We start from the raw sequence: 121,896 nt of genomic DNA on the forward strand, positions 1-121,896 counted from the left end.
GTCAATCACCAGATGGCCCCATAAATACTGGCTACTGCTGCTCATCATGGCTTTGGCCAATGAAGGCTTTCACATAATGCATTTAGGAAGGCATCGCTCCAACCACATGCAGCATTTTCTGCTAACAGTAAGGATGTGACCAGCCAATATTGGCCCATTTGGACAGCATCCCACAAGTACAACCAAAGTTCATGTATATTCCAAACATATTTATGTTGTTCTTTGAGAGCAAGCCAACATGCTGTCGTTCATATCCCACCAGTTCAGAAACATATGTAATATACTGGCATACACTGAGGATAACTCAGTCATCTGTTTTTGTTGAAGATATTCTATCATCACCCTGCAGCATGGATTGTGTATGGCCAGGGAGTTGAGCTACTCATAAGTGAGCAACTTGCATTGTAGAAAGTGCAGTCTCCAAGGCTACGGGAGCTTCATCCATCTTTCCCACTGGCCAGTCTCCAATTCACATGGTAAACCAACTATTTTCAGTGAGGTATGAGATAAGAGAGGAATGATATATCTAACATGGTTGTGCATATGGCTATCCCTACATGTTTTCTGCATGTGAGTCTAATGTACATAAAACAAAGGTACACCCACAAATTCTACACCTGTGTGGCTCTCAAAGAACCTGGTATCACTATTATTAAATTGTCAAAGTCCTTCTGATTCTACAAACACTGCCACATACAGGGTGGAAGGATCAAATCTTTCTATCTTGCATGCTTTAAATGTTTGAGTTCAACAGTACATGCAATGGTATTGATTTGTGATTGAATTTCTGGTTTTAGGTTTTAAAAGGTGGTTATAAGTCTTCCTTTAAAAATGCTCACCTCCATTATATTGGTCACATAAATTTGATTAATAAAATAAAAGTTGCACATTGGAAATATTTCTTCCAAAGAACAATAATTCATCCACCAAGCTAGGATTAGCACATTCTAACCCGTTGCTTAGTAATTCTTTAATTTAATTTTCAGGCAGGTTTTTTGTCAAATAAATTTCTTGTTTCAGGATGGTCTTATATGTAATGAAAAATTATGGCTATAAAGTGCTCTTGAAATGACGTAAGAAAACCATGTGTCTCTGTCTTTCTGTGTATGTCCTTGTTCTAACAATATGCTAAGCATATTTTTAGGAACAGTGGCTAAATATTTTCACCATAAAGTGAACAATACAGTATGGCTATTTGTATCTGACTTCAATATGTGATAACATTTGTTTAATGATTATTTTTAGGCACCAAACCAAGTTTGACTGTGTTTGTAATGAGTTTTAATGAATCTAGAATGACAGTGTCTCATTCTAACATGCTAAAACGATATACAGGTAGTCCTGAGGGACTGCTTGGGACCAGAATTTTGGTTGTATATTGTGACAGTCATAAATCAAGGCGGTTATGTGACTAGACCAATTTTAAAGTATTTTTATGATAATCATTAATAGATTTATATACCACTTCACAGTGCTTTACAGCCCTCTCTAAGCGATTTACAGAGTTAGCATATTGCCCCCAATAATCTGGGTCCTCATTTTACTGACCTCAGAAAGATAGAAGGCTGAGTCAACCTAGAGCCAGTCAGGAATGAACTGCTGGCAGTTGGCAGAATTAGCCTGCAATACTGCATTCTAACCATTGCGCCACCATGGGTCTTAAGGAACTCACAGCTGTAAGTGCAAACCCATTCTTCTAAATGGCCTGAAAATTGGTAAAAAAAATTCCAGAAAGTGGCAAAAAACATTGCAAATCACAATCATTTGACCATGGGACACTGCAACCATTCATAAATGTGAGCTGATTGCCATGTGATTATGGGGGGGGGTTAGCCATGACATTTTATGACAGCTAAAAGTACTTTGTAGGCTGTAAAGTATCCGTTCCAAGGCCATTGTAACTCTGAACAGTTGGTAAATGACCAGTCATAAGTTGAGGACTACCTGTATGCTTTTATCTCATGTCATTGCCGGGCCCTGTTGTTAGGCAACGTTAAGAAGCAGAGGGGCATCCTTCCATTTGAGCTGCCAAAAATTCCCATCTCTTGGAGAAGGAGTAATGTGCATAACACAACTTGTTCTTATCTCCTAAGCTAGCATGCTGTACTCTGGTTTGGTAGAACATCCTGTTTCTTCTTTTCCATAGAGGTATCTACTTGTGTCAACACTAACCAGCATTATTTTCACTGTTAGCAGGAATGATTAATGTAGTATGGTGCAGTTAAGGTTGTTGACCTAGAACTACTCTGTTTCACTGAAAAGCATTAAATGAAAGTTTCAATTGATCAAAGCTATGATGAGCATACATCTGTCAATGTTGTTGGTTCCCTCTGGTTCCCTGTTCATGTCGTTTGAGGCATTTCCAGTTTGAAAGAATTAGTTGGAGAAATCACCTTTGCTCAGGGAATGTTCATGGGGGCTCCTCTCCTGTCCCTGTCAAGGAGCTGGAGCAAATGACAAGAGCTCACTCCACCACATAGCAGCAGTCGGGTCTCAAATGCAGGCTTGCTAACCTCCAACCCAGGGTCCTAACCACGTGAGTCACCATACTCCTAGGCCCACTGATGGGATTCAAATATGTAAACAACTGGTTCTCTGTGTGGATGCTGCTTCCGGAAGTCCATTCTGGGCCTGGGCAACAAAAAATTAGCTACCGGTTCTGCCGAATTGGTGCAAACTGGCTGAATCCCACCACTGCCTAGGCCCCATATGGTGATCACTAGAGATAAGAAAAAATGCAGTATCCAGCAAATCATTGTATGAATCTGAGGAAAAAAAATATTTATTTTGTTGTTTTAAAGAAATCATATGAAAACCTCGACTATATGATGTTTTGCATAAGTATGGAGCTGAAGGCTGATTATTGAATGGAATAAAGTTGGGGTATTATATAAGGAGAGCATGCCTGAAACCAAATCAAATGCTTGGTAAATGATTGACTATGAGCACAAAGAAAGGCATGAAATACCCTTTTGAATATATAATGCATTTACGCAGCAATTAATAAGAAATGCTTGGAGTGATGGTACAGATGCATTGATTAAAGATATGAATGCATTTCTATTTTTTTAATCTAGTTATTGCCCTGTTGTTTTCTGAGAACCAAAATGAGTTGCAGTGAACTTTTAGGCAGACTGATGAAATCAAGGAAAGGATCTGCAAATGTGTACATCAAAGACTAAGGTAATTATGCTTGACAGAAAAAAATGTACATTATGTATAAGTAGTGAAAGCAAATAGATGAATTTGTGCATCTTGTTAGAATGTTTACTGAAGATGAGAAAATTTAAAAATGCTTGTGTTGTTTGTAGATTGTTAGTAGATAGTGCACAGACAGTTGAGAAGAATGAATGTCTGTCAGGACAACCAAACAATAGCTGGTTATAAAAGTAGGCTTCTCCCCAAGAGAAAGTTGGGTTGGGGAAAACTTAATAAAAATTTAATGCAGTGGAAATGGGGCATTTATTGAGTATGCCAAACCTGAGAAGAGTTGGGAATAATAATAAATGAATGCCGAATGAAAATTGATTGAATACAAAAATAAGTAGCCAATTAGAAGTGGAGGAAGCATGCCAGATTCCACAGAAACTAATGCATGGATTTTTGAGCAATGTAGCTTTAAATAATTTTTTTTAAAAACCACAGGGTTCTTTTTATCACACTGGAATTATATTTATAAAGAAGCTGCATCACTAGCAAGGGATGAACATCTTAAAATGCTCAGAAATTGGTACAGAAGTTTTCAAAGTATGCACTTTTAAATTCTGGTCATAAAATACCCATAACTTTTTTTTTGCTTTGAAGTACAGTGTCATAAAATATGAAACATAAATGAATCTTATGTGAGAAACATCTTAAACATCTTAAATTTCAGACAGATGGGTTAAAGGATTTTGTGCAAAGGGAAGCAGTGATGGCTATGTCTAATTATTTCCTTTCATAAATGGACTGGAGCTGACTGTCAAGAGGAGGGAGGGAGGGAGGGAGGGAGGGAGGGAGGAAGGGAGAGGGAGAGGGAGAGGGAGAGGGAGAGGGAGAGGGAGAGGGAGAGAGAGAGAGAGAGAGAGAGAGAGAGAGAGAGAGAGAGAGAGAGAGAGAGAACAATGCAAGTTATTAACTCACTCCCATTATTCACAAAAGAAAATGAAGCCTTTAAGCCATCTAGGCAGATAAGAGAGCCATAAAAGAGTGGTCGGGTTTCTTTTAACAATTTCTAATGAAAGGCAGTACAAACAATCTGGTAAGGAAATGGTCAAATTAAACAAACAGTCTCTCAGGTTCTCTCTATTTCCTACCACCACAGCCAGCTTCAACTTCTGTGACTGAGAAAACCTCAAGAGGCCTGATTAGAAAGATTGCTTGGATGACGGCAGCTCTGTCAGTCATGGAATCCAATGGTCCTTGGTCTTCAGCATTGCTCTCAAACCAAGTATTGAAGGAAGAGCCCTGGGAGGATTTGAAATTGGAAAATTAACAATTTTCCCTCAGGAAATTAAAAATTGTCCTGATCTTTAAATAAATGGGGGGGAGAGAGAGTATTGGGTCTTTGTATGTTCTGTACAGGTGTTGGGGGTAAGCAGAGAAGGAAAAGCATCATGAGAAAAACCATGGTGTAACTCTAGCCCATAATCCAAGGTACATGAGATATTTTCAGCAGAAGGAAAACAGTAAAGCCTATTCCATCTGGTCAGAATTCAAAGCCGTTAGTAACATTAACAACAATATGCTACAACAAGAATAGCAGAACAAAACAAAAACTTTTACCAGTTAAAAATACATTCTATAAAACACACAAAGCAAAATTATTCCCCTAACATCAATCATTCTTAGCAACCATTTGTGGGTGAAGCTTATACATACTGTAGCAAAATGTTGCTACTTTTAGAGTAATGAATTAATCTTGGTTGTTTAACAGATAAGAAATTGAAATAAAAAGAGGGTAATCTATTGATGGCAAATGTCCCTGTAGAACTGACAGTACAAAAGAATGTGGGCTGGGAGCTTCCAGTACGGGTGACGGCGATGGCGGCTACTTAGTAGCCGTCCAGCTGGGAAGGTGTTAGAATCGCGGAGCACAGCGCGTATCAGCTGGCCCGCGGTTCGGAATCCCCTTCCCGGGCAAAGGGAAGGGGTAGAGAACGCAGGAGTAGAGGTAGAACCCCTGAACCCCCTCTGGATTTATTCCTAGAGGGGGTGGAAGGAGTGTTCCCTCGGAGCTCCTGCTGATCTCCGCCTCCCAGCTGTTTTTGCTTCTCTTTGAAGCAAAAGAAACCGCCGCCTCTATCTCCGCGTCTACAGCGTCCTGGTGAGTAATTTCCGAAGCGGACAGAGCGGTTTAAAGGATCTTTTTTTTATATAGTTTAGTGTTTTATTTCTTTCTTTTAGTTAGTTTTGACTATCTCTCCTTTGTTCTTTTTTTTGCTGGTATGGAGAGAGGAAATAAGATGGCGTTTTAAAAGTGTCGGAGTTGTTTTTTTTCATTTTTTTCTTTTTTCTTTTGTCTTTTTGCTCTTAAAGTTTTGGACTTAAATTACTGCCTTTGATCTTTTTGTTCCTGGTATTGGATTTTTTCTCCTTTTTTCCTTGGACTTTTAAGGATTACAGTGTTTTTGTCCCTTTTTTTAAATTCTATTTCCCTCCTCCCCCCTTTTTTTGGGGAAGAAGGGAAGAGAGAACTGTGTCATATAAAATGGCTTCAAAGAGACAGCCGCCTTCTATAACATCTAAGGTGGTCTCCTCTCCCACAGCTTTAATTGCACAATCACAACAACAACTTAAACATGTACCACCAACCCAGCCACCACCCTCCCCTCCTCTGCCAGGCCCGTCAGTACAAGAGATTAAAGGCATAATGGGAGATGTTGTATCTCAAATTAGAGATGAAATGAAGCAACTTGTTACACAGATTAAATCTGAAATTAAGGAAGAGTTAAGTGGGATGAAGGTCTCACTAGAAGATAATAACACCATCTTGCGGCAAGATATAGTTGCAGCTGTATCAGGCTTGGCTACGGTGGTGGTGAAGCTGGACTCGAGAGTGGAGGAAGTGGCAGATAAAGTTGACTCTTTTGAGGAGAAATTCCAAGATCTGGAAAGGAAGATGGAGACTTCACAAGAAGATATCCTTATGTTCCAGTATAGACAGATGGAGTATGCCCTGAGGATCAGGGGCCTTAAGGAAGATATGAATCAAGACCTGGTGGCGATGGTGCTTACTGACCTAGCTATTGCTCTGAATATGGATAAAGGAGAATTACGCAGAGAAGTGGAAAAAATCTACAGAGTTAACTCTTGGATTGCCAAGCAGAAGAATTTGCCTAGAGATGTGGTGATTTATTTCACAAAGAAGTCTCTGCGTAATGAAATTATACAAGTTTTTTATAATAAGAGATTCCAGATTGCTGCCCAAGATATCATTATCTTAAAGGAAATCCCATCAAAAATTTTAAGAAGTAGGAAAGATTTTGCTTTTTTAGCTAATGAGCTCAAAGCCAGATTGATGCCATTTAGATGGGAGATCCCGATGGGTATTGTTCTGAGCCATGCGGGGATGCGTTATAGGCTGAATACGGTTGATAAAGCCAAAGAGTTCTACAACCCGGTCCTGGGTGCAGGCTCAGTTCCACCTGTTCAGAAACCCCTGAGTGGCAAAGAGTTGGAGCAATCTGAAGCACTAGGTCTGGTTTCTGCTGGGATGCTGCAAGCTGAATGGCAACGTCAAACGGAGGTCAAAGAGCAGAGAATGACCCGTGCAGCTTATAGACGTAAGGAGAAGGAGCAATGCAAAAGAGAGGCTAAAGAATCTTCTTCCGAAAGTATTTCATCACCCGGTGGGAGGAGCAAGACCCAAGAGTTCTGCAATACAGGCAGGAATGGCAGATCTTCAGGGAGTCTTCTCCAGGCTCATGGCCAAGGGAGATGGCAAAGTTCCTGACCTGGAATGTTAACGGATTGAATTCTCCACAGAAAAGAAAGAAAATTTTTTACTATTTGAAGCAACATAATAATGATGTTATTTGTCTACAGGAAACTCATATCTTACTTAAAGATCAGAAATACCTAGTTAATGCCCGTCTGGGATCTCACTTTGTATCTTCTGCTCCTGGGAAAAAGGGGGGAGTGGTTATCTATGTGAAGCAAAATTTACCAGCTTGTCTGGTAGAATCAGATCCCCAAGGAAGATATGTGATGATTGAACTTGGTCTGTATGGTAAAAAAATACTCATAGTGGGACTTTATGCACCAAATCAGCAACAGGAACAATTTTATAGATTGCTACATCAAAAAATAACTTTGCTGGACTATAGATCCGTGGTATTAATGGGTGATTGGAATGGCGTCTTAGATATACAAAGGGATAAGAAAGGTTCTTCTCCTCTTTTTAAACAGGCAAAATTACCCAAAGCTTTTTTTGATATGAAGGAGGATTGGGAATTAAGGGACTATTGGCGGGAATGTAATCAAGAGGAGAGAGACTTTGCCTTCTTCTCAGATAGACACCAATCCTTTTCAAGAATTGACTTTTTTTTATTACAACGGACTTATACAATAGAGTAAAGAATGTAAAGATTTTTCCTAGGTCGTTGACGGATCATAGTCCAGTTTGGATGGAGCTGACTCAAGAAAAAGAGGAGAGAAGATCCTGGAGGGTGAATGAAAATTTATTTAGACAAGAAAAGAATATTCAAAAGCTAAAGGAGTCTTTAAAGGATTATTTTGCTTTAAATATGCTTAAGGGGACTTCAATGTCAATGGTATGGGATGCAGGTAAAGCATTTATGCGTGGGATCTTGATAAAAATGAATAATTCTCATAAGCGAAGCCAGACTCAGAAACGTAAAGAATTGGAGGATGAAATTAAGTTAAAAGAAAAGTCTTTGATTTTAAATCCTTCAGATGAAAATATCAAAGAATCTGTAAAGTTGTTAAGAGCACAATTTAATATGTTGCTGGCGGATCAAGCTGCAACTAACTTATTGTTTATGAAACAAAATACATTTTGTAATGCCAATAAACCAGGGAGATGGCTGGCCTATCAATTAAGAAAGAAGCAGAGACAGAGGATAATAGATAAAATAAATTACAAGGGCAAATTAGTCTTTCAGAAGGAATTGATTAAGAAATCTTTTTTAGATTATTATCAAAAATTATACAAATCTACTAATGTGCAAACCCTAGATATAAATAAATATTTAAGTGAGGCTAGTTTTCCCAAACTGACAGAGGATCAGAAACATGAAATTAATGGCTTAATTACTAAAGAGGAAATTGCGATAGCAATTAAACAATTGAAACTAGGGAAAGCACCGGGTACGGATGGGTTGACAGCTGTTTACTACAAAGTTTTAATGGAGGAGATGATCCAACCACTAGGCGATCTTTTCAATGATATCTTACAGGGTTCAGAGATTCCTCCTTCATGGCGTAGTGCTTTTATTTCTTTGATTCCAAAAGAGGATCAAGATCTTACTTTACCAAAGAATTATAGACCTATATCTCTTTTAAATGTGGACTATAAGATATTTGTAAAAATCTTAGTAAATAGGTTTATGAGGGTTGTGCATCATCTTGTGCATAAAGATCAATCTGGGTTTATAACTGGTAGGTATATGAAAAATAATGTTAGACAAATCATTAATTTATTAGAATATTTAGACAAGAATAACCAAGTCCCTGCAGGGCTGATATTTTTAGATGCTGAAAAAGCCTTTGATCAATTGAATTGGCATTTTATGTTAAGAGTAATTGAAAAGATGAATTTTGGTGAAAAGATATTACAAGCTCTTACGGTAATATATCAAAAACAAACGGCACAACTTATTGTTAATGGAGGTTTGTCAGAGGTATTTACAATAGAAAAAGGTACTAGGCAGGGATGTCCACTATCACCGTTGTTGTTTGTCTTAACATTGGAAATATTGTTGATCAAAATTCGAGATTCGCAGGAAATTAAAGGAATAGAAGTTAATAAAAAAGAATATAAGTTAAGAGCCTTTGCAGACGACTTGGTGGTTACTTTGTTGCAACCTATTAGTTCTGCAGTAAAGTTATTACAGTTAATTCATCAATATGGTTTGGTTTCGGGTTTTAGGATTAATGTTAACAAGACTAAAATCCTACCTAAAAATATGACTATTCAGGAGAAGCAGACTTTGGCTAACTTGACGGGTTTTGAAATTGTTAATAAGGTAAAATATTTGGGGGTGATGTTATCTGTTTCTAATGCAAAATTATTTAAAAATAATTATGACAGGTTGTGGGTTAGTGTACAGAAAGACCTGAAGAATTGGGAGAAGCTGCAACTATCTCTCATGGGAAGAATTGCAGTGATCAAAATGAATATTCTACCCAAGTTTCTTTTTTTGTTTTAAATGTTACCGATTTTGAAGAATGAGACTAATCTAAGTGAATGGCAGAAGGGTGTTAATAAATTTATTTGGGCAGGGAAAAAGCCAAGGGTTAAGTTTAAAATTATGCAAGACTTCTGTGAGAAAGGTGGACTCAAGGTACCGAATTTGAAATTATATTATGATGCGGTGGCTTTAACACTAATCAGTGACTGGGCAAATTTGACAAATCTCGAGATACTCCATCTAGAGGGATGGGACTTACTTTATGGGTGGCATGCCTATTTAATATTTAATAAAAAAGTGGATTGGGCTTTTAAATCTCACATTATAAGAACTTCTTTACTTAGGATTTGGAGAAAATATTATAAAAGTGATTTTAAAGTACCATTATGGGCTATACCCTGGCATGCGATAGAAGGAATAAAAAGAGGTGTTAAAATGGACATGGTGTCTTATAGACAGCTACTCAGATGGGATGGACAAAATTGGCAATTAAAATTACGGGAGGAGTTAGCACAAGAAAATATTATTTATTCTTGGTTTCAATATAGGCAACTAGCAGATAGATGGAAGGTGGATTGTAAGGTGGGCTTTCTTAGAGAAGATGAAAATCTTATTAAGCAAGTGAAGGATCAAAGACAAGCCCATATTAAGAGAATTTATGGGATGCTAGTTGAATTGGACTCAGAAACGGAATTAATTAAAGATTGTATGATTAAATGGGCCCAAAACTTTGGTGAACCAGTCCCATTGGATACATGGGAAACTATTTGGGTAAGAAATGTCAAATTTACACAGGCACAGAATTTAAGGGAGAATTTTTATAAAATGTTTTATATAGATGGCACCTTGACCCACAAAAAAATGTCTTTCATGTACCCGGACTTACAGCCTAAATGTTGGAGATGTGGTTGTTTGGATGCCACCTATTACCACATTTGGTGGTCGTGCAGAGAGATAAAAGCATTTTGGATTAAGATATGGTGGAATATTCAGAGAATTTTTAGAAGGAGGGTAAAATTTACTCCGCAGTTATTTTTGTTGGGTATAGTTACTGATTGTGATACAAAGGAGGTTATATTGATGTTAAATTTGATTACAGCCGCAAGGCTGTTAGTAGGACAATACTGGAAGAAGGAATCCTTGCCTACATTGCAGGAATGGTTGTTTAAAGTGTCCTATTTGGCGGAAATGGCAAAGATTTCGGCTTTTTTAAAGGAACAAACGCAAGAGAAATTTCTTGCTGTTTGGGATAAATGGATAGAATTTATACAATTTAAATTGGATATAAAAAAATATCATATTGCTTTTTCATAATTCTTATTTTTATATATATATACATATATTTCAGTCTTATTTTTTTTCTTTTTTATATATAATTTTTTTAAATTCCTTTTTAATTAAGCCTATATTCTGCTCTGGGAAGCTCAGGGGGGGAAGGGGGGTGTTTTGGGGGGGGGATGGGGAAGGGGATGTTATGTTTAGTTTTTTGTATATGTTGTTTTCTGTTTTTGTATTGTTATATTTTTTTCTGTTTTTTGTAAAAACTTATAAAAATTTTCAATTAAAAAAAAATAAACAAAAAAAAGACAAAAAAAAAGAGTAGAAAAACTAAAAAAAAAAAAAAGAATGTGGGCTGTGGATTCTATAGAACCTGAATCATATACATGGTTTCATATTGGGATTTTCCTATATTTCCCTTCCAAAGCAGCTCTGGGGAAGCATTAAATTAGCTAGAGATTTTTCAAAAAAGGTAAAGGTGAAGGAAATCCCTGTGGATTTTACTCTACTAATCATTGATGACTATAGGTGGTGGTGCTTATCTCCATTTCAAGGTCATTGAGCCAGCATTGTCCAAAGACATTTCAGCAATCATGTGGCCAACATGACATCATGGAGCGCTGTTACCTTCCCAGCATAGTAATACCTATTTATCTACTTGCATTTGCATGCTTTCAAACTGCTAGGTTGGCAGGAACTGGGACAAGGACAGAAGCTCATCCTGTCAATTAGCTCTCAGGTCTCAAACCTGTGCTGCTGGTTTTCCAGCCAAGAGGCCCAGCCTAGAGATATTTGGGGACTGTAATATGATATAAAAATGAACTTGGTTTAGATACTAAGATTCGGTATGGAATATAGCCAGGACATAGGTGAGTAAGTTGAATCAGCACTTTGAGAGCTACGAACATGTGCTGTGATCAAAGCTGCCTGAAGTCACATAAAAGTGAGACATTATCTCACTCTCTAAATCGAATGAATCAATAAGCAAATCTTTTGTTCAGCACTGGGCAGGTTCAGATGAAAATCTCTCAGCCTCCTTCCCAGCCTCCTTAGCTGACATGCTTCAGACATGATCCGAAAGCAGAGCTCACTGAGAGTTACAAAGACTTCAATGTGGGCCATTACTCCCATGGACCTCTTCCCTTTGACTTCTACACTTTTCAGGCCTTGGATAATCAATGTATGTCAAAGGCTCAGAAGTTGTGCCAGAGATTCTAGCTGGGAGGTTGAACTATCAGGTCTTTGCTCAATGGGAGTTTGGTTCTTGAGGGATCCTTGGTAGTCTCTGAGTTTGGTTGTTTCCTTGCAGATATTTCATTACCCAAACTAGGTAACATCATCAGTGCTAGGACTGATGGTGTTACTTAATCTAGGTCAGTGGTGACAAACATATGGCATGCGTGCCAGAGGTGGCACAGAGCCCTCTCTGTGGGCACTTCTCTGAACTGCTGGTGGTGGGCTGCGGAGCCCCAGAGTGTGCCGGTCGAGGAGCCGGCAGGCTGTGGCTGCTGATGGACACTATTGGCCCTCAAGCGCTTGCTAGCCTCTGTGTGTGGGGGCCGATGGGGTCAGGCAGCAACTGCCCCGGCCCCTGCTTTGCCTTGCCCTGCAATAATGGCACCCCCACCCTGCCTCGCCTTGCCTCGTCTCACCCCACAGGATGAGCCTCCTGCCCACCACCCGACCTGCCAGAGACCCCCTGGATCACCCCCAACCCTGCCCAGCCCCCACAGGCGTCCCTCCCCACAAGCAACATCGAGGTGACCATGCCCACCTTGGCCACACCGACCCAGCCTGCCATGACCACCACAGCCATGCCCAACCATTGGGCCACGCCCACCTGGCACCCGGTGATAAATAAGTGGGTTTTGGGTTGCATTGGGCACTCAGTTTCTAAAAGGTTCGCCATCACTGAGCTAGGTAATGAAATGTCTGCAATAAAACATCCAACCTCAGAGAGCATCAATGACCCCTTACTTCAATCCTGAGCTACAAATATTCCCCTATATTAGTTTGCCTAGTCTTTATTTGTAGGCTTTATGGTCCAGTCCCTTCAGAACCAGCCTTAGCTTATTTTCCTTTCCTTTCCTTTCCTTTCCTATGGGAAGCCATCCCATAGAAGCCATATCAGTTTTTCATTTTTCATGTGGAAAAACTCAAAACAATTACAGATGGAAAACAGCATCCAGTTCCTAAATGAGGCAGGAAAATTATACAACAGAAGCTTAATCTGGAGACACATAATGCTTCTGCATCCAGTGATTGATTTAAAATCATTTAAGTCAATGCCATTAAGTCATTATGTAAAATCCATATCCTGGCTACTTTAAATGCAGCAATTTGCACTTTTCAATTTTTAAAATAAATGAATGCTTTTCACTCAGATCAGTGGTGGGATTCAAATATGTGAACAACCAGTTCTCTGTGTGGATGCCACTTCCAGAAGTCCATTCTGGGCCTGGGCAACAAAAAATTAGCTACCGGTTCTGCCGAAGTGATGCAAGTGATCCCACCACTGACTCAGATCCAGACTGTTCACTGTCAACATGCAATAATGTGAAATACAATAAGATATTTGTGTGTCATTTTCTTCTATTTCCTTACCTTCTTTCTCCTTAAAATGTTTAGACGGATCTTTCTATTGATTATCCAATAATTCCAAGCCACTATCAGGATCTCATACACCCCCATGCTCAGAGTCATGCTTTAGCATAGTTTGTTTTCCCCCAGTTTTATAGTCAGTGATGTAAAATCAGAAAGAAAGGAAGGCAATGGTGGTAATGCCACACATTATTCAGCAAGATAGCAAGAGGAAGAGAGAAAAAAGAAAGCAGGAGAGAGAAAAGATGGCAGAATACTACCTACTGCTGCCCTAAGTAAGTCCCAGAGACATGATAACAGATATTAAGTTGTTTGCTATTTATCCTACGTGATGCTCCCTGGGTCTTCTGGTGGAACTGCTGAAATAAGGACATCATTCATTTGCATCCCACTTGGTGCATCTTCCTTTCTCCTGTTCAGCTTTAGCGAGTTAAGCAAAGAATTATGTAATGGCATCTTTAGTGGACTTGACACCTCCAGCCTTGCCCAGCCAACTCATAAATCCCTGAGATACGGGGTGAAAATTGGTTTCAATCCTGCAATAAAAGTTTATTACAAAGCAGCTTAAATGAAAAAGATTCCTCACTTTAGAGTTCAAATACAGCTTGCAGCAACTGATACTGTGTTCATGATGATGGTTAGGATTTTCTTTACTTGTAGTGGCCAGGTGGGTGCGCCATGGAAATTTTCAGGAAATTATGGGGTTATATGTTCATATAAATAGAAATCTTTATGGGAAAAAATATGGAAAAGGGTACTTTTTGTAATTTTCTGGCCACACTCATATATATATATATATATATATATATATATATATATATATATATATATTAACACTGAGAAAGCCCCCTAATGGTGAAATCCAGATATTTAAAGGATGACATTAAATGTTTAAAAAGGGGGAAAAGAGGAACCAAAGACCTGCATGGCCAGCCTGACTAATATCTGGGAAGATTGTAGAGCAGATCATAAACTAGATAAATATGTAAGGGCTTTGAAAATACAATAATACAGTAAACAAGGAAGCCGCAGACCAACTTATCTCTACTTAATCAGATGTGATATGAATAATACTGTGGCAATACTGTATCCTGATGTTCATGAAGCATTTGACGTAGGTATCTCATGACATTCCAATTAGCAAATTAGTTAAAATTGTGGGCTGGATGGCATGACAACTACATAGATGCACAGCTGGCTTTAAATCTGCACTTCAGATGTGCTCATCAGTGGTAGCTTGTCGAAGAAAAGTGAAGCATCAAATGAGGTGCCTCAAGGTTTAATCTTAGCCCTATTCTTTTTAACATTTTTAACAATGACTTGGATGAAGTGGAAGGAGGGCTGATTGTATTTATGACGGACACAAAAATGGATCAAATAGCTAATATCCTAGGGGACAGAAATAAAAACAAACGAAGATAGGTTGGTGATCTAGACAGGTTATATAAATCAGCTGAAAGAGGTGAATTTTAAGAAAAATGCCAGGTCCTTCACTTAGGAAACTGGAAATTAAATGCCTAGAATTGGGATGGGTGATGCTTTTGGAAAGTAGTTAACTTCAAACTGATTGTAAGTGTAATGTACTGGGGGGGGGGACAAAATTTAAGCTGCATTATCAAAAGTATACTTTTCAATGCATGGGAAGCCACAGTTCCTCTTTAGAGTTGGTCAGACGTAGCTCAAGTTCTGTGTCCAATACTCCAACTATACTTCAAGAAGAATTTGAAGAAACTGGAACAGATTCAGAGAAATCAATGTTCTATGAAGTGCTTAGCCTTGAGAAGAGAAGATTGAAAGGGTCTCTGATGGCATTTTTCAAATATGTGAAAAATTCCACTCAGAAAAAAAAATTCTCTAACAATTCAAAAGGTAGGTCACAAAACAATGAATTTCAGAGTCAAAATAAAAGCATCAAAAATATTCTAATCTGGATTTGGCATTGAACAAAAGAAGACTATCAAGAATGAAGAGGAAAGTCTCAATATTCTTCAAGGAGGAATGTCAACATTTTCAAAAAAAAGATAAAAATGTTTAAGGAAAAAGATATTGAAGGCAGCCTGTAAGGGTGGAAATAAATGAAAATGGGCATGCCTTTTTTCAGAAGCAACCTAACAAGCATGCTCAGTGGCAATGGGGCTCTAATTGGTCTTCTGTAAGAGGCGAAAGAGAAGGAGAAAAGATAGAAGACCTTTCCTAAGTTTGTAATCTTCTAAATGTGAACTAAGTTTGTAATCTTCTAAATGTGAACTTCCACAGTCCTCAGCAATGGCTATCCTGGCAAGAGACAGTAGGAATCATTTCCTACTGGGGAATCCCCATGATGCAGTGGATTGAGAAAGTGTATCCTAAAAGGAGGCATGACATGTTGGATGAAACACTGAAAAAGAGCACTCCAAAGGGAAGGCTTTTGTTTCTAGGGAAGCTTGACAAGCCCTTGTCAATCTCTTGACAATAATTGTCAATTTCTAGTCAACAAAAATTAAAGGCATAAGATGCTAGAAAATATCTACGGAGATTCTCAGTCATCCAGGTCTTGGTTGTCCCAAAGATGTTTTTTTTTTTCCCTCAAAAGGCTACTGGACTTTGGTTTTCCAAAGTCCTGTTGCCCGTGCTTGAAAATGGTGTCAGTATGGCTTGTAGCTGCCCCGTTATTTTTAAGGATAAAAATAATAAAAATCAAATCAACATGGCAATATTTAGATTTGAAACTGGATGACATCCCATAGATATGAATTAAGTGATTGTTGTGCCCTGCAATCTTATCATTTTTACAGTTAGGGTAGCCAATCCTGTTGTAATTTACAGAAATGCTGGGCAGAACATGCCATTAGAAGAAAAGATCACCGATCACAATAAATGAACTGGGCTTGTTTTGTGGCATGGTTATGTCTGCAGAAGCCCTGTTGATTGGATCCCAACTGATGGTTGCATCTCCTTGTTTTCCTTTACTGTTCATCTTGTACATAAATAATAATAACAATAAAGTTGTAACGGGGCTTGGAGGTCATCTAGTCCAACCCTCTACTCAGGCAGGAAACCCTATACCATTTTGAACAAATGGTTGTCCAGTCTCTTCTTTAAAACATCCAGTGTTGGAGCATTCACCGCTTCTGCAGGCAGGTTGTTCCACTGATTAATGCTCTAACTGTCAGAAAATCTGCCAGCCTGGAGGATTTGAGAGAGAAAATGTGACTACCCAAGCTCTCCTCTTAAAGTTTTCCCAGAACAATTACGGTTCACCTGTTCACCTTTTAAATGAGATAACTTTTTAACGTAATGAGAGCCACACAGCTGTCCAGATAGCATTCCAAATGGCTTTCCAGCAGCTCAGACAGGTGTAACTTACCCTCAGGGACAGCTCCAGATCCCATTGAAGTTAATGAGATTGACTTCAGCAAGTTCAAAGGAGGAATGCGATGTGGGGGAAATGAATGGAGAGCACATTGGATTTTAAAATCAGAAATTGGGAAGCTTTCCGTTGCCTTAATCACTAATCTTTGCCTAAGTCCAGCTATTCTCATTACTTTCATGAGAGCAAAGATGTGTTTTCAAATTGATTTGCAGAGCAAGCCAACAAACAGGCATTGTAGTCTGATGCTGGGACACGTGCCCAGAAAAATGTAAGTTGAAATCCTCACCTTCTGACTTGCAGCTGTGCATCACAGGCCATGAAGTCAGAAGCCCAGTTGCTCCACTGATCTGTCACTGATGTAGGCTGGCTGAAAACAAAAGCCCATCAGCCTAAGCTGTAACTGCTTTTTGGCTCTGGCAGAAATTACAGCAACATGTCCCTTATTCAGATTTCTTCCTTGGCCATGTCTAAAATCAGCCAGCAACTGGAGCACATGGGATGTCATCTGCTCCCTTGAATTTATTATAACTCCTTTCCGCACTTTACTTCTTTTTACTGACTTTTTTAAATATAAGCAGCAGAAAAGCAACTGCTGGCTATGAAGAACTAGATATAAGCATCTGTTAGGGAGAAAGCTTGAACAAAAAAAGTTGATTCCAATCAACTCAGAAGATGCCTGAATTAAAGATGGGCTCCATCAAAGCTGCCTAGAACTTTCTAAAACTTCCATAATGACTTATGGTAAAAGAATATAGATTTTTCTTTCATATGAATATGAGGAGGGCTTTAAACTGTGTAGACAATAGGAAAGTACAAGGAACCTTTCTCTTTCCTTTCCCAACTTCTTCCCTTCAGCTGAAGGCCAGTCATCCTTTTTTAATTAAGGACATCTATAGGTCGACTTACAACTACAATTGAGCCCAAAATTTATGTTGCTAAGTTAGGCTAAGTATTTTGCCTTATTTTATGACTTTTCTTGCCACAGTTATTAAGTGAATCACTACAGTTGTTAAGTTACGGTAGTAACACGATTGTTAAGTGAATCTGTCTTCCCCATTGACTTTGCTTGTCAGAAGGTCACAAAAAGCCATCACATGATCCTGGACATTGCAGCCATCATAAATGTGAATTGGTTGCCAAGTGTCCAAATTTTGATTGTTTGACTATAGGGATGCTGCAACGGTTGTAAATGTGAAATCACTTTTCAGTGCTGATGTAACTTCAAACATTACACTAAATCAATATTGCAAGTCGAGGTATCTGTACTACATCTCCTTAGCCATCTTGGCTGTCATTGAAAAACTAAGCAAGATGGGGTTTGGTTAGTATTCAGAGATTTGATTCCCAGGAAATCACAGCACTGTAGATTAGACCTTCCATGGAGAAGGCAATAGGAAATCCCTTCTCCCTAGTTGCTAGGAAAACTATATGGACAAAACTACATGAAAAACTACCACATAGTATGAGAAGTCAAGCTCAATTCAAGAAAGACTTAACGTTTTAATATTTTCAATAAAGCAAGTAAACACAACAGCACTCCAGATCAGGATTTGATTGAATACATACTATAGGATTCGGGATTTAAACTCTGCCCAGTTTAAGACCTTCATATATTAATATGAAGGTTGGAAGAAAATTAATGGATTTGTGTATGTATCTGCGTGCATGTGTGTTTGTGTGTGAGGGAAATTCTTATAGCATCCTAAGAAAAATCTAGGGGAGGGGGGCTGGATTAGATAGTGATGCCGATTCTTTTCCGGCTGTCTTAAATGAATCATGATCATACTCTAATGCTGAAACATCTCACCAAGAGATCATAAGGAAAATATCTATTCAGATACCCCTTTGATGATCGTGCTGATTAAAATGTCTAAATCCCTTGTTAAAAATTTCAAAGGATTATAGTTATATGTGTTAGCTGATTGAAATGACATGTTCTGCCTTGTGAACAAATGTGATATTAACAAAATTATTTCTGTGTTGCCTGAGTTATGATAGGTCATTTTGTCATGAACATTATGTCACCAGTTTCCAGGGATGAAAATATATTTAATGGCATAAATGAGGGATGGTTGAGTGGTTGGGTGGGTGGGTGGATAAATAGAGAAAAAGATACAAGTAAACCAACTTCTATAGGTGTAACGCCTAAACAGATGTTGAAAGGATAAATTGAGAATGAGATAGTGCTGTAAGGTTCCTATTCAGATTCATGATGGTGGAAATGTCATAATTAAAGGGGTTATCTTAAAGATTGTTTCCTCTTATTTTTAAGAGATCAAATTTAACATTTTTATAAACAAATTTAATAACTCCTTGCCAACTGTATTCATCTATAACAAGCCATTTTATCCATACATTTGTTTCTGTAGTCTTTGCATTCTTCCATAAATCATTTTCCAATTGTTTATTTACTGAATCATCAGTGTAGCCATTGTTTTATTTTTGTATCCCTAGTGCTTGCCCAAGATTTTTCTTTTCTTGGTAACCCTATTCATGATATAAATTCCTCCTCATACATGTCTCACTAGAACATTTTTAGTTCTCCCATAGTCAATGTGATATATTATTTAAGTTAAGTCAACTAAGTAACGAAGCAAACTGAATCTTTGTGCATCAGCTGGAAATTCATCTGTATTAGGCTTCTGAGTGATTGGACTCCTACCTTTTCAAAATGTTTGTCATCTGTCTTCCTAGTTCTGCAGGCTGGTGATATTTTTCAGGAATGCACTAACTCTCATATGAGTGACTTCTATTGTGGTCAAACTGATTCCATGAGAGTAAAAGATAAGCAAGAGGAGCTTTCAGCCTAATTGCATTTAGTTACAAGCCTAAAATGAAATGTCAATCCTCAGTATCCTTAATTTAAGAAAAAGGGATGGGGGTAGGTGGGTGTACTTGACTTTTAATGGCAAGCCATATATTCCTGCAGAAACAAATGTATGGATAAAATGGCTTGGCAGACGAGGCCAAGACCAAAATTATCTCTTTATTTCATATCCATTTAATTAGGATTAAAGATAATTAATATGATTACTAATCAATCAGGTATTTGATAATTTGTTTCATTCTGCCACCTTAAAATAAATACAATGTGGAAAGATCCTCTAGACATTTTTGAGGAAAGTCCACAGTCCCCAGCCCAGTGTCAGGCTGTCCAATAGCAGGGACCATTATCAAGTTTGACATTTTAGGAAAAATTAGAGTGAATGATAAACTGGTTCATCATTGATACATGAATAATAAAACACACACCCAAGAATGTGTGGTCTTTTCATCACACCACATTCTTTTTTGTTTTAATCCTATACTGTGTGATAAAAAGAAATGGGCTGCCAAACACTAAAGAAATCCTATTTAAGATCTTAAAGCTCCCAGGCACTAATCATTAACAAGAGCAAGCTGATCTTCTCCTTGTAGTCTGCTGAGTAAAGAAGTTACTATTTGCCATGCGGATCAGCCATGGTCCCTACTATACTTACCAAAGGAATCACCATTTTCATTCTGACAGCATTCATATTTCATGTTGTTATCTGCAGAAAATGCATATCAAATAAAAGGGGAGGGGCTCTTGTTATTCATGTAGCTAGCAGCTACAAATCAAATGTACAGAGTTAAGTGCACTTCAGGTACTTTATCATTAAAACTAATAAGCTTAAGAACATGAGCTGCTGTGCTAAATCAAGACCCTTTTGCTGAACTAGGTGAGAGCCCACTCAGTGTCCTTGAAATATAGTGGATGGTTCTGATAAAACATGTCACACACTTGCAATCATTTGCAATTACTTGCAATTATAAATGCTTATTTCATTTTCTCTACTTTGCATTTGATTATGGAATGATGAGAGTCATTTTTAAAAAAAATAAATAATAAAAGGGTATATGTGAGCAATTCTTCCTTCCATAACTAAAAGGAACTATTGTATGTAACTAGATTTTAGGCTGATATGGTTATGTTACTCATCTGTATTTAATGTTAATTTGAAAGATGTACTGGGGAAAAACACTGTTGCAAAAGGGAGAGCAGAGATAGACTCAACAGGCAATTTTATGTTAGTTAAAGAAAAGTAATGAATGAAAACGGAAATTAAATAATTTACATTTCGTATCTGAAAACATAGTGATTAGAAGAGTCAAACTATATAGGTCACTGGGAAATATATATCTTTCAAAGTAATGCAAATAGCACCATACTTTTAGTACAAAAATTCATTTCCTCAAAGATCATTAATGTCAGTATAGCCATAAGAATCACTACCCTGTCCAATTAGGTTTTGCTAATGTATACTGATTTCTGTTGATTTAGGCATGGCTAGCATTGAGATAACTATATTAGTCTAGCAAAAGAGTTTTATAGTACCTTAAAGGCTAATTTATTACAATGTTAGTGCTAACCTATTATCAAAGCATTTTCCATTGCACCTTTTTATATCTCCTACCCATTGCTTATATAGAGGCCACTAATTGTGAAATGCAAGGTACACTATTGTTTCTGATTACTTTTTACCTCTTTTTATCTGCCATGGTTGCTGTTGGGGAATTGCTGCTTTTTTCCCCATAAAGATTACCATTTTACTCCATCTTTACCTATGTACTAGTTGACTTGGACAACAGCAATATTCAGCAGTTACTATTTTTTTGCCCTAGTTTTTTTCCCCTTGTCTAAGCAATAAGAACTCCAGAAATAGCACTACTGACTGTCTAAGAATCATTTGGATTAAAAACTTTTTAGCAATGTATATCCCCTCCACAATACTTGCTTTATTTTCCAGTGTGCAAGGAGAATTTAGAGAGGTAAGATACTGTACATTCCTATGGCAAATAGCATAAGTAATAAGCATTCAGAGTTTCAAGGAAATATTCCTGCACTATAATTTACCTACATTTCAACTCAAAAGAAAAAATAAATCAATTCCCTTTCTGGGCATTTGGCAATTAGCTGCTTTCAAGTGTTTCTGTATCCTATCTTCAAGTGAATGTTCAATAGGTATTTCCTCCCTAAGAGTAGGACAATCATGAAATACTAAGATTCTTTTGTCAAAATTGGCAAGCAAGGCATCTACTTCAGCACAGAGAGTTAAAACAAGCCAGAGTATTTACTATTTTCAGGGGAAACTGCCTACTCAGAAATTGTCATGTTTGAAATAACAGTGAATATGGGTCAGTGTTGTGTTTTTAGGCTTAATTAAGCTATCTTCTTGCAAAAGGATCCTAGGAAAGAACTGAGCACTGAAAGTTGGAAAATAAGGTATGGAAGACAGGTGTGTGTCTGTTAGTATTTTTAGTAGCTACATTCACAGAGGAAATGCTTTGATGTTTATGGATACATAGGAAGAAAACAGGAAAAGGTTGTAGAACAAGAGTGTCAAGAGTCTATTGTTCATTCAGACTGTCCCACAGCATCAACCTTTTATTCATTCATTGCTTTTGTCACTGTTCTTACTATCTACAGTCTTCCTTTGGCTTTGTTCTTACCATGTTCTCAGCACTGAGGAACTATTTAAAAGATCCAGAGAAGATACCACAAGGTTGCAAAGCATCTGATGGAATATTGTTCTAGATCAATCATTCCCAATAGGGCAACCTTGAGATATGTTATCACCTGCAGATAGTTTTTTGGGAGTCACTACTTAATAAGTGGATCACTCATGAGCTATCAAGGAAAAGATGGCTTAATTCATTTTGTCAGCATTGACTAGAACCTTATCTGGGTAGATCTTTCGGCTATGTTTACTTCATTTATCTTCACTGTTGGAGAACATTCCTGAGAATACTCTAGATAGACAAGAAAACAAACAGTTAGATCATAGAACAAATTGATGCAGAGTTTTCAGTTAATAAATAAATAACCAGGCTCAAATTATAATATTTTGGACACATTATGTAAAGACTAGTTCTCTGGAGAAAGCTATAATGCTGGGAAATATGGAACGAATGATAAAGACACAGCAAGGTAAATGGATACAATTACAGAAGTGATATATACGTCTTTGGAAGATCTGAAGGACCGGTTTGGGGGATAAATCTTCCTGGGGAAAAATGATCTATGCAGTCACTAACAGCTGACACTAATTTGATGATACATTATCAGCTGTATCAGTTACAGTTGGTATGCTATTATGTGTTATTTGTGGGCTACCTGTGTAAATAGTCTGATAATTTTAGCCAATCTAGTTGAAAAAATCAAACTGGCTGTATGGGAGAAGTTATTACATTGGTGCTTTTTCATCTATGCTGCAGAATTTCATGGCCTGATTCAAAGAGCTATTAATTTTAAAATATAGAGAAATTGAAGCCCTGTTACCTGAAAAATGGTTCTGTCCTAAGAATGAGTCCTTGCTCAGATGTCCCAACTTAATAAAGTAAGCTGAACAATTAGCAAGAAAAGAATCAATGAGGACAACCTTATTGTGGGCTGTCCTTCCTTTGAAAATATAAAATTCGTTCTTGAACAGTGATTTGGCCCACATAGTTTGGAAAGAAAGAATAAATCTATTGCGATTGGGGGGGGGAAACCCTCATAATTAAACTTCATGATTTGAGAACATACCATGCAGTAAGATCTAATTTGCTATTTTTGAGCAAATGGACAGACAAGCTTGATTTCTTAATACTAGATATGAAATAGAAATAATTGGCCATGCTAGCAGAAGCCTTGGACTGGGACAGAATGCGGAGAGCGTAATTGTGCTGGTTTATCAAAAGTCACACACAAAAAAGGAGAAAAACTGCAACACCGTATCCCCGCCAAAATGTTACAGACAGTCTAGAAAAATATCATGACTGATGTACTGAAAGCCACTGACAGTTCAAGGAGCATGAAGATGGATGCACTACTTTCATCCCAATTCTGCCCCAGGTCAACAAGTCCAATCAATGCTACCTTTGTACTGAAACCCAGTGGAACCCCAGTGAAACAGATCTTGACAACCTTTGAAGATTTCTGGAACTGAAGCTCAACTATTTTCTCCACAACATTTCCTAAAAAGAGAAGTTTCAAACTGGCAGAAAATTGTCCAGGATTGGTGAGTTCAGTGACAACTTTTTAAGAGGAGATCATACTTGGCTGATTTTCAAATAGTTTGCATGAAGGTGAAGCAGGACAATCTGGACAGAAAATTGGCATTAAAACAAAACAAATAATTGAACCCACAATCAACTTCTACACCAGACATGTCAAACACAAGGCCTGGGGGCCGGATGCGGCCTGCGAAGTAGTTTCATGTGGCCCATGAAGCCATCCTCGAAACAGTGAGGGAACAGCCCCCGCTCCCTTGGCCCTGGCTGCTTTTGTACATGCTCAGCCAACAATCTTAGTAGCTGCAAAATTGAATGTATGTCTTTGTTCACTGCAGTGTGAGGCTACCAATGAGCTTGGGTCTCCTCGTCTGATCACTCTCTTGTGTTCATGCAATCTGGCGGTTAGCTTCCTTGCTGTCTGTCCTACATAGTAACAAGGACAATCCATGCAGGGGATCTAATAGATTACATTAGAAGTATCTCCCATCTCCAAGCAATCGTTACAATGGATGATTTGTCCTCATATGGTAACCTCTGGGCAAGGTGCACTTGCAAATCTCAGAAGCTGTGTTCTGCTGCTTCCAAAATCCTGGGACACATACATTTGCCTCTATTTTTAATGTTGTTGGAGATAGTGTTTAGATTTTTGAAATCCGTCTTCAATCGTGTTCTCTTTACTCCATCATAGTCTCCTTTTTTTTTAGAATTACTGCCCTCCTTTCTTAAGATATTTTAATGGTCACCCTATTTTAGATAGAGACCTACAACTGTTCACAAATGGGCTTGCATTTGGCAATTCCACTGGGATTCTGCACTACCTGGAAGCAGAGAGAGCTAAGTGTGCTTTTTACCAATTTGGCCCATAGAACAGTGGATAATCTGCTGACAGATGTTTCTTCACTTACCCATCACCTAGAAACATCCACCTACAATTTTCTCTCAAAAGAGCTTTTTCTGCTTTATGAAAGAACAAGAATTATATACAATGCAGATAATGCAATATAAAAATTAAAAAAAATCTTAGAAATGTGTACCAGGAAGTTGACCAAATTAGTCTGAGGTCTTCTTCCCTGCTCCTCTATTGAGAGGAAAACCAACTCTGAATTAAATATTGGCAAACAGCACACTTGGAGAACCCTTCCTGCAAGTCAGGTGTATATTTAGCTTTCTAAAATGGTATTAAAATTCTTTGGACTATTGCAGCTTCAACTGGTGCAAAATGCAGCTGCCTGAATATTGCCAGAAGCATGGGTTCAATCTGATCGTTACAATGGACCAGATGTACTTGTTGTTATCTAAAGTTAGCCTTTCCAGTCTTAGAAAAGTTGAACCCAGTTTGTTGAAGAATCATCTTCACCCATATGCCCATCTTTGAAAAGAAAGCAGCTAGGAAGCAATAAGGAGTAAACTCTTCCATGTCTGCAAGATGCAGTGTTCAAGTATTAAAGAGGCTCCACTTTAAGAAGCTTTTTGTAGAAGGCTTTTTAAAATAGGTTTGTTCTTGCTGTCTCTTTCTCAGTTTTAAAGGTCCCTGTAAGCTGAAATGGTTTTCACCGATTTTTCTGAAGGTTTTGGTTTTCCTGTGTTCGCCTCTCAGTGGCTTTTATTAGCTATTACTGTTTTATTATTGTGAATTGAATTTATTATTCAATCTATTATGCCACTTTGAGAAGGTGTTTCTACTAGAAGCAGTGGACAAATTTTAAGATAAAATTTTATATATAGAGAGAGAGACAAACCTACATGCAAGTAAACCTTTATTGAATGCTCTTCTAAAATGTTCCAGGCACTGATAAGCACTTTCATTGTTTTTCATTACTGCTAGTGTTTTCAACAAAACGGGCAAGATAGGAGGTTGAATCTCTTTAACTAAAATCATTTGGCCTTTATTCAAAGTGTTGCACTCTGGTAGAATAATGTTTAGTGCATTCTATTAACCAATTTGGAATATAAAAAGCAAAGCATCAAAAGTACTGTACTTCAACAAGAAATCACATTTAAAGTTAGACAAGTGAGTCTTGATCATACACATTTAGCTCAGACATACTCTTTTACATACTTCCATAGACTAATGGCAACCCTTTCCATGCTCAGAATTCTGTGCTGGCAATTTTGCTTAAGGAAGCAAGGATATAGTGATTCATCCTTGCAATGTTTGGCTAACCCACTTATTTTGAAACATAAGCTTGTATGGAAAAAAAGGTCTCTAATCATGGAAAGGGCACTCCAGATACCCACTAATGAAAGACCAGTTTTCTAATTTCTCGCTGATGGCCATAGCTCCAAAGGATCCTCCAGGGACCAATATGGGAGTCCGTAGCAACTGTAGGGAGGAGATGTTGGATCAAGGACTGTGGTTAACAGTGTGAAGAGGGATGACAAGCATGCTGGCTGGGAATCCTGGGAGTTGAAGTCCATATCTCTTAAAGTTCCCAAGGTGGAAAAACACTGATCTAAAGCACTCTCTGATATCAGCCCTCCATCCAAGCGTGTTTACTTGATAACCCTAATTTTTACCATTCCCAGAGGCAGAAGAACTAGGAGCACAGGATGGGTCTACAACTTTGCAGAAATGATCTATTACTTTTTCTTTTAATCACATGATGGTCAAATCCATCTATTTCACCATCCTGGAAAATGATCCAACATTTTAGTTAATATTGGAGCCCTGTCTCTCTGTGTGTGTGTGTGTGTGTGTGTGTGTGTGTGTGTGTGTGTGTGTGTGTGTTTCTATATATGCATGTGCATGCTTAAATCTTTTGTATATGTGCCTGAGCATTTGTTTTATATTTTGTGGTTCTGGTTCACTTGGGACTAGGATAGCTAAGACTGCTGGATGCAGTGCTGAAGAATCCTCATCAGATGAATTGCCCGACTGATTGGCAACGTTGCCAGCAATGGTGAGTCACCCATGTCTTTCTCTGCAAAGCATTCCTCAAAATTTTCACCCTGGGAATTGAATTTTTTATAACAAAAGATTATAAACCTCTTTATGATTTCAGATTTTCTACAAAACAAATCAAGTCCCTGGGGAAGAAATGGGATTGCAGGGAAACTGAAAAGGGTTTGAAAAAGTAAAGCTGCTGGCTTAGGTAAAGAGTAGTTTTGAACAAACAGCATCTACTAAATGAAATTTTAGCACCCTTTTTCTTGGCTTCTTCCTAATTTTCTCCATGGCAAAAAAGACTTGCCAGATATGCTCCAGGTTTGTAATGAAACTAATCCAAGGCAGATTTCCAAACACATTTACTGGTAAATATTGTTTGCTTTCTTAATAAATTCTCATTTTTGTACTCATTTATCTTCCCCATTATACAGAAAGCTAAGACTTGCTAGATAATGGTCTTTTTAAATTAAATATCTTTGTTATATAAAGGTTAGGTAATAAAAACAAATCTATAGTGAAAAAAGCAAGAGCATAATAAGGGTTCCAATAGCATTTTTTTTATTCTCCTAAAGTTGCTTTTGAAAAAGTCCACAATCAGAATGCATATATTAGCAATACCTCACAACTGGATTAAGAAGCACGTTGCTTCTAATAGTATTAGCGGCTTGAAATGCTGAAATTGTGTTAATGTTCACTAATAGCCTTGAACCCCACAATGTGATCAGACCCCTATGAAAATTCACTTTGGGAAAATTTACCCAAATGCAAAATTAACAGATATAGTGGACTCACTGGAGAAGAGCCTAATGCTGGGAAAGATTGAGGGCAATAGAAGAATGGGACGACAGAGAATGAGGTGGCTGGATGGAATCACTGAAGCAGTAAGTGTGAACTTAAATGGACTCCAGAAGATGGTAGAGGACAGGAAGGCCTGGAGGAACCTTGTTCATGGGGTCGCGATGGGTCAGACACGACTTTGCAACTAACAACAACAACAATTCTAGAATACCAGGAGGCACACTACAAAGTGGGGTAGGCTGAGACTTCTAGAATCTAAATCTGCATAGGAACCATAGCATTTTGGAGCCATAACATAGACTGAAAATAATGCACAGATGGGGTCCTGACTTGATTCTTCTTGAACTCAAATATAGCCAGACCAGCTAGATTTTCAGTTGAGAAGGAAGGTATGAATAGATAAAAGGGCATGAACTTGTGTATGAAAGAATAAGTGAGTAGATAACACTTTTCATATAGAAAGTGAACAATGAAGGTTGTAAGATTTGTTTTTGCTTTGCATATATTTTGTATATATTTTTTCAGTATATAAGAACAAGGACCCTCTAGAATTAACATTAACAACTTGAAAAACTGCAGTGTGTCTCTTTTAAAAATGCAGTCTGAGCAGGGGGTTGGACTAGAAGACCTCCAACGTCCCTTCCAACTGTTATTCTATTCTATTCTTTTTCTGTGGTATAGTTCAGGAGTGGTAAACTGCTGGCCTGCGGGCCGGTTTCCTCATACCGAAGCCGTGCCCACACCATCGCCAGCAATGCAAAAAGAACTGCGATACATCGTGACACATCACAGGATGTGGCGAGTTTGACACCCATGTTATAGCTTATGCTTCAATGGAAATAAAATATACTACATTACATCTATCATCATCCATCCATCTATCTATCCATCCATCTATCCATCTATCTATCATTAAGAAGATGGTTTTCAGCAATATTCTGTTTGTGTCACATATACCAATAATATCAATTTAACTTCCTAATTAATCCAGAACAAGAGATTGTCCAATGATTAGCCTATCTACTCCCTTTTCCATTGTCAACAGCAGTAACCAAGCAAATGTCTCTGAATATACACAAGCAGGACATGAAGTTTATGCAGCATTTAATATTTAATGGCAGTTTCTCTTTAGGGAGATCCCATTTAACAGCTACCGACTGTTGTTTCTTTATTCCACAGTCAAAAGCTGGGCACAAAATATTTACTGTATCTATAAGGGGTGATCTAAACCCAGGTTTTTGTTTTCTTTCCAGTCCTTTCAATGTCTTAATTAATGACACATACATGAGATATTAATTAGACTAGAATCATCTATTAATAGATTAATAGAGTTTAGGTGGAGTTTAGAATTTGGCCTTCTAAGTGCATTTATATAGAAGTCAGATTTTATTTTCCTAGTAATACTTCAAATTGCCAACTTAATATTCACCATCCACAAAATCAGGGTTTTGTCTATTCAACTTACAATCTATAAAAAAATAAAGCTGAAATGGGAAACAATTCAAAATCATTCTGAAGACTGCTGACATCATTACTGCCAAATCACCTCTTCCTACATGTCTTCAGCATATATGTTTTTTGTAAAGAAACATTAAGAGGAAGCTTTTCCTCGCTGGTGTATATTCACCATGATGAAAGGCATATCAGCAAAAGCAACCTGCTCTCAGGAGGTAGTAGAGTTCCATTCTTACATCAAATCACATTCTATTTATGAAAAATTAGTTTCCCTTGATAATTTTTGCCATGGCAAAAAGGAACAACTCTTTCCCACAGTTTCATATTTCTATACACTTCTTATACAACCATTATTTTTTTTCCTAATTTTGTTCCCTTACTTGATTGTTTTATCCTGCCTTAATACTGCATGAAATGTAGTAAATAAATATAAAGTAATAAAGGAACCCAAGGCAATGAACATACATAGTATTCCTTCCTCCTCTTATATCTATGGAGATTCGCAGTCATCCAGGTCATGGTTGTCCCAAAGGTGCTTTTTTTTCAGGAGGCAATTGAAATTTCTTGTTTTTCTTTGAAGACATTTCGCTTCTCAGCCAAGCTGAAGAAGTGAAACATTTTCAATGAAAAACAAGAAAGTCCAGTTGCCTCATGAAAAAGGACGTTTGAGACTTCCTCCTCTTATTTTTCCCACAACAACAACAATCCTGTTGGGCTGAGACAGAGTGACTGCCCAAATTCATTCCTCTTAGCATTAATGGGAGAAAATAATTGGCCCCAAATTATCCCCATTCATATTATTTTTGCAAATAGATGAATAGATGCTGTTGCATGAATTACAGCTACCAGAGACTCAAAATCCCATTATGCAGTATAAAAAATAATTACTTAGTTTGGACTAAAAAAAAAACTCTGTACCCATCAAATAGATGTATGATTTCTTATTTTAAAAATAATAATCACAGCCTCTATGACTTGGATCTTATATTAAATAAAGGTCAGCAATTGCTTCTGGAAAAAAGCATAAAGAACTTATTTTTTTTCAATTCCAAAGAATGAAAGCAGATTTTACATTCAAGGTAGGGTTTGTCAGCAAAACACTTTGTGAAGTGTACCACTGGAGCAAATTCAATGGATTCTGAGGCCAGACAAGAAGCAATGGATGTAAACTAATCAAGGAGAGAAGCAACCTAGAACTGAGAAGAAATTTATTGACAGATAGAACAGTTAATCAGTGGAATGGCTTGCCTCCAGAACTTGTAAATGCACCAACATTGGAAGTTTTTAAGAAGAGATTGGACAACCATTTGTCTGAAATGGCATAGGGTTTTCTGCCTAAGCAAGGGGTTGGTCTAGAAAACCTCCAAGGTCCCTTCCAGTTCTATTCTATTCTATTCTATTCTATTCTATTCTATTCTATTCTATTCCATTCCATTCCATTCCATTCCATTCCATTGGATCATACCCAGTATTGATTGCCATCTTGAGAAAACCATAACTAAGATGAAGCAAACAATGAATCTCCCCATTAGGAGGCCTTTAAGTTCTGTTTTGCCTTGTGTACCGCTTTACACTTTGTGGTTTTTGTTTTAACACATTGCCAGATCAGTTGCAACCAGATGGTTGCCATGTGCATGACATAATAAAGCAGTAGCTCTAGGCCTCACTTGATCACTCTTGCCATTTGGACAGAAAAAGCACAACTTCTAAAGCATTCTGTCCTACTTATATAGCTCAGAGTATGCTGCTGATTAGTTCTTTACTGCAGCCAGATAGCGTACCCAAAGAAAATACTTTGCAAATCCATGCCAAAGGAATGCACTTGGAGAGAGATGGTTGTTTGTTGGTTTCTTTAGGAACACTTTTTGTCGATAAAATAAGCAGATGTGTCAAAAAAAAAAGTGCCACTTGTCCTTGCCTTTGCCCTGAATTTAATATACTTTGTGCAGCAGTTCAGCACAGACATTCTATCTTCCCCCTCTCTAAATAAAATAAAATTATTAAGAGTATGGAGAGAACAATTAGATCAGTGAAATAGTACTTAGGCTGATTATTTATTTCCCTTTGTGTTTTTCCTATATTTAAATCTCCATGAAGTTCCTTCCTCAAATGCTCTGTACTGGTTTAAGGTCCCGGTGATTGTTTTTAACTTAGGAATCTCAGTAATATAAGTTCTTTATTTAATTTAGCCTTCTTTATCCCCATGGCTCTATTGATGCTCTTAAAAGAAACCACTACAAAAGTTTCATTTTGAACATCTTTGAAATAAATAAGAATGATCCTGGAACAGGATGTTGTTTATATGCATGTATCGTTGATTTTATTAAACTCTGCACAAGACATTTTCCTAGTAGTTTACACACAACATAGCCATTACTACCTAGAAAATCACTAACTCAACCTAATGCTATATTTTTCCTGGAGAAAATTTACTGATGTGGTTAATAAGACTTGACACTGACTTGATGGCACATAATAATCATCAATCAATGATAATTAAAGTATCAATATCTTTATCGAGAGAGGGGGAGGGAGAGAGGGAGCGAGAGGGGGAGAGAAGATAGATGAAAGAGAGAGAGAGATTAAGAAAGAAAGAGAGAGAGAGAAAGAGATGAGCTTACATTTAGAAAAAAAGATCACATTGAGTCTTGTCAAAATATGGCATTATATCATTTTCATTACTCCCAAATGCCAAACACAAAAGGCAGGATTTAGACTGTGACGGGTACAGCACTGCAATCATATAACTTTTACATAAGAATAATCTGTATATTTGTGCATTGTTAAAGAGAGAGGAGGAATGTAATCATTTTATTAGAACAAATTGGAAATCCCAGATATAGTTTTAGCCCAATGAAGCATGGATTGTAAATAACTGGAATATCAATCTGATCCTGGTTAGTAACACAGCTTGTCTATTGCTAATTGAAAGAGAATAACTGGCCTCTCATCATTTTGTTCAGTTTAGTTTCTCCCTTCATGCAGAAGTTATAACAAAGTTCTATGTGAGTGGAGAACTATTTTGGCAGAATAAATCTATAAATTGATTACCTATTAATATGCATCTTGCACCTACAAAATAAGTTCCAAATGGAATTAATTACTAAGTCTTCAGTACATTAGTAACTGTATTGAATATACCTATCTTAGTCATGTTGTGCAGATATAGCATATATAAGTCAGTGAGATTCAGCATCTGGTGATCCCATTTGCACTCAGAAGCTAAGCAGAGATGGGCCCAGATGGGTGACATCCACTCAATAGCAGAACTGTAATCTATTCTGGAAGAAGGCAATGGCAAACCATTCTCATTTTGCTGCCTAGAATGCTGCAAGGATATATCTGTAAAGTCAGGGAGGGGAAGAACTAAATACTTTTGGTGCCTAATATGCAACAGGCTTCTTTATTAAAATCTGGAGACGATCTCCATCATTTGGTTTTATTCAAATGAACCGTGGTCATTAGTAGTCAGGGGCAACGTTTTGTCATCTTATGTCAGGAAAACTACATGAAGAGAAAGACCTAAATTCCTTTGTTTTTTGCAAAATCCAAGACAGCAACATCTTGTGGCTGACTTCGGAGTAAGTAAACAACTGTACAGAAAAGGCTGAAATCTGACAAAGAGAAAGCTAATGAGAGGGTTGTTGCTCACCTGCTGGTCAAGATCTGACGCTGTCGCGGAGTAGATCGGGTGAAAAAGAGTTCCTTCCCACCACCAGCCTCCACCAGAAGCTCCTCCTTTCCAGACTTATCCCGATCAACTTGCGCACGTGTGCGCGGCTATCAAAGCCAGCTGTGTGAGCGCACGTGTGTGCGCGCGAGCACATCTGAAGGGAGAAGAGGCTCCAGTGGGTTTGTTTCTGCAAGACTTTCTTTCCACACTTCTTTCTCTCTCCCTTCTCCCCTCCCTCGACCTCCTTCTTCCCTCGGCGCTCGATGGGGGGAATGCGGTGGAAGCCGCAGGAGGAGGCAACGTTTCCCCAAGGCTTCAGCTTTAAGGTGCGACGGGTCCTTTGCTTCTCTCTCAGTCGCGTCAGGCAACTGCAAGGATCCCGTCCTCCTTCGGAAACTGGCTAAAGAGAGAGCACTGGATGGGACTCCTGCCTTGGGCGGCTTCCTCGACCAGAAAAGCGGCTTCGCACTTAACTAGGTGGTCAGCACCAGGGACAGCTCCCGGCGCCCATTTTTCCCGCGCCTGCACCCTGAGTTCTGACTCCAGGCGCCGGCTAGCCCGACGGAGATTAAGGGGAGTGAAGGTCGGGCACGATTATGGAAGCGGACAGCTGGAACCAGAGCGAGCTCAACAGCACCCAGCTGTTTTGCGGCGGACCCAACGGAACTCTTGGGGGACGAGGAGGCAGTTTATGTTCTGGGGTCAGCCCTTCCATGATCACAGCCATAGTGATCATGGCCCTCTATTCCGTCGTATGTGTGGTGGGGCTCTTTGGGAACTTCTTGGTCATGTATGTCATCATCAGGTAAGAAGACCTGGGGAGAGGGGGAGGAGCTGCTCGAATGGGGGGGGGGTCAGCCAAAGGGTTGCTGAAACAAAGTAGGCAGGGAGGGAGGCTTGGAAATGTGATGATGATGATGATGATGATGATGATGATGATGATGATGATGACCAAAGTCAAGGAAATGGTTCTGTAGTTGGTTCTATTGGATATGGACAAGCTAAGTGACAGAGAAAAAGATGTGTGGTTCTTCTCTTGCTAAAACTCCAAAGGCTTTTGGGGGGGGGGGGTAATGCTGTCTCCAGAAAGAAATTTTCCAGTGGTTCTTCCCATAATCTTCCCCCACAAAAGCAAGATAGATGCATTTGGATGAGATCCTACTAAATAGCATATCTATGAGTCTCCATAGTATTATTACATGTTTTTTGTACAGAGGACACACGATTGCTCCTGATTTCAATCCCAGAGGATTGATGTAGTATCTCCATCCTGGCAAATACAAAAATACCTATTTGATTGTCAAATAAGTGCATTAAAGGTTTAAAGACCCAAAGACATTTTGAAATCACCAGCAGTTCTCTTAGGATAATTCTTAAAAAATAATTTCTAATTATGTTGTGCATTTATTAGGAAGTAAGAGACTGAAAACCTTTGCTCAGGGTAACTAGAAAAAAAATGTGTGCTTTGGGGTGAAAAAAAGTATGCCATTTGGAATGATCGTTTGTGAAGCATAAACATTCAAGGCAAGCAAAAGTTATTTCATGTTAATAAAGTTGTTTATGTGTCCGAGTTAATGTAAAAAAAAGTTAAAATGGGTACCTCAGGCTATTTCTGCAATCAAAACCCAAATCAAATATAATGAAATAGAGTAGAGGAGGTATACAAGGAAGTGAAATATGTTCGAGAGGCATTGGAATCCATAGATACGAATTGCAGTGCAGTTCCAACAACCAGTTCCAACAAATCAGATGTTTGGTTTCCTATTTATTTCCTCAAATGAACATTGTGCCCCAAATCCCTTTCTTTGCATTATTTAGGAAATTCCACTAAATTCATTTTCCCAGCAAATGTATTTCTCCAGAGAAACGGCAAACCGGTCTTCTTCCACAAAAATAATTACGTCCATTGGAAGTTTCTGTAGTGGAATCTGCCTCATATTTAAGGATATTGGCTCTCTGTTCTTAATGAAAGGAACCATGTTCTTTTTTTTATGTGTTTAATAGGTGCTTGGTGTTAGATTTGTTTAAGGAAGGCCAAGTAGAGAAAAACACTCAAATTTACTTCTAGCATTCCACAAATGTTTCAGAGAAATAAGTTACAGTCAATATCTATGAGAACACAGCACCATCTATTGAAATGATGGATAACAACAGGTGGAAACTGTTGCTTCTGGGAACCAAGTTAGTGGGGGAGGGGAAGAGTTCTTTGCCTTAAGAAAAGAAATAGAGGAGAAAGGGGGATGTTTACTGTCCTTTAGCCACCCAACATTTATCCCTACTTCTTTTTTTCCTAGACAAAAATCTTTCTATCTTTCTCATCTTGGTTAAAGATGGGTATTCAGTCATATTTAAATGCAACACATAACAACAGATTACATACTGAGGGATGAGAGTCCTTGCCATTCCTTAGAATACTAGAAGCTGGCACTTCCCAGCCTGGTGCCAGCTGTTTTATGCCTTATCTTCACTGCTAGCAGGGCCATGCTGGCTGGCAAAAAGCTATGCTTAATGCATATAGATAGCATCATCTGAAGGCATAAGTAGCACATCCACATCATTCTTTTCTATGTCATCGGTTTTCTTTTTTTCTCTTCACTTGTTGCTGAATATTTTGAAGCTACTGAGCAGACTTTGGTTCTCTCTGACTAAATGTCTCCCCCTGCTTTTGCTCTCCTTGGAACAGGAAACAATTGGAGACATTTTTCGATTGCAATTCCTACCATGCCTCACCATTAAGCAGGCTGGTGGGAGTTCAGGTTCAGTAATTGAATGAGCCCACATTGCTTTTCCTTGCCTTAGATGGCTTGGGATTTCCTCAATAGGTCCATAATGGCTACAGAACTGTTGACACACTCTCCTTTTGCAGTTTGATGACTAGATTAATGAGCCTTCGGATGATCGTACAGGATTCTCAATGATGCCTTACAGTAATTAAGCTCGTAATTGATAGTGCAGTACAAGAAGTGATTTATAGAATTATTACAGGCCTGTTTCTTTCCCTCCTTACATAAGATAAATGCTTTAAAAATTTGTTCTAGGCTACCTGAGATATCCAGGTTCAGTTCTCCACTAAAGAATGGAGTTCCCATCTAGACCTCGCTTCCTTTCACTCTTGCCCACTGATAGAGGATTTTTGAGGATACAGTGGAGTTCTCTGGAGGCAGGGTGGGGAAAAGGGAATAAAAAGATAAATAAATAATTGTGAGTTTCCTAACATAGGATCTTTTTTCAGACATAAAGGCATAAAACTGAGGGATTTAATCTTATGTCCACTCCCTTTTCTGACACTGATGCAAAATTCGTCTGTGAGACGATCATGATCCTGACTATGTCTATGGAGATTCTCAGTCATCCAGGTCATAGTTAGCCCAAAGATGCATTTTTCACGAGGCAACCGAACTTTCTTGTTTTGTTTTTTTTGAAGACGTTTCACTTCCCATCCAAGAAGCTTCTCCATTCCAAATCATCCAGTCAGAGCTGAAGAAGCGTCTTGGATGAGACGCGAAATGTCTTCAAAGAAAAACAAGAAAGTCCAGTTGCTTCGTGAGAAAAAGCATCTTTGGGATGATCGTGGCATGTTGCATGGTTTGCAAGAAGGGAACACCAATTCTCTAAAATAAATAAATAGATGGCAAACTTCCACTAGTTAATATTTCCAGTTTCATAATCTATATACTTCATAGGACACCATTTTCATTTCTGATTAAATCAGGCACTCACAACAGGGAGCAATTAGAATGTCGGCTAGAGATTTGATAGCTCTCCCAGGGGATGCAATTACAGCCTCTAATGTTCATTGACTGTTTTGAATGTGTGCTTTACAGACCTTTAAACTATCAGTCAGAAGTAGTTTCAAATGTAGGTTGATGTATTAAAAGAACAGGCAATTTTAGAAGTATTTGGAAAAGAGTAATATTGCGCGCAATTAGTCATTATAAAGCAAGTAGGTCTGGAATGGAATGGGTACCCAAAAAAATCATCTGGAAAAATATTTCAGAAATATAAGTGGAATATTGATGTGGCATGCTCAGAAGTACTTTTTAAATAAGTTTTGGTATTTAAATGACATGTGACATTGAAAAGGAGATAGCTTTCTTCCATTAAAAAATCAATGAGAAATCACCATCCTGTACAGCACAGAGATAGGACTGTTTAATGTTTCCCCTTTCTTTGCCATTGCTATCATTTGCCTGGCCAAGTTAATTTTCCACCAGTGGAAACAGATATTTGGGACTTGCATTGCTTTCTTTTAGAGGAGAAAGCAATTTTGGAATGGGAAAGCAGCCTATAGGGAAAGGATCAAATAATCCTTTCTCCTTCCTTCCTGCTCTAATCTCCCTTCCTTCCTGTTCATCAAGCTATTGGTCTCCTATGAGTGCTTTTCATAATGTTATCAACCAGTTCCGTAGAGCACTTGCATTTACAGTAAATTTTATCTTTTCCACAGATATATTCTAAGACATAATGCTTCACATATGATACCTCAGCTTTAAGGCTTGCATGATGCTTGAGTGTGGCTTACTTTTACACTATCAATGTAGATATAAGATATAATAAATGATGGCAAATACTGTTTTATGAGTGTCAGTAACATTGTGAGTACATGGACGTGTGTGCATATATATGCATGCATCTAAAGTTTTGTATAAAGGTTTGATAATCTCCTGTTGAGTTTAATAAAAAAATTGCTAATTCATTTTCTCATAGGCATAGCATTCAGTTCAGCATGGACAATGCCCACATTAGCATGGGTAGAACCACACTTACAGATTTATTTCTGAGAACTGTGGAATGCTGTGTTAAATGATTTAATGGTGATACTTTCACATAGTTAGAAATTGTATTCTGGATCCCAATGAAAGGAATTATTTACTTGGTGTTTCAAATGCTTCAGAGATTCAAATAATTCAAGGATCTTCCCAAAAAAACTAGCAACTGCATAGTGTGCATATTGGTTTTTTGGAAACTTGCTGAATTCACCAAAATTCATTTAGATTAACATTTAGACTGTTTTGGTGCAATGCTAGTAAAAATGGCCCTTGTGCAACGGTGCATATAAACTGTGTATCCCAGGATAGGTGAACACTTTTGAATAGTAGTATTTCATCATATCAGTACAGTATAATTAAACCATGGAATTTGCTAATACAATCTGTATTGATCATTAATTAATTCACAGTATTAATTCTGGACTAATTCTTTGGGGATAAGAATAAAGGTACCATTAGTCATAATGTTGCCCCTAGAAACCAAATACTAATTGGAATACTAAATACTAAATTGGAACACCAATTTTTGAGAATAAGAAGATAAAGACCAGTTGTGCTGGTGCCCTATTTAAGAGCTTTCCAAAGGCAACTAGATGGCATTGACAAAAACAGGATGCCAGACTCCATACACCTTTGATCTAATCTAGGAGAAATAAATAATGGAAAGGGGGTGGGGAATCATGTAAATCTAAGTTTAACAGATGTCTATTGACAAACCTAGAGATCTCTTTATTCCCTTCAAAGGAATAAGGAATAGAGGAATTCCTACCCCTTTCCACTTCTTATATCTTGATAATCTAGATGTTCAGAAACCAAGAGCTGAAGCATGTTAAATGACATGGTGGTAGGTTAAGTCCCTGAAATGGAAAGGGGTGGGACTTCCTTTATTTCACTTTGAAGAGAATAAGGAGATCTCTAGATTTGTCAGAAGACATCTGTTAAACTTCAGCAAAGGTTTACATGATTTTGGTTTCCTTTTCCATCATTTATTTTTTACCATGGTCAGTTAATAGTGCTATTTTTAAAAGTACTGAATCCATGGGCTATATATTGGTTATGTCTGATTTAGATAAAAGTATTTCTCCTGGAAACATGATCAGCTTCTCTGCTGCCTTTTAATTCCTACCCATAGGAAGGATGTTGCACATTTATTTCTTTTGCTGTGCCACTGTGTAGCAGCACTCTATCTATCACACTGCTACCTAAAACAGAAACGCCATTTTACATGCCCTTAATCCCTCGATTTACTTTTATTTCCTCAAGAGACATACCTACAGCTATGCTTAATTTTATTTCTTCTGGAGCTCAATTACCCTCTGGCCCAAGCACATAAGAGACACATAAGACATAAAAATCCACATCCTTTCCTCAGTCAGGAATACAATCTTATGGCAGTTTTCGTTGTGACATTGCAACACACACTTCACCAATTGCCTTCCTCCTGCATGTCTCAAAGGCTTCACGTGAAGGTATCTTTAGAAGATACAAATGATTCCTCAGGAGGCCTAGTCATGGGGGGAGGCTTTCAAAACATGCAGGGGGTAGGAAAGAGATTAAATGTGTGTTGCAATGTCACAATGAAGACTCGGTCCATGCATATTGGTGGGTAAAGTTGAAAGGGTGGAGCTTGTATCAAGACATACACTTTTCATTATTTTGGCCTCATCATTTTGGTTGAGAACAAACCCATATACTTTGACAGTTAGATTCCAGCACTGCATACTATATCTAAATATATATTTCTTTAGTCATACGTATATGAAAAAAGGGCAGAAGTTGGTTATTATTTCTGCGAAAGCAGTAGCTCACAGTTTAGATTGGCATTAATTATAATCATATAGGCTAAAACAAATTAAAAATGTAATTCATGGCTCTATGTAAAGGTAGTTTTTAGCAGAACTCAACTTTCAAATAATTCCAACAATGTTTAAATGTTAGGTTTTAAAGTCAGTGGTGCAGCCTACTGAGAATTCTGAACTTGATTTCCTGTTATAAATTGCAAAGAATATACTGTAGATTAAAATGTCATTCATTTTCCTCTTGTATTGCATGTGCATGCCTTGGCTCAAAGCTGAAGCATATTAACTTGGGAGAGGAATTCAGCTAAGACAGAGGGTGCAAATTATATGGATTGGATCCAGAGTTAGAATAGAATAGAATAGAATAGAATAGAAGGGTCCTTGGAGGTCTTCTAGACCAGCCCCCTGCTCAAGCAGGAGAACCTATACCATTTCAGACAAGTGACTGTCTAGTCTTTTCTTAAAAGTCTCCAGTGATAGAGCACCCACAATTTCTGAAGGCAAGCTGTTCCACTCATTAATTGTCCACACTGTTAGGAAGTTTCTCCTTAATTCCAGGTTACTTTTCTCTTTGGTCAGTTTCCAACCATTGTTTCTTGTCCTGCCCTCTGGTACTTTGGAGAATAATTTGACCCCCTCTTCTTTGTGGCAACCCCTCATACTGGAATACTGCTATCATGTTGCCCCTGTTTCTTCTTTTCTTTAGACTAGCCAAACTGCATCCGTTCTTCATATGTTTTAGTCTCCAGGCCTTTGATCATTTTAGTTGCTTTTCTCTGAACTTTTTCCAAGGTTTCAATATCTTTTTTGTAGTAGGGTCACCAAAACTGCAGTATTCCAAGTGTGGTCTTACTCGGGTTTTATAAAGTGATACTAATACTTCACGTGATCTTGATTCTATGCCTCTGTTTATATAACCCAGATTTGTATTAGCTTTTTTGGCTGCTACTGCATACTGCTGGCTCATAGTCAAGTGATCGTCCACTAGGATTCCAAGGTCCCTCTCACAGTTACTGTTTTTGAGCCAGGTCTTGTCTAATATGTACTTGTACCTTTGATTTTTCCTGCCTAAATGTAAAATTTTGCTTTTCTCCACATTAAAATTCATTTTGTTAAATAGGGCCCATTGTTCAAGTTTGTCAAGATCTTTTTGGATCCTGAGCTTGTCTTATGGGGTGTTGGCTATTCCTGCCAGTTTAGTGTCATCTGCAAATCTGATGAGTTCACCTTCTATTCCCTCATCTAGGTCATTTAGTTTCAATGTATGAAATTCTACACGTGGGACACATCCATTCAAACAAAGAGGAAGGGAATTTCACAGATTTGTGCTTCCTCACAAATATGTTCTTGGTGACTGAAGTACCCTTTAGATAGAACAATACTGGTGCAGAACTATAGAGAATGTTAGAATTGGGGAAGTCATCCTTCCTTGTTAAAACCTCCATTGCAACTCAGTTCTTTATTCACAGAGGTTCTGTGAGTCACGAAAAGATAATATGGATCTCTGTGAAGTTTAGTTCCTGCCATTCCATTACAGTGTAAGATTTTACAAGACAGGAAGATATATTAATGAGTTACATAGGCCATTTCATGCAATATTATATTTGCAAGGACATGTATCCGTGTCTCTTGAAACCTCACAAATGAAGCATGATGTTTATTACCCACACTACGGCTTTTATCCCCAAATGATGAAGAGGGTAATTCTGAGTGTAAAGTTTCCAGGAGTAATAGCAAATCATGGATGCATCTTCCATTATATCATACCTTTTTAAAGGCTTCTAAGGCAGTAGCTATAATCGTATTGTATAGTAAAAATTTTGATGGCTGAATTCATGTATCATGTTAAACTGTTATGCTTTTGGCAGAACAACTGTCATTTCTAAATGATGTTTTATGATTTAAAGTGCTGTAGGATTCCACAATATTGCAATTTATTTAAAAAGACAGAGTTAAACAAAATCTGGCTTAGCACAATCTTGAAACTCAAATTATTACTAACATGCTTCTCTCTCTCCCTCTCTTTTTCTTTGATTTGATGAATCTACTGTCCGTCTGGGGAAGAAAAAATCAATCCACTTAAATTAAGAACAACCTACTAATTGCCTCACCACTCAAAGTACTTGGAGACAATAGAATAGAAGAGAAAGAACTGGAGAAAATGACAAAATGCAAAGAATTGTAAAAAGAAATAGAATGCCTGTGACTAAAAAAAACAAAGCTGGAAAGTGAAAGGTGCCTTGGGTGCAATCTCAAAACATCTGGAATACTACTTAAACATTGCCAGCATTGGCAAAATCACCATCAGTCAATTGCAAAAGGCAGATTTACTTGGAACAACTTACATCCTTAAACAACTTACATCCTGAACCCGCAAACATTTGCCCTATCCCCATTTCTTTGGAAGGACTCAATAAAATAGTTATCTTTGCACAGGGAGGAGAGCAGTAACAGTATAATAGAATTTGAAGGAACCTTGGAGGACTTCTAGTCCAAGCGCCCCCTCAAGCAGAATATCTTATACCATTCTGGACAGACACTATCCAGTCTCTTCTTAAAAACCTCCAGTGAAGGAACACCCACAACCTTTGGAGGCAAGCCATTCCACTGATTAATTTTTCTCACTGCCAGGAAATTTCTCCTTTGTTCTAGGTTGCTTCTCTCCTTGATAAGTTCCCAACTGATACTCTTGTCCTTCTCTCAGGTGCTTCAGAGAATAGAAAAACCCCTCCTCTCTGAGGCAGCCCCTCAAATATTGAAAGACTGCTATCAATTCATTCCTAGTCCTTTTCTTTGTTAGACTAGGTATACCAAGTTCTTGCAACACTTCACCGTATGTTTTATCCTCCAGTCATTGTTGCTATTATTCTCTACACTCATTCTAGAGTTTCAACATCTTTTTTGTATCATAGTGACCAAAATTGGCATTGTCCTCTCTCCATGTAGATGTAGTTCAATTGAGGAATACACGTTAACTTTTGTTAGTCAGCCAGTTATGAATCCATCCGGTGATGATACTAACTAGCACAATTTTTTCTATGTTACCACAAAGTAAGAGGTCTACTTTGTCAAATGCCTTGCTGAAGTCCAAGTATGCAATGTACACAGCATTTCACTGGTCCACTAATTTAGTGATTTTGTCAAAGACTCCAATACATTTGGTCTGACATTATCTGTTTTTGACAAAGTCATGTTGGTTTCTAGGTGTTTGCTTGATTATCTTTTCCAGAATCTTTCTGGGTTTGCCTCAGTGCGTGGATGTACTGCTAATATTGCAATGATGAAATATTGCCTGTCATTTAGTTCCTGTCATAAATACATAATAAAACCAAAGAAACAAAATTGTAAGAAAGAAAACATGTGTTTCTTTGTATAAAAACTCTGCTCATAGAAAACCCATTGTCAAATACAACTCTTGGCTTCCTTATCTTTTTCTATTCAAACCTGGCAGCAATAAAGTAATAATATATGCATTCCTTTATGAAGAGGAAGTCATATCTACTTTAACAGACTGCCACAATTCTTTTTAGGGGGGGAAGTGTCAGTTTACTAATATAAAACAGGACAAATGGAACACATCTCAAACAATTATATAAAATGCAATATGGAGAAAATGGGGAAGATCATTAAAATGGTATTTATCCATATATTTGTTAGATTTATGTTCTACTTTTTCCTCCAGAAGTCTCATCCTACATTTTTTTCCCCAAAACCATCTAATACAGGCGTCTTCAAACTTGGCCCTTTTATGACTTGTGGACTTCAACTCCCAGAATTCCTCAGCCAGCATGCCTGTCTGAGGAATTCTTGGAGTTGAAGTCCACAAGTCATAAAAGGGCCAAGTTTGAAGATCCCTGATCTAATAGGTAGGTTGGGCTGTAAAAGAATTGATTGGCCCCAGGTCACCAAGAGAACATTTATAGCTTAAGGTGGATTTCTTCCTAGTGCAACATGCTAACCTCATAGTCAAGAGTATTATTAGAATAAATAGAGATCAGTCAGTTACATTATATATTCTTAACCATCAGTTATACCAGCATAGACATGGTTAGCTGCTTTGGCTAGCAAGTTGTGATAGATGCTATTCCTTTCATATTAAATAGAATAAATTTTACAAAATAGATGTGCTTGCTTCTTTGTCTTAATAATAATAATAAAGTTGGAAGGGACCTTGGAGGTCATAGAGTCCAACCCCCTGCTCAGGCAGGCAGGAAACCCTACAGCATTTCAGACAGATGGCTGTCCAGTCTCTTCTTAAAACTTCCAGTGTTGGAGCATTCACCACTTCTGGAGGCAGGTTGTTCCATTAGTTAATTGTTCTAACTGTCAGGAAGTTTCTCCTTAGTTCTAGGTTGCTTCTCTCATTAATTAGTTTCCATCCATTGCTTCTTGTCCTGCCCTCAGGCACTTTGGAGAATAGCCTGACTCCATCTTCTTTGAGGCAGCTCCTGAGATATTGGAACACTGCTATCATGTCCCTCCTCGTCCTTCTCTTCGTTAAACTAGACATACCCAATTCCAGCAACCATTCCTCATATGTTTTAGCCTCCAGTCCCCTAATCATCTTTGTTGCTCTTCTCTGTATTCTTTCTAGAGTCTCAACATCTTTTTTACATCGTGGTGACCAAAACGATGTAAAAAAGATGCTGAGACTCTAGCATATAATGAACTCAGTTTTATGACTTGAGAAAGAGCTAAGTGGAAGTGTATAATCTTGGGTCAGTTGATGCAGCTAAGGATAAATGCAGGACATCATAGCCTTGCAGAGTCCCAAGTGACCAGGAAATGAATATGGCAAGTAATGAAATAATGGCAAGCTTGTTAAATAAGGATTTCCCCAATTGCAGACATAATGTATTTCCCTTCAACCCAGTAATTTCAGGCAGGATTCCAAGAAAAGTAGAAAGCCTGTTCCAATCCAATCTACTTATCAGAGTAATTTATCTACAGGATGAGAAACAAAGAATTTAGATTACAAGGCAACAGATTTTTGGTTAGAGAACAGGAATATTTTTCTAATGGTAAAAGCTATTCAATAGTGGATATGGCTGTGTCAGGAGATGGAGGGTTCCCTTTGTTAGGGGTGTTTAAATAGAGATCTTCAAAGTCCCTTCCATTCTATGATTCTAGCACTATCCAGAAGAAAATTTGTGAAGTCCTCTCCCACTTTTTTAAAATCAATCTCATCTGAAAAGATTGCTTTGCATAAAAATGCTTCAGTTTAACTATCTGATGTTTTAAAAAAATATTTCTACAATAAGTGAAAATATGCCTGCAAGTATTATCTAAATCTATCATAAAACAGCAGCAGCAGGAGGAGGAGGAGGAGGAGGAGGAGATGATGATGATGATGATGATAAAAGTCTCCTGTGCAAGCCAACCTATTTTTTTTCTCTAAAGGAGATTAATCTACATCTGAATGTTCTCATTCTGTTGAAAAGCAAACAAAATAAATTAAAACAAGATGTACTTTTCCTATGCTGGTAAAAAAAAAAAAATAACTTTAGACTTTAAAGCAGTTAATTTCTTATTGCTCCAAACTGAAAATGGTATTTTTTTTTCTTAAGGACTGAAGAACTGAAGGATGCAGTCAAATTAATTTGCATTGGGTCAAGATGAGACAACACCTGCACAATTTAATTTGAATAAGAATATTAATGAATCAAGGCAAAACATAGGACAATGAAACAAGGGGGATTCAGGGAAGAGGACCAACAACTAATTTGTCAAGATGCATTCTGTATTCCTGACCCTAATTCCTCTATTATAATGCAGTGAGAATGTATCAGTGGATCTTAGAGCTAGGAAAGATGAAACGTTCCAACCATAAATTTGCCATATTCTTAGATTGGAAAACCTCAGGAAAGTGACAAAAATGCTGTTAAAGAAGGCTGCAATGATATTCAGATTTTGGAAATAAGATCTTACCTATGTAAATCTAACTCAGGAATGTAGAAAGGGATTCTAAAAGTTTCTTGCTACTAGAATATGATGTTATCTCACATTATTTACTCAAAAGTACCGGTCAAGCATAAAAAAATCCCTTCTTATCCCTATGGGTGATCTATGCCTTTGTCAATCTCAAACTGGCAGTTTGAGGGTTCTGTGTAATATTCTTAACTGTTCCTCACACTGCGAAGTTTTGCACAGACAATTCTGATGTCGGTCCTTGGATCTTTTGGAGCCATTCTCTCAGCTTAAGAGTCACAACCCTGAATACCTTAGGACCACTTTGACCTTTACTTTCCCCAACCTTTCTAGTTCTTCTTGCAGGTCTTGTACTTCTCCAGCTTCTCGTACTTCTTCCTGAATTCAAACCACTGTGCCACTAAGAGCTGTGGTGGCACAGTGGTTAGAATGCAGTATTGCAGGCTAATTCTGCTAACTGCCAGCAGTTCAGTCCTGACGGAGCTCAAAGTTGACTCAACTTTTCATCCTTCCGAGGTCGGTAAAATGAGAACCCAGATTGTTGGGGGGGCAATAGGCTGACTCTGTAAACCGCTTGGTGAGGGCTGTAAAGCACTGTAAAACGGTATATAAGTTAAAGTGCTATTGCTGTCACTTGGCATCACTACATCTATCACCAGCACTGTCTTTTGGCCTTATTTACTACATGATGTCTGTCTACCTGTACCTGGAAGTCTTACAGGATCTTAGTCCTGTTATCCTCCATGAGCTTCTATATGTTATTCTATAGAATCTTCCATCTGGACTTGGGAGGTACTAGTCCCTGTGTAGATGTTCCTGTACACAATGCCAGCTATTTGGTTGGATCATTCAGTATATGGTCTTCCAGCTTGCATCTTTCACCCTGCCACTATTTGTTGGACTGTCTCTGAGGCCTTTCTGCAGTCTGCACCTCAGGTCCTGTCTGGTGTGGTTAAGTCCTGCTTCAGTGGAAGTGGTGCTTAATGCCTAGATGTATGCTGCTATGCCTCAACCTGAAGCCACATCAGCTGTAAGAAATGGGCAATTCAGTTTCTTGTTCTTTGCAATAATTCAGGTGGCTCTGTTAAACAAATTATTTCACAGGGGGGGGTTTTGTATATAAATGTACTTAATTCTTTGTGCAAATGCTGTGCTGAACTAAGCCAATTTTATAATCTTTTGATACTAGTTTTGCTTGATAAATCCTATTGAAGATCTGAGTTTTAATATAAAGACACAAAAACTTTTTTGCCTTATGAGATGATTTAATGCTGAAGTACTGTGCATTTAAGATATGTTAGAAAAGGGAAAAAAATAAAAACATTTCTATTTTTTTTCCTGAAATAGAGAAAGAGTTCACCCATGGAAAGATCCTTCATGTCAACTTTCTTTGTTAGTTAAAAACCATGTTGTGATTCTTTATACAAAAATACAGGCATATACTTAATTCAAAGGAAGCTCCACCTTTTGCAGCTGAATAAATTGCTGGCCTATTGTAGCAGCTTCGTGTGATCTCTGTTCACAGTTTCATGCCTCAACTTTGTTGACTTTTTTAGGTACACTAAAATGAAGACTGCCACCAACATTTATATTTTCAACCTTGCCCTGGCCGATGCCTTAGCCACAAGTACGCTGCCATTTCAAAGCGTGAATTATCTTCTGGGAACATGGCCATTTGGCACCACTATTTGTAAGATTGTCATATCCATAGATTACTATAACATGTTCACAAGTATTTTCACCCTCTGCACCATGAGTGTGGATCGCTACATAGCAGTTTGCCACCCGGTCAAGGCTTTGGATTTCCGCACCCCTCGAAATGCCAAGATTGTCAACGTCTGTAACTGGATCATTTCTTCAGCAATTGGCATTCCCGTGATGGTGATGGCAACCACCAAAGAGAGTAATGGTGAGTCAGAATTTCTTTTCCTACCTTCAAATGGACACTGGAGGTTTCTTTATCTGAACCTGGGGAAGATTTACGAGGAAATGAATTCCTAAGGTAGTTTCGAAACAAATTAGAATCAGGCACTGTACCAGGTCTGATACAAACCCTTTATAAGATTTTTTAAAAAATGAATATGCCTTTTGAAACTGTATGTATGTATATATGTCTTGGTCTCGCTCTCTCGCTCTCTCCCTCTCTCTCTCTCTCCCTCCCTTCCTCTCTCTCTCCCTCTCTCTCCCCCTCCCTCCCTCCCTCTCTCTCTCCCTCCCTCCCTCCCTCTCTCTCTTCTTTCCCTCTCTCCCTCTTTCTCTCTCTGTCTCTCTCTTTCCTTCCCTCTCTCTCTCCCTCCCTTCCTCTCTCTCTCCCTCTCTCTTCCCTCTCCCTCCCTCCCTCCCCCTCCGTCCGTCTCCCCCCCCTCTCTCTCTCTCTTGGAGTGATTCTATACTTTGCCCTACTAGCAGTAAAGATATTGCCAGAAATCCAAATGGTTCTTATTTCCAAAATTACCTGCCTTGCAGAGCTTGATGTTAATCCTGAAAATGTGCTAACCTCTCCAGATCAATACACCGAACGTAATTAAGGCAGAATTACTTCTCATGCTTCCCACCTTTCCTGGGCTGATGGGTCTCTTTTTCAATTATTGTATTTTCTCCCACCTCTTCTCAGTACCTGCTAGGCATTCCTTCAAAGTCTCTATCAACTTAAGGTTCAAAATTTATTTCAGAATTACCCTTTAACTTGACCAAGAAGTATAGTTTAAAAGACTTGGATACTCAGCAGAAAAAAGGAAGGGAACTCTTAAGAGAACCAGGAGTTTCACAAATATGCAAAAATTCTAACATGTTACCTAAAATAGGTATTGATTACTAGAAAAAGTCTCAGATTTTGCATTTTTGCTTAAAGAAATGCATTTCCATCTCTGTCTTCTCAGTAAGACAATTGAGATTAATGGAAATACTTCCAACTGCTTAACTACATATCAAAATGTAACCGTGGAAAGGACTATTCAAGCATTGGATGTAAATTCCATTGTGTTTAATGAGACTTTACTTTGGACTAAGTGTATATAAGACTACAGCCTAAATGTTAGATATTTAAGAAATACTAATAGATAAACCAGGTTATTTGTGCTTCTCTCAATTGATCCATTGATTAATAAATCCATTCTATCTTGCATTAATGTGCACAGATTTTTAAAATTAATATAACAAGTGTTTTAGGCATGTGGGGGGGTATCCTTGTAGATAGATATGCATTTATTTACTTTTATATAAACATAGCCATATATAAATAACTGTTCACATATGGACATTTTAAGGCCATTAGGCCATTTTAGAGCAAGAACTACAACGCAAAATTTGGAAAAAAATTCATTCCAGCTAAATGGCAGCACTTAGACAACACTGAGTGATTTTTTTTTTTTTTAAAGCTAACCATTATTTGGCCTGGTAGTATTTGGATGGGAGACTGTCAGGAAATAACACAACTATACATTATGCTGGGAAATAAAATCACGTAAAACACTGTAGAAGAAGAGAAAGCACTTCTATATTGCTATCCGGGTAGTCTTCAAGAGTCAAACTTAAAAGACGACATTCTATTTTAAATGTTTTTCTTTTAACAATATCAATTCAAACTAACTTTGCAAGAAGCAGATTTTTCAAACATCCTTAAAAATGCTTCTAAGTCTACAGTTTTCCCTCAAATGACCCAATCATATCTCCCTCTCCCCCTGACAGACATCAGCCTGTCTCATTAGATCTGGCAGGGAGGAGATGTTATGGCTAAGTACCTGCAGATCCCAGGGCCTTCTTTGCCACGGCACCCTCCTTGTGAAACATTTTTCCCCCTGAAGTGAGGCTTGCTTCTTCTTTACTATCATTTAAGAAATCCCTCAAAATCTGATTATGTTCTAAGATGCTAGAGAACTCCTCAAGTTGCTTCTTGCAATGACAGAGTCAGTCTGGGCGTATCATTGGGACCTGGATACATACTTGCTCTCTCCCTGGTTTGTATATTTAATTTTTTTATAACTAATATTCTTATTTTAACAATTAATTTTTAATCCTTTAATGATGATTGTTTTTATTTGTCTTCTGTTTTATTCAATTGTTTTACATCACCCAAAGAGTCACTTTGTATGAGATGGGTGGCCACATAAATGTGATAGATACAGTAGATAGGTAGGTAGGTAGGTAGGTAGGTAGGTAGGAAGGAAGGTAGGTAGGTAGGTAGATAGATAGATAGATAGATAGATAGATAGATAGATAGATAGATAGATAGATAGATAGATAGATAGATAGATACCGTATATTCCGGCGTATAGGGTGACCCGGTGTATGAGATGACCTCCTAGTTCGACGCTGGGTCGCAAGACAATCAACGCCGAGTTGCAAGACGATCGACGCCTAGTCGCATGCCTAGAAAGTCATCTTATACGCTGGAAACTACCGGTATTTCCGGTGTATAAGACGATCAACGCCGAGTTGCATGCCTAGAAAGTCATCTTATGCACCAGAAACTACCTTATTTCCGGCGTATAAGACAACTCGGCGTATAAGACGACCCCCGAGTTCGGAGGCTGTTTCGACGCTCTCAAAAGTCGTCTTATACGTCGGAATATACAGTAGATAGATAGATAGATAGATAGATAGATAGATAGATAGATAGATAGATAGATAGATAGATAGATAGATAGATGTGTTTTTAGATTATACAAACTGTTCATGTTATGTTTTCTCCAAATGGTGACAATGAAAATCTGAACACTTTTCTAATGGGAATAGGTTTTTCATCAAAAAAAAAATTCACTTAATTTTAAGTTATGTAAAAGCAATTGTTTCTTTAGAAAGAATTATCGCTCATGCTTGTGAGGGGGGGAGAGACAGTAACAGTGAAAAAAGCTTAAATTCGTTTGTTTTCTTTTAATTTCTATAGGATCTATCGATTGTACCCTTAAGTTCTCGCATCCAGCCTGGTATTGGGAGAACCTACTGAAAATCTGTGTTTTCATCTTTGCCTTCATCATGCCCATCTTAATCATAACAGTCTGCTACGGACTGATGATTTTACGTCTGAAGAGCGTGCGGATGCTCTCCGGCTCCAAGGAAAAGGACCGAAATCTTCGGAGGATCACCAGGATGGTCCTTGTGGTTGTGGCTGTTTTCATCGTCTGCTGGACGCCAATCCATATTTATGTTATCATTAAAGCCTTGGTCCATATCCCAGAAACTACTTTCCAAACCATCTCCTGGCATTTCTGCATTGCACTAGGATACACCAATAGCTGTCTCAATCCCATCCTTTATGCCTTTCTAGATGAAAACTTCAAAAGATGTTTCCGAGAATTCTGTATCCCAACAACGTCAAGCATTGAGCAGCAAAACTCCACCCGCGTCCGTCAGCACACCCGTGAGCACGCCTCCACTGCCCATACAATGGACAGGACTAACCAGCAGGTATGACTAGAAGTGGAGATGTCAACCGTGGAGACAAGAATTCCTCCTGGAGATGACATGAATTCTGAAGTCACAGTCTTGACTGAATTATAGCTTCTGGAAGTTTTATAAAATCCTTCTGATTTACTGTCCCTGGCTGAGGTGATACACAAAGATGGAAAGACTTATCCAAACGTACGAGGGAAGTTGTGCCAGTTCTACTATGACTAGGAGCTAGAGAACTCAAGTTGCTTCTTGCATGGCCTGAGCCAGTCTGGGTATCATTGTATTATATATTCAACATGCTTGAAAACAGAAGAGATGCTCTCGCTTGCTACTTCAGCAATTCGGTATATTTAGAAACTTCTGATACCAAATCAGAGCATTGGGCTGTGTGACCTAAAACACCTGAACTACAGCTGGCTCAGAGCCAGTCCTCCAATAGCTAATAGTCCTACAATTACTAGAGACTTCCTGCAAATACATACAGGCAGTCCTCGGCTTACTGCCACCATTGCTAAGCAAGGCAGTTGTTAAGTGAGTCATACCTGATTTTACAAAAAAAAATTGCTTTGGTCTTTAAGCAACTCATTGCCATTGTTAAGCAAACAGCATGGTTGTTAAGCTAATGGGCTTTCCCCATTGACTTTGCTTGTCAGGAGCCATCTGGGGAAGTCACAAAGGGGGTGATCACATGACCCCAGGATGCTGCAGCTATGATAAATACATGTTGGTTGCCAAGTCCCTGAATTTTGCTCACTTGGCCATGGGGATACTACGACAGTCATAAGTGCAAGGACTGGATGAAAGTCACTTTTTTCAGTGCCATGGTAACTCTGAACGGTCTCTAAAAGAATGGTTGTAAATTGAGGACTGCCTTCTATAGACAAGTTAACATCATCACAATTCATATACCAAGCATAGACTGGTTTGTTAGATTATTATTATTTTTTTGCCGCAAAGTTTTGTGACTGTTACCTACTGTACAGGATCGCTAGAATATATTTTAGCTATCCAGTTAATTATCTTTAACATATATATGTATATGTTAAAGGAATGTTCATTATGAGAAATCCACCTTGAGGAAATATTACTGGAGGTTTGTTGCATCCGATCAGTCAAAAGATCTGCCTTGCAAATCAAGTGGCTCACTCTGTAAATAAAAGTAGGGTTGCTTCAAACGTGGGAATACTTCAGTGAAGTCAGGTCCTCTTCAGGGATACATGTCTATGGAGATTCTCAGACATCCAGGTCATGGTTGTCCCAAAGGTGCTCTTTCAAAAGGCAACTGGATCTTCTTTGTTTTTCCTTGGAGACATTTCGCTTCTCATCCAACAAGCTTTTTCAATTCAGAACTTGGAGGAGGAGCAAAATGTCTTCAAGCAAAAACCAAGATGATCCAGTTGCCTTTTGAAAGAGCATCTTTGGGTCTTCAGGGATACGCTCTACTCTAGTACACTATATGCATACAGTGGAGGAGTATTTTTCTGAGAAGCCCTGAATTCACAACAAGCACATTCTCTTTTGTCTTCTGTTCATGTGAATAATACCCAATCCAATTCATTGTTTCTATGGAGCTGAAGAAAAGCATTTGTACCTCCAAAACTGCTTTCATTTTGAAGAATTACTCAATAATATATATACACACACAAAACACGGTAACACTCATAGATGCACACAAATTCATTCACGACAAACACAGATGGAGAGAGAGAGAGAGAGAGAGAGAGAGAGAGAGAGAGAGAGAGAGAGAGAGAGAGAGAGAGAGAGAGAGAGAGAGAGAATTGCTCCAATGAATCTGTTTCATATTCAAAATACAGTAACAGTTTGTCTCATTTCTTCATGGTGACTATTTTCCTCTTCTCCTTGGAATGATTTCTCAACTTTATACTCCATCAAAGAATGCACAAACTGAGCCACATCAAATTTTTACTGTGTAGAAATGAGGGAATGTAACCAAGGTGGAAATGATAGGTTTTGATAACTAGGTAGGTATGATAACTACAATGATAGCTCAGCAAGCAATTTGGTTGGGTGTAAACAACTGAATGCAAAATAACAGAGGTACCTCTATAATTCTTTTGAAGGCAGATTTGAATTTCCAGGCTTTCTTTCTGAGATTTGCTCTGTGTTATAATTCGTACACAACAGCAGTGATTTTTCTCTACATTAAGTAGAAAACCTATAATAGAAAGAAAAGAAAAGCTATCAACAATCTCTTCTTAGTTCTTCTGTTTTGCAACAACATGCCTGAGAAAAAATATATAACCTGGGCCTAATAAAGAGCAATGTCTCAGTTCATGGTCAAAAGAACTAACATATGTAACAAGCTTTAGAAAAAAAATTCAGAATATTGTTCTAATTGTCTCTCCTATTCCAAAAATGGAAATCTCCAGGCTAATAAGGATCTGTTAATTTGTTTTATTTATCAGATCTGAACTTAATAATTGTCAGATTTGATAATTAAAATTATGATATCATAAATTATTCTTTAAGACCAGTAAATTCCTTGGATTTACCTCCTGTTCTTTGGGCCAACCAACAAAATGGAGGTTTCAATTGTATATAATTTGCTAAGCAGAAGGCAGCAACTTTTAAACCATGCCTATTGTTCCAGTCTCTATAACCACTCCTGTATTTTTGTCTTTAAATTAGTCATTGTGTCATCCCATATTATATTTTCATGCAGTTCAATAAATAAGCATAGTTATCAAATTAAAGGCAAATGTCAATATATTAAATTGTTATCTTTGATTGCTATTGTGTAGTGTTCAACACACACATGCAATACTTGGACCAATATTTCAAATCATAATGTCTTCTGAATGCAATATGCCTATTAATAGTAATAGTATAGCTATTATCATTAATGTTTTAATAATAGTTTCTGATATTAATCATATACATTATAGGCTTCTCCCATAAGAAGAGATAACCAAACATAAATGTATATACATAATATATTTATATAAATTAACACATTGTTTTACTGATTATTTTTATATTCTACCTTCGAACCAGGATTCAAGGCAGGAAATATAACTTACTCTAAATGTTACTCTCACAGGTAAACTAAAAGGCGTTAGAATGACTTGCTAACATTCAAAGATGGCTTTTCGTCTTTTTGTTTTCTTGGTATTGCTTATTTCTATCACCTAACACTCTTTAAATCTATTGAAAGATTCAGGCTTAAGTTATTTAACAACTCTCAAAAACTGTCCCTTGTGAGGGTTTCTGCCATTAAGTTTCTAACCAAGATTGTTAAGAAGGCGCTTTGTGGGTTTGACTGCTAAATGGTGCTGATCCTTTCTCTGCATCAGAGAGATTGGGAAGAATCAATTAAAGTTGATCTCTTTATTATACAAGAAAGATCCCCACAGAAAACAAACATCACAATATTTTGTTTTTTTTACTTGAGGAAATCCTGTTAGGAAAATAGAAAACAATAAGTGCAAAAAACAAACTATATGCATCTCTGAAAGCAATTGTTTATTCATTCATGACAAAATAGAGTTTACAGAAAGGTATCTCCAGTTCTGAGGGCTTTGAAACAGCATACACTCTAGATCTCTCATATTTTTTAAATGACCCTGCAATCCCTTGTTTTGGTGTGGAGTTGGGGCGACTGATTGAAGCTGAACATTTGCAGGCCGGATGCCTTTCCTGATGCCTATGCAGAGTTCACAGCAGACAATTACTCATTGTTCCCAGAGAGAGAAATATCTTTCCCCTACCTAGAATTGAACTCACAGCCTCCTTATTGTGAGGTGAGAGTTCCACCTTTAGGCTACTATGCCACTCACTAGATCTCTTGTATTCTAACCTGTAGAAAAGACTCCAGTAATAAACTTTATCAGAATGTACAAAAATTTGGATTGGGTACATGCCAGCTGACCTTAAGAAGTGACATCCTTCAAATACACTGCTATTGTATTCATGCAGACCTTCAGGAATAGACTGAATGAAAACATAGCATATACATTCACTTATGATCTGATAGGGTGGGTTGTTCTTAGTCCCTTCCTTTAAATATTGTCATTGATGGGAGCTAAAAAGTATGACTATTCTGTGGCAGCCCCTGCCCTATGAAACATCCTTTCTTTTGTAGTTTGGCAAACCTCTATCCTCCTAGTCTTCTCAAAAGCACTTGAGACTTGTTTTTTCCCCCAAGAACTGTAACAGGGTGAGCATCCTCAAAGTTTAGGAGATCTGGTGATTTTAAATGACATTACTGGAATTACTCAGCAAGCTCAGCTAACAAGGATTATACTGAGGCGAACACAATAGCTTTTCACCCATGACTCAAAGCAGAAAGAAATATAGGAACATGTTTCTACAATGTGTTTATAGAAGCAGTTTGAAACCTGGTGTACATTATCCTTTGTGTCTGTTAATATGTTTGTTAAAGATTTCTCTCTATTCAGTATGGTAGGTTTTGAATGAATGGGATGTAAACTAGTTATATCATGTTTTAATAAGTGAAGAACTGCCAGTGCACAAGTGAGGATCTGCCTGACATCTTTACAATGTTTCTGGTAGACAGTTCCATTACTGCTGCTGATATTTATTACGGAGAATCTTGGTATAGTATAACCTTGATGGCAGAACTCTCTAAGTAAACACGAACCAATTTTTAAAGACTCTTCTTGCATCACCAGGCATACATGGAACTCCTAAAGTTCAAAAGCTGTGCAGGAGAATTTGTGAGAAAAGAAATAAAAGTTTGAAACCATTGCTGGAGAGATCTGACGGGAGCAGATGAGTGAGAAAATAAGAATTACCACTTGATTCTAAGAATCAAAGCTGATTTGAGGGAGATAACGAAGATTAGAGTTCTATTGCTAATTCTTTGAAAGCTAAGAAACAAATATTTTAATACATCTCTGTAGAGATATTTTAGTCTTAGAGCTGGCAATCTTCTTTCTGGAATAATCGGTTAGAGATTACTATTTTAATAGGTCCAAATTACATGCAGTACAAGCTAATTCCACTTCCACCTCACCCCATAAAATAAAGTGTGGTATGGAAAACAAATATATGATAAAGCCCTATCAGTATTTTAAGTGTATTTGTGTATAGGAGTTTGAAACAAATCCCTTTAGGTATAAACAATTGTAAAGAATTTTTTGTTGATGAAAATATTCTTAGCATCTAATCCTTTATGATGGGGAGTACGAGCTAACTGCAATGATAAAGTAAATCAGTGCTATCCCTGGGATATTGAAAAACGACATTCATTCACTAAAAGTACAATCCACATGAACTGAGGATCACTCTTTCATAATAATTGAAGCTTCTATCTACATTGTCTACATTGAACACTAAACAAAACTTCTTTATCACGTGTGGAAAAATAGTGTGAACCATCTTTCCTAGCCAGATACAATTCCAATATTTCTACAGGTATCAGATTATGTAATATTCTTTTCAGACAGATGACATGTGAACAATAGCTAGCAGTGGTAATTCACATTATTCTTGCATTTTGTATCAAAAGTGGCTAGCAATAGCCAGTTCTGTAAATACTATTGTCAATATCTGTACAGTGCTAACATTTGGGTAATGAAATATATTGCACTACTTCATTTTTTAAATAAACATATTCATCCAATCTGATTTTATCACATGTATTTAAATAGCATATTTTCTGTTTCAAAATCTGCATAAATTGAGTAATAGAATAAGATTACATGTATATGTTATGAGTCCTCTAAAATAATACCATTGTGTGTAAATGTGTGTAAAAATGTGAGTGTAATTGTATCTGTAAGGTAGTGCAGCATTTATATACATACGTTAAGAAAAAATATTCACGCAGCATGAAATTAAACAATTTGTTTCAAAAATAAAATATAGCTCTACGTATACAATATATATAACATATATACAATGTGTTATACACAGTTTTCTACATCATTGCAAATGTTGTCATTTGTCTCTCCATGTGATTGCCACTAGAATAATTAACAACGTACAAAAGTACACTCGAGTCAGAATAACAATAGTTCTTTGGAACAAGCAAGATTAATAATCATACATGTCATTTGTAGTTAAATAATATGTTATATTTGTTTGTGTTTTCTGCAATTAAATTGTCAAAATGCACAGAGGAAGCAAAAAAAAGATTATTTTTTTCTGCATTAAAAAGAAAATCATACCCATTGCTCCCTTTTAAAAATGTTTAGCACTCCATTTTCACTGCTGGTTTGCAGAAGAAAAAGTTTGTAGGAAGGAAATACACTACTTATCTTGAGTGAAAATGTGAGTTAAATAAATGAAATCAAATTATAAAAACTCATGTATTTATGCATGAAGACTCTTTCTGAAATCATGCCTTTACCAGCTTCAACAATTAGCAAACCGCCTTTATGTTAATTTATTGTGGTGTAATTAATATCAGTCAGATTCCCATCCTCATTGGCCATCTGACCTGCATCTGAAAACAATTCACTCTACCTCCAACCAATTGAAGTGTTCCAATCCTTCTTTTCTAGAAGTTGCTTAATTAACCCATTTTCAATATTTGGATCAAATCTGCCTTCAGAGAAAGAAAAGAAAGAAAAGCAAAACAAAAAATGGATCAAAATAACCATACCAGCAATTAGGAATAGATAAGAGCATCACACAAGTAATTTTCTTTGACCTCACTTAAGATTTATTAAGAACAATTAGAAGTGATTACATAACAATTACAGCAGGTAACTTTGCCTTCAAACGTGGGCAGACTTTTCACCAAAAATTCTTACTCTCTTCTTCCAATCTCTTCTGAGAAAACTGGCCAAAATGCCCTTGAAAAAATTGGAGAAAGAAATTAGCAATGCAGACTTCTATTCCCCCCCCCCAATATTTGACATTTGAACTATTGTAGATAAATTTCTCATAGCAGTCAGAACAAAAATTTTGATGCTAAACAGAATATTTCTATAGGTAAGTTCATCCAATGCCTTCGATTTGTTTTTCAAGTTTGCACAGTGTATTAAATCATAATGTGCATATCTTCAAAGTCAAATCTTCAAAGAATTTACCAAAGGCTAAAAGTAACCAATTGCAATAAGCATGCAGTATGAATGCTGCCACTAGGTTTTAAATTAATCTAGTTGATTTAAAGTAGCAAAAGTAGCTGAGAAAGGTGCTGGCTGGGGAATTCTGGGAGTTGCCTTTCACACATCTTAAAGTTGCCAAGTCTGAAAAAGTAGTTTAGATAATGGTCTGCCTGATATGTGTGAATGAAATGAAGCTTGCTAACAGAACACTTCTAAGTGCTAAACTACTAAGCTGTGAAATGCTTAAAGTTTTGCAGGGTCAGTCAATAGGTTATATGTCATGTTGTCAGCAGCTATTGATCAAGACACGTTCCTCAGTTCCTGAGTTTTGATGGTCTCTGCATCAACTATATACTCACGTTTCATTTTTCAAGAGTCAGATGCAAATAGAATGGAAAAAATAGTCACTGAATTCCCAAATATCTGGAGGCATCAGGTTCAAGATATTTATACAGTACAATACTTCTATGAAAAGTCAGGCAAAGCTACATTTCTTTGGATTTCCCTGTATGGTGAGCTCCCGAATTGAAGAAAGCTATATTCTCAAAATAAATTCATTCACAATTTGCCTTGATCCTAACCACTTAGAATGGATTGTCCCACATGGAAACATGTCAAAACAGGGATTCTTGGGCACAACTATATTTTGTATCCTTTGTTATTCTTTGGTGTATCACACTGGATTTGTCCTTCTATAGTTTTAACAGGTGTAGCCACATTTTTGCTCTTTGAGGGAGTATTAGAATTTTAAAAGATAAAAAAGTAAAGAATTAAACATTTCCCCTTTAAGCTCCTCAAAATTCTACAGTGAGGAAAATGCTCCAGTGGGAGGCTGCAGGGGATGATGGGGAGTTAATCTCTGCAAGGGTTAAGGCACTCATCTTGCCTCTTAAATTCCAATTTTCAGAAAACCAAAACTTGGTTCTCTATCCTTTAAGGGGCTGCAGTGAGCTCTGGAATGCCTTTGGGGGTAAAAAAAAAACTGCTGGTGGTTCCTATGGTCAACCCTGTGCTCTACAAACAAGCCATTTTAATGAAGTGTCTTTCTATTGAGAACAGTGGATAAAATGCATAGCTAGACAGAGTGTCAGCCTGCCTACCTGCCAGCTCTTTTGCTAATTTATGGTACTAGAAAAGAAAACAATGGAAGAGAAATGTTAATGACATTGCCTAAGCATGAAAAATTGTGGCCCGACTATTGCATGTACCGTTGGATTTGAACTTATGATTTTAAACAAAGGGTAGAATGATTTTGTACTGAGGCAAGATCCAATATATATATATTTTCTCTTCCCATTTGTTTTCAGCCAATTTTCTTTTGTTTCTTGAACTCTTTTTTTCTTTTGATTTTCCTTATAGTGGATACTACTTTGTTCAAGCAGAGTGCCTTACAGCTAAATAAATTATTATTTTTCTGAGAAATACATGTATCCCGTTCCTTTGGTATGTGATGACAATAGATGAGAGAGAGGAGAAAGAGATAGATGAGAGAGAAAGAGATGATTATAGATAGATGATAGGTAGATGATAGATTAATGAGAGAAAGATGATAGATAGATAGATAGATAGATAGATAGATAGATAGATAGATAGATAGATAGATAGATAGATGAGAGAGAGAGAGAAAAGGTGATAGAAAAGAGAGAGACCTCAAAATGTATGCAATTCTAACTAAATTATGGTGTTACCATCTTCAAGTGACTAAATAGTATTCAAATTTCAAAAAAAAAAGTAATACAGGATAAAAAAATGCAGTAATTGAAGCTTGTAACTCCCTGAAAAGCCACAAGGTTGCACTCATGTACCAGTTTCATCCGTTTCATAGCCTTACATGCAGCTGAAACTTACATGTGGCTTAGTTTGAAATAAATAAATTGGATTCTTTCCTAAAGGAGATGGGGGTGATGGCAATGATGGGAAATACATTTTTTCCTCTGCAAAAGAATTTGCCTATTTTTTAAAGATGGGGATTTATTTTTTTCTGTCATAGATATCACATCATTCATCCAAAACGGTGATGAATTCAGGCTACATTGAAGTTAGGATAAGAAAGAAAGAATTCCATATCTATTAATCATGTACTTTGGAGACTGTAATCATATAATCCTACATAGAATTGACACATGATCAATCTTTTAGCAAACCTTAGTTTCAGAGAAAGTATTTTTAAGTGACTTTGCTTTAGGCAGATATTGGCTGCATTTGTACTTAAGAAGTTAAACTTACTGAGTCCATCCTTTTTAGGATGGTTGCAGTCATCCCTCAAGATCAGGCCACATGCCATTGTTCTGAAACTGTATTATCATGTTCTTGTGTTCAGTTTAAAATATTTCAGCAGTGCACTTCACATCTAAAGTGCGGAGCAGCAGAAATAGAAGCCATTAGTAACTTTTCTTCCAGAATATTGTTGAGAGTATATTGGGCTCCAGAAAACAGGTCCCCATTGGATACTGTTATATGCAAGGGGATGCATAAATCCCACCCTACATGCTTAAACGTTCAAACCTGCAGCTGTTCTGCACAAGCATTCCCTTAATTTTCAGCTTGGTCACAAGGCTTAACTTGGCAATTGTGTGCCAGTAACACACTTTCTGGGAGGCAGCAGGTGCTGCAACCAACAGAGTCATAACAATTCAACTCAACTCTTAGGATTCTGAATATGGGCATTAGATTGGCCAATACAGAACCATTTTTTTAATTTAATTTATTTCTTTACTAGTTTCCTTTCTTGTTCTTAGGGCAGGCTCACGCCACAATAATAGAAACCACAGAACATCTTCCTGTTGTTAGAAAGTTCACCCATCCTATAAAGCAGAGGTCCCCAAGGACTGGTTACGTGCAGAAAAGTTTTTCTGTGGACTGGAGGGGGCATGGTTTTGTGTGCTGCCTGCATCCTGTGGATGGGGCTTTCCTTGTTTGTGCAGACCGGTTGTTTGCATGCCGCAGCCCAGTACTGGTCCATGGATCAGGGGTTGGGGACCCCTGATATAAAGGAAAACCCGCATAGCATGAATATAAGGGTTTTTTAAAAAACTGTTCAAAATGGTAAACTTCTCAATTTTTATGGCCATCCACTCACACATTAAGAAACTTACCAGGAACTTTGGCAGGCAAAAGGTTGGGGAAGGCCAAATGGATTACCTGCCTATATACCTGTACAAATTTGATTAATAAGTAAATAATAAACTCCAAGGTTCATATCGAGGTGGTGCAGCAGTTAGAGTGCAGTACTGCAGGCCACTTTAGCTGACTGTGTTCAGCAAGTCAGCGGTTCAAATCTCACCGGCTCAAGGTTGACTCAGCCTTCCGTCCTTCCGGGGTAGGTAAAATGAGGACCCAGATTGTTGGGGGCAATGTAAATATATATATATATACATTGCTTACTAGTGTACACCGCTTAGAGAGTGCTTGCACTTAAAGCGGTATATAAGTCTCATAAATAAATAAATAAATAAATTATTAACATTAAATCTTTGGTGGGGCTTTCTTTACCAGAGTGCGCCCTTCTATCTTGTAAATCAACCATGCTATTGCCTGTCTCCAGATTTGGCTAGTTTGACGCATACTATTCATTTACAAATTTTATATCAGGGTATTATTCTGCTCATGGCAAACCTGCAGTCTAGATGCTATCATCTCACTAATTCAGGGAGAAGGAAGAAACATTCAACCATGAAACAGTGACTATGAGTTCAAGCACTTGTACAAATTGGTTTGGGGGCTTGGTGGGGTGGTGTGGCAATGGTAGGATTTTCACTGAAATCACTTCACTTCAAACCAAACATTGAAACGAATAAATATATAGCTGCATGCTCTAATTTTCCAAAAGCAGTAGACATTTTCACCAGATAAAAATGTTGCTTTTCCTTGATTAGTGGCCATGATTTAACCATTTGTGCACGTCTAAAATTAGGACTGATTTCAAACAGGGGACTGGGGATCAGAAAGAGAACTGCAAAATGCAAAACAGTAGTGTAAGCTCAGTGACCAATTGTGTTCATTTTTATAAGGACTCCCTGAAAGAAAAAAAAGGCAATATTGAAGTGCTAGGCTTTGTTTAGATGGAATGTTGACTTGCTTCAATGTCATCCAGCCCAAAAAATGTACTAAAGATATATGTATGCATGCAAATCGGAAAGGATTCAAATTTGAGAAGAACTGTCAAGTCATGCCTGTCATATGTATTGGGTTTTAAGAGACATGCTGGTATAGTGGTTTGAATGCAGTATTGCAGGCTAATTCTGCTGACTACCAGCAATTCGATTCTCACCTGCTCAAGGTTGACTCAACCTTCCATCCTTCTGAGGCCATTAAAATGAGGACCCGGATCATTGAGGGCAATATGCTGACTCTGTAACTGCTTAGAGAGGGCTGTAAAGCACTGTGAAGCGGTATATAAGTCTAAGTGCTATTGTTATTGCTATATCTAAGCAGTTTTCATGGCAACAAATACAAACCTCGGCACGTATTTGTTGTCTCACACAGGATCATCCCAAAGTCATTTTACCAGTAAGTAGCAGCTATAACAAAACCTGCAGAAAACCGGCCATTGCCTATCTGTGGGCTGATCTTTTGGTTTCTAAATCTAATTTATACCACTAGACTTTCCTCATGATCTTCTATCCAAGGACAATTCAGGTTTGGCTTAGCTTTTTGAGATCAGCCACTGAAAAAAATATCTACATTTTCACAAAAAGCAGAAGTAAAGCTTTTATATCTGTGTTTTGTACTTGTTTTCATTTACAGTTTGGTTTATGCTCCATAAAACATTGAGGAAAGACGGATACATACATTTTGGCCAATGAATTTATTTGCTCATAAAAAACAGTTCAAATACAATTTCGCTGATATGATAAATGGATTTTTTCATAAACCTGAAGATATTATGACTGAAACTGTATCCTTTGAATAGATCATGAGAAGGCTATACAGAATACAAACACCAACCTTCTTTTATTTATTTCTTCTGTGACTAAAAACAGTCCGTCAGCAGAAACAATTAAAGCATTGATAAGCTGTGGCAAAATTGTGCATTTTGTATAATTCGTACCCTGGTAGTTTTTTTCCAGCCTAAAATGTTCTGCTACTCTCTCAACCAAATTTAAAATGACCCGTCTTCTTGTGTATATACCCTACATTCAGAAAACCAAGAAATGTATTTCCTAAAATATTATACTTATAGCAAAGTTGACTGATTTTACAAAACAGAATCCCAATTCTCACCCACCAGATAAATGTTCTTCTTAGAACTGTAACAAGAGTTGCATCGTGATGTGATCATTAGAGGAGATTTTTCCTATCTTCATGGAAAATGGAAAGGAAAAGTCATGCTCTGGGCAACAAACTCTGTGTTCCAGGGCCAAATTAAGGTCAGTTGATGCTCTAAATTAGGGGTGTCAAACTCGCAACGTCATATGATGTGTTGCAACGTATTGTGACATTTTCTCCATTGCCAGCAATGGGGTGGGTACAGTTTTGGCATGACATATCCGGCCCGTGGGCCGGCGGTTTGACATCCCTGATCTAAACCCAATGCTGCTCCTCAACTTTTCCATTGCTTAATTGACAATATATTAAGACTCAGTAAGTGCTGAAAACTAAAGTTGAGTGTGGCAGTGAACAAATTAAAGGCATGATCACTAGGAGAAAAAACTCTACTGTGCCCCCCTTCCTTGGTACCCTAAGCATGTGCTTATCTTGCTTATTGGTTAATCCAAGGCTGCTCTGTTCCAGTACAAAAAGTACCAGTACCAATGGAAGCAAAACCTGAAGATGTGGCAGTTTAAACTGAATGACTGAAGAGATCAGTGATGGAAAATTCACTGTCTTCAAATAGTATTTCCATTGAATACTAATCATCCAATGCAAGATGACTGTGTGGTCATTTCTGATTCTGTGTTCTCTCCTTCAGTTGTAGTCAGACCGGCTGGTGGCTGGTAGATATCTTGAATCAAAATGGAGTTTGTATTCTTCCACTCTCTATACTTGTTTGCTGTTAGCTGATGATCCTCCAGCAGCTGGTTTATCATGGCCAAGTCATGTTCTTTGCACTAGTCAACACAAGAATTAAAAACAAGTTACTAGACGTAGACATTGGGACAGATAAATGATCCAAGTCTTCTTGTGTATATACCCAACAAAACTGAGAAAACTGTCTCTTAAATGTCACGTCTCCTAGAGTCAGGCCTTTTTTTGTCATAGAACACCCAGAACGGAGTTCCAGCACCTTTTTTGGATGGAACATTGTAGGGTAGGCAAGGTGGATTGTATGACATGTGTGAGTTCTGACACCTTTTTTTTTTTTTTACAAAAAAAGCACTGCCTAGACTTCTCACTTTTTTAAAAAAGAAAACTATATCTCATAATTACTAATTAGTTCCCTTGTTTTTAAAAAATAATCATTTCACGATATAGAAAAATATTTTTAACAATTGCTAAACATCCAACTGGTTGTAATAGTTACATTTGCATTATCTGAATAATGTATTGCATTGCAGATTGACTAAATGGGCTGGGTTTGTACAAAAAGCTAAGCTATAATCATATATGCATGCACATATCACTAACTAAAACTAAAATTAACTACATGCAGTCCATCAGGTGAATGCAACCATAGCTGTTTTTACTAGTCTAATTAAGCTGTTCATATGAATACATCCAAAAGGCTTTCCCCCTCCTCCCCCCCAATCCAAAACAGCTAGAACCTCTCTCCTCCATCAACCTTTACCTTTAAGGTACTATTCAGAGCTCGGATTTTATGAAGTTTCTCATTTACAGAAGGGTTTTTACTCCTTTTGATAAAGGACTTTCTCAACTCTTTCTTAGTAGAAGGTCGCCGGTCCCCAATGGGAGATAAACTTGCTTGCTCTAAAGACTTGTACAGTTTCTCCATTTCATCCACAGAAGATTTGATACGATCTGCATGGGAGATAAAAAGAGAGGATTCCGTGATAGAGTGCAGGTGAACTCGATTTTTTTTAAGTAAAGCATGTTCGGTGAATGGGAGAGTGCTACTTCTGGTGGTCTGGAGGGAATTAGGGGAAAAAAAGTAATATACAATATGAACTATTTTGACATTCTCATCCATGAGTTGATCTGTTGATATACTATATGAAGAATTCTAAAAAACAGGACTCAAGATTCCAGGTGCAATAGCCAAAATGTACACATATCAGAAATGATATATTAATGATGGATGTCTCTATTCCAGCAACTTATGATTGAAATGTCCGGAGCAGCTCCTTCGTAGGGAACATTTTCTCCACCTAGCAGCATAACTGGGCATATGACTGTACAGGGTCAACTATTTCATTTTTAGCAGCAATGTTATATTATGGTGCACCTCAAACATGTGTAATTAAATATTCATTTATTTTATAGAATTATGCAAGTATAAACATGCCATAATTGTCCTTGGATAAAGGCTAAATTTAGGTTACTACTTTAGCCCAATGCTGAAGAAAATGCCTGGACTCTAGCAGACTAGCCTATTACAAGAGCCAATATGCTATTGTAGTGTCTCTTTCTGACTCATCACCTCATTAAATGTGACTCAGTTTGTTGTAGGAAAAATCCAATGTAAGCTATAATTAATTAAGCAAGAGCCAGTCAGGCAATTTTTATCTCCACAGCTTGAATGAAAATAGGTAGAAAAAAATTGTAGAATGTCTCTGCATGATGTTAATTTCAACTTTTACTGAACATCTGTCCAAAATTCAGAGTTAAAGAACTGAGGAGGCAGTTATCTTTGGAACCTATATGGTCCACTGTCTTTATCTGAAGTATACTAAGTTTTTTTTAGGTCTTATTCTCTAATAAGACCTAATCGATCATCTTAATTTCTTTCAAAGATCTCTGGAATCCTCCAAAAGGGAGTAGATGACATTGATATACTAAAGCCTTCTTTTCAACTGGAATTCTTATAAAGATCTCACCAAAATCTCATGAAATCTAGGTGACTCTGATCTCTGTACTTTGGAATGCTTTTCTTCTAGATATTCAAGCAGCCAATTCCCTACTGAAAATGTGCAAAAGTATTAAAACAACATTACTCCAACATGCTTTTTGAGGGTTTCTAGTGACCCTCTAAGGCAGTGTTTCTCAACCTTGACAATTTTAAGGCATGTGGACTTCAACTCCCAGAATTCCACAGCCAGCAATGCTGGTTGTGCAATTCTGGGAGTTGAAGTCCACATGCCTTAAAATTGTCAAGGTTGAGAAACACTGCTCTAAGGATTTCTAGAATTGGCTGACTTTAGATCAATTTAATTTATTTCCACTTTTTCCTTTAGGCCTTCAGCAAGTGCCCTTATCACTCAAGTGATACAAGGAAAATGTTTTGGCCACAATTATTATTTTTTTTTCAAATGAAATACCAGGATGATATCCCACTTGCATAGAAGAGCCATCCTTAATTTGTAAATATATTAAACCACTACTGCCATCCTTCTGCATTTCAGAAGTGCTAGAAGCTTCTGTCTATCTTGCCTAAATCCAGTAATTTCTGAAAATCAGGTGTTAGAATTGTCTAAAGTCATTCCCTACCAAGTATAGATATATCCTAAGAAGGCAGTAAAAATGATTGAACATAAAATGCATTAGACCTGATTCTCCTATAACAATTGACTGCAAAGGGTCTATAAATATCTCAGAAAAGAGGGTGTTATTGCTATCACAGACAAACAATACAACATAAATAAGGTTCATTCTGTTGTAGCTGTGTTCATTTTCTACAATTTCCTCTTCATTATTATTAGTTTTCATAGCCTCCTGTTAAAACCAAGCATATGAGGCTCCCATCAAATGAAAGAAAAATGACAACAACTAGTTGTTGCTTCTGTCTACCTGTTCTTTGGATTAGAAGCACCCTCTGACTATAGTTTATAGTTTTACAGTTTTAAAGTCAAACAATGTGCAACTGGGAATTCTGGTTATTTTTATATTGTGCTACTACTTTGCTATTGTTTTCTTCTTTTAATAAAGATAGGTAGTCAATCATGGCAGACTGATTTACCCTCTTTCTCTCTAGCCATTTGTCCAGTATTTCCTTCCAGAGAAGGAAATAAGAGAGGCTACATAAATGTTTGCACGTATTAAAAAGCATGCATTTCCTTCCACAGAAAGAAATAATAGAGGCCACATAAAGATTTGTAAGTATTAATTACCATATGTAAAAAATTAAAAAGTATGCATTTTAATACATGCAAACATTTGAATTTTAAGTTTAAAAAAGGGACATTCAATAGTGTGAAACTCTATCTCATTTCCTGCTTCTAAAACCAATTCACACCTTTTTCTTTCAGAAGAAAACATGCAAATGATTGTATTCTACAAGAAACCAGTTAAGGCTTCCCAACAGAATAAGCATCTATCAAGATTCTGTTATCTCTTGTACAAAAATGCAGTAAACCCTCAGTTTAAACAGTCTATTCAGAAGGCAGAAGTGTACCTTCATCATGAATGACCATTAAATCCCTGATTAATGTAAACAGTCTATGCTGCAATTTTTCATTATTTTAACTGGATGACTAGAGGAAAAGTTTATATTTGAAGTCTGCTAAACCAAGTTATTTTAAAGTCAAGAATCTAGTGTATATATAGCAAATATATTGCAATAGGAATTTCAATGAATTTGGCATGTTGTTAAGAATTGTTAAACTGAGAGTTGAAATGCAGCTGTGTGGCAGAAGCAGCATCTGGATTGACTCAGCCCACTTTATTTATATAGACTGGAGTTATGCATACATGTACAAGTTTATTCTAAATAGAAAAAGAACATCCCTGAAAATTCCAATATATACCATCACTTGGGAATTGTATTAATATAAAAATCTAGGATTACACACAAACAATAGCTTTCTTCCCATGTCTCCTCCAATTAAAACAGCCAGTCTGGGCAACCAAAGCAGTTTTGGTGCTTTATCTTGGTCTGAAATCAAAGTGAAATGGCCCTTGATCATTGGCTTATTTTAAATATATCTGTACATCCAACTGCAAATGTCTTGGGGAAAGTGAGTAATTTGGTTTAGCTTCAGGCCTGAATAAAAGCCAGGTCCTCAAAACTCAAGGAGAGCACTTTCTTTCCAGATAATAGGTATAACTCTTTTCTTAACTCAGAAGCCAAAGGATTTGGATCTTGGCTGAATTGCAATATATGTGGTGGCTATTTTTCAAAATGATTGGAAAAACATCCAGTTACCTGGATTTTGAAAGTTCAAGAGTCCTGGACACTATTTCAATAAAACAATTTTATAGGGTATCTGCCTACTTCTAACCAGAGAAAAAATTTTCAACTGCAATGACTCAGATATTAAATCACCTCCTGGGAAGAAGCTTTGTCCAACACTTTCCTTCAAGTAAAATAATGTGCATTCTTGGAAGCGTTTATTTTTATTTCGATATCTATCTTGTCTTCCTACCCACATTAAGTATTTCTAATGCTTACCAATGCTTTCTTTTTTATTTGTCATCACTTTTGCAGGCAGCCCTTGACTTACAGCTACAACTGAGCCTGAAATTACAGCCATAGGTCGTAGGAGTTGTTAAGCAGGTCACACCTTGATCGTACTCAATTTTATGATCTTTTTATGGATGGTTGTTAAGCAAATGTGGTGGTTGTTAAACAAACCCATTTTTTCAATGGTCAGTTTTTTTACCAGAAATCAGAAGACCAGAAACCAGCAAAAACGGCTGAATATCATGATCGTGCAATAGAAATAGCACTAGCATTTAAACTTATGTACTGTCCCATAATGCTTTACACACTTTCTGGACAGTTTAAAATATTGCCCCCAACTATCTAGGTCCTCATTTTATCAGCCTTGGAAGGATGGAAGGCCGAGCCACCCTCAAGCCCCATCAGGATCAAAGTCCAGCCTGTGGGCAGAGTTAGCCTGCAATACTGCATTCTAACCACTGCACCATCAGGGCTCCTGCAGGCTCATGTAACTCATGTAGAATGCTGCAAATGTCAATATGGGCCAATTGCCAAGTGCCCACATGTGAATACATGATTATGGGATGGGGGGGAGCATCTTTGGAACTCCAGAACTGGATTGTAAATGCCTTGTAGGGACAGGTCCATCATAGTTTCAAATGTCACTGAGTGAGCGGTTGTTACGAAAGGACTACCTGTATTGTGTTTTCACACTGCCTTCTAGTTTTGTAAGACAATTTTGATTTAAAAGCTGGATTAAAAGCAAAAATGGAGGAGATACTAGAACAATGTATATGGTAGCTTTTTGTTTTACTCACCTTTACTTACAGCTGCTGATGCTATTTTTCCAGGTACAGCTAAGTTATTATCTGCATTGTCTAATGAAGATCTGTCTTCATTCGCTGTATTCTGAATGTTTTCCTCAGATCTGAAACTTTCCACTGTTTCATTATAGTCTGTCAACTGGCAATCAGTAATTGCAGAGTTACCACAAGCAGCTGGAGGTTGATTGTCCACTTCTCCTTGAGCAGAAGAGCTGCTAATTAAGTCAAGCCATGACTGCCTCTCCGACTGCAACAGGTTGCACAATGAGGAAGACGAGCCTTGGGTTTTCATTGAACTGCTTTCTGGGGAAGATAAGGAATGTGGTACTTCATTTAAAAGATGTGATGCTGAGGAAAGCTCTTGTCGGGCCTGTTTTCCAGAACAAATTAAAAACAAAAAGGGGAAAGATTGTATTGTTGTTATTGCCAAGAATCAATAAATTCGCTTTCATACAGCTCCTTGGATAGCTAGATGTCTGGAACTTAGGACTACTTCTAAAACTTCTGCAGACAACTGTAGTCTGTGGTCTCAGCTGAGCCAATCCCCCCTCTTGCCCCAGTTCTGAGACAGAAGACAGATGAAAACTACAATATTAATCCTGAGCTAGGTTTAACACATTTTTAAAACCCAGAAAAATAATACCCCCATTCCTAGAAAATGGACAAAAAATATCCAGCCTCATTTACATGTATGGTGTGACTCTAAGCCAGGGGTGTCAAACTCAAATTCATTGACGCCCGCATCAGCATTGTAGTTGCCCTCAGGGGGCCGAGTGGGTGTGACTAGGGTGGGTGTGGCCTACTGAGTGGGCGTAGCCAGCTCTACATTGTTCGCTTCAAGGGTGCCTGTGGGGGCCTGCTCAAGAGTGGGATAGATCTGAGGGTCTCTGGCAGAAGGGGGTGGGACCAGGGCAAGTGCCAAGGTATGGTCCATTGGAGGAGCCTCATTGTTCCTCTCAGACCATGCAGGGGGGGTTGTTATGGAGCTAAGACTAAATGCGTTTCTGCATAGATGGCCACGACAAAATTGTACATTGGCTCCCTCCTGACCAGCCTGGCCCAGGGTCAAGGCAGCGGGGGCTGTTCCCTCACTGTTTCCAGGATGGCTTCGCGGGCCACATGAAATTACTTCGCGGGCCATATCCGGCCCCCAGGCCTTGTGGTTGACATGTCTGCTCTAAGCACTTTGACCCAGAAAGACATTCATCTCCTTTAACAGGCCCCTTGTTAAGTTTGGGGCTTATTCAAGAATTGGTTGGCCACCATTCTTTACACTGGTATTTACCCGTCATTTTTAGAGAGTATTTTTCAGGTTTTTAGGCCCAGAGTTTCCATAGGAAATGTTCTTCTCAAGGGAAAGATGATTTCTTTTGTATTGGTACAAGTAGTCCTTGACTTGCAACAGTTTATTTAGTGACGGTTTGAAGTTACAACAGGGTGGGAAAAAGTGGGCTTGACCATTTTTCACTTTGCAGCATCTCTGTGGTCATGTGATCAAAATTTGGATGCTTGGGAACTAGTTCATATTTATGACAGTTGCAGTGTCTTGGGTCATGTACTCACCTTCTGTGACCTTAGGACAGAGGTCTTCAAACTTGGCCCTTTTACGACTTGTGGACTTCAACTCCCAGAATTCCTCAGCCAGCGTGCACGCTGGCTGAGGAATTCTGGGATTGAAGTCCGCAAGTCATAAAAGGGCCAAGTTTGAAGACCCCTGCCTTAGGACAAGCAAAGTCAATGGGGAAGCCAGATTTACTTAACAACCGTGTTACTAGCTTAACAATTTCGGTGGTTCACTGAACAACTGTGGCAAGAAAAGTTGTAAAATGGGCAAAACCCTCTTAACAAATGTTTCACTTAACAACAGAAATGTTGGGCTCAATTGTGATCGTAAGTCAAGGACAACCTGCACATTTTTTTCCCCATGCAAAAAATCTGTCCCGAAGGCTGGAGGGCCTCTTAGAATAATATAGGAATGCAGCAGGATAAAAGACAAAACAGGCAAGAACCGCCTTTTCCTCTGGTAAGAAGGTTTTCAGAATTACAGACTTTTTTATCATAAAGTAGAAAAAATGTGATTAATTAAATTTATTTTTTTCTACCCAGTCATGCATAGGCGTGTATGTACGTGTGCACACTTGTGTATGTGGGTGCGCACATGCACTTATTCTGCACCACAGAATTGGTTTGGAGGCAGTTGGAAAGAATTGCCTTATCTTACTAAAACAGCAGAAACCCATTAGGAGAAAACATTGGCAATCGCATGGCCTTCTGTTCTAATAACATAATTCCTGATTTGATATTTGCAGACTTGACAAAGCTAAAACCTGGATGAGCCAGGCATCCCTCCATCCCTCAGCAAAAGGCCATTAATTATATGTAAAATGCCTCACTGGTGAATATTTAGAAGTCATAGTTTGGGGATAACAGCTAGAAACTGGGCTGTCTGAATTACGTGGAACCATTATTCAGGATAAACAATGAGGCAGCTCAAATCATTTTAATCCTCAAAGCTTTCGTAGAATCTGTCTCAGATATATTACATTTATTTTTAAAAAGGAACCATAGAGTTTTCAAACCACATTTCTCTCTCACTGGAACCAAAATAATTAAGTGCACTTTTCCAGAAGATGATATTTTGAAAGGCTTATTCTCTAAATCAAGAATGAGAAGTTTGTCTGACTGTGGTGCTTTTGGTAAGTTCTTACTAATGCTAGCTAAAATACAGGGCCTCTATGTTCTATCACATATCTGGTATTTCTCATCTTCAACAATTTTAATATACGTGGACCTCAACTCCCAGAATTTCCCAGCCAGCCTACTTGCTGGGGAATTCTGTGGCTTGAGATCCAAACATATTAAAATTGTTGAGGTTGAGAAATTCATTTTAGATCAGTGGTTCTCAACCTTTTTAATGCCACGACCCCCAACCGGTCATAAGTCGAGAACTACTCAACCGGTCGTAAGTCAAGGACTACTCAACTGGTGCAGCACCATTTGCAGAATGGGACTTTTGGCGGGCTCAGCAGGGCAGAGACAGCCTGGACAATTCCTATTGGCTTTTGAAAGCCAATAGAAGTAGACTCTATTCAAGAGAGTCTATTCTATTGGCTTTCAAAAGCCAATAGAATAAAAGGGAGTAGCACAGCTAAGGAAAAGGGGGAAAAAAATGGTGGACTGCATTGTTTGGCGACCCCCGTGAAATGGTCGTTCGACCCTAAATGGGGTCCCGACCCACAGGTTGAGAACCACTGTTTTAGATGCTAATTGGCTCCCAACCCAAATATCTTACTCTATTCCTTTGTTAGTTGGAGAATAGTAGAAAATCTTCTTTCCTCCTTCTTAGTTCCTGTCATCTCTAATCTCTTCTTCAAACGAAGATGCCATTTTTCTGTTCCTTTCCTGATGCTCTGGGGGATGGGCTTCATCACATCCCAGTCCCTAATGTGTCCATTTGTTTTTGACTTTTTCTTCCCCAAGGAAAGAAAACATGGTGAAAGAAGAACAGGGAAAGAAAGCTGCGCTTGCTAATGGTGCTCTTAAATACTCTTTCAGGGGTCAGCTCAAGGGGAGACCAGCAGGAGCAGGGACACTCAAGCACAATGCAAAAACAACAACAATGTTCCTATTGTTGGAGAGGGGGAAGGCAAAGCAAAATCAGCAGCTTTGTGAAAGGGAATTCAGTGTGTGTGTGTGTGTGTTAGGGGGTTATTCTGGACTGGAAAAGAGGGACTTACAGTCCATGAAATCCATGTTGTGCTCCTGACCTTTTTGTTTTTTTAATTCTTTGATAAATAAATTAAATAGTTGTAAGGCAAGAGGACCATGGTGTGCTTATGTGATGGTTCTTTAAACTTTTCCACTCAATTCCTTGCAAGTATTTTTTTAAAAAAAATGTTAACAGGACAGCCTTTGATGTTTGATCAAAAGTCCGCCTTTTATGCATAGTGCTTTGATTGTACCATCTTGACCAATGTCTTAATTTTTTTAACGCACTTTGATATTATAAACTGCCTGGAGATGAACTACATGAAACCTGGTATAAAATGTGCAAAATAAGTGATACTTTAAAAGGAACAAAAGCCCTAGTAATTTGCTTAACATTTATTTTGTCACATGACTGACTTTAAACAGAATAAACAATTCACAACTCTTTCTATGGATTGCTTATCTTGGAGCCATCTTTTAAACTGTACCGAGTGACATTTGGACAAGCCATTCAGCAAATGGAAGCAAGTTAATTACTATAATTCATACCAAATCAGACAGCAGCAACTGATCTGAATATGGAGGGGGTGGTGTCTCTGCATTTATTTCTGGATCTTCATGCTCACTTTCACTATAGCATTCTGAAACAAGATTGTAACCATTAAAAATGTGGAAGACATTCTATTTAATGCCCTGTAAAGCAGAAAGTATGTTTTCATGATCACTTTAATCAAAAGCAGAACAGATTGGTTTCTGACCCTATCATTCAGAAAGGGAATTTTGAATGCAAACTACTTTTCTAAAGAGCAATTTCTTGTTTTTTCCCCCGTACCCACTTTCAGGTTGGATTGGATTGGATTGGATTGGATTGGAATAGAATAGAATAGAATAGAATAGAATAGAATAGAATAGAATAGAATAGAATAGAATTATGAAGCCTTTTGTGGAAAGAAACACCAAAAGAGGTATGCAATTATTCAAGAACGCAATGTAAAAATCCCACTGTACAGGAGCAAAAGAAATCCTTGTGTATACTACCTTTCTAATCACCAGAAACATTGTGATTGCATCTCTTAGAATGGAATGACTTAGCATTCCTCACTAGGAATTATGGAAATTCTAGTTTCAACCTCTTTGGAAGATAACCATTGACGAAAAATCCTCTCCAGTGGAACTAAAAAATATCATGGCCAACTTATTACTAGCAAACTACTGCAAATGGTAGAGCTAGGGGATTATAACTAGGTATGCCAAAAGATAAGCATGAGGTAATCAATCTAGATCATATTTTTTGATTTAGTCTGGTCATATGTTCAGTCTATAATGAACTAGACTTTGGATTGAATAATATATAAGTCCTAGTAAATAGAAAAAAGGAAGGACTTTCTACATTTATTTCATTGGCAAAAATCACAGTTTAGCCAGACCCGAATTACAGATAATCTACATTATACAATAATCTGATTTCATCCCACTTTTTCTTTGCTCCTTCTACATTGGATTTCACTTTCAAATTATTTCTTTGCAAATCAATGTGGTCACTTTCTAACGTATCCGAGGATGCTATTTTTATAGTTCCACCTTTACTACGGCTTGCTGGATTTCTGCTCCTGGTTTGTTATAACAGATTATTAGTATAGTGCTTTCCACTGGAAATATGAAAAATAAAGCTATGGGTATTTAGGGATAGCCATGGAGGGAATCAGAAAAGTCAAGATGGTGGCTTTGATGACATCACTGAAGTACTGCCTCTTCAGTGTTACTTGTGTCATATGCTTAAAAAGAGTTGGGGCTTCAATCACACAATCATTGATACCATCCTGGGTTTTTTAACACTCCAACCTGGTTTACATAGGACGACAATATCTAAAATATCATATATAGTGCAACAAAAGATTAGCATCATCTAATCAAAGCCCAACACTTAATTGCGTCTATGCTTTAAATCCAATCAGTTTAATGAACTACATCAGCCATCCTGACCAAATCCCACAAAAAACAAGGTTTAGTAGGAATGGCACAAATATCTTTCAGATTCTTCAAGTCAGTTGAATGATTGCAGCGATCTATTGAGGAAAAGTCAAGCATCAGGAATGAGTTAGCTTATGCGAAAAGCAATATTTTTCTTTATGTTTGGGGTTCTCTTAACAGACATCTTTTCATTTGCTTGTTTATTTACTTGTTTTATGTGATTTGCATCTTTCCTTTGCCTAGTTTGATTGCTTGGAGACTCTTTTAAAATATTATGATTAAAAAATATTTTTGCCTATAATAAAGATTCTGATTACAAGCAAGAATGGAATAGACTTGTATTCACCCACTTGGTCCCTCAAATATTTTGTCATGCTAGCTAATGATTGCGAATAATAGGAGCTGGAATCCACATAACTGGGGGACACCAAATGAGGAAGACAGGTAAAGCATGATTCCCTTCCTTTTGTTGAGGTATTAAGTCTTTAAAACTCTGCCTAACAAGACACAGTAATCCAGATACTGATTAATTTCTTCTCTACTAAAACTGTTCTCCTTTTGAAAATTACTTGCATTTTACAGTAGCAAAAGCCAGCAGGCAAGGACAGGCTAAATTTGTCAGGCCATCTGGGATACTTACATTTATCAAGAACATGCCCAGAAATATGTCATTCATTTTCATCATATGTTTCAGATGAGACCCAGCAGGGAAGTGAAATTTTGCTAGGCTTTGACACGGTATTAGATAAAACTAGCCTGTTAAAGTGACTGAACTTGCTAATTTTGTTTGTTTTACTAACTTGCATTAATTCTATTATAATCCCCCCCAAAATGACAGAAAAATGATCAAACAAAAGGTCCCTTTTCCAGTTCTCTTTTGGCCATCATAAAAGAGAGGTCGCTTACTGTGAATACAATGACAAAAATACTGTTATTAGAAATGGAGTAACTTTAGGTCACTTACAAATCTGTGAATGATTTGTACAATGCGCAAAACTTGGTCAATTTTAAAGTTGCTCTGATTGGTTAGTTGATGGTGCAATGTATTGTGTGAATCTAGAACATTAATTCAGCAGTTAAATTAAATGTGTTACAAGTCAGCAATTGGTTAGTGTGCAAAGCTGTGTTTATATTGCTACAGCCTATCCTTAAATCACATTGTCAGCCTCCTTAATATTGGACTACTACTTGAGGAGAGAAAAAGGCTTACATAAAGGTTTATGTAAGCCTTATATAAAGGCTATATATAAAGCCTTTGTATAGATTTCATAACTTAGGGATTTTATGACTGCAATTCAAACATCCCTCTTCATTAGGTTTATTGGCTGGGGCTATTAAGAGGTGTAATTCAGCAATAGTTTGTAGCCACAAGACCCCTAGTGGTTTGGGAATCTTCTGCATAGATTGATGGAACTGGCACAATCACAAAAGCCTTGACTAGGAATAAAGAAAGTGATATATTTTGAAACAGCCTAATATTTTAAACCTTTTCATTGCTGAATCTGCTCGGTGCACTTGCAAAGTCCTCACGCTGTGATTTAAAAATGAATATTACACAACCATTCATATAATGTTAGTGCATTTGCCCATAAAATATACAGTCTGATACATTTCACCTGAAATGAGCATTTTGTATTCATTTGATCCTATTAATGAATGTTTGCACACATTTTAATCTAAAATGTGCATGTTCATATGTATTTTGTCCCTTTTTTAGCTGATATCACAGCATGAAAACTGAAGGATAAATACTACATTTGTTATATTGGTACAAATAGAAATCAAGTCAGATGGTTTAAGAATACATACTGAACCAAGTCCTCCCATATCCCAGAACCAAGCTTCTTGAAAAATCCTGTCCCTATCCTGAAAAATATTGTTAGAAGTTGTTCAATACTATCCATAGGTCATAAATGTTATCTCGATTAAATCCTTCCCCTAGGATTCATCTTGATCTAATGAAATATTTAAACTCCCTATTATTATTTTTTTCCAAATAGTAGTCTTTATATATAAAAGCACAAAGTGATTCCTTGTAAAAAGCTGATATTTGAACTTACCTTCTTCATTCTTTTTATTAGCCTGTTTGTCTAGGACTGCCACGCCTAATTTATTTAGCCATCTGAAATTTAAAATGGGGATACATTTGAATGGAATATCCTATGAAGTCTGTCTTAGAACAGTGTAAACGAATATGCATTCATTTAAACTGATAATTTACCAGCATGTGTATTAAAGTAAACTGAATTAAACCTATCAAGCAGACCTAGTCCCTATTGAAGATCTTCACTCAAAGGGAAATAATTGAAGATATTTATAGTATTTAGACTTCCACTACTGTATATCTCAAAACAAATCTTCAAGTATAGGTTACATTCAATTTCTTATTTGCTTTCATGCACAGATAGCTGTTTTCAGCACATAACATTCTAAAAGCAGGAATCGCTCTGCCAACTGTATTCCATATATTAGGATAAAGGCAAAGTTGGCCTTCAACCAACCCTAACCCTAACCTCTGGTGGCTTCAGAGGTATAATCATACAGTTTTCTTGACAACAAATTTCCCACAATCTTCTTTGGGATTCCTAGCCTAGGCTGCAGCCTTGGATTCCCTAGGAGTCTGGAATCTAGATACTAGATACTACTAAAGTCCACCCAGCTTTGCACCCAAGCTGTGCTTCCTGACAATATTGTCCAAGATCTGCTAACTCTGGAACCATTATATAGGTTCAGAGGTGGAGGATGCTGTATAAACAGAATAAAGCAGCAGTAGCTCTTCCAGCTTGCACCCTTGATGCAGTCTAACTGGTCCTAACTCCTCCCTGAAGCCTTGTCTCTTGGGAAAGGAGAAACAAAAGGAGACCTCATTGGAACATTAATGAGTGGACGACAGCTCTCCATCATTAGCCCATATACAATTAGGCTGGCAAAGTGGCTCCTCCATCCCAATTGACATTTATTTATTATTTATATAAAACATTTATACAGTTTCCTGACATGTTTCCTGAACTGAGAGGGGAAGTTTAATCTTCCCTGTTTGCAATCTTCCTGCATGCATCTTACTCAGAAACTTTTCAGGCATAGCAAAGATGGAGTTGAATATGTTTGCATGGATCAGTGGATGAGAAAAAGATAGAGATGTAAGGTCTTTATTTGATTTTATATTCAGCCGTGAAGATATGTGATCAGGAAGTTACGGAGTCCAAAGGCAGAAAAAAAAGACATCTTCTGGACCAACATGTTATTTATTATTTTATTTTATTTTTTTATAATTTTTTATCCTGCCTTTATTACTTTATAGGTAACTCCATACAGTGAACATACATAATACTCCTTTCTCATCCTATTTTTGTCACAACAATCCTGTGGGGTAGGTTGGACTGAGAGAGAAAGTGTCTGGCCCAAAGTCAACCAGTTAATTTTCATGCCTAAATGGGACTAGAATTCACACTCTCCTGGTTTCTAGACCACCACCTTGACTAGTGTCATTGAACTGACACTTCTGACAACAGTCTACGTAGAAATAATAATCAAACAATACAATCAATTAACTTAAAGAAACTGAAGTTGGGTATTTATGTTTACTTACATATTCATTTCCTGCACATTTTCTGCTGCAAAATAGAATGTCTTGATCTGTGGATGTGTGATCTTCATCGCACTTCCCAAACAAATTAAAATATATGTGAAAGATATTAGATTTTCTAAAGGTTAGGCTGAATGAAAGAATCAGAAACATTTCGATACAGTGAAATATCCTTGAAACCTAGTTCCATGAGGTATTCCAGAAGACTATAATAATTGTGGGGCAAAATGTCCAGTTAATTCAAGAGAATTAAGACGATCCTGCTCTCAGGATGATTTGGGCAATCTCAAACTTATATTTCAGCTTAAATCCATGCTGTGTCAAAAGTTGAAAACAACCACTAAACTAGGAAAATCTTATGTATAAGTTCTAATAATTGTAATGAAATACAAAATTTGGGGGTCTATCAAGATGTAATACTGTGTTGTTCTTTTTCAGAATAAAGCAATATCATGGGTTTGCATGGATTACTTTTTAAGTAATGTTCAATCCCAACTTCTGCTTTATTCTTCATAATTCACTGTAACTTCAAAATAATTTGTAACTTTCCCAAGGACCGAAACAGAATGATAGACTTACTGTTTTTTCTTGCATTCTGTTGCTTGATCCACTGTGAAGTTTGGAAGGTTGAGGAAGCCTTCTGCTTTCTCTGCCTAGGGAGAAAATCCACAATATATTAATACTGTATATGCCATGTTATTGATCAAAATTGGATACTGGAGATTGATGAATTTCATATCACTGTTCACATTATAGAAAGGATATTTTTAGATACATGAGCTAAATTGTTAAGCCATAGTATATTATGAGGAATTATTTATAATTATAGTGTATAACAAATAGGAGATGAAATATACAGGGCCTTTGCTCCCTGCATTCTTATGCTCAAATTGTTAACAGTTATTTAATTGGACAAGACAGTAATTAATTTTCTCTCACTAGTTCATAAGATTCTGGGCAGCTGTAAAATCTAAACTAACTGTGTACTCTGACAAAACTGCAGAAATTTAAATCAATTAATGTGTAAACAAAACAAATATAAACAATTAAATATGAAGTTACCATGGATGCCTATGAGCACATCATTCAATAGCTGAATTTCTGAATGCAAGACAGTGGATACCATTCCTACTATCAGAGAGCTACTAAGTCAGTGGTTCTCAACCTTTTTAATGCCGCGACCCCCAACCACTCGTAAGTCGAGGACTACTCAACCGGTCGTAAGTCGAGGACTACTCAACTGGTGCAGCACCGTTTGCAGAATGGGACTTTTGGTGGGCTCAGCAGGGCAGAGACAGCCTGGACAATTCCTATTGGCTTTTGAAAGCCAATAGAATTAGACTCTATTCAATAGAGTCTATTCTATTGGCTTTCAAAAGCCAATAGAATAAAAGGGAGTAGCACAGCTAAGGAAAAGGGGGAAAAAAATGGCGGACTGCATTGTTTGGCGACCCCCGTGAAATGGTCATTCGACCCCAAATGGGGTCCCAACCCACAAGTTGAAAACCATTGTACTAAGTGATCTGCTTCTAAGATATTTCAAAAGAGGGAGTAAAGAAGAAGATATATCGTTGACCATATATCTTTCTAGTGAAAGGTGCAGAAATTATCCTTGTTTCCAAACTTTAAATTAGAGTATGCTCATTTCCCTCCAGGAGAAAAACTAGTGGATTTTTGTACTTATGAAAGCTGCATTTCTCACACAAATGGCACCAAGTAAGAAGCCTGCAAGGTTTTAGAAAGATCAGTTCATTAATTTTTATTATCTTCAAATGCAAATGGAGTATGAATCACTTGCCCATTCCTTGGCTAAAGCCATTAGCAAACAAAAGTTAAGAAAAACTGGTTTGGGTACTAGTGAACTAAACACTATTTAATACCTTTCATGCAGTCTGTTAAACTGTCACTGTTGTCAGTTAGGGGAGTTAGGCTAGATGGATGTAAAACGAACACTGGTAGAAACAAAAGAACATGAACAAGCATTTGTCAAGATACACAATTTCACTTTCGTGAGAATTATTAGCTTACACTATAAGCTAATATAACATGCAGAACTGTTGGACAATCTTGGTAAAAATATTTACTGTGGTTAGAAAGTAGATCCATCAGTAACAAAGCTCTCTTTCCTTGTCTAATTGTGACATTTTTCCCAATATAAAGAGTTTGCTTGCACTGGCTTTGGTTACACAATCTGGTTCACCAGGTTAGCTAAACACCTATCACAGACATGTCAAATACAAGGCCCGGGGGGCTGGATGCGGCCCGCAAAGTGGTTTCATGTGGCCCGCAAAGCCATCCTGGAAACAGTGAGGGAACAGCCCTTGCTGCCTTGGCCCTGGCCCTGGCCCAGGCCGGCCAGGAGCCAATGTACAATTTTGTGGTGGCCATCTATGCTGAAACGCATTCAGTCTTAGCTCCACAAGGCCGTCTAGAAACAGCAAGGAATCAGCCCCTGCCGTATCGGGCCCGCCCCCTGGGTGCATGCTGGGGAAGTGTCACCCTTTGCGAGGAATGAAGAAATGGACCATGCCTTGGCCCACCCCCTTCTGCCAGAGACCCTCAGATCTGTCCCACTCCTGTCCTGTAGAGCTGGCCATGCCCACCCAGTAGGCCACATCACTCCATCCACGCCCACCCAGTAGGCCACACCCACCCTGACCACACCTACCCAGCCCCCCGAGGGCAACTGCAATGCTGATGCGGCCTCAATGAAATTGAGTTTGATACTCCTGACCTATCAGATTCATAAAGTAAAGAGATAAATAAAAAGCAATCCGTATCTCTATTATTTTACATATTCTGAATCACTAACAATGTTTTAGGAGGGTTCAAATTCATGTTTGTGGGTTTTTGAAAAGAATCTCTTTCATTTCGATTTCCTAGGTAGTCCTCTGGGAAAGAATCTAATGCAGGTAAAGGCAGAAGGAAAGGAAAGAAAAGGATGACCAGCAGCAAGGTGGATGGACTCGGTTACAGTGATGACGGATGAACAGGATAAATCATCCTGGAGAAAGTCTACCCATGTGGTTGCTAGGAATCAAAAACAACCTGATAGCAATAATCAATCTTTCTGAATTTGCACGATTCATTTTAGCTTTTATCAAAATCTAAAGTTTGCTAACAGCCTGTGTGATTCAATGAGAATTGGCCCTCGTATAATTGGCAAATATGTGTGGAAAGGGCAAAATGTAGGCTGAATTAATGTAAAAGCCTAACTAATACTTATATTCTCTGGAAGCTTACTGACAGACAGGAGATATACTGCACCAATTTGCTGTTGCTAAGTTACATTTCCCAGAATCTCTGGGCAACAAAAGATATTGTTCAAAGATAATAGTCTTCTTCCTTCATAAAAATATCACTTCCCATACTGAAGAAGCACAAAGCAAGCATGGCATGGCCGGCAACCGAACGTTTCTGTGACAAAAGCATCTGCATCTCCACAAATACTGCCTAAAATTTCCATTTATAACTTAAACTATCCATTTGAATAAGTGAAGTCAGGATAGGATTGCAGAGAATAGTGAAGTTTACAAATCACCATATTCCTAAAAACCCCAGAAAATAATCAGTGTTAGGTTGCAATTGTAATTTCTGCTTGCCGAAAAAGCTTTTGATCTTGAAAACTCTACTTTTATAGGGAGACACAAAACAGCCTTGCAGTATTTATATCCAGTGCACTCTTACTAATAGAAGTCACCTGTTTATAGGGAAGCCCCAAGAAAAATAAATGCTATGAAATGTTGGTCAGATACTTACCCCTATCTGTAACACAAAAGTTATATCTAGCCAACATGGCTAGGATACAGGGCATAGTCTTCCTCAATCAAGAGAGTTTGGGTTCTAGCTGTCACCCATCTCTGATAACCAATAACAATGGAATTTAACACCTCAACATGGCACCTGATTCAAGAAAGCATTCTCATTATTGGAACTATCTTGCTTATTCAAACACATTATGGATGCATTATTAGAACATTTCATCTGATAATGGTACAAAGAAAGTGAATGCCTGCACAGCAATTGTCTCTGCTTGGCAGTTAACTGACTGTTTCCATATGGAAGTGAAACCTAAATCATAATTTCTGTTTATAGTACTACAATATTATTATTTTTTTGCTCTGGGGTCTTCCCCTGACAGTCACTCATGGAAAAAGCTTTTCCTTCTCACAGATAATCAGCCTCTCTCCCTTGTGCATAAAAGATCATTCTATGATTGTAAGGTTATTTGATTTCAAGTCCTTATTTTATGCTGGGTTTAGAGAGGCGAGGTTAGCCACACGACCAAAGAAATCCATTGTTTTCCACTATGTGATTATTAGGTGAAAGAGACACATGTCTGCATATGTGACTGATGCCTTAAGTACTTAGAGCACCACATGTTTCAATTTATAAAAGCATTTCTTAGGTAAGATGGCTGATCTTTTAGTTGCACTTTATTCATGAAAAAATCACTTGTGGATCTGATCAACTAGGTCAGGGGTAGGCAAACTTGGCTGTTTTATGACTCATGGACTTCAATTCCCAGAATTCCTAGGCCAGCCATGCTGAGGGGAAAGGGAGAGGTTTCCAAGCTGAGCCATGAGCTAGATGATTTCTATTTGCACAGCCTTCATGATCAGACAAAATTCGATTATCAAAATATCTCTTTTTTTCACTATTCAGTAAAAATAGCTGTTGATTAAGATTGCCTTTGGTTGCAGTTTTAGTCCGGTCATCCATGGCACCTCCTGGGGGAAACATTAAATAATCAGTGTTTCAGTTCCAAACTTTTAAAGGCTGGATAGATGACAGAATGGTGCTTAAAGATCATTGAAGTGTTCGGAATGCCTTCACTGTCTAAAAAATCAGCCCCAAACTTCTCTGCTGGTAAAGTTACAATATAAGTTTTATTGTGGTGGTAATGCTCTGAAGCAGGGGTCTTCAAACTTGGCCCTTTTATGATTTGTTGACTTCAACTCCCAGAATTCCTCAGCCAGCATGCTGAGGAATTCTGGGAGTTGAAGTCAACAAATCATAAAAGGGCCAAGTTGGAAAACCCCTGCTCTGAAGACTTAGCAGCCCACAGCCAAAACCGTATTCCCAGCCTTCTCCTACATACATATATAGTCATCACATTCCCTTTTAAGCTAAGCAATATTATGCAGAATACAGGAAAGAGATAAGAAATAATAAAAGGAAAGAAGGGAGGGAAAAATAGTTTGCCAATTAATAATATTCATTATAATTCTCCACACCTTTCATCTCTTCAAACAGTCCCTCTTCCTACCCCATCTATGTATTAATTCCCTTTTAAACTTTAAATTCCTCACTTCTGGATTTTCAGGATTTCATCAATTCCATCCAATTCCATTTTCCTCTCTTCTCATTTCATTCCATTTTCTTCATGCATTTGCTTTTCAGTCCAGCCCTTGTTCATTCTGTCTATAGACCAACCGATTTCAATGCATGTTTTTTATACCTGTGAGTCATGTTATATATAGTCTATATAATTCAGCACTCATCCATCTTTAATTTTCTTCATGGTTTACCACAGACACTTCCCTCTCCATTCAGTTTACTTTTATATTTCTTTTGATATACCCAGCTCTCATGTTTTGTAACTAGGTGGGCAAAATTTTATTCTTATACATATACATTTTTCTTTGGCAATAATAATTTCTCAGAACAGACTATGTATTATATATTATCGACTACCATTCTACTATCATTTGCCCATCCTAACATTTTTCCATCAATTTTTCCCTCTTTAATAAACAAACTGTCACAGTACACAAAAATATGTTTATATTCTATTTAGGTATAACATGCAATCATTCACCCCATTTTTCTTGTCAGCTACAAATACCTTTGCTTTTGATATATTAATTTTCAGATCCATATTTCTTTTTGCATCATACAATTTAATATTCATGGCAAATCTTTCAGGTTTTCAACCAACAACATAGTGTTACCTTCATACAAAAATGTACATTCATGCACCTAGCCAAAAGTCTGCAATATCATCAAAACAGCCTTGATACATTTATACATCAATCCCTTAAGCAGCCAAGTGGTCATACCCTGCTCAGTGTTGAATCTACACATCCTGTTTATCCTTGCAGGTAGTTTAATTCCAGCATATACCTCTCTTATCACATTCAGGAACCAATCTGCAATGCTACATTAGCACAAAATGTTCTATAATTTCAGCCTATTAATTGTATCATATATTTAATAAATCACCTTGAGTTCTGAGGAGTAGGGCAGTTCAGAAACACAGGTAATGAATAAATCATACACTTTCTGTAGTCTAATCAACAAATGTATAATAAATTTATCAAATTCATGCATTTCTTGCTCACTGTCTTACTCAATGGCAATTGCTGAAATATTCTGTTGCTGTGCAAAGTATTCTGGAGCCCTATGTGACTTTGGGCCAGTCATTCTCTTTCGGCCCAAATCATCTCACAGGATTGTTGTTGTGAAGAAAATAGGATTAGGAAGGAGTATTGTGTGTGTTGAGTTATTTATAAAAAAACAATAAAGGTGGGATATTAAATAAATAAATAAATTAGGAAAAACATACAGCAGATGGAGTTCTTCTTTTCATTCTTGCTAGAGGGCAATGAAAATATAAGAAAAGTCATGCTAGACTAAACCAAAGGCCTTCCAGGTCCAGCCTGGTCCAGCATTCTTTTCCCACAGTGGCCTGGGAGATACCACTGGGGAATCCTTGGTGGAAATCAATATCATCTCATCAGTCACATGAGATGTGAAGAATCTGTAGCTCTCTAGATACTGATGGCCAACAACTCTCAGGAGTTGAAAGCAGAATATGCAGGGAATAGTAGGGAATGGTAGCTCAGTAAGATGTGGATGGGGAAGGCTATGTGTTAGTGGTTGTTCAGTGGTTCTCAACCTTTTCTTTACCATGGACCCCCTTTAAATACCTTTTGTGGCCATGGGCCACAGCTATGGACCACCAAGATTAACTCAAGATTTAAACCATAATATTTTTTTCAAGCCTTTACGGACACCCTGTGACAACATTGTGGCCCCACAGGGTCCACAGACAAAAGGTTGAGAACCACTGTGTTAGCATATAGTCATTGGAATAATAGCTGTAGTTTGACTGTTGATTAAATATGTCATGGCAATGGTGACAAATGAAAACGAAATGATTGTAAGGAACAAAACTGTGGATGGAAAAGAGCAAGATACTTTCAGAAGTGTTGAGTTATTGGTCATAAGACTTGCTATAGTCTGAATCCTAATGGTAAACTCTAAATAGATTATAATACACTAATTCACTCTAGCTTTTCAATAGAAATAGCTTCTAAATGCTCGATCCTAATAAAAAAAGAAATAATATTCTCCAAGAATAACATAGGAATCAACTAAAGTGAGCATTTAATCATTAATGAAGACCATGATTCCATTTTTAACAAGCATATCATGTTAATGTTGATTTCCCCATTAACATCTCCAACCCTCTTAGGATCAGGCTTAAAAATTGTTGTTAATTTTGTCTATTTAATGTATTTTCATTCTTCTTTTCAATAAAACCTCAGAGGCAGCAGTGAACCAAAATTGAAACTATTTGTTTAACAACAGGGTTAAAACAAAGGCAAAAGGAAGCCAGTAATAAAGTCTAATTCAGCTTTACATACCTTCAAACCTAATCAGAAAATCTACAACAGTGGTATTTCCACACACTCCTCTCCAAAATCTTGATGCACACCACCCATGCTATCGTTTAATAGGATACCATTAAAAATATTATGGTATCCATAGATTAAGAGGAGGATTCTCTTAAAATAAACTTCTTAATCAAGGAGGACCTCAAGCACTGAACTCTCTAGGACTAAAGATGTTATCTAGTCTGGTAACAAAACATCTCCAAGAAAATACTCAAGCTTTGAGAGCACCAAGGACTCCACAGTTACGAAACCTTACAATGGATCAAAGAGATACCGGTGTCAAATTTATTTTTTAAAAAATATCAAAATAACATTGACCACCTGAGTCCCAGAAGGCAACAAGAGCTGTTTCAGTATTCTAACTAGATTAGAATCCCAAGATTTAAATTGACCCATATTTCTAGTATCACCTTGGAGTTTGACTTATGTATAACTGTCACAGTTTCCTACTTCAAAAATGGGGAGGGGGGAAACCTCTTTAAACAATGGGAATCAGTATAGCTTCCTTTCAAGGACATTAGCAAGTCCCTCTCTGAAGGAAGCTTCATGTCTTTGGCCTAATCCAACTTAATTAGTTGTATGCTGTTATTCATAAAGTGCAAGTGACAGTCATGGATGAATAGATAGGTAAATTATCCATATCCTTAAAGAACAGTGAGCTTCTTTTGAAGAACATTAGTGGAAGGAAGCCAATGCCATGTCTGTCATGGCAGATTTAACATCAGATAGATTGATTCAGAAGGCCCACAGGGAGGTTCAACAAAGTCAAGATGGCAGATGCAACCACACAACCAAAAACTCTTTTAATGTTCATTGCATAGCTCTTCTAGATACGAAAAAAGGATGGTAGCTCGATTGCACTTGCCATCTTAATTTTTTGAGCTCCTATGCGTGGCCCTGAACTGACTGGAGGCAAATAAGAAACTCAAATGGATCATACATTGTGGAAATGGTGCTTTGTCCTGCTTACTGTGGGCCCAGACATTATAAGTAACTCCCTAACTAGTTTTTTTAAAAAAATGTTATGCCAGATTACTCTTACGAATGCAGTATTGGAAAGAAAATTTTAACCATATTTAAACGCAAGTCCTATAATCTCCAAACAGGGCAGTGACTACAAAGGTATTGTAATCCAATCTATGAGGACGCCAGAAGAGTGGAGAAGACAGATAAAAAACAGTTGGCATAACAACAGTATTAGAAACGGAAACTACTTATGTTATACTTTGCTGACATTAATTTATCAATGTTGACTTCCCAAAAAATTAAGGACAAACTGAAATTATTTAAAAAATGCCATCTTGGAACAATAATGGAAAGGACATCTGTGAATCGTACATGGGTATAAGGAAAGTGGGACATAAACACTTGTATCCAATAAATAAATTGCTTGGGTTGTCGATCTATAAGTTCATTTGCATCAAGCTAGTGAGAACTGTTAGACAAAAAGAGCACACACAGCTTTCATTTGTTGACTGATTCAATCAGTTTGATTTAGCTGCCCATCCCACATTCAAAATAGTAACCTAAATATATAAAAAACATTAAAATAACCAATTTGAATTAAAAAACAAAGTAAAAGAAATAAAAAAACAAAATAGCATAAAATATCCCTAAGATGCTTTCCATTAGTTGGCATGCATGGCATCTAGCAGGTTGTATTATCTTTTAATCCCCAAGCCATGTCACCATGTTTCAAGGGCTGTTCAGAAAGCCAGCAAGGTTGCTGCCAGTCTTATGGAGAGGTAGAGGGGAAGAAGTAGAATCTGTAGCTGTTCCAATCATAACATTTTCCCTTTCCTACCTTACAAATCTAGAATGTGGATAGGATTGACTGCACAGAATTTATTACAAGCTCCAAACTACTCCCTGGCTGTTGGCTGACAGGTGATATAGTTTACTTACATATTTTTCATCAAAAACAGACAACCCCACTATCCATGTCAGAAAACAGTGTCTTTCCCACCATTGTTGAATTGCCTCAGACATGATACAGAAATGCACCATATGTTTATATATATATATACATGTTGTTGAATTTTAGGCAGGACTTCATTGTAGGAAAGTAAGATTCTGTTTTAATTTATTTATAGAAATGAAGAGATTAACATTCTTACCAGTTGATTGCTGTACCAATATAATGATGAAGCCTTCAGGACACACCAAAACTTTTTCCATTTGTTGCCAATAAAGCCTCCTTTTTCCTTTTTTTTATACAGCCATCCCTGACAATCAGCCAGTCCGAGATCCTTACATGAGATCCTTCGGCGACTCATGCTGTAAACACCTGTACAAATAGAAGCAAGTGTCACTTTTTTGAAAAAAACAAAACAAGCAAAAATACTATTTTTTTTCTCCTTTAAATACACCCTAGGATTTTCAGGATATGACCAGTGTCATTTTTTTAAAAAAACAAAACAAGCAAAATACTATTTTTTTTTTCTTTTAAATAATACACCCTAGGATTTTCAGGGTATGAATAGTTCACCAAGTTAAATTAGTAAAAGTGACACTTTTAGAAATATCCCACAGAATGAGAAATATATTTCCAATGAAAATCAGCTGCTAATTTTTACTCTTAGAGATCTTTCCAACAAGTATTAATATATGGCTAAAGTATCCTTCAAAGCTGATTTGCCTCAGAATTATTTGTCACAGCTTGTTTCACATACACATACAAACAGAGAGAGAGAGATACACACAGACCATTATTTACATACCAAAGCAGTTTAGCACAAATGAAGAGCATGTCATTGTTTTCCGCTCTTAATCAAACCAAAAACTGAACAGAGTACGATATAGCAGTCGCCACCACCGCCACCACCACAAGCTGATTCGAAAAGCCCTCAGTTTCACACGAGCAAGATATCAACATAAACAAAAAGAGGAACAAAGCAGACTCAGTACCTTGATTTTTCTTCCTCGTCTTCTGACGCAAAGGGATCTGCAAGGCACGCAGAAAAGAAAGAAAAGAGGAAATTTCAATTGGTGTTGTAACATTTGCAGAGAACAGAGGAGGAGGAGGAGGAGGAGGAGGAGGAGGAGATGAAGATAGAGCTTGCTATAGAATGCAATCTTTCAAACATGCTCGCCACATAGCAAATGGGAAAGCCAGGAGCTGAAGCATAACATGCTGTAATTAAAATTGATTCATGTGGAGCTCCTAGAGAAAAACTACTGGGCTCTTTTGTCTCTTTCAGTACAGCTTCCTGTTTCACACCTGCAGCAAGCTAGTCTGTGTTAAGGGTAGTTAGACACAGGAACACAAACCAAAAGCAGCCATCTGAAAATGAAGCTTTGCAGCTTTATATCGGTCTCTAATATTCAAAGGGTAAAAGCAAGTATGGTGAGAATGCATGTCCAGGACTCAAAGGTATGTAAAGTATGAAAACCTGCACATGGCATAACTACCAGCAATCTTTGTATCACTCGGCAGCCATTCCCATGGCAGAGCTTGGCAAACGGCAAAGAATCAGGGGAAGGAGAGACTCAGCCTAAATTTTTGTCACTAGTTCGTACCACAACATAGCTAAGTTAATCCTACAAAATCAATGAGACATAAATATGAAGGTTCAACCGACAAACATCACCCAGTGAATCCTTCCTTAAGGACTAGCAGTTAAACGTATGAATCATCTCTAGTGGAAGTAGTGTGGTTACAGTGATCATGTATTTGTAGATTTTGAACTGGAATGAACTTCTACTCATTGGTGTGTTACACAGCTGGTTATTCACATATTTAATCAATGTAAGTATGCAAAGTTCTACGTTCTTTGTTCAATCCTGGCAATAAAGGGTACTATGCTTCACTTTAGTATCTCAATTCACCATCCTTTGTCTTATTATTTAATTTTTAAAATTTTAAATAGATGTGCACGGAAGTGATTTCCCCATAACATAATGCATTTTATTTTGGTGGTTTTCTTTAATATATGCACTGTGAGTTATAACTTGAGAAAGAGCAGATATTGGCACAACATGTCTCTGGGTTAAGGTCCTACAAATTAAATAACATTGATTTTAAAAAATCATGGAAAAAGGCAAGACTGTCTTCACAAAGATAAAGTCTTCAAAAAGTATCACACAGTTATACTTGGGTTTGATATCCAATGGTCTTCCACTAGGGCAGGAGATTCCTGAATTGTCTTGCAAGAATAACTTGCCTTCTTCCGAACCCATTGTCCATTTTGAGTTTCCTTTCACATCATTCATTCATACCCAAACTACAATTTTCCATTCCCAAGTGTGTGCTATGCCAGCTCTCACTTGCTTTTGTGCCTATACATTCTGTTAAGTCCCCAGAGCTAGTTGCCAACTGTGTCTCTTTAGCAGTGTTTTTTTTCTAAAAAAAAAAAAAAAGTGCCAGAACTCACACATGTCATACAACCCGCCTTGCCTACCCTACAAGATTTCATCGAAAAAAGGTGCCGGAAATCCGTTCTGGGCGTTCTATGAGAAAAAAAGCCCTGCTCTTTAGTCTACCATTGATATTTCATATTGTAACATACATTCTTATCTGAAGCCTCAGCCATACAACCAAACATCTCCACATGTTGAATTTGCCCTATAAGCAACCTGTCACATGCCCATACTTCAGCTTGCTAGAAATGTGGGCTTACTTGAAAGGTGTAGCCAAGATGCCTTTGATCACCTCGGCGTGAACAGCCGCTGCATCTATTTTTGATAAGATCCTGTCTGGCTATGGTGACATATGCCTTAGTTGCATCTAGATCCAATTGTTGGAATGTGCTCTGCCTTGGGCTTCCTTTGCATCTTTGGGAACTGGAATTGGTTCCGAACATAGCAGAAAAAGTGGAAGTCAGGATCATATTACCTGATTCAGCAAGGTCTATTACAGACATGTCAAATACAAGGCCCGGGGGCAGGATGCGGCCCGCGAAGTGGTTTCATGTGGCCCGCAAAGCCATCTTGGAAACAGTGAGGGAACGGCTCCCACTGCCTTGGCCCTGGCCCAGGCCGGCCAGGAGCCAATGTACAATTTTGTGGTGGCCATATATGCTGACATGCATTCAATCTTAGGTTCACAAGGCCATCTGGAAACAGCGAGGAACCAGCCCCTGCCATGTCGGTCCCGCCCCTTGGGTGCATGCTGAGGAGGTGTCACCCTTTGTGAGGAATAAAGAAATGCACCATCGTGGCTTCCGGTGGTTAAAGCGGTGGAGATGGCGGCTACTTTGTAGCCGTCCTCCTGAGAAGGTGTCAGATCCGCGGAGCACAGCGTTTACCAGCTGGCCCGCGGCTCGCAATCCCCTTCCCGGGCGAAGGGAAGGGGTAGAGATCGCATGAATAGAGGTAGAACCTCTTAACTCTCCCTGGATTTTTATTTTTAGGGGGGTAGAAAGAGGGTTCCCTCGGAGTTCATTGCCTTCTCCGCCTCTCAGCTGTCTTTGTTTCTTCGGAAACAAAGCGAGACGCCGCTACCATCTCCGTACTTAAAGAAACCGTGAGTAATCTTAAACCGGACAGAACTGTTTAAAGGATTTTATTTATAGTTTAGCTTTATTTTATTTTTTTTTAGTTTATTTAGTTTATTTAGTATGTGCTGATTTTTTTTTATTTTTTTGAGCTTTCTCTTTTTTTTTTTTGGGCGGAAAAGTGAGAGTGAAAGTAAAATGGCGTTTTGAAAGTTTTTTCCTTTAAAAGACGGATCGGCTGAATTGTTGTTTAATACTGCTTTTTTTTTACTTTTCTACTTTTTTATTCTTGGTGACTTTTAGATTGATCTTATTTTATTCTATTTTATCTTATTTTTAATTTTTTTTTTGGATTACTTATTTTTATCGGTATTTTTAAGAAGAAAGGAAGATAAATTAAAATGGCTTCAAAACGACAACCAGCTACTGCAGCTTCTAAAGTAACTTCTTCTCCTGCTACTTCTACTGTGCAACAACAACTTAAAATAATACCCTCAGTGCAGCAACCTAAATCTACTCCACCTTCACCTCCCCCATCTGGCACATCAGCACAAGACATTAAAGAAATAATGGTAAGTGCTGTCTCACAGTTTAGGGAGGAAATGAAACAACTTTTGGACCAGAATAAATCTGAAACTAAGGAGGAAATGAAGAAAGAGATGAAGGAGCTTTTAGAACAGAATAATGCTATTTTGAGGGATGATATACTTCTAGCTCTATCTGGAATGGCCTCAGTGGTTGTGAAGCTGGACTCCAGAGTAGAGGAAATTGAAGAAACAGTTGAACTTTTGGATTATAAATTTCAAGATATGGAGAAAAAAGTGGAGACTTCACAAGATGATATTCTTATGTTCCAGTATAGACAGATGGAATATGCTTTGAGAATAAGGGGTCTGAAAGAAGATAAAACTCAAGATTTGATGGAAATGGTGATTAATGACTTGGCTGTTATTTTGAATATTGATAAAGAAGAGTTACGTGGGGATGTGGAAAGAATTTATAGAGTTAATTCTTGGATTGCAAAACAGAGGAATTTGCCTAGAGATGTGGTGATATATTTTGCTAAGAAGTCTTTGCGAAATCAGATTCTACAAACTTTTTATAATAAAAGATTTCAGATTGCTGCCCAAGATATTATTATTTTAAAGGAAATTCCACCTAAAATTTTAAGAAGCAGAAAAGATTTTGCTTTTTTGGTAAATGAACTTAAAGCAAGACAAATGCCATTTAGATGGGAGATTCCGATGGGCATTGTTTTGAGCCATGCGGGGACACGTTATAGACTTAATACAGTTGCTAAAGCTAAGGAATTTTATAAAATGGTCCTGGGAGCAGGCTCTCCTTTGCCCATGATGCATAAAGTCTTGAGTGACAAAGAGATGGAACAGAAATCTGAAGGTACAGGGATGATGACTGCTGGACAGGTGGTATGGATGTCTCAACCAGAAGTTAAAGAACAGAGAATGACCCGTGCAGCACATAAACGTAAAGAAAAAGAACAACAGAAAAAAGAAAAAGAAAAAGAAATTGAAGAATCTACTCAGCAAATTGCTTCAGTGCCGGTGGGAGGAGCAAGACCCAAAAGCTCTGCTACATATTCATCAGCAGCAGAATTTGAGCGGATCTTCTCCAGGCTGAAGGCCAAGGGAGATGGCAAAGCTCCTGTCCTGGAATGTTAATGGATTAAACATTCCTCAAAAGAGAAAAAAAATTTACCACTATTTGAAACAACATAACAATGATATTATTTGCTTGCAAGAAACTCATATTACAGCTAAAGATCAAAAATATTTAAATAATCCTCGCTTGGGATCTCATTTTGTATCTCCCGCCCCTGGGAAGAAAGGGGGTGTGGTAATCTATGTTAAACAGAATTTATCTGCTACCTTGTTAGAATCAGATCCTTATGGAAGATATGTTATGCTTGAACTTGGTTTATATGGCAAGAAAATTCTTATTGTGGGGTTGTATGCACCAAACCAGCAACAGGAGCAATTTTATAGGTTACTACATCAGAAAATAACTTTGTTGGACTATAGATCTGTGATTTTAATGGGAGACTGGAATGGTGTCTTAGATATACAAATGGACAAAAAAGGCTCTTCTACCTTTTTTAAACAGGCTAAATTACCTAAAGCCTTTTTTGATATGAAAGAAGATTGGGAATTGAGAGACTATTGGCGTGAACGTAATCAAGAAGAAAAGGATTTTACGTTTTTTTCAGATAGACACCAATCTTTCTCAAGAATTGATTTCTTTTTGATCACAACAGATTTATACAACAGGGTGAAGAATGTAAAAATTTTTCCTAGGACATTGTCCGATCATAGTCCAGTTTGGATGGAACTGTTTGTAGAGAAAGAAGATAGGAGATCCTGGAGGGTGAATGAGAATTTATTTAAACAAGAAAAAAATGTTCATAAATTAAAGGAATGTTTAAAGGAATATTTTACTTTAAATATGAACAAGGGAACATCAATGTCAATGGTCTGGGATGCAAGTAAAGCTTTTATGCGTGGTATTTTGATAAAAATGAATAATTTGCATAGACAGAAACAGACTCAGAAACGGAAAGACTTGGAAGAGGAGATTAAATTAAAAGAGAAACTTTTAATTTCAAATCCCTTAGATGAAAAGGTTAAAGGAGCTTTAAAATTGTTAAAAACACAATTTAACATGCTGATGGCTGATCAAGCTGCAACTAATTTGCTATTTATGAAACAAAATACATTTTGTAATGCTAATAAACCAGGGAGATGGTTGGCTTATCAGTTAAGAAAAAAACAGAAACAGAGGAACATAGATAAAATAAATTATAATGGTAAATTGGTTTATCAGAAAGAATTGATTAAGAAATCTTTTTTAGAATACTATCAAAAATTATATAAGGGTACTAATATTCAAATTACAGATATAAATAATTATTTAGGCAAAGTTAACTTTCCTAAATTAACAGAAGATCAGGAAAAAAAGATTAACGGTTTAATTACTAAGGAAGAAATTGTTACAGCTATTAAACAATTGAAATTGGGCAAAGCGCCGGGTACGGATGGGTTGACATCTATTTATTATAAAGCTTTAGTAGAAGAGATGATTCAACCGTTGTGTGAACTGTTTAATAATTTATTACAGGGGTTAGAGATCCCTCCATCCTGGCGTAATGCATTTATATCATTGATTCCAAAAGATAGTCAAGATCTTACTTTGCCTAAAAATTATAGGCCTATATCTCTTTTAAATGTGGATTATAAAATTTTTGCAAAAATTTTAGCTAACAGGCTTATGGGGATCTTGCAGCAGTTTATACATAGGGATCAATCGGGTTTTATAACTGGAAGGTATATGAAGAATAACGTTAGACAAATTATTAATTTATTAGAGTATTTAGAAAAGAATAACCAAGTCTCTGCAGGCCTGATATTTTTGGATGCTGAAAAAGCCTTTGACCAAGTGAATTGGCAGTTTATGTTGTGTTTAATCAAGGAGATGAATTTTGGACAAAATATATTACAAGTATTATCCAATATATATCAAAAACAGACTGCTCAAATTATTGTAAATGGGGGTTTGTCAGAGGCTTTTGTAATAGAAAAAGGAACAAGACAGGGATGCCCGTTGTCTCCGTTATTGTTTGTTTTAACACTGGAAATTTTGTTGATTAAAATTCGGGAGTCTCAAGAAATAAAAGGAATAGAAATTAATAAAAAAGAATATAAATTAAGAGCCTTTGCAGATGACTTGGTTGTTACTTTGTCTCAACCTGTTTCTTCGGTGGTGAAATTATTACAATTGATTCAACAATATGGACGTGTTTCTGGCTTTAAAATTAATAATAATAAGACCAAAATATTAGCCAAAAACATGACTAATGGTGATAAACAGGCTCTAGTTAACTTAACAGACTTTGAAATTGTTGATAAGGTAAAATATTTGGGGGTTACATTATCTGCTTCTAATGTAAAATTGTATAAAAATAATTATGAAAAGCTGTGGATGGAGGTACAGAAGGATTTAAAAAACTGGAATAATTTACAGTTATCCCTTATGGGCAGAATTGCAGTTATTAAAATGAATGTCCTGCCAAAGTTTATTTTTTTGTTTCAAATGTTACCTATTTTAAAGAATGAACGTAATTTAGATGAATGGCAAAAAGGTATTAATAAATTTGTTTGGGCAGGGAAAAAACCAAGGGTGAAACTTAAAATAATGCAAGATTTTCGTGAGAGAGGTGGACTCAAGGTACCAAATATGAAATTGTATTATGATGCTGTAGTATTGACATTGATTAGCGACTGGGTGAATTTAACAAATACAGAAATACTTCATTTGGAAGGCTGGGACCTACTTTTTGGATGGCATGCCTATTTAATATTTAATAAAAAAGTGGATTGGGTTTTTAAGTCTCATATTATAAGAAACTCTTTGCTAAGAGTGTGGAGAAAGTATTATAAAAGTGACTTCAAAATACCATTATGGGCTATACCTCGGCATGCCATAGAAGGTATAAGGAAAGGGGTAAATATGGACAAGGTCTCTTACGTACAGTTATTAAGATGGGATGGCCAAGACTGGCAGTTAAAATCTTTGGAAGAATTAACACATGAAAACTTAACTTATTCATGGTTCCAATATAGACAAATAGTGGATAGATGGAAGATGGATTGTAAAATGGGCTGGCTTAGAGAAGATGAAATTTTTTTAAAACAAGTAAGAGATCAAAGGCCAACCCATATTAAGAGAGTTTATGGGGTTTTAGTGGAATTAGATTCAGAACTTGAACTAGTTAAAGATTGTATGATTAAATGGGCACAGAATATTGGTGAAACGATTTCAATGGATACTTGGGAACTTATTTGGATAAGAAATGTTAAATTCACACAAGCGCAAAATTTAAGAGAGAATTTTTATAAGATGTTTTATAGATGGCACCTTGACCCAAAGAAAATGTCCATTATGTACCCTAATCTACAGCCGAAATGCTGGAGATGTGGATATTTGGATGCTACCTATTACCATATTTGGTGGACGTGTAAGCATATAAAAGCTTTTTGGATTAAGATATGGTGGAATATTCAAAGAATTTTTAAAAGGAGGGTAAAATTTACTCCGCAATTATTTTTACTAGGTATTGTTATTGACTGTGATGCTAAGGAGGTTATATTGATGTTAAATTTGATTACAGCCGCTAGGTTGTTAATAGGACAATATTGGAAGAAGGAATCTTTGCCTACTTTACAAGAATGGTTTCATAAAGTTTCGTATTTGGCAGAAATGGCAAAGATTTCGGCTTTCTTAAAGGAGCAATCTCAAGAAAAATTTTTTGCGGTATGGGAAAAATGGATAAATTTTATACAACAAAATCTGGATATGGAAAAATATTATTTAGCCTTTTTATAATTTGTAATGATTGTTTTTTCTTTCTTTCTTTCTTCTTTTTCTTTTTTATATATATACATTTTTTACGTATTATTATTCATATATTTTTTTTTTTTTTTTTTTTTATATATATATGCTTTATTCTTCGTCTACTTTCTTCTTTCTTCTTTCTCTCTCTCTCTTCTTTTTTTATTTTTTTTTTAGTATATATTATTCATTTTAAAGTTCATGTTATGTATATTATTATTATATATATTATTACTGTGATTTTTATTATTATTATTAATTATTTTATAAGTTGCAAATGTTATTTTTAAAATATTTGTTAAATAATCCTATATTCAGTTCTGGGAAGTCGGGGGGGGGTGGGGTGGTTGGGGAGGGGGGGGGTGGATTCTTACTTGTAAAACTTTTGAAAAATTTTAATAAAAAAAAAAAAAAAAAAAAGAAATGCACCATCGCCTGGAAGTGGCCAACAAATGGCCCTCGCTTACTTCACATATCCGGCTTGATGGGCTCTGGCGGAGGGGTTTCAGCAGGCAGTGAGGCTCCTCCAGTGGACCATGCCTTGGCACTTGCCCCGGTCCCACCTCCTTCTGCCAGAGACCCTCAGAACTATCCCACTCCAGCCCAGGCCCCCACTGGTACCCTTGAATTGAACAATGTAGAGCTGGCCATGCCCACCCAATAGGCCACACCCACCCTGGCCACACCCACCCAGACCCCTGAGGGCAACCACAATGCAGATGCGGCCCTCAATGAAATTGAGTTTGACACCCCTGCTCTATTAGATACTCTGTTTGTTTTTTGGGGGGCATTATTATTGATAATGAGCTTTAAAGTCCAAAAAGATGACGGCTAAGATAATCCTCCCTCCTTAAATATTAGCCTGGCCACAGCTTAAGATCTGATAGTGAGGCCACATCTGATGGCCTAATTTAGTATGGAAAAGAGAAGGACCTACTCACTATCTATCTTGATTCTCAGTCATTCACGTCATGGTTGTCCCAAAGGTGCTTTTTTGTGAAGTAACTGGGCTTTCTTTTTTCTCTTTGAAGAAGTTTTGCTTCTCACCCAAGAAGCAAAATGGATGAGAAGCAAAATGTCTTCAAAGAAAAAAAAGAAAGTCCAGTTGCCTCATGAAAAAGTACCTTCAGGATGACCTACTCACTGATCACACCTAAATTATGAATAATCTCAGACACAACTGGCACCTCACTCTGCTTATCTGATTTTGCTGGCCTCAAGCACTGCAAATTTTCCTTGAATCTTAAAATAGAAAGACCAACATCAACCCACTGCAGACTACAATTAGCACATTTCTTAAGTTAAAAGTTCAGCTGCAGTAAGCAAGATAAAAGGGTTAGCAGCTTTGAGACAGGTCTGCCTGAACTGAAGCTTAAGAGAAAGACTTTAGAACCCCATGCAGATAAATACATTAAACTTGGATGTATTGTTCTCACTAGCTGAACCCTAAGGTCTATTTCTGAGGTCTTTCTTCATGGATCTGTACCTAGTGAGGCAAGAGGGAAGACGTTGTTCAATAGTGATTCCTCCTCCCCCCCACCCTGCCATCTGTGAACTGAATCTTGCTGGACACTTTTCTGAAGACCAACGAGGCATTTGAAGAAAATTTCTTAAGCATATCAACTATTATTTCTCCTGATGGGTTTATTATTATTTTAACTTCTGTTAACTATTACTGTTGTTTTTGTTTTATCTTGATTTGTTTTACTTTCTTTCTTTTCTGTTAAATACTTGTACACTTTCAGGGAACTGTAATCAATCAACCAACTAAGAAATAAAAACTGAACAGAAGTTCAGAAACTATCTCAAAGTGTAATCTTTTCTTAGAATCAAAGTGTTAGAATGGAGGCAGAAAATTACTTCTCCCAGGATGGAGGTACGGAGCTAGTCCATAGCATTTCAAATTACTTGAGTTAAAAGATTTGAGCAATAATTATGATTTGGGGTGCATATAGGTGAGCAATCTCATGGACAGGGCCAAAACATTCCAATCTTTTTGCTATTTTGTGGGTAATTTAAAGCATTCATTTTGCTCCTTAAAAGCAAGAATAGAGTTTTCAAGGGTTCCTTATATATCTTAGGTGTCCATTTTGTATCTTAACCTCTTCAAAACATGGGAAGTTGGAAACACATATGAAGTGCTGGAGGTGGCATAAGATCCATAAAGGCAGAAGTTACTTTGATTTTACTGAATGGGAGATTAGAAATTCATCTCAATCAAGGTAAATTAAAATGTTTCAGATGGGAATTGATCTTCCTCCTTCCTTGGGAACTATCACATCATCTCTGTCTCAAAGACTGTGTCGAAAGCACAATGCTGTCTCATCATCATCCTGCTAATGAGCGAACAACACACCACATTGTGACAGGAGCAACAGGGATGTCAACAGGGATGAAAATTTGCAACATCATAGCCAGAAATGTTTCTTTCACCCAGTTTTAGTTGCCCCATGAAAATGTATTTGAATTACTACACATACTAACGGCAGCAAGAATTGTATTTTCCCAACATTGGAAAAATGAAAACTTACCAGCTGAAGAAGTGCTAATTAAGAAAATTCTAGAGTGTGCAGAAATGGATAGATTGACTTTAAAGATAAAAAAGAAAGAAGACTCAGTGTACTTTAGAACATGGGAAAATTTTATCAATGGCTAGGAAGACGAATTAAAGAGAAAGGAATGTGATATGTAATTTTGAATATATATTAGCAAGATTGAGTGATTAACATATTGTTTATGATAATTAACTACTTTCTATTATTGTTTGTTAAATATAGGAACCCAGACATTATGCTGTTTGCTAAATATTGAGAATGTTACTTGGAAAAACCCCAATCCCAACCCTAACCTTAATCCTAACCCTAACCTAAATCCTAACCCCAACCCCAATCCCATCTTATTCCTAACCCCATAAAACTAATAAAATCTATACAAAAAAATGTATTTGAATTTAGCCCTGATCTATGTGAATTCTTTTTCAAAAACTATTTATAGAATGTTAAGATCACATTTTCAGGGATTTCTTTAAAATCTGCAATTTAAAATAAACAGTTGAATTTACTTAACCTGAGGGAGATCATTGTTACAGAAATTTTTAATGTATTACCAAATAAAAGTGAATTGGCACAAAAAAGGGCATCTGATGCCAAGCACACACACACACACACACACACACACACACACACACACTTTGTTGATGCCAAATGTACTCCCCTTTGGAAAAGCCTTTAAAATTGGCTGCAATCCCTGAGATCTTTTTGTCGTTCTCACAAACAGAATAAAAAGATGAGTTTCCCCTGATAATCTCAATGCACAGAATTGATATGGAAGGAAGGACTCTTTTAGACGTATGCCTCATCTATTAGCTTTAAAAGCATACAAATAGGCAGCAAATATAGCTCCTTCAGAACTAACGTAACATGGATTCATCTAGATAGATCAGCTGCTAAGATGTCAATATCAGTTCTATTGCTAGCTGAAACTTCTAGATCACTTCCAACAAGTAGAATGATTTTTAATCCAACCTACGAGAATAATAATTATTACTATAGCCAGACTCTATGTAATCTATAAATGACCCAGCAGATGGATTGATCCAAAGTTCAAACCAAATAGACTGTTATGTAAGTCAGAAATGACAGAATACGGTGGAACTTCAAGTCTTCTATGCTATGGGTTTAAGCAGAATTCCTACAGCACTACTTTTTAAAATTGACTTTGCAGGTAATAAATAGTGAAACTGTTTTGACACTGAGCCCGGATCCATAAAACAGAGCTTAGAGCACACAGTGGTTATATACTGCATGTCCCTCTCCCTCTGTTTGGAAAGACAATGATAAAAGTAACAGATAGATAGATAGATAGATAGATAGATAGATAGATAGATAGACAGACAGACAGACAGACAGACAGACAGACAGACAGACAGACAGACAGACAGACAGACAGATAGATACAGGGCTTTTTTTCTCATAGAACGCCTGGCACCTTTTTTGGATGGAACCTTGTAGGGTAGGCAAGATGGGTTATATGACATGTGTGAGTTCTGGCATCTTTTTTTTTTAGAAAAAAACCACTGGATGGATAGATAGATAGATAGATAGATAGATAGATAGATAGATAGATAGATAGATAGATAGATAGATAACCTTTATTGTCATTTTTAACTGTGGGCACAATGGCATACTAAAAGTGAAATTTAGTTGCTTGCTCTCAAAGTGTAAACATATATAACAACATTTAAACATACTATATACAACATATGTATACACTTATAAATATGTTACATATAAGTAACATATACATATTAATCACTGTCCATCTTGAATACATAATGGAAGGAGGAAGGAAATGAAAGCAATATTAGTGCTGACAGAGTGGGGTGAGGGAGAAGCTTGGGTTATGGTCTTCATCCAGTTAGACCAGTGTTTCCCAAACTTGACAATTTTAAGGCATGTGGACTTCAACTCCCAGAATTCCACAGCCAGCAATGCTGGCTGTGGAATTCTGGGAGTTGAAGTCCACATGCCTTAAAATTGTCAAGTTTGGAAAACACTGAGTTAGACTGACCGTCTGTTTCTCAGGTACCTGGTCCCAAAAGAGAATGTTCATGACTGTACAACACTTATTACACTATTACAAGTGTCAGGAGGGCTTTTGCTTTTTCTCCATCCAAAGTTTCCGTTCCTGTTCTTCCCAATCAACGTATTTCAGTTTTGCATAAATAAAAGCTGAATCTTTGTTTCTCTCCTTAGCCAGGCCAGTTGAATTCAGTCTATCAGAAAATATTATGTTCTGGATTAGGGGTCTGTGCGAAGCTTCAATTTAGAAATTGCATTTGAAATTGATTCAATCAAATCTCTGAATCAAATTTATTTATTTATTTATGAGACTTATATACCGCTTTAAGTGCAAGCACTCTCTAAGCGGTGTACACCAGTAAGCAATGTATATATATATTTACATTGCCCCCAACAATCTGGGTCCTCATTTTACCTACCCCAGAAGGATGGAAGGCTGAGTCAACCTTGAGCCGGTGAGATTTGAACCGCTGACCTGCTGAACACAGTCACCTAAAGTGGCCTGCAGTACTGCACTCTAACTGCTGCGCCACCTCGGCAGTAAATTTGAAGTCAAAGCAAATTGTCAAATTGAATTATATGCAGTGAAGTTACTCCAACAACTTGGAAGCATTTGCCGAATTTGCAAATTTCCTAAACAGATTCAGTTTGATTTTTTTTCTGAACATTTCCCCTGGAATTGTTGCAGTGATACTCTCTAGGTCAGAACAGCTATAAATAATTTTATTCCCCACCACACAAAGCCTTTAAAAATTGCAACCACTCTTTAAGAACACAATACTCATGACAATGTCTTCTAAGCTTATCCTATCCCCTAGGTTTAATTAAGCCCTAGTAAATTGTCTGACTCATTGTGGAATGAATATTTTTCATCTTCCCTCAACACAAACCTTACTGTTTACATGATTGTGGCACTTTAGCAGTGATGGAGCTAAAGTGATGGAGTAATTATGTAAAAGGGGATGTCATCTGTCCATTTCCTGCTGAATAAGCTGGAGACTGGCATGTCTGACACCCTACTAGTCATATTAAGTGAATAGAAACTGACAAGCAGATCATGTGACAGAAAGGGAAAATCTTACTCTTTGAAGTCATTTTTACTTTCCCCTCCCCCATCCTTTCACAGCCTCCCTGCAGTTGCAAAAGAATTGAAGCTGGCTAAAGAAGGAGTGTCTATGGAGATTCTCAGTCATCCAGGTCATAGTTATCCCAAAGATGTTTTTCCTACAACACAGTCCTTTCAACATTTCCAAGAAGGCTCCACACCCATTTGCACTACTCAGGTGATCCTGATGACACAGATAAACCTCAAAGGTGGCCTCAAAGACTTGCTAAAAGAATGCAAATGACCAGCTGTCTGCAAAGAATATGAATCCTTCCATTCCCTACCAGCCAAGAAGCTGAAGAAGCTTCTTGGATGAGAAGTGATATGTCTTCAAAGAAAACAAAGTCCAGTTGCCTTGTGAAAAAGCATCTTTGGGACAACTAATGAAGGTGACTTTCTCCGTGGCATGCCCTGGAATATCTCCCTTGCTTCAGTCTGTGCTTCCTCCCCAGCCCACCCTACAAGATTAAGGAGAGGTGACTATAATTTTGTTAGATAAATATGTATGCCACTGTATCCTTTCAAATTCAAGCTAGCTTGCAACAGTACCATATATTATATAAATGTCCTTGGTAAGAATAACCCTACAACCATTCATAACATATTAAAATCAATAAATGACATTAATAAGAACACACATGAATATACCGATGATGAGCAACTATTCCAAAAGGACCTCTGGAAAAATTTGGTCTTCACCAGTTTCCAAATACATACAGCATGTCCCGTTTGGCAGCCCATACCAACCCATGGCTCATCTGCAGCAACTGATCCATAGGAATGGGTGGAGCTCACTCTGTTCCATGGCTAAAGCATTGCAGGTGATCGATGCAGTGGACAGGAGCAAATGAGGGAACAAAGTGGCACAGAGCTGTCAACATGTCTAAAATGGCTTCTGGCAGAACTCTCTCCCATCAGCAGCAGGGACAATAATTTGTGCTTATTCTTTTCCACCAGGCAGATGAGAATGTTAATGGGAGGGAAAACTCAGCCACCAATCATTGTAACTTAAGTGGCCCTAGGGTAAACCGCCAGGACAATACCATTGTAATTTTCACTGCCATTAAGTACAGACATAGTCATTATGAAACAGCAATTCAGCCATCAACGTGACTACTTCACCACTTCCAATTTTCCAGTAAACTGAGGAGCTGGCAGAGAAAAGGCCCAGGAGCCACTTGGCCAACCTTTGGTGCCTTCTATTTCTGAAATGTGGTCGGGATTTTTAAGCCAATTGCTTAATACATAGCCATGTGCTATGTAATAGTAAAGTTGGAAGGGACCTTGGAGGTCATCTAGTCCAACCCCCTGCTCAGTCTCCTGTGCACCAGAGGGATTGCATACCCACATTTTTTGAGAGGAAAATAACTTAGAAAGGGAGAAATATGTCATAGTTTGTTGAGTTATGAAAACCCAAGGAGATGGATAACGGAACGGATCATCTAGAATTTTGATCAAAATAAACCTGTATTCCAACATCTTGTTCAGGCTTGTTGCTTTAAATTAACCCTGGAAAGGCTAGGAAGAGACAAATCTGGACAATAATATAACCCAACAGTTAATGGGGGTTTTTTTCAAGTGTATTTGAGAAAACCCATCCTTGAAGCTTCTAATCTGCCTCATCTATATTAGAAAAATATGGTTTATATATATCCTTCTAATTTCAGCATTATTCTTTTCAGCAGCATAATACATCAGTGCACTTGAAGAGCAATTTACATTGCATCATATCATTGAAAAAAAGTTTGCTGACCAAACCAACCACCATAATCTCTAGGAGCCAAGAGAGCTGAAGGTTCTATTTTGGAGACATATATTGAATTCAAGAAGGTGTCATCAGATCACATCTTGTTTCAAACCATTTTGAAACAAACCATTTTGGAGTAGAAATCATTAGATGTTCATTCTTACCCATTTCTCTGCAAAGATACTTATCACCTCAGGAAAAAACTTCCCATTAACCATTCTCCAATAGATGTTGACATGTTATGGCAGTGTATGGAGTAGGGTGTGTGGGGGGTGTGGGGGTGTGGGGTATGTATGTGTGTGTGTGTGTTAAATGGCAAAATGGTAATTGTGACCGTGAAAGTAAAGCATTTTTAATATGTCTATATAGTGAACATTAAAATGGGGTGGGGCTTGAATCACATGAAGACAGCCACCATCTTGATTTTTTTTTTAACTTTGCTGCAGATACTGCTGGTGGTTTTACAAGGAGAATGCGACCCACTGTTAGGAAGTCAACAACTGTACCGTGTCATTTTTCTGTATATAATGAAACTGCTGTATCTCTTTTGGCATTAAAAAATGCCAAATGCTGGTTGCAAATACTCTCATCATATGGTCAGACCCTGGAGTGTCATCCATGATGCATTGTTTATTAAGTACTGCATCTAAGTATCATCAGGCAGTGGCACTTTGGAAAATGTCCTCATCTGAAAAAATAAATCAGATGTTTCACAATTTACAATGTTCCTGCCAAAGTCTTTATCCCCTTTGGGTTCTTGAGATTGTACTGGATGATTCAGTGGGGGAAAAGAACACAGAAAAGCTTTTATGGCCCCACCAAGTAATTTTCTTGCTAAATGAATAATATTATTTTTTTTCTCTCCTTAATATTAACGTTGCATACTCACAGTGGCTCTGCCATCAGCTGCCATCCAAAGTATTGAAATAAATGGAGATGCTGGAAAAGAAAGACATAATTACATTTTAAATGCTAATAATACTAGGAAGATGCTTGTCATTAGCATTTACTGGGCATACTGGAGTGTTGCTAGTTACACTGCACTGTATCCCATGCAACAGAATTCAAGTACTACTCTAAATAGCCAGCCTGCAGAAGGAACACATTCAGTCCCTGAGGCCCCGGGTTCAGGATTGAACCAAGGAACCAAAGACAAACAGCCAAAAGAAAGACCCCTAAAGAAGAAAGAAATATAGCACTGAACATAAATTCTTTAAATCATAATTTGTTGACCCATTAAAAAAATTATCTAGTTGATACACAATGGGTTAGCCCCTAACCAAATGGGTTCATATAAGTTATCTAAAAATGAGTATCCCCCCTCCTTCTACTTCCAGTAATTAACTATACAAGATGTAGCTTGGGGAAGTAGGGTATAGAGGCTGAAACTCATGAGGACAAAGGACAAAGAATAAATAAATAGTGAAAACAAGCAAAAGGTTCCCCAGAGATTCATAACTATAGCACCAGATTACAGTGCAGCTCTCTGGTTCTTCAGACAGGAATAAAACATTTTCCCCTCTTCTTCACCCAACTTAGAAGCCAAAGTAGGAAACCCATTGATGTGTGGGGCACTGCTGCAGGAAGATTTGTTCTGAGCATAATTTTTACTCTGTGGGCAATAACAAAAACAGAGTACATATCCATTATGCTTAAAACAGGAGCACAAGGCACACAAGAGTGCACACTGTGATGTTAGAAAGCTTGGTGTATTTTTTTTTTCAACTATAACTCTGCAAAGGCAGGCTCCAGTTTCTAAAGTTTAGAAATTAAATCTCTGATTGCCACCTTCACTCTGGGTGAAGAAATGTCTTTATTTTTATTTTTTTTCTTCTTCTTCGAATTGTTTCCCATTCTCCCATGGCACTGAAAAAGGCACATAATACTTAATGCAACATCTATGTAGCTGTACAGCTCTAATTTTCCACCCATCGATACAACTAGATTTTGAATTATTCCTGCTAGTAAATTATGATATTAAGGACTGAAGCACATCTTAATAAATCACAGAAGCCTCAATTATTCAGAAATGCATCATAAAAATATTCCCTTTTCAAAAATATTTGGCCTAAGGAATGACATTTAACTTAACAAAAATAAAAATTACTTCATATATGGACAGAAATTTACACCGACACACAAGTTGAACAAGTCAGCTTCATGAGAAAAACTTTGATTTAAAAAACCACTGCTGCTAACAATAGACCAAAACACTCAGGTTCGTATTTAACAATAATGAATTAAAAATAATAGAGATGTTAAAGCTGGCTACAAAAAAGTCTAAAACAAATGAAGAGGAATGCTATACAAAACATTTTCAGTGCTGTTTCAAAATTACATCCCAAACATAAACAGATAAGAAACCCTTTATTTGATATACAGTAAATATTATAAGGAATAACAAAAGTTAACCAGAAGAGAAATAATATAACAAACAATATTTTCATCATTTGAAACCTATAAGAAGCAGTGAAGAGAAATGTGGTCTGTGGTGAAGTGCTACAATTCCCATTGCAACTAAAAAAGGGAAGTTACAAACGCCACCTTTAAAATAGTTGTGTGTTTCCGACCATGTCTGATGGCATCTGGCTCTAGTGTTCTAAAGCTTCTCCCAATTTATTAAGGACACACTTCCTAACTAATGTTATAATGGGATTAGTGTGGGTCTGCTATGTTTGTCTGAAATTCTACAAAAGAATCTGAAAGAAGATTCACCAGACTCCATGGCAGCAGATAGAAATCATATTTACCAATTTTTTTACTATGTCAAATAACTCATCTTTGCTTAACCTTTAGAAACTCAGCTGTTTGCTGAGAAACGTCTTCCTTTCTCCAAGCCTTCCTGGAATGACTATCTGAGTTTGCAATGTCATGAAGTCAAATGACCAAACCAGGAAATGCAGAGAAGATGACTCCCACAAGCATACCAGGCTTTTTAAAAGATTCAGAAAGATGAAAGGATACCTGGTCTGCCTTGTGCAGTTTAGTAATTAAATGAAACCTTCCTTACAGATTTTTTTTCTTTTTTCCTGAAAAAAAAAGGAGAAAATGGAACCGGACCTGGTCGTTTCTGTTAATATACATCCCTCGGTGGATATGTTGTTATATTCACCATTCAGTCGTGTTTGACTCTTGATGACTTTATAGGCAAGTGCTCTCCATGCTACCCTGTTGAGCACAGCTTCTTTCAATTGTTGGATGTTTGTGTCAGATTTGATGTTATCAAGCCAGCGTGTTCTTTGCCTGCCCCTTCTTCTTGTTCCACTAACCATTCCTAGCATCACTGCCTTCTCCAATGAATTTGTACATATCACATGGCCAAAGTAAATCAGATGTAGCCTTATGATTTTAGCTTCTAGTGATGTGTCTGGTGGATCTCTTTGGAGGAAAATAGTCAGTTTTGCTTTCAGCAACATTCACTGGATTGCTTGTGACTGGACTGTATTAGATCACTTTCAGTCAGTAACTTTATCAAAATAGAGGCTCCCAGATGATTGGGGTTACATAAACCCAGATATCGTGGCCAATGTTTGCTATTATGGCTATGATAGTCCGGAGCAGGGCTTTTCAACCGGTGGTACACGTACCACTTGTGGTACATTAATGAGTGGCAGGTGGTACGCAGCCCTGCCTAGCCAAGTGTAGTGGGGGAGGAAAAGAACCAGCACAGGACTTGCAGTGAGAGAGTCCTCTGGAGCTGCAAATGCCCTAGGCTCGCTTCTGGCTCACCCTCCCCCATGAGAAAGGAGGAGGGGATGGAGACAGGAGAGCCTATAAAAGGAGGCAGTTTGGGCAGGAGAGGGAGAGAGAGAGAAAACAGCAGTCTTGGGATGAGGCAGAGTCAGCTGCACCGAAGGGGAAGAAGGAGGGGGAGGGTGGGGGGAGAGGAGATCAAGCAGGCTGGCCATGAGCCGATCTACAACTGCTGTGGCAGCCACCTGTGCTGGCAGCAGCAAAGAGGCAAGAAATGCAGTGGGGGAAGGGTCACCCTCCAAGAGGAATGAAAAAAGGCAGCAATGGCTGGAGCTGAGGCACGGAGGAGGGAGGGAGATGGAGAGTGGAAGGATTCTTATGTGCTTTTGTGACTTTGAAGTGCTGGGATTTGTGCAATGAGGGCTTTGTGTTCTTAAGGAGTGTTTGGCAATTTCTATTTGGCTGATGGTTGATGTCTCCTGTTAACTTCTATTGCTCTGCTGTTGTTAGCTGTAAGTTTTGCTGCAAGGGATTTTGAAGTATTTTTCTCCTGAATGGATTTTGCCTGTAGCATTCCTTTACTTATGAATGGAGCCATTTGGGGAGGTTGCCTTAGCCGGTAGCCAGTACTTATATATTTTTTTCTTCCTTAAGTGCCAGCTGTGCTCCTTACTTTCCTTTCTAGAGCCAGTAGCTAATTCTTAAAGGGGAATGTGACTTTTTAAGCTAGTTCACTCAGCAGCTTGTCTTTTCTGTCTCTGGAGACCTTTCCTTATTTGATCAGTATATGGAAGAGGGAAAATATGGGGAGGGGGTTCAAATTCTTCCTTCAGAAGAAGATGGAAATGAGAAAAAGAGAGGCAGGGAAGGGAGGGAGGAAGCACTTGGCCTTAGCACTTGGCCACCAGCAGCTCTGCCATTGACTTTGCTTGTCAAAAGGTTGCAGAAGGGGGTCTTCCGGTGGTTAAAGCGGTGGAGATGGCGGCTACTTTGTAGCCGTCCTCCTGAGAAGGTGTCAGATCCGCGGAGCACAGCGTTTACCAGCTGGCCCGCGGCTCGCAATCCCCTTCCCGGGCGAAGGGAAGGGGTAGAGATCGCATGAATAGAGGTAGAACCTCTTAACTCTCCCTGGATTTTTATTTTTAGGGGGGTAGAAAGAGGGTTCCCTCGGAGTTCATTGCCTTCTCCGCCTCTCAGCTGTCTTTGTTTCTTCGGAAACAAAGCGAGACGCCGCTACCATCTCCGTACTTAAAGAAACCGTGAGTAATCTTAAACCGGACAGAACTGTTTAAAGGATTTTATTTATAGTTTAGCTTTATTTTATTTTTTTTTAGTTTATTTAGTTTATTTAGTATCTGCTGATTTTTTTTTATTTTTTTGAGCTTTCTCTTTTTTTTCGGGCGGAAAAGTGAGAGTGAAAGTAAAATGGCGTTTTGAAAGTTTTTTTTCCTTTAAAAGACGGATCGGCTGAATTGTTGTTTAATACTGCTTTTTTTTTACTTTTTTTACTTTTTTATTCTTGGGGACTTTTAGATTGATCTTATTTTATTTTATTTTATCTTATTTTTAATTTTTTTTTGGATTACTTATTTTTATCGGTATTTTTAAGAAGAAAGGAAGATAAATTAAAATGGCTTCAAAACGACAACCAGCTACTGCAGCTTCTAAAGTAACTTCTTCTCCTGCTACTTCTACTGTGCAACAACAACTTAAAATAATACCCTCAGTGCAGCAACCTAAATCCACTCCACCTTCACCTCCCCCATCTGGCACATCAGCACAAGACATTAAAGAAATAATGGTAAGTGCTGTCTCACAGTTTAGGGAGGAAATGAAACAACTTTTGGACCAGAATAAATCTGAAACTAAGGAGGAAATGAAGAAAGAGATGAAGGAGCTTTTAGAACAGAATAATGCTATTTTGAGGGATGATATACTTCTAGCTCTATCTGGAATGGCCTCAGTGGTTGTGAAGCTGGACTCCAGAGTAGAGGAAATTGAAGAAACAGTTGAACTTTTGGATTATAAATTTCAAGATATGGAGAAAAAAGTGGAGACTTCACAAGATGATATTCTTATGTTCCAGTATAGACAGATGGAATATGCTTTGAGAATAAGGGGTCTGAAAGAAGATAAAACTCAAGATTTGATGGAAATGGTGATTAATGACTTGGCTGTTATTTTGAATATTGATAAAGAAGAGTTACGTGGGGATGTGGAAAGAATTTATAGAGTTAATTCTTGGATTGCAAAACAGAGGAATTTGCCTAGAGATGTGGTGATATATTTTGCTAAGAAGTCTTTGCGAAATCAGATTCTACAAACTTTTTATAATAAAAGATTTCAGATTGCTGCCCAAGATATTATTATTTTAAAGGAAATTCCACCTAAAATTTTAAGAAGCAGAAAAGATTTTGCTTTTTTAGTAAATGAACTTAAAGCAAGACAAATGCCATTTAGATGGGAGATTCCGATGGGCATTGTTTTGAGCCATGCGGGGACACGTTATAGACTTAATACAGTTGCTAAAGCTAAGGAATTTTATAAAACGGTCCTGGGAGCAGGCTCTCCTTTGCCCATGATGCATAAAGTCTTGAGTGACAAAGAGATGGAACAGAAATCTGAAGGTACAGGGATGATGACTGCTGGACAGGTGGTATGGATGTCTCAACCAGAGGTTAAAGAACAGAGAATGACCCGTGCAGCACATAAACGTAAAGAAAAAGAACAACAGAAAAAAGAAAAAGAAAAAGAAATTGAAGAATCTACTCAGCAAATTGCTTCAGTGCCGGTGGGAGGAGCAAGACCCAAAAGCTCTGCTACATATTCATCAGCAGCAGAATTTGAGCGGATCTTCTCCAGGCTGAAGGCCAAGGGAGATGGCAAAGCTCCTGTCTTGGAATGTTAATGGATTAAATATTCCTCAAAAGAGAAAAAAAATTTACCACTATTTGAAACAACATAACAATGATATTATTTGCTTGCAAGAAACTCATATTACAGCTAAAGATCAAAAATATTTAAATAATCCTCGTTTGGGATCTCATTTTGTATCTCCCGCCCCTGGGAAGAAAGGGGGTGTGGTAATCTATGTTAAACAGAATCTATCCGCTACCTTGTTAGAATCAGATCCTTACGGAAGATATGTTATGCTTGAACTTGGTTTATATGGCAAGAAAATTCTTATTGTGGGGTTGTATGCACCAAACCAGCAACAGGAGCAATTTTATAGGTTACTACATCAGAAAATAACTTTGTTGGACTATAGATCTGTGATTTTAATGGGAGACTGGAATGGTGTCTTAGATATACAAATGGACAAAAAAGGCTCTTCTACCTTTTTTAAACAGGCTAAATTACCTAAAGCCTTTTTTGATATGAAAGAAGATTGGGAATTGAGAGACTATTGGCGTGAACGTAATCAAGAAGAAAAGGATTTTACGTTTTTCTCAGATAGACACCAATCTTTCTCAAGAATTGATTTCTTTTTGATCACAACAGATTTATACAACAGGGTGAAGAATGTAAAAATTTTTCCTAGGACATTGTCCGATCATAGTCCAGTTTGGATGGAACTGTTTGTAGAGAAGGAAGATAGGAGATCCTGGAGGGTGAATGAGAATTTATTTAAACAAGAAAAAAATGTTCATAAATTAAAGGAATGTTTAAAGGAATATTTTACTTTAAATATGAACAAGGGAACATCAATGTCAATGGTCTGGGATGCAAGTAAAGCTTTTATGCGTGGTATTTTGATAAAAATGAATAATTTGCATAGACAGAAACAGACTCAGAAACGGAAAGACTTGGAAGAGGAGATTAAATTAAAAGAGAAACTTTTAATTTCAAATCCCTTAGATGAAAAGGTTAAAGGAGCTTTAAAATTGTTAAAAACACAATTTAACATGCTGATGGCTGATCAAGCTGCAACTAATTTGCTATTTATGAAACAAAATACATTTTGTAATGCTAATAAACCAGGGAGATGGTTGGCTTATCAGTTAAGAAAAAAACAGAAACAGAGGAATATAGATAAAATAAATTATAATGGTAAATTGGTTTATCAGAAAGAATTGATTAAGAAATCTTTTTTAGAATACTATCAAAAATTATATAAGGGTACTAATATTCAAATTACAGATATAAATAATTATTTAGGCAAAGTTAACTTTCCTAAATTAACAGAAGATCAGGAAAAAAAGATTAATGGTTTAATTACTAAGGAAGAAATTGTTACAGCTATTAAACAATTGAAATTGGGCAAAGCGCCGGGTACGGATGGGTTGACATCTATTTATTATAAAGCTTTAGTAGAAGAGATGACTCAACCGTTGTGTGAACTGTTTAATAATTTATTACAGGGGTTAGAGATCCCTCCATCCTGGCGTAATGCATTTATATCATTGATTCCAAAAGATAGTCAAGATCTTACTTTGCCTAAAAATTATAGGCCTATATCTCTTTTAAATGTGGATTACAAAATTTTTGCAAAAATTTTAGCTAACAGGCTTATGGGGATCTTGCAGCAGTTTATACATAGGGATCAATCGGGTTTTATAACTGGAAGGTATATGAAGAATAACGTTAGACAAATTATTAATTTATTAGAGTATTTAGAAAAGAATAACCAAGTCTCTGCAGGCCTGATATTTTTGGATGCTGAAAAAGCCTTTGATCAAGTGAATTGGCAGTTTATGCTGTGTTTAATCAAGGAGATGAATTTTGGACAAAATATATTACAAGTATTATCCAATATATATCAAAAACAGACTGCTCAAATTATTGTAAATGGGGGTTTGTCAGAGGCTTTTGTAATAGAAAAAGGAACAAGACAGGGATGCCCGTTGTCTCCGTTATTGTTTGTTTTAACACTGGAAATTTTGTTGATTAAAATTCGGGAGTCTCAAGAAATAAAAGGAATAGAAATTAATAAAAAAGAATATAAATTAAGAGCCTTTGCAGATGACTTGGTTGTTACTTTGTCTCAACCTGTTTCTTCGGTGGTGAAATTATTACAATTGATTCAACAATATGGACGTGTTTCTGGCTTTAAAATTAATAATAATAAGACCAAAATATTAGCTAAAAACATGACTAATGGTGATAAACAGGCTCTAGTTAACTTAACAGACTTTGAAATTGTTGATAAGGTAAAATATTTGGGGGTTACATTATCTGCTTCTAATGTAAAATTGTATAAAAATAATTATGAAAAGCTGTGGATGGAGGTACAGAAGGATTTAAAAAACTGGAATAATTTACAGTTATCCCTTATGGGCAGAATTGCAGTTATTAAAATGAATGTCCTGCCAAAGTTTATTTTTTTGTTCCAAATGTTACCTATCTTAAAGAACGAACGTAATTTAGATGAATGGCAAAAAGGTATTAATAAATTTGTTTGGGCAGGGAAAAAACCAAGGGTGAAACTTAAAATAATGCAAGATTTTCGTGAGAGAGGTGGACTCAAGGTACCAAATATGAAATTGTATTATGATGCTGTAGTATTGACATTGATTAGCGACTGGGTGAATTTAACAAATACAGAAATACTTCATTTGGAAGGCTGGGACCTATTTTTTGGATGGCATGCCTATTTAATATTTAATAAAAAAGTGGATTGGGTTTTTAAGTCTCATATTATAAGAAACTCTTTGCTAAGAGTGTGGAGAAAGTATTATAAAAGTGACTTCAAAATACCATTATGGGCTATACCTCGGCATGCCATAGAAGGTATAAGGAAAGGGGTAAATATGGACAAGGTCTCTTACGTACAGTTATTAAGATGGGATGGCCAAGACTGGCAGTTAAAATCTTTGGAAGAGTTAACACATGAAAACTTAACTTATTCATGGTTCCAATATAGACAAATAGTGGATAGATGGAAGATGGATTGTAAAATGGGCTGGCTTAGAGAAGATGAAATTTTTTTAAAACAAGTAAGAGATCAAAGGCCAACCCATATTAAGAGAGTTTATGGGGTTTTAGTGGAATTAGATTCAGAACTTGAACTAGTTAAAGATTGTATGATTAAATGGGCACAGAATATTGGTGAAACGATTTCAATGGATACTTGGGAACTTATTTGGATAAGAAATGTTAAATTCACACAAGCGCAAAATTTAAGAGAGAATTTTTATAAGATGTTTTATAGATGGCACCTTGACCCAAAGAAAATGTCCATTATGTACCCTAATCTACAGCCGAAATGCTGGAGATGTGGATATTTGGATGCTACCTATTACCATATTTGGTGGACGTGTAAGCATATAAAAGCTTTTTGGATTAAGATATGGTGGAATATTCAAAGAATTTTTAAAAGGAGGGTAAAATTTACTCCGCAATTATTTTTACTAGGTATTGTTATTGACTGTGATGCTAAGGAGGTTATATTGATGTTAAATTTGATTACAGCCGCTAGGTTGTTAATAGGACAATATTGGAAGAAGGAATCTTTGCCTACTTTACAAGAATGGTTTCATAAAGTTTCGTATTTGGCAGAAATGGCAAAGATTTCGGCTTTCTTAAAGGAGCAATCTCAAGAAAAATTTTTTGCGGTATGGGAAAAATGGATAAATTTTATACAACATAATTTGGATATGGAAAAATATTATTTAGCCTTTTTATAATTTGTAATGATTGTTTTTTCTTTCTTTCTTTCTTCTTTTTCTTTTTTATATATATACATTTTTTATGTATTATTATTCATATATTTTTTTTTTATATATATATGCTTTATTCTTCGTCTACTTTCTTCTTTCTTCTTTCTCTCTCTCTCTTCTCTTTTTATTTTTTTTTTTTTCTTTTTTAGTATATATTATTCATTTTAAAGTTTATGTTATGTATATTATTATTATATATATTATTACTGTGATTTTTATTATTATTATTAATTATTTTATAAATTGCAAATGTTATTTTTAAAATATTTGTTAAATAATCCTATATTCAGTTCTGGGAAGTCGGGGGGGGGTGGGGTGGTTGGGGAGGGGGGGGTGGATTTTTATTTGTAAAACTTTTGAAAAATTTCAATAAAAAAAAAAAAAAAAAAAAGGTTGCAGAAGGGGATCACATGACTCTGGAACACTGTGACCATTATAAATATGAATCAGTTGCCAAGCATCCAAATATAAATCACATGATACTGGGCATGCTGTAATGGTCGTAAGTGTGAAAAATGGTCATAAGTCATTTCAGTGCAATTGCAACTTTGAACAGGTTTTTTTTTTTTTTTTTTTGGTCATCAAGTTTTTGACACCTTGCTAGGTGGTACTCGAATATTGCCATATCCTAAAAGTGATACAATCGGTAAAAAGGTTGAAAAGCCCTGGTCCAGAGGATACAGAATGCATCCACTTGCTTGCCCTGGCTTGAAATATTCCATTCCTTTAATTCTCTTATTATCATCCGGAGTAAAAAACAATTCATATGTTTCCTTGTGCAACTCTGAGAAAATGCTCTGATCATTGCTCTTTGGCTATAACAGTAGCTAATTTCTAAAACAGTACAGCATGACAAAAGGCCCTTCAAATGGTAAGGAAGGACTGAAACTGCCTGAATTTCCAGTGCCTCCATGCATTCAGATAAGAGAAATCTTCAGCTGCCCAGTCCAGACAGGACTAAAACCGTTTCTTTCTAAGTCATCTGAAAATACCCCCCTTGCCAAATCCAAATATGAATTTCCAGGTCAGAACTGAAATGAGGACTTTACTATGTAAATAAGGGAGAGGAAACCCATCACTGTTTTGTTTTGTTAACATTGGTTTCTGCTCTTGTAAGGGCAGCTAGAATTTATTCTACCTTTCAGTCAGATTTGTAGTTGTCTGCCAATATTAGATGGGTCAATCCACTAGGGCTGGGGCATAGTTTTAACCAGTAGGTAAAGATATTTATCCAGAGATTAGATCCAAGTTAATTGACTCCTACTTTCAATCAAAGTATACATTTGTAACACAGCGGGTAACCTCGAGCACAATTCTTAACATTTTCTTTGAATCCTTTCAAAGATGATCCTAGGTATCATCTTCCTGCCTCATCAATTGTTATTGGATGGGTTTTTTTTTTTTTTTTTGGTAAGAAGTCCACAGTTCCTATTTTGCATAACCTTTCCTAATTAACACCCTTTCCATAATACAATAAATATTTTAAAAATATTTACCTTTCTCGGTGTGGTGGCAGAGTGGTTAGAATGCAGTATTGCAAGCTAACTCTGCCCACTGCCATGAGTTCAATCCTGACCGGCTCAAGGTTGACTCAGCCTTCCATCCTTCCGAGGTCAGTAAAGTGAAGACTTTGTAAATCATCCAGAGAGTGCCATAAAGCACTATGAAGCAGTAGGTAAGTCTTAATGCCATTGCTATTGCTATCTATATTTCCTCGATACATATTTCCAACTATAACATTTGAACAGATTTTGAGTTGGAGTGAGGAATAATAGATATTTCTATTGTCATTTATCTATCTTGCAAAGAATTCCATTTGGCAGATGATGTTACTTCTACTTCAAAGAAATCCATGTTGGTTTTTATATACAGCAAAGCTGATAAGAAGATTGGGAAAGTATTTATACTGATGGTGGAAATGCAGTGTTATTATGAGATAAGGAAGAGTCAATTATTTGTAATATTATAAGATTTATTGAATAGGTGCCAAAATGTACATGTACCCAGAGAGTGTGATTAATGCCCAATGCCATTGCTAACTTGGAAAGAAATTCAGAGTTGCTCTTTGGGTGCAGAGAAAGTACAAAATTTCAACATTAGAAAAAAAGCTTCCTTGAATTGAGAGGGAGCCATTCAAAGACTCCTAACCAGCCCTGCATAAGAATCAGAGTTAATAGTAAAAAATACATCAAATTAATGGATTGCTTACCTGCAGCAAAACAAGATATACTTTTGTTATTGCATCTAAAAAGTTTGCTTCGATGGTAAAAAACTGTAAAAAAAGTGGGGGAGAAGGAGAGAGTAAGAATCATTGTGGAACAAACAGAAATAATAACACTGGAAAGGAAGTAACTTGTATAACATGTTTCCTGTTAATTGCACAAATCAGCATCACAGTGAAAGATTGTTGCACACGTGCTGAAGTGACACTTTGGCTAAACGAAGAGACTCCAGTTTGGGGTGTACCGATCAGATCGCAGTGGTTAATTCTGATGAATTGAAAATGAAACATCTTCATTTGATAGGTAGAATACAGTGAGAGAATGCCAGAAGAAAGATGATTATCTAAGAAATGAAGGGTATGAACTCATACGGTTAAAAGCGAATTCAGTACAAAAATGTACTGCCTGGTCTGACCTGTTACCTGTTTGCTGAAGTTGCTTATAATAAGGCTGTGCATTCCAGTACAGGTTTCACTCCATTTCAAGTAGCTATGACCTTCATAGCCATGCCTGAATTCCCTACCAAGGAACCTGAAATTCCTTTCTTGCAGCAATCAATTAAACAGTTACAGAATACCTGGCCAGTAGTCAGGGATGCCTATAAGGCTCAAGCCGATAAACGGAGGGTGGAACAAAAACCACATAAAGTTGGGGACAGGGTATACCTCTCCACTAAGTATTTGCAATCTTTACAACCTTCAAAGAAATTAGGCCCTAAATTTGTAAGACCTTTTCCTGTCAAGCACATCATCAACCCTGTGACGGTTGAATTGGACTTGCCAAGAAACTTACCAAAAATCCATTCTGTTTTCCACTGCAGCTTACTCAAACCGGAGGTTACCTCTAACCTTAGGCCTCCTGCATCTCAGGTGCCCACACCTATCATGGGTGTGGGCACCTGAGATGAAAAACACTTTGAAATTAAAGATATTTCGGATTCTCAAAAACATCACGGAGTCACTCAGTACCTAGTGGCCTAGTACACCCAGAATGAGTGGGTGTACAAGAAACATGTTAGAGCCCCTAGACTTCTCAAATATTTCCATGCTAAATAGCCTGATAAACCTGATTGATATGTCTGTATTGTTTCTTTTCCCCTTCCTTTTCTGTTTTCTAGGTGGATTTCCCGTTCTTCTTGGGGGAGGTACGTCAAGTCCCCAAATCCTTATTGTTTTCCCAGCATATGTGCTCTTGTTCGGGGCCTGCCATTCTGCTGGGGGCGGAATTTGCTTTCGCTTGGGATAACTTTCGCTTTCCGCTTTTCCTCTCCTGCCCCTATCCACTTGAGAGGAAATTGTTTTCTCCTTTATCATGGAGACAGTTACGGAGAAACGAAACTGGAGAAGACCTTGAGATGACTTTGGCGGGAGGAGGAAGATTGCTAGTTTAACTATACTGTTTAAATGGAATTTTCCCCAGATCTCGCCTTGACTTCCTTACTGTCACTAACCCCTAATAAAAGTTCCTTTTGGGACAATGCCTGTTTCAAGAGTTCTGCTTTCTTGGGTTGTTAGTTGAGGTGGGTCCTTACATCGCCTTTCAAATTGATCTCATTTATTTCCTGATTTATTTGTTCCTTCTGTCTGGTACAGAAAAATAGTAAAGGCCATTTTTTGCTATTTACTATGAGGCTGGCTTTCACCAGTTGCTTAATTTGTAATTACTTTTTTTCCAGGCTTAATATGTGAAAGTGACAAGCACATATGACATTGGTGTCTATTCATGATTTTAGTAAGCAGTTTGCTGGTTTATATCCAAGAAGATAAACAAGTGTATTTCATTAATTGGAATAACTGTTAGGACCTCCTGATTGTTTTCTGTTTCTTGAAGAATAATTAAGTAGTGATCAACTAAAAATATATTTTAAAAACAGAAAAACAAGACAAGAAAATAGAAATTAGACAAAAGGCCATAAAACAATGCATAATTAGTATAATATACTTATAAATATTAAGTATATTTGCAGTCTTAAGGAAAAGTGCAAAACATCAGTACTTATGCCTTGAAAAAGTAATACAGAGAGGAGCAATCTATATAAGATTACTTCATTAATATCAGTAAAAATAAGACCAAATTTGAATAAAACAATGTTTAATTTAAAAATTCTTCAGAATTTTGTTGTGCTAAATTTGTGTTGCATGATTTTTGCACCCTAACTTCTTTTCCACACTTTGTAATACCATTGCCAAAAAGATGTACTTTAGTTTTATAGCATTTTGAAATAATAAATCTGACACATAACAATAAATACTGAATTAAGCTCTTGCACTGAACCATTGTATATAAATGAACAGTAAAATCCCATTAAAATCAATCAGCAAAAATTCTTCTATACTTTTACATTTTTCCTCATTTCTTATTCCCTTATTTAAAATTTTAAATAAAACTGAGAATACCCCAAAAGATGATAATATGTTCCAATTTGAAATTTCTCCAATACAAATTAGAAAGATTTTAATTTTTAAAGAAAAGAGCACCACACATATTTTATTTTTAGAATTAATTCCTGTAAATGTGTCAGAACACTTGAAACTTATAATCAATTTTTCTGCAAAGTACATTAAGCAGAGCTAAATTTCCCATCAGGAGCCAAGCTCTCTCTGCCTGCCTCCCTCTCCCTTCCTTGAACCAGTCATATTTAACTTAGTAACTGGGGTAATCAAGGAATAGGAGAACAGGAAATGGAGGCAAACATTATTCCCAGTTTTTCCAAACTTCTAAGGAAAGTTTTATATAAAGTTTTGTGACAGTTGTTATAGGATGTCTTAGTATCTATGAAGAAGCATAACAGGCTGCCTTTCACCTCTTCTGAGTTCTGAATAATTTCTCTCCTAGCTTGAATTGAAGAGCATTGAAATGAGGCTTATAAAACACTTCTGGTCTAAAGGCTAAAGTTAAACAGTGTAGAAAAGCAATTCACAACTTGAAGCAGAATCCAAGAAACATTGAGATGTGCCCTTTGTTTTTGTGCAATCTAACAGGTGAGACCTGGTTTGCTGCTCTTGCTGTATTTCTATATTTATACTATGTATAATGTAATAATGTATAAAATACTATAAAGCTAATCAAAGTTTCTAGGGCACAGTATAACATTCAGATTGTTGGACCTTTTTCCAATCAGCCCAACGGATGTCGCAAAACATAAACAAGTGCAGATAAATACAACTGTGATACAAACCATCCAAAAACATGAGTGTATGCACAGGCTTAGCTTTAAAAGCAAATTATCGATGGTACAAGTTCTGACAACAAAGAATATACTCATTTGTACTTGTTTTGATTGCAGTAATAAAATCTTTATTCTGAACCTGAACTGTTTTGTTAGCAGGTCCCCTACATTTCACTATGAAAATTCATTGAGTCCAATGAGCAGGCTAAAATCCAAAGGAAAAGGTTTCTGTCCTCAGATTACAATGCATGCACTGAAGGCAGTAATTCATAAATAAGCCCTTTTTTAAACAAGCTGACTTATTTAAATCTCTCTCCTTGAAATTAGTGGGAATGTAAAATGTTTAATTTTCTCTGGCCATGCCCTATCTCCTTGCTGCTTATCTGCACTGCAGAACTACAGGAAAAGAGGAAGTCACACTGATCTTTGAAAAAAGGAAAACAGCAACAGAACTGAGCAAATGCCTGTTCTCTATCATTAATTCCAAACAATCATTTTACAGTAAACACCAGAATGGCATTTGAGTTTTAAAAGGAGCAAATTGCACATACCAGAGAGCTAGGGGTTCTAAAGAATCTGCCAGTGGTCCCACCTTCTCTACTTTCTCAAAGGAGACAGGAAACTTTACTCATTTCTTTGAGGAAGAAATGTTCTGCAATGAAAGATTACACAAGAGGAAGCTGGAGGAAAAGCCTTGAGTAGGCAAACCAAAGGCAATAGGTTCGTTGGTATAACAACCATAGAAAACCATTTCACCAACAGGCTTATTGCTCCAAATGGAGTTTTTCTCATTCAAAGTTGATTTTGTGCAGTCGATGAAATGAATGCAAGAATAACTTATGTAATTCATTTGTCATTCATTTTAGTGATACATACATGGTAAGAAACTAAGGCCAAAAAAACCTTTCTCAAAAAAACTAAGGCCTTTCTCTAGAAGACTGGCAGCCAGTTACATTAATCAGTTATTTGTCTAATTTTAGAACAGTCCTCTCCACTCTCAATAATTTATTTATTACCCAGAGACGTTTGTTAATATTTGAAGTGCCATCAAAATATTTTCAACAAAGGAAAGATAAAAACATATTCTCCATGACAGAGATGGGATCAAAAGCTCTCCAGATGTTGTGAAGTTGGAGTTTCCAGGATTACAAGGCTTTGTGGCTTGGCAGAACTAATCTAAAGCATCAGTTGCTATCTTGTTAAATGTCTTACAAAGGACAAGCAGAAATCTTCCTAATGGCATTAGGTTCATGCTGTGCATTCAAAATGCATTCTCGTTTCTTGCTTATGCACTGTTTTCTAGAGTACTTTTGTGTTAGCTAATGAAGGCTGGTTGATTAAGATCACAATCCAGCCCAAGAGTTTAATACTTGTTCCTCATTATGTGATTAAATAAGGTTGCTGCTTACATTACTTCACTCAGATTGACAGAGATGGACATATTAATATTATTCCCAAAGTTGCAGAAGAAGCATTTCAGATTTGAACAAGTATAGTACTTCAGCGTTATTCAATAAACCACAAGTGATGCTTTTCAGGATTCAATGTGAACCAGAAAAAAGAGTAGCAAATACTTTAAGGTCACTTCTGTTTCAAATGTCTTAAGAAAACTACAGTTTATTTTCAGGCTCACCGAAGTGAGCCTGAAGTGCAAATTTTGTGCACTACAAAATTTATACTGTGTTTAGCGGGTCTTCTTAACAATTGAGAAATGTGATTGTAACACTCTTTATGCTACATCAAAGCATATTTTATAGTTATTTTTATTTTTAATAACATTGCTTTTACAAGGAACAAGAAGTGTTATCTGTTATTTATCACTTGTAAGAAATTGCTACTGTGAATTATCTAATTCTTTTTGCTACAAATTTAATGGCTTAACTAATTCACTGCATGAAGAGTATAGTCTTAAAAACAATGATTCCCAGAACTATATAAACAAATTGCAGGCTCTCATATTTATTTATCTAGATATTGGACTAAAGTAATCAAGCTAACAGCTCCTTAGCGTAAGAGTTGGCCCATGCTTAGGAGCAACATAAATTTTGGTCTCTCACCTGGGAAACTTTGATTTAACAAATCATGCACGATCAGACATAAGTTGAACATGCAAACCCTTTTCTTGTATATCCAGGAGGAGTTAATACGTTCTTCTTGTTTTAAGTGATCTCAGTTTCACATGTCATCCAAAAGCAAAACAGTTGTTTAACTTAAGGATAGTTCGCTTAAATAAGTCAGTTTCGAAATTCATTGAGATATGCTAAGTTGCAAACAAACCACAACATGGTTTTAGTGAGATATTTGATAGCTTTTCAAAAACTTAATTCTAAGATTTATCC

The 121,896-nt window shown here is 37.2% G+C and overlaps 2 protein-coding genes across 3 annotated transcripts; one reads left to right on the forward strand and one right to left on the reverse strand.

Annotated features, from left to right (window-relative positions):
* The first annotated feature begins 32,414 nt into the window (after nt 1–32,414).
* Nucleotides 32,415–52,000, forward strand: OPRM1 (opioid receptor mu 1). Its single transcript, XM_039358319.1, has 3 exons — nt 32,415–33,219; nt 46,467–46,819; nt 49,796–52,000. Exons 1-3 carry the CDS (start codon nt 33,011–33,013, stop codon nt 50,320–50,322), a joined length of 1,089 nt encoding a protein of 362 aa, XP_039214253.1. The 5' UTR covers nt 32,415–33,010; the 3' UTR covers nt 50,323–52,000.
* Nucleotides 52,001–62,130: 10,130 nt separating this feature from the next.
* IPCEF1 (interaction protein for cytohesin exchange factors 1) lies at nt 62,131–120,175 on the reverse strand. 2 transcript variants are annotated; one of them, XM_039358259.1, is made up of 12 exons: nt 120,109–120,175; nt 116,376–116,438; nt 104,704–104,753; nt 88,452–88,488; nt 87,662–87,831; nt 78,442–78,515; nt 77,866–77,937; nt 76,337–76,398; nt 72,855–72,946; nt 68,592–68,967; nt 64,066–64,256; nt 62,131–63,388 (listed from the first exon to the last, which is right to left on the reverse strand). In XM_039358259.1, the coding sequence occupies exons 3-12, from the start codon at nt 104,725–104,727 to the stop codon at nt 63,194–63,196; spliced, it is 1,293 nt and encodes a 430-aa protein (XP_039214193.1). In that variant the 5' UTR covers nt 104,728–104,753; nt 116,376–116,438; nt 120,109–120,175; the 3' UTR covers nt 62,131–63,193. The 2 variants fall into 2 exon arrangements, with proteins under 2 accessions (XP_039214193.1, XP_039214194.1); XM_039358260.1 differs by lacking the exons at nt 88,452–88,488; nt 104,704–104,753; nt 116,376–116,438; nt 120,109–120,175 and adding an exon at nt 88,265–88,389.
* Nucleotides 120,176–121,896: the final 1,721 nt, after the last annotated feature.

This window comes from Crotalus tigris, unplaced genomic scaffold (assembly GCF_016545835.1).
Source record: "Crotalus tigris isolate CLP2741 ecotype Arizona unplaced genomic scaffold, ASM1654583v1 scf7180000019007.31208882:3723066, whole genome shotgun sequence".
Classification (NCBI taxonomy): domain Eukaryota; kingdom Metazoa; phylum Chordata; class Lepidosauria; order Squamata; family Viperidae; genus Crotalus; species Crotalus tigris.

What these genes read in the sequence shown, in the direction of transcription:
- OPRM1 (XM_039358319.1), top strand. Translation starts at nt 33,011, where the DNA reads ATGGAAGCGGACAGCTGGAACCAGAGCGAGCTCAACAGCACCCAGCTG. An exon ending in GTCATGTATGTCATCATCAG is followed by an intron (nt 33,220 to 46,466) that starts GTAAGAAGACCT and finishes TGACTTTTTTAG; the next exon opens with GTACACTAAAATGAAGACTG. An exon ending in AACCACCAAAGAGAGTAATG is followed by an intron (nt 46,820 to 49,795) that starts GTGAGTCAGAAT and finishes TAATTTCTATAG; the next exon opens with GATCTATCGATTGTACCCTT.
- IPCEF1 (XM_039358259.1), bottom strand. Translation starts at nt 104,727, where the DNA reads ATGGCAGCTGATGGCAGAGCCACT. An exon ending in ATTGGTACAGCAATCAACTG is followed by an intron (nt 78,516 to 87,661) that starts GTAAGAATGTTA and finishes TTTTCTCCCTAG; the next exon opens with GCAGAGAAAGCAGAAGGCTT. An exon ending in AGTTGCTGCTGTCTGATTTG is followed by an intron (nt 68,968 to 72,854) that starts GTATGAATTATA and finishes TCTGGAAAACAG; the next exon opens with GCCCGACAAGAGCTTTCCTC.